Here is a 144,179-nt window from a genome sequence, read left to right as displayed (position 1 = left end):
AATTCGGGACGCAACTTTGGAATGAATGGAACCATAGTAGGAAACACCCGAAACTTCGATTGAAACTTCGTTTTTCGTTGAATAAGAGTAGACCTACTATAAACTGTCCGCTCCATGTCATATTATAAATGATTTAAACTCTTTATCCTCCCTAAATGTCAACTGTTAATATGTATGGTACCGATCATATGTGATTATCATATATGATCAATTAAAATAAAAAACTAAGAAAATCGATATATGATACAATAAATTTACATTTTTTTAAGGGTTTAAATACGTTTTCGTAATTTTAATTTCAATAGTTATGTTTGCTTTAGCTAACACTGTTTAATAAGTGCTCTTCACATTTTAAAAGTAAAACCTATCTTATTTACACAAATAAAATTTGAAAAACAAAATTTTATGAACGATGTGGGACTCGAACCCACGGCCTCTGGCGTTCCGTGCCAGTCTAACCAACTGAGCTAACCGTTCAAGTGACGTATCGTCATAAAATCTTGTTTAGCTTTGATTAACTCTCAGATTGTGGCTTCATCTACAGGATCTACTTTACAGTTGATAACCTGCTCAACCCCAATATTTGCATATTAGGAAATTGACTTGAGATGTCGCTCTTGTAAATCTAAACAATTTGTTATATTTTTAATTTTATATCGTATTTACTATCTTAAATTAAGACGCTTTTATTTAATAGACATCTAAAGTTTTCGAGACACAATTACCAAAAGAGTAAGACGCCTGACAGTAACATAATTTGATAAATTCCACGTCTCGTGGTAAATAAAACGCTAAAATCTAGAGAAAATCGTGGCGATTTTTCATACGCTATCTGGATGGCAACAATAAACCTTTCTCAGTCAGGACATTTTTACGTATTCAATTTAATCTCCTAGATTTTAGCCTTCGATTCTAGATCGGTCGGAATTCGAATAGGGATATTTAGGTTGGAGCATACATCTGAAGTCGATTTGAATGAACTGAAATGGCGTAAAATTCATTGATTTTCTCAAAATTGATTTCTTAAGAATTATTTTTGGTGTCATTTCTAATACTACTACAGCTTCGGAAACAAATGGCGCTCTGAGAGAGAAGAATCGGGGCAAGAAACACTCGAAGCATTCTTTTTTTGCACTCTTTTTAATAAAATATACAATATTGTACTATCATTGCTATTACTATAAAATAATCATAATCTAGTCCCAGGCTGTCAGATCACTTAGATATTCAGCTGTTAGCAGACATTTAAATTTATTTATACATAATGCCTGAACAGTGGCTGGTACTTTATTATAAAAGTGTATACAAATATTTACCCTTAAAGCTATTATGTATCTTAGAACCCTACTATAATTAGTTACAAGCAATCCCTTATTTCTAGTTTTATATTAATGAAAATCACTATTAAAAGCAAAAAGGTGACGATTTTTGGGAACGTATATTAAATTTTTATAAATGTACTAACAGTAAACTGATTTATAATATGTACAATTAAATACCAGACAGTATACTAGGAATCACTGCACCAGTTATACCAGTAGGAGGCTCCTTTGCATAGGATACCATGCCCATAGATTATGTGTCCCATAACGGCGTCTATTTCTGCAATTAAGCAGTAATGTGTAAGCATTATTGTGTCTCGGTCTGAAGGGCGCCGTAGCTTGTGAAATTACTGGGCAAATGAGACTTCACATCTTATGTTTCAAGGATACGAGCGTAAGTGTAGTGCCGATCAGAATTTTTGCGATTTCCAAGAACAGGATTCTTGGAAATCCCAAAAATTCTGATCCGGCACCACATTTTAATGGGCAGGCTTTTACCATCAGCTGAATGTCCTGCTCGTCTCGTCCCTTATTGTCATAAAAAAGCACAAATTCAAGAAATGTATTAAAGCTTCTGTGAGAAAAAAAGCTTACTAAAGTATAGTAGATTATATAGAGGTTATATCTATGGGTTTTATTTGATTCTGCGCAGGCCACGTATTTTTTTTAATTATTTTAAGTAGGATAAGTTTCTTATCACTTCTTCTCCCCGTGTCAAATCCTCTTTACGAACTAATGTAGCCTTATGACGTTTAAAACGTGTTGTTGCAATATGTTATGTTATTGTAACTCGATATTGTAAATAAATATATTTCTTCTTCTTCTTCTATCCAAATATTTATGAGATAAAAAATTATAACTTCAAATTCATTACTTAGACTCTTAGACTATGCAAAATAACAGTAACATCAATTACTAGTCTCAAAACTAAGAAACCTCAACATTCACAAAGAAAATTTAACATTTCCTATTACAAAGAGTTTTATTGTTTTGTCATTTTCTTTGTAATAATTACAATTTTAAAATTGTTTTAAGAAGTGGCTTTAAGAAAAAGCGTGTCTAAAAGACACAAAGATATTCTAGGCATAAGCGATATTCAGGTCATATCAATTTGGTTAATGTTTGCAAAAATTTTAATGGTATTTCATATTTTCAATATTCAATGGAATTAGTTGTTCCCACTTTTCAATTATTAAAATATAAATTCTAGAAACAAACTTAAACCTGTCACGATATATATTATTATGTCTCCACAACATTGTCCTAGAAAATATATAAAATACCTCTTTGGAAGCTTATAAGAATTTATAAAAAGTCTGTGTTACAAACTATATTAAACATTGGCTATTGAGCGCTGGGCACCAGACTATTTCATGAAAAAGATATTAATGTATTGAGGGGTGAAGATAGTTACAATTTATAGTGATTGAAATAGTATGATAGTAAAAATGGAAACTTTATAATACTTCTGAAACACTGTAATGGTATTGCCAGTGCAGCGATGCGAATAGTAAGGTTTGGTAATTGATTTGGTCTTATCAAATCAAAATCACCTTATAAATGAAGTTCAAGAGAATGACACTTATGAATCAAAATTTACAGCTTCTTCGTTTTACAATTCATTTCAATTACAATATATATAAAATGATGCAACAAAAATACTTAAATGTCAAATACTTAATGCCTTTCGCGAGTAGGTCAAAAAGAGTAAATGTAACTTATCAAATAAATATTGTCTATTTGAGTACAATAGATGCATACATCCTGTAAATAAATATCTAAAGGTTTTATGCAAGCATTTTACAAGTTAATATAATATAAATATATTAATAACTTTACTTTAAAAACACAAAAACAGAGTTGTACTGGTAACAGGATCATCCAGCCACCACAAGTGTTAACGAGCCTGACGCGTGAACCAGACATCGCCTCCCTCGATCATATTTTAAGGAAGGCGAATATCGATCCGTCCCACGAGGCCGCCACAAGCGGTGGCATTTAAGCGATCATGAAGACTCCTGTCACGAAAAATCAACCAAATAACGAGAAGGAATGTCCATCTACATAATATTATGCAATACTCACAAAGTAACTTCCCTGTGTCGACCAGGGGCTTGATCTTTAGGAAGATATAATTTCTTTTTAATAATCTTTACCTGGATATACTTAATCAACCGTTCCATAAGCTGAATGAACCATCAAAGTGGTCACCTCTCTCACTTATTGTTGAATTTTCATGATCACTTTAGCCTTCTAGAAACAACTGCCGAATAGCATCGAAACCAATAATAAATGCTTAATATCAACGTATCAAATTTTAACAACAATCCCATCCAATTGAAGAATCGTTGCCACTTGAATAAATCTTGAAATGTATGTTATTCCAACTTCACATTTATTCCATTTCCTGTGGTTGATATGATCAGAATTTCGAAAACTTTAGATATATATATTTATATTTCAATTCAATATCAAACAACCCGTGCACTTCAAACCCAAACAGTAGGAGGCTCCTTTGCACCGGATGTCGGCTAGATTATGGGCTTAAAAACACAACTCTATACGGCCAAAATGGCGCCGCTAATGCTATTGTTATACGAGAATCGAGAGAAAGCAAAGATTATAGTAACTATAAAGCAGTCAGGGAAAATAAAAACAGAGCTCCAACACAAACAACTGTATTATGTACTTTACGTACGTGATTTTACTATTATAATAGTATTATAATTTAACTTTTAAATATACACTCACGGAATTATTTAACAACACTTTAACATGGCAGAATAATCAATTACTTATCGTGGGTCATCCACGCAGGCTCTCACGGGCCTCAGGGTAACTGCTCGAGGCGATGGCCCCTTTCAGTAATATTATCATCGCCTGCAACTACAGGCGGGGCTCTGGGTGGGACCAGTTGGTCCGTGGTGTCCTGTCCATGATGTCATATCCGGTGGTATACTGCTGCAGTGCGATCGAGCACGCGCAGTGTCGCGAGCGATCAGCAGACTGCGGTACGATGGTAGATCCGTGGTTTACTTTCACCCGCCGCTCAGCAAGGTCGAGCCCGCCGGTTATGTACCGGTGAGCGTCCATAAGCCAGCAGCGAGGAAGCAGTCGTGTCCTAGGATACTAGGTTACGTGGTAGTCCTCTTATGTCCAGCGGTCGTCGATGGCATGGCGCGATGCCACGCAAATGCTGGGATCGCACTCCGTCGGCGCATGCGAACACAGGTGCTCGGGCGACGAACGAAGTCGTCCAGGCTCTCCATGCGCAGGTGGAAATAACTTGAGTCCGTGCGAAGTGTGGTGCTCCGGAGATGGTGCGGAGCGTCAGCGACTCTCTCACAGCGACTTGCGACCCGTCTCGCTTGTCAGCGCAAACCAGGCGGGGCCAGCGTAGGTGAGTCGCGTGCGAACGTACGCCTTGCAGGATCAGCTGATGCAGCAGATTACGTACGGGATGCCAGCACGGGGCGGAGAAGTTCCGTGCGGCGCGTGTCTGGTCGACCATGTTCTTCACATGGGGCCGCATCGAGTATAATCAATTTTATCCCGAGCAAGGCATTATATACCCTTCGCTACCCCTCTCCTCTCTTCTTCTCATACCTCAACGACTCGCACCACACTTAACACCGCTACACTAGCACCACCTCTCAGACACCCGCTCCTCACTTCACTTGACTCGTTACAGAGTACAATACCAAATAGCCAAAAGCATACAATATGTTATTATTAACATTTCAGTAACCTACACATTTGATAATCCTCGTACCATTCGAAGTTTAAAATTCCTGGCTTGATCTCAATGCATACAAATTTAGTTGTAAGTTTCTTTGCATACCGTGGGAGCACTTTATAATGGAAATGTTTTATTTAATATGAAAAGGTAACGGTAATTTTTTAATTAGATAAAGGAAATATGCAAATAGGTATTCATGTTTCGCATATCTTTATCTCGTATCACATACTATAATAATCTCCCTTTGTGGCTAACAAAGTGAAATCGTTCTACCATTTATAATTAACCTGTACCTGACAAATGAAATGGTTATGATTAAATTTGAAAACTTTTAGCTGTTATACATTGGTTCTTGTATTTAAACTAATGCTTATATAGAGCGTAATTGGTAATACGACGTATTCCCGATAGGTGGCGCTAGAGGTAGTAGTATTTGTGATATTGTTTTTTCAGTTTCTTTGAAATAAATTCCTAGTTGTTATGGCATTGTTGGAGAGTTGAGAAAATGGTAATTGGCGATTGTATGAAAGGTGCAGTGATTGATACATACAGTGTGTTTTAAATATATGGATATTTAAGACGCATACAACATAGGGATAAACTATGAGGTTCTTCTTTGAAGGTGGTTTTATGAACCTAAGGCTTCGAAGGTTAAATAAGCCGTTTGAAATAGTAAGAAACTGTCGTAAGTTTTAGCAATATATCAACCCTTGTCTGGGTAGCAGCAATCCACCTTCCCGATAGCAATCCTAAGAATATCCATTTGAGCGTCTGAGTTTTCGTTTACAAATTGTAGAAATCTTATATGTTGATACTTGGTGGCATTATTGATGATAAGACATAAGAAATAAGAAGAAGAAAGAAGTGAGAGTAAATCTCATCATTTATGTCCTATCTATATAATATACAGAATGGCTTTTTGTAAAAAAGAAATCGAGAAAGGTAATGTATGTGTGGATTGTTTTTTAAAAGTAAACAATATCATTTTTTTTTACAAGTGGGAGAGTCACGCTTCCGTCTTATGACGTCAGCGTTTAATTAGTAAATAGGTTTGTATAATAGAGCTGCTTAAGGTACAAGTGTAATAATTATTATTAGTATGGTTTGGTTTGAGGTCGCTTGACTTAAAAATGGTACAGAAATAGTAGTAATAGAACTTTTAAGTTGGAAGCATGATCTAATGTGGAAGGTGCCTCAGTCGTTTCGGCTTACCAAAATTTCAGCCGGTGATTTAGACATCAGATTACATCATCATTTCTCATTCACGTCACGGGCCAGCGAGTTATCGTCCTCGTGCAGAGGCGAAATGACAGGCCGGCAGAAACTGCAATGTGCTTCCCCGGGGCATAAAAATAATAGCGAAGTCCCAGGCCCAAGGATGTCGTAAGAGGCGACTTAGGATGCCGGCTAGATTATGGATACCACAACGGCGCCTTTTTCTGCCGTGAAGCAGTGATGTGCAATCATCGTTGTGTTTCGGTCTGAAGGGCGCCATAGCTAGTGAAATTACTGGGCAAATGAGACTTCACATCTTATGTCTCAAGGAGACGAGCGCAATTGTAGCGCCGCTCAGAATTTTGGGATTTTCAAGAATCCTGAGGGGCACTACATTGTAATGGGCAGGGCGTAGTAATTACCATAAGCTGAGCATCCTGCTAGTTTCATCCCTTATTATCATAATAAAGAAATCCTTGAATAGCCTTGGCAAGCGACCAGAGCGCACGAGTTCACGAGGGAAGGCATGTAAGTCTCTCGCCAATATATATTAAATTATAGCTTTAAAAGAGATTGTTCAGACGATTAACTCGTGATATAATTAGATATAAATGGGGTAGAAGATGCAAAGACAATATGCACACAACGCCATCGAGCCGAATGGAAATGATAATTTGATTCGATGATTCGAGCCAAGTGAGTTAAATGATACTCACAATAATAATATAAGTGACACAAAAAATTAAAGAAAAGGAAACTCAAAATCCTTATAGTTTATTTAAGATATATATAATTACTCAAAGAATTATCAACAAATAAATTATAAAATGTAATGAGCTGAACTAACAACACCATTTGTATGTAGTTAATGAAAAATTTTGTGAGTTCAAAATATAGCCCAAGCCATTTTTATAAGGACGTAGGTAATTCATACTTAAATAATAAATATAGGGGCACGGCACGCAGGTAAGCGGACATTTTTTAACGCTAAAGACTAGCTTAAGAGTCATTAAATAAAAAATCAAGACTATTTTGTTACTTTGACAATATGAATAAGCGAATCATTATGCCTTAAAGATTACATAAATATATCATAAACCTGCTCCTAAGCAAAAACAAATTTTGTTTGTATTTTCCAGCAAACTCTCTTCAATCTACTAAACAAATATTTTAACGTCAATTTGCTTTGAGAGGTATAACTATAGTTTTAAATCGATATTTTATACTAACCACACCTTTAAATATTTGTAAATTTAAATATAAATATTAAAATATATATACTAAGGACTTAAGGTAATAATGCTAATATAATATATATATATAATAATATTAAAATATATTATAAATTATTCATGTTTATGGATTTTAAAGCATTGTTTCGTGGTTTGTTTTAACTCTACAGCTCTGTATTAAAAGTAACCACTAACTTTAATAATACAACTTTAATTTAATGCAAACTTAAGTTCCAGAGACTTTGTTGCGAATTCCGCAATAAATTTTGGTACAAACTATATTTGTATATTTAAACCCATAAGTGAAAGAGATTACGTAAAAAAATACAAATTTAATTTTAATCACTTACTCTTAGACTGAGTGACATAAATATTTTATATGACAAGCAATAACAAACGTTAAATTACATAGCGGAACTATAAGCCTGTTATTTCGGTTACTTTAATGAAAGAATTTACGATTTGAATATTTCAGGGGACAAGTATTATATACACAAATTGTTGTTTATCCATTAGGATTAACTTGGCCCATTAGGACTATGTTTTATAGTAAAGCAAGGTTAAGCAAGGTTAAGCCAGTTAATGTACTTTAATCAACTTCTATACCTTACTGAAGATTCTGAATCGGATTTATTCTATTAGTTCAAAAAACGACACTTATGAATATAAAAAGTTATACATTTTTGATGTGAAAAATACTTCGTTAGGAATCGTTGGAGATTTTTTTTAAATTGTAAAAAACTATTGAACTCAGACTCTGGTCGACCTGTTTTAGTTAATGAATCATTGTATTTGTCGGGTGCAATTACTAATTGTGACAGTAATCACGACCATAATGTTCACTAAGCATCCTTACACAAACATTGAATACAAGCTCTAAAGGTTGATGCATCCATTATACGATAACTTATATTTGTGTTGTTAATACTTTATTACTTTTTATGAAATAATTTATATTATTTAAACACGACTAATATATTGGATGCATCACCTTACAAACTTTATTATGTATATTACAGCCATTGCAAAATACTCTATTTGATTGAAATGAGGAGCCGTTGAGTTTCTTATATTATGTTCTTTTCACAAGCTCAACTTTTTACGAACATATATATAATGTACTGAAGATTCAAAAGTGCTTAAGTTTAAGCCTAATTGAATAAAGTTTATCTGACTTTGACTTTGACAGTTACCGTAACTGACATTTATGTAGATAAGTTTGTAGGAACATATATTGTTATCTTCCTATCTAGATACATAATATGTATGTTGGCATTTTTTTAGGATGAGAAAAAAGTATTGAACCTTCGACACTGTCACCGTTACCGACACCTCTGTATCTGGTTATAAATACTGTATCAAAACAACTACTGAAGCGGTACGGAAAGGTCACAGAAGAATTTTGTTTACGGATGAGAAGATTTTTACAATTGAACAACATTTTAACAAACAGAATGACCGTATTTATGTTCAAAGCTCTAAGGACGCTATTAATTAGTCAACAGAGTGCAACGTGGGAACTATCCGACTTCAGTGATGGTTTGGTGGGGTATTAGCTATGAATGAGTAACTGAGCGATGCTTTTGTCAAAAAGGTTCAAAACATCGGTAAAAGTGTACCAAGATACCATTCTTGAGAAGGTAGTGAAGCCCCTTGTTCTTGTTGACAACACCGTGTTCAATAAACAAGAATGGTCCTTCCACCAATACTTGACGCCGGGTCATAAAGCTCGGTCTACGCAGTCTTGGTTGGAAACGAACGTTTCGGACTTCATCAGAGCTGAAGACTGGCCGCCGTCTAGTCCCAATCTTAATCCGCTGGATTATGATTTATGGTCAGTTTTAGAGAGTACGGCTTGCTCTAAACTGTCTGCAGTCTGACTGTATTGCAGCCAATGAAGACCACTTCGAATAATCTTTTTATATTTATGTATTAAACTACGAAAGTGTTATAAATGTGATTTGCAATAGAAATATATTTTTCTTTGTTTCAGTATCTATTTATGGCTAGACGACTGACAATTCACAAAATAAACGCATTAATGTTCAATTTCACACATCCCCACCATCTGGATGTGTGGCGTTTCTCCACAGTGCGATTTTTAAAAAACTTTTTTCCACGTATGAAGCTAATTCAAAGGTTGGTTACCTTATAATTAGCTTCCTTGTGCAGTCTTTCTAGGGCTATACGACATGGGCATCGTGAGTGTCAACGTCTTACACACAAAAATAATAAGCCTGGTCTGTTATCATGCGCTGCCAAACAGCAAGATGCTCATAAATTTTTAAAATTTTCGTGAGTCCTTATTAAATTATTTATTAATACGGCTTTACTATCATTTTCTGTTGGTGTCGGTACCTACTAGTTTCGGACCATTCGGAGGTCCTTCATCAGGAGTGAGCGTGGTGGATTCGCGATAACGTCCCACCTCTTACTGCGGACTGGGGCTCGTAGTGCGCGGCTGGACAGGGCGGGAGGCGTGGGGTGCGCCGGTGATGACGAGTGCACAGAATGTACTCACAATGTCCACTTCGTGATCATCAGCACTATGAGTCTTCTTGCGAGACGCGCTTTGTAACACAGGTTTCTGCCATCAACTTTGAAAAAAAATATAATTAAGGCATAAAAAGGCATAAAAGGCATTTATTTTCTCAAAATTGATTCCTTTAGAATTCTTTTTGATGTCATTTCTTATACTACTAGATACTACTACCGCTTCGGAAACAAATGGCGCTCTGAGAGAGAAGAAGGGGCGCAAGAAACTCTCCCAGCATTCTTTTTTTTGCGCTCTTTTCAATAAAAATATACAGAAAAAATGTACAGTCATTTCTATCGCTATAAAATAATCACAGTCTAGTCCCAGGCTGTCCGATCATTTAGATATTCAGCAGTGGAGTAATAGGATTTACGCCAGAGCCATTTTTTTATAAAACATTTAAATTTATTTATAGATAATGCCTGAACAGTGGCTGGGACTTTATTGTAGAAGTGTATACATTTACCCTTAAAGCTATTATGTATCTTATCAGGCAAGAGGCTCTATCTAAATAGATATAAATTATCAAAAATATTCGCTTTGAAAATATAAATTTCTTAATATGAATGACCCCACGACATGTCACGTCGATAGTTATTTATTACTTGTTATGAAGTTTTTGTTAGGAAAATGCGAAAAACTGTGCAATATAAATCAAAGTTAAGAAGATAACAAAAAAAACTCCTTAATAATTTGCTCGTGGCTTTAATGTCAAGATTTGTCTTAGTGTGACGGTTCTCGTTAAAGTAAGCTTTTGTAAGCAATGAGACTACGATTTTTCTTAATCCTGTCTTAAGTTCATTGTATCCAAGATAATTGGAATTAAAATAAGTAAAGGAAAACATTTACGCTATCATTTAAATGTGTCATATATTATATTTTAATAACTTTAAAGTTATACTTAGTGTCTATAGTAAATACTTTTTTAATATTTTTAATATATTGGACTCAAAATTGAAAAACGTTTATTTAGTTATACGTGGGTAACACTAAAATGCTTAGAACTGGCCAGTTAGAAACATTGATAATGAAAACTTTTTTGAATTTCAATTTTTGAACTCTTTAGTAACCTTATGTAGTATATTGCATTCATTTGTCATTTCTTTTTTGTGAATTGGCGGCAAATTTAAAACTCGTGTTACATGTGAAAATGAACCTAACGAGAGAAAATTTTCGGTCAATTATTTATTATGACTTTCGTTGGCGGCTTACTCAATAACAAAGCTACGATAGGCTACAATTAGCATTTCTTAATGAAGCCCCATCTCGTGCCTCTATCTACAATTGGTTTAACGAGTTTAAGTGAGGACGTAGCAATCTCAATAATGACCCGCGTGAGGGACGCCCTTTAACAGCGACTACTGAAGATAACGTCAGTACTGTGCTACGCTTGATAGAGGAAGATAAGAGAGAGACCTATCAGCAGATACGGGCAAGCCCTAGGCATTGGTATGAGTCAAGTTCAAAAAATATTACACGAACATTTAGGCGTCAGAAAGCTTTGTACCAGATGGATTCCCCATACTTTAACCGACGACCAGAAACACCTTCGCATGGACTGTTGTCGCCAAATGTTAGATAAGTTCAACGGCGGTGACTCAAATGCTGTATTAGACATCGTCACAGGTGATGAAAGCTGGATATATTGCTACAAACCCGAAATCAAAAGACAATCAGCTCAGTGGGTGTGTACTTTCGAAGCTCGGCCAAGTAAGATAAAGAAAGGAAGTCGTGAAGGAAAAAAGATGATTGCCTCATTCTTTGGTCGGAAAGGTCATTTCGCGACAGTTGTGCTAGAAGATGGAAGGACAGTTACTGTAGACTGGTATGTCAATCGCTGTTTCCTGTTGTCTTGGAAACAATTCAACAGCAGCGCCCTCGAAGCAGGATCTTCCTTCACCACGAAAATGCTTCAGCGCACTCTGCAAAACGGTCTGTTGATTATTTTACTTTGGCAGGTGTCGAGATAATGAGTCATCCGCCATATACCTGACTTTGCGCCGTGCGACTTTTATTTATACCCAAGAACTAAAGATAAAATTCGAGGTATTCGCTTTACGAGCCCTGAAGATGCGGTAAAAGCGTATGAAAATGCCATAGGGGTCTCCCCTAAGGAAGAATGGGCCCACTGCTTTTCTCAGTGGTTCCATCGAATGCGACGATGCAATGTGTAAAGAGCAAAGGAGATGAGAAAAACAATAAAAGTATTGGCAATTATCTACATTAAGCCGTATTTCATTTTCAGTGTTACCTACGAATTATTCTTTATCATTAGACATGTCAATGTGTATTTTTTATTGATTTAATTATCAAAATTTATATTTTTTTTTTTTATATTTCTCTATATCTATGTACGTAAGAGAATCTTTGAAAGTGATTTTCAGTCACTTCAAGACGTCCTTTTTTAATTGAAAATTTGCACTTTTATGACAGTATAATATATAATATTTATTACATTGGCCTTAGACAATTTATACGACAAGCTTCGACTTACACTCGCGGTTTGTATGTTATATATATGTTTTTTTTTTATTATATTAAAGTAAGGGACGAGACGAGCAGGAAGTTCAGCTGATGGTTATTGATACTCCCTACCCATTACAATGCAGTGCCGCTCAGGATTCTTGAAAAACCCAAAAATTATGAGCGGCGCTACAATTGCGCTCATCACATTGAGACATTAGATGTTAAGTATCATTTGCCCAGTAATTTCACTAGTTACGGCGCCCATGAGACCGAAACACAGTAATGTTTACACATTACTGCTTCATGACAGAAATAGGCGCCGTTGTGGTACCCATAATCTAGCCGGCTTCCTGTGCAAAGGAGCCTCCCACTAGTTAATGTCAGTTTGTGTTATTCTTGCCTAAAATAGAGGTTAACTCATCAACCTCATCTTTTTCGTTTTACGTTATGACGACTGTCACAGTCTATCTGGACGCATAATGATATAAGACCTTGGCCTTGTATCCCATACAGGGTTTATTAATTAGTTTTATGTAAATTAAATGTATAAATATTATTGAACATTATTATTGCCCACTTCAACACGTGAATAGAAAAGAATAATACACACTTTGTAAGAAGCCTGACGAGATAGTCCTCATCCTGTAATCGTTTAACACCACTTACACTCACATCACAAATCACACACCTACAATAACACTACACACAAATAGTCACACACTTACACACACACATTCATTCACACATAATTACAAACACACATACATATATCACCGCACTCGCCGGTGAGTGCGAAGTCTCTTCAAACCTAGAGTTCATCGGACTAACAGATATATTAGATCGTTAGTGATCTTCTCTCCATGCAGCCTAGTGAGTAGGCGGTCCGAGGTTCGAGTCTCCTTCCGAGACGCCACGCGCCTGTGACCTACATTTTCGGCCTTCAAGGCCTCCGCCAGGCTTCGCCTTAAAAGCCTTGAGGGCTATCAGAACAAAGGTTTTTTGTCGGTAGTGAGTGTTTACACCCGAGCCTGACATATGGGCCCCGTTTCGTGGACTCCAACACGTAAATGTATGCCTTTTTAATGACTTAATATTTAAAATAAATACTAGTAATGATATTTATAATAAACATTGTTAAATATTATCTTAATTGTTTCTCTTACTATTACATTTTTCTCGCTAGTCGAGGTGAAGAGGTGTATGTTGCACACGAGAGCAATTTTTTTGTATCGTGCTTTTAATCACTCACTACCTCAGTAGTCTATATTAGAATCACTCGCTAAGCTCGTGATTTAATTCTAGACAACTTTGCCAATTTGTGATTTAAAGTCAGTACTCGCAGCAAAAATAACTTTGCTCACTTGTTGAACAAATAACTATTCCAACTGTCCAAAAAAAAAGAATAGAACAATAAATAGAGATTTCATTACTACAAAGAAAATTAATATAATGTTGAGTGCTCGGAGGAGTTGTTCAGGTTGATACCAACTGTCTAATTCCTCCACCAGATATTACATCCAAATGTCCTCCCCCCCTTCATATTGACGTCTGGTATTCTACAACCCCCGTTTTACGAGAAATTTCTTGCCTCGCACAGCCACTTTGTGGAATCAATTACCGCCTGCAGTTTTCCCGAACCGATACCACTTAATAAATAATTAATAATTAGAGAGATTCTCCGTAGACTTTATGTCGCCAAAGAACAAATTCTCCTCCATTCATAATAATATAATAATTCATAATTCCAAACTGGCTTCAAAGAATCTGGGCGTCATAAATAGAGCACGGCAATACTTCAAGCCGGCCCACATTCTAGCGCTCTACAAAGCGCAGGTCCGGCCTCACATGGAGTATTGCTATCATCTCTGGTCTGGCGCACCCCAGTATCAGCTCGATCTATTTGACCGCGTGCAACGCAGAGCAGCTCGAATTGTCGGGGACCCAGTACTCTGTGAACGGCTGGATCACTTGGCGTTGCGTAGAGACGTCGCTTCATTGTGTGTCTTCTACCGCATTTATCACGGGGAGTGTTCCGAAGAGCTATTCAACCTGATTCCTGCCGCCGAATTTCACCTTCGCACGACACGCCACAAGTTACGATATCATCCCCACCATCTGGATGTGTGGCGGTCCTCCACAGTGCGGTTTTCAAGGAGCTTTCTTCCTCGTACCACGAAGCTGTGGAATGAGCTTCCTTGTTCGGTGTTTCCGGGACGATACGACATGGCTACCTTCAAGAAAAGCGCGTACACCTTCCTTAAAGGCCGGCAACGCTCTTGTGATTCCTCTGGTGTGACAGGAGAGTGTGGGCGGCGGTGATCACTTAACACCAGGTGACCCGTACGCTCGTTTGTCCTCCTATTCCATAAAAAAAATTATAAATACTTTCTGCTATAAAGGAAGTTCTTTTCGGTTACAACTATCCTTTTGTAAATTTCGTTGGTGCTTACGGTATTTGTATGTTAACATGTTTATTTTATTTATAAGGTTTGACAACAGGTTTACATCTTAGTTACGACCAGAATTCACATACGTATTAAAAATAGAGATGAAGACCCAATTACAAGCAAACACAGCTTGCGTTAAAACAATATCGATCTGGATACAGATTAAATATTAATAAAAATATGGAAGACATAATTATTACGAAAATTTTGAATGCAAATTATAAATTACAAATTGTGCGATACATACTAGATAAATAATTAAATTCTTGTAAACATATTGATATTCTAACTAATTTGTTTAAATATCAATTAATGGAAGGTGCGAAACTCATCAATTTGAGGCTTTCACCTCGATATAAGTTTACTATGTTTCAATTGTTCATTACAAACTTTAAGGCCACTTCCCTCACGGGACTCATTAGGATCAAATGGTACAATATTCTGGGCAAATTTAATTACAGTCTACTACCATTTCCTAATAACATTAAACTTACATATTGCTATTAATATTTTGTTTGTTTGTTATTTATAGTTACGTCAGTTGGTGCTGGGGCACGACGGCAAGAGTCGCAAATATGTTGGTCTCAGTGAGTCATACATCTTTATGCCCTTTGGTGTCGAGACACTTGGCCAGTGGGGACCAGAGGCGCGGAGAGTGTTCAAAATACTATCTTCGCGCCTCAATAAGGCTACTGGAAACCCAAGCGCTGGCAGCTATCTCGGTCAACGGATCAGCCTAGCTTTCCAACGCGGAAATCCTGCTAGTATTCTTGGTACCCTTCCACGTAATGATAGTTTTAATTTTATGTAATCATAGTATTGTAAATATAGTTATAATATTTTGTAAATTCATGTTATAGGTATAATGCGTACTAACAGCATTAAATTCTTAGAAAGATTACTTTAGTTAGCAGATTCACTAAATCCTGACATTGTACACTGATGCCACGGACTAGAAAAAAAATAAGGACTCCGTGTCACCTTAGATAACAGTGTAGCACCAAAACAAGCCGATTAACGTGTAAATGCATAGCCCCACGCACACCCTTACACTACTACAGGCCGATAGGCGGCCATTATGAGAAATTTCATCGTCTGTGACAGATCAGTTTGCGTCTCAGTAAAATATTTTAAAAATGCCGCCGTGCCTTGTGAAAAAGTGTAAAAACAATACTATCTAAGTATTTGTAGCCATATATGATTATTTAAGGGAGACAAAATGGTGTCACTAGTATCCACACTCACTAACACAACGGTGCTTCGCTTGCTAATATCACGAAGCGGAGTCCTTCTTTTTTTACTCGTCCCTGACTTATGCATATAATTAATATTATATAAATGAGAGTAACGTCGCTAACTATGGGCCTGATGAGAAAGCCCATGGTCGCTCATAGGGCAATAGAAAGGGCTCGGAGTTTCCCTGCGAGATCGAATCAGAAATGAGGAGATCCGTGGGAGAACCAAAATCACCCACATAGCCCAAATGAACTCGAAGCTGAAGTGGCAGTGGGCCGGGCACATAGTTTGACCGACAGATGGCCCTCGAATGGCGACCACGTACCGGAACATGCAGTGTAGGCGTCAATAATATGGACCAACGATCTGATCAAGATCGCCGGAATACGTCGGATAAGGGCAGCGCAGGACCGATCGTCGTGGAAATCTTTGGGGGAGGCCTTTGTCCAGCAGTGGACGTCGTCCGGCTGATGATGATGTTGATGAAATAAACGTTAATCTGTCTTGTTTCATGGTTAAACTACTGATTTTGATAAAATTGAGTACGGATATAGTCTAGTTTAGTCTAGTTAATAACTAGACTATATCCGTACTCAATTAACTCAACTAAAATAGCTGACTTTCATCGCGTCTAGGTCTTGAACATTAAATCAAGGCAAATCTTTGGTGGTGATTATATCCTTAGAACATATATTTCTTATTGTAATAATGTTAGGTAGCTATATAATGTAAGTGAAATGTATAAGGGAATGTAGTATTTTTTAAATCTAGACACTACCTTCCACCTAATGTAGAGAAATTATTTTTTACTTCTAAAACAACGTTTTTTTTTATGGAATAGGAGGACAAACGAGAGTACGGGTCACCTGTTGTTAAGTGATCACCGCCGTCCACAATCTTTTGCAACACCAGAGGAATCACAGGAGCGTTGCCGGCCTTTAAGGAAGGTGTACGCGCTTTTTTTGTAGGTACCCATGTCGTATCGTACCGGAGACACCGCTCAAGGAAGCTCATTCCACAGCTTTGTAGAACGTGGAAGAAAGCTCCTTGAAAACCGCACTGTGGAGGACCGCCACACATCCAGATGGTGAGGACGATATCCTAACTTGTGCCGTGTCGTGCGAAGGTGGAATTCGGCGGCATGAATCAGGTTAAATAGCTCTTCGGAACACTCCCCGTGATAAATGCGGTAGAAGACACACAATAAAGCGACGTCTCTGCGCAACGCCAAGCGATCCAGCCGTTCACAGAGCACTGGGTCCCCGACAATTATAAAATGTATTCGTTTTTTAAGAAAATGATAATGCAGCACCGCTCAGGATTGTTCATTGAACACCAGATTTTTTGCGGCATCAGGATAGGGCTTGTTACTTTGAGATATAAGAAGTTAAGTTTAATAAAAACTTCAATAAAGATCTCTAAAGATGTCTCCCATATGTAACATATTACGGTGTATTCTTTTAAACTAATTTATTCATTAATTTCATGGATATTCAAATAAATAATTGAAAGTATACGGAGACAAACTAGTACCACATTTATACCCAAACATTATATAATAATATGAGATTAATACTTTCAACTGAGTCTATTCTGCATGAAATTAATAAACTCTTATGCTTGAACTGTAAAAGACACCAGTGGGAGGCTCCTTTGCACAGGATGCCGGCTAGATTATGGGTACCACAACGGCGCATATTTCTGCCGTGAAGCAGTTGTATGATGTACAAGCATTACTGTGTTTCGGTCTGAAGAGCGCCGTAGGTAGTGAAATTACTGGGCAAATGAGACTTAGCATCTTATGTCTCAAGGTGACGAGCGCAATTGTAATGCCGCTCAAAATTTTGGGTTTTTTGAGAATCCTGAGCGGCACTGCATTGTAATGGGCATGGCGTATCAATTACCATCAGCTGAACGTCCTGCTCGTCTCGTCCCTTATTTGTATAAAAAAAATTAAATAAAAAAAGATTCATCGTTAGTTAATCAGAATAATTTTTGTGGCGTGTTGTGTTATACATTTTAAATGTTGGAGACCAAGCCTGGCCTTCAGGGATCAATCGCCATAGTTTTAATTCAGAATTAAAAGTATTTTTATTTTTTTATAAACATAAGGGGACCCTGTTGTACCTAGGACAGTTTTTTATATATCTATTTTTTATTTTTATTTGACGAACTGTACTCAAACGATTTTTGCATATTTTGGAAGGTCAATTATTTGTGTATTCACTGCCAACATATCAAAAATGTATATTTCATACTTATAACTGTCTTAAGGTACAACATACCCTATGTACCAGTACTATGACAGCACTTTGGTGTACTTAGGAATTGGGGTAATTTATGGAAAATATAGGTATTCTTATCTAAAGCCGTATTATTCGCTTAAATAACATATTTAACAAAAAATAACTAATAAGTTTCGATCATCAATCGATTTTTTTATACCCTAAAAATTTATTTATTGATTTTTTAATTACCTTATATGACAATAGAACGTTTGCTGGCTCAGCTAATAATATTATAATAATATGTTATAACTGAATGTCAAAAAGACATTTGCAGTCGCATTTCTTTGTAAGTCAGCCTTTGATGATCATTTGATGACATCTACTGACAGAACAGAGCGTGCTCGTCTTGTGGCTATGACACAAAATGAGTCGGGCTTTTGGTGACAAGCCTTGCCTTCTGCGCCGATTGGAACGCTACTTGACAATATGACATTGTCAATATGTGTTTCACTCCCGCTAGGTATAAAACTGAGTGAACCACATCAATGTAGATGTGACGTGCTGGTAGTTGCTCTTGGGTGTGACGGGCTATCCTGCCTAATAATGGCAGGCCGTATAAGTCGTCACGCCAGCATTAATTAAGTCATCCGCAGAGCATTTGCCGCTCTTAACATACCAGCTGTTTTAGAGCCAAATGGTATTTCCTGCCTCGATGGGAAGCGTCCTGATGGAATGACCCTAGTGACTTAGGCACGGGGGAGGCCGCTGGTATGAGCGTGACTTGCGTCGACACTCTGGCTCCTTCTCATATCTAAGTTACGTCAGTTGGTGCTTCGACTGCCGAAGACAGCAAACGACGCAAATATGTCAATCTCAGTGATTTATACATTTTTGTGCCGTTTGTTGTCGAGACACTTGGCCCGTGGGGCCCAGAGGCACGGAGAATGTGATTACTCTGTAACAAAGTACTCTCTACGTGTCTCAATCAGGCTACTGGACGTCCAAGCGCTGGCAGCTATTTCGGTCAACCGATCAGCCTAGCTATTCAACGCGGCAACGCTGCCAGTATTCTTGGTACACTTCCCGTAATGATAGCGTAAATTTTTATAATAATAATTCTTTATTTGCATAATGTGTCTATACAAGTTAACAAAATAATTCTATACAAATCAACACATAAGCCAAAAAGGGCATAATAAAACTCTAAGATTACAGCACATAATATTTCATTGTTACATTATATTAGCATCTACACAAAATACATATACATATTATGTAGTCAAAGTTAAATACAAGATTATAAAAAAAGAAAATCACAAATTGAAAAAGTCGGATACAGCATAAAAATTGTAACTAATTAGCCATTGATATAATTGAGTTTTAAATGGACCGATATTCAACATTTTCATAGCATCGGGAAGTTTATTAAATATTTGAATACACGTGGAATGACAATTTTTAGTAAACAAAGTAGTCCTGGGTGCTGTTAGTTAATACACTGTCATAAATACGAAATAACAACCATGGTACGGAATCAAATAACATATAAAACATCCTCATACATCATATAAAATATGTTCGCATATACCAGGCTTCGAACCCGGGACCTCTTGTTCACAGCTCAGGGTCACTCACCACTGTCTGTATGGGTCCTAAGCAATAGAAACAATGTTACTTTAACTCAGTTATCATAACTATCATTTACAACACAATGTAAAACAACACTATACCACACGTATTCTCTCACGCATCCAGTAAAACCATTTGCTACACAAACATAAATAGACAAATACTGCAATGGTAAATCGAAGATACCAAGGCCACTTTTTATACGTTCTTTACATACCAAAGAACGAAATGTTATTCCAAATTTATAGTAAAGTTGAAGGTTCGGTTGCGTAATGGTTGTTCGAGACCTTTGTGTCAAGGTCGGTCATTGAGACTTAACAACCGATAACAAAATGTAAAATATTTTTCCTTAAGTGATTCATATTTATCACTTCATATCATATATTTTTAGTTCATTTCTTAATGGTTCCCTTTGTCAAATATGACACTGTATTGTTGATACTGTCAAATCATCACATAAATGAAATAGATACATTTCAAAAGTTCGATTCTGTACGCAAAATTATCAAATAGAATCTGCTAGATCGTGATTGTAAGTTTTGAGTTATGATGACATAAAGTCACCATGAGTACCGTACAAATATTCTAATATTAATATAATATACAGGGTGTCCCAAAGTTATGGGACATGAAGGGAAAGTACCTTAAATATCGAAGATAGGCTATTTTACTGAAAGAAGACTTTATGTTATTTTTAAAAGCTAGTAATTCTGCATTCAAAGATTTTCTTAAAATTTCTTGCCTCGTCGTGGAATCGAACCGACTGAAATGTAAAAAAAAACACCCCTACTTTTATAATGCCAATCGAAAGAATGGCCAAAAACTAATAACTCTTCGTAATGAATATTAAACCTAAAGCTAACATCATCAGCCGGAAGACGTCCACTGCTGGACAAAGGCCTCCCTCAAAGATCTCCACGACGATCGGTCCTGCGCTGCCCTCATCCAACGTATTCCGGCGATCTTGACCAGATCGTCGGTCCATCTTGTGGGAGGCCTACCAACACTACGTCTTCAGGTACATGGTCGCCATTCAAGGACTTTGCTGGCCCAACGGCCATCTGTCCGTCGAGCTATGTGCCCTGCCCACTGCCACGGTGACTTTGGCTCTCTACTACTACGGATATCCTCATTTCTTATTCGATCTCGCAGGGAAACTAACGTATAAAAACAAAAAAAAGCTAACAAACACATTGGCATATCAAAATTGATCACGCATTATCGATTTATCGTATTTATGACATACAGTTCGCTGATTGATAGACGCAAACGACGCAAAGATGCATCGACAAACAGTAGCGGTCCGGTGGCTCACCCTTCGAGTTTGAATCCTGCAGTCAAACAGTACAGTGTTCATTTTGCCATGCACACAGGTTTTCATTTCATAAATTGTATTTGATAAATAAATCAAATGATCATTTTTCTTTATAATAAATATTTTCTCATGATTCATTGCAATTAGTGATTGCGGTCAGTGGGAAGTACCTTACAAGTAGGTACTTGCAAGAATACAAGCATTGAAGTAACCACCTGATTGTTCAAATATTTGACTAAGCTGCTGTATCTTTTGATAAAAGTCCAATTTAGTTTAATTTAAGACCGCTCTCTCTCTCTCTCTCAACAAAGTGATAACTTATAAGAATGCCTTTAGTTCTATAAATTTTTCATTTCATGTTTTCATCGTATATCTTCAATTCAGCAAATGTGTGGTTCACTTAAGAATTTTTATATTGTTAATATAATTTTACTGCCTGGTCACCTTCGGGTCATAAAATATTATTGTAATTGTATTTATTACTAGCAGCCGAGAGTGACTTCGCTTTTAAAGATTTACATTAGATATTTTAATTAATGAGTTTTAGTTTTCCCACCGAATCTTTATTCAGTTAAGTTGATATGGCACGAATATTCCAGTTAAATAAAGAGCTGACCAAAAAACTAGAAATACAGTTAACAATATTTTAATTTCAAGTAAAAGTACCGTCAATATTCATAATATGCATTCCGTAAAAAGCTGTTATTTTGACATTGCAAAGAGACACATAAATTATTTTTACCTTTAAATTTCACAATTTAATAATGTGACAAAATTATTATATTTACTAGCCATTCCCGCCCGCTTCGCTGGGAGAATTTTAACAGGCAATAAATTAAACAATAAAAAATAAATAGCCATAACCCATCTAGAATAAATTTCGCATCGAATGGTGGTAGTTTCATGTCGATACGATCAGTGGCTTAGGCGTGAAAGAGCCTCAAACAATGACTATTTTCATTATATATATATCTATAGAAGATAATATGGTTAGACACACTACTTGAACATTTCCAGGAAAACAAAACAACAACCAGGGTTAGTCTCTTTATTGACTTTCCTGTAGTTGTTACAATTCTCAGAACTTGAACATTACAAGTTCAACTTGAGCTTTCTGGTAACTTAAACTGACCTTTTTCTCTAGTTTTCTTACGCTTCATATCAGCTTGTGCGATTAACAGAAATAATATTTACACCAACATAAGGAACTTGTCATATAAAAAACCGTGTCACTATTTTACACCTCACTTCACTTACTCCTGATGAAATAATTCACTTATTTTTCAACCTTCACATAAATGTAATTCGTTAACGTATCACGTCACGAGGGAATCAATTTTGAGAAATGTCTATTATACTCTTGTTTCGTCAATCATTTGGAAAACATAAATCGCCAACTTTCTGAAACCCAGCAGGACAATCTTCAGGTAAATTAATCCTAACATCAATATCGTAAACTGGACTTATTAAATTCGAACTGTCAATTTCAACATCACTTTGATTGTAATTAGTTGGTCCTTCAAACACGATCGCGTCCGGTGAATGCGTGAATGGATAATACAAGTTCAAATTCCTCGAACAAACTTCTGCGAATATATACAAAAATAGTATGAATAATTTATCCATGACGCGTGCTCGAGATCTGTGACTTAAATGTGTGAACTTACCAACCACGTGTCGTCTTATATAAGATCATACGAAGTCGAACGTGTGGCCTCTTACAGTTTGAAATAAGAGTTGACGAGGTAAAAAGTGGTGATTCTGGTGAAATTATTGAAGTATTCTCGGGAGGAAATTCATTATTGCAAATTGTTGTAATTTTTGTGTTTGTATTACAAGAAATAGATTAAGGTTCTGATTTGATGACTTTTAAGATAAATACGGTGCATATTTTAAACCGTAATACAATAATTAACTTATATGAATATATATTGGAATAGACATATATATAATAAACAGTCTACTATGATGTAAATCAAATGCGGTGGAAAGATCATGCAGATTTAGGATTTTTTGTATGACAATAAAGGACGAGACGAGCAGGACGTTCACCTGATGGAAATTGATACGATAATTTTAGTGACGACACAAAACTGGTATCTAAATAATTTTAAATTAGATATCAAATATACCGTAACCCTACTGCGATTTTCTTGTAATGAGTTTTATTCAATATGCACCGAATTCCATAAATATTTCATTTACTACTTATTCTTTTGTGTATTACTCTAATAGGTAATAATAGAGTAAAACACAAAAGAACAGTACGTCAAAATCACATCAAAATCTGACCGTCCGTTTTGGAAACATTTAGGAGAACTCCCAACCAATATTTTCCAGAAAATCACAACACAGTGTTGGTTATTAATTTATTGGATACTAATGACGAGATGGCTGGTAATCTTGTTACCGGGAGGTCTGCTTCATGTTTTCTTTTTTTCAATTACTAACCGACTTCAAAAAAGGAGGAGGTTCTCAATTCGTCGGAATGTTTTTTTTTATGTTTGTTACCTCAAAACTTTCGACTGGGTGAACCTTTGATAATTCTTTTTTTATTTGAAAGCTGGTGCTTCTTTTAAAATTAAAGTTATTATATATTGTATTTAATAACAGGCTCGAATAATGCCTCTATATATTTACGGTATGTGTGGATTGATGCATCTACTGTACTCAAAAACTCTTGTTAATAATGATTAAATAATTATTATTAGAAAAGGAAATTACTTGGATTTACTCTTGTAAGTCTTTTGGTTTTTAAAGTTCTAGTATTTTTGTTGCATCAATTTGCATATTATATTGTAATTGAAATGATTTGTAAATTACAATAAAAATAAGAACTTGTAATACCTAATCTGTTTTGAAAAGAGCAACCTTAGAGTTTCTTACCAAGGAAATCCTTCCGAATGAGCAATATGAAAAAAATGATATATATGAATTGTAATTTAACTATGAAATAAAAATATTTTTGATGTGATTTGATTTGAAAATAATATTATTGCACGACACTCGATGTCCGCGATGCATTAGTTCAACAGCATGCTATAGCAACACGTGTGCTGTACGACAAGTGTCCATTTAGCGCACATTTAAAACTTCCAGAACAATTTTAATCTAAAATAGATCAGTCATTTTCAATACCACTAAAGGCAAAATATAAATACTAAAAACATTAATTACAGACTAAAAGATTATCTATTACAAAAATTATAGCAGCTAAGAGAATTTGAACCTGCTAAGTCATATTTATAAGTTATATTTATTCGTTTTTTTGTCTTTTAAAATATTTTCACTATTGTTCATTTAATTTATAGCATAAGTTGTGAGTTGTGACGTATTATTAAGTGTTATTAGCATTAGTTGTTAACCTTTGTGGTTTTTTTTAGATGCTAAGTTGACCTAGTTTTAAATCGGTATATGTAATATGATAAATGAAAAAAAAATAACTATTCAATATTTTCTTCACTATTAGGTTCACTATTCATGGTTTTAAAAGAACTAAAAAAATATTTTTGTCGAGGAAAATCGATAAGGAAATCAACAGTTATTATATTAATTACGTTCGAAAGTTCACAATTGCCATAATAAATATGATAATTCCTTTAAAACCGTTCCGTGATAGTTTGCTAGGCAAGTAAGGTAAATCCCCGACGACCGGTTAAAAGTCATCCAACTGAAACAACAAGTTAAGCCTTCACTTTATATTTGAATTGTTATAATAATAAGATTTAATTACTTGACTACATTGCAATATGATTCATTGTTATACTTAGTTTTTTTTAAAGTGAAATTTTTACATCGTCTCAAACTTTTTCGTCTGCGTGTTGCATGTCGCGTGACGGTCGTGCGTCGCCTATAGTTCGCAGCAGCTGACGGTGTAGTGTCTATTAGTCATTTAGTTGGAGACTTAGTCTATAATATAATATTATTATATTATAATATTTAAATCTCTTATGAGATACAATGACTTTTCTCTCTACTACTTCCTACTAATCCCATACTAAATGTATGGGATTAGTAGAAAAGTGTTCGATAGAAAATATTAGATTATTTCGTTTGATTTTTAAAAATTTATTGATGTCATCTTACTAATTACGTAACATACTTTCGATATCAGTTCAAAGTTTTTTGATATTTGTAATAGTTAAGGAATAACCCCCGGTCACGGTTAGTAATTTATTGTTGTTAATTTGGGTGTTTGAATATATTAAATTTTGTAATAATATTTACGTCATTGTATATCAATTTGACTTAAGCTTGTTATGATAACGATTTTATGGTCCGAATTTAACGGATTGTGTTAATATAATATTAACGATAGATCACAATATAAGACAAGATATATAGGCAAATACTATATAAGGCAAATTCGGCTTATTTATTTAATATAAATTGTAACGTGTCTGACATGTGCAACAATTACCATGTACATAGCTATGCCAAAATACTTAAAAAATACTGATACTAAATGACTTTAAATTTTACAATAACTAATAACAATAACATAAACTAAATTTTGAAATGCCCCCAAATCTTCAAACACGTCCAACTCAATGCGGCCATTTATTAAATTATACTTCTCAATAATGCGCTTAAACGGGGACTGCCTAGATTCGATCTACACGGTGGTGTATAGAAAATTTTAGATAACTTAGCTCTCGGATACTTGTAGGGAACCTTAAGTACAATACGACTGAACTGCACATCAAGTACTGTTCTCAACTATGGGCGGGTGCTCAGAGGAGCTGTTCGGGTTAATAATAATCACGTAGGGGTCACCAATTTGCCTATCATGTAGTTGATGGAATGAAAAGGTAACTGAGACGTATATATTGTAATAAAACTTACAAAATTACATTATTCGATTTCAATACCGTGCTAAGTTAGGATGGCGACTGGCGACAGAATATATAATTGTTAATTAATTAGAACGATGTAGCATATCGAATATCCATTTGTTTCTAGGTTTCAATATGGACAGCCAGTTCTGCTCACATGTAGACAATACAAAAAGCCAAATATCTACCTGGATCACGTTGACGTCTGGCATTCTACAACCGCACGTTTTGCAAGGAACTTCTTGCCTCATACAGCCAGTTTTTGGAATCAATTGCCGGCTGCAGCTATTCTGAACCGATACAACTTACAGCCGTTCCCAATATACTATCTACAGATAGAGATAAATTACTACCTTCTACTGTCAGTGATTAGCTGTCAATAATCTGAAGCTGTCCCAATATACCCGATAAGTCATTCTTATCGCCTTATACTGGATCGGGTGAATTGCAATTTCCATACAAACTTCTATCGCTGGTAAGCTGTACATCGTCCCATTGACAGACAGCGTGTACCGTTAAGTCGAGTTAGTAAGTCTTTTGTGGGGCGATGTATATGGTTTTACAACAAGATCCCAGAAAATGTTCAAAACAAAAGTATTACGTAATTCAAAAGAATTGTTAAAAAACGTTTGTGTGGTAAAGGTTACTATAACATAAATGACTTTCTTAATGATACCACAGATTGGGAATGGAGTGACCGCTCTCAGGCAATTAAATAATAAGTTTAATTGTACAATATTACTTTGTTAACTATTTTATATTCGATGAAAAAAAAGCCTGCTGAGTTTGTTGCGCCCATTCTTCTCAGGTCCGAGGCATTCATTTTGGAATGGATGGTAGTTTTTTGACTTTCAATAAGTGATGTCACATCCTATTTTGAAAAAAATATTAGAATTAGAATTTGACTTTACCGTCGTGGGACAGAAGAGCCAACGATAGTTACGATTTTTATCTGAAGTAAGAGATAGACTGAATATGGGAACGGCCGTAAGGGACCTTTAAGCTTATATCATACTCCTAAGTCAAAGGCTGGCAACGCATCTTTTGACAACTGTTGTTACATGAGTGGTTGCCTAACTACTTCCCATAACGTGTGCCTCTTGACCATTTTCCCCCTTTTATATAAAAAATAACAAAATATCTTTCTCAAAGCAAAACAACACGTCATGGGTTAGTATCAAAACGTTGTGTAAGACATTGATGACCTCAGAGTTGACTAACGGGACATACTTTACTCTAAATGAGCAAGGTTGATTTGCACTGAGTCATTTTTGCATTTCATTTCATTTCATAATAAATAAAATACGTGATTTTTTATTGGGGATGCGCTTGAAAGGCTTGCGTTAAAGTACTAATTAATGGTATGAGAGATAAATGCGGTGAAGTGGCGCATTCATATGCAATCAGTCGAGAGACTATGAACAGATGTATTCTGAGATTATTGGAGATCAGAGTAATTTCCTCATTAGGAGTTCCTCTATATTTAATCACGGCTGTCTAGTATATGCCGTATTTTCAGCCTGCGCATTACCTCAGGAAGACTTTATTGCTCAGCAAGTTGGTTTGGGTGGGCCATCACTTTGTTTTTCTATTAAATTTTAGATATTATTGGAAACCATAGTGCAATTGAGGTCTGTTTCAGGATGTTGTTCAGACATCTTTGTATTATACTAATGTTGGAGACATATGCCCTCAGTTATATTCCATAGATCCATATTGGTCTTGAGATGGTCTTATGTATAAGCAACTTATTTTCCAGTAACAGTCTGGAGTTCCGTCCCAACATCCAATATAAACTACTGTATTTAATATTAATTTCATCTCTTAGTCTGTATGTGTTTTCTCCATGTTAAGCGACGGTTCAAATGCATTCCCAAGTATTTTGCTTAGTTGTTTTGGAGGAGTTGAGTATTCCGGAGGATGACGGGAGGGGGGGGGGGATTGAGCCGCAGTCTTCTCTCCTCAGGCTGAATGGTTCTTGGACTGACTTTTGGGCACGGACATTAATTCTCCACTTACCCAGCCACTTTTCAATTTGATTTAGGCTGCGTTGGAGAATCATCATTACTTCGTTGCAATGGGTTAGATCATGTGTATATTATATCATGTATGTTTTCTTAGGAACTTCAAACATTTCACGCCATTTTACATATATTTTAAGGGTAAACAAAACGGAATTGTGATGATTGAAGCCGGGTTTTTATCGTCATAATACAAAATACATAATGTTTATTTTCTGTATCAAGTATATATATAGATCAATATTCATGATTGAAGCCTCCTTTTACTACAACAATAGCGCCTGTGTTAAAAGACTCCCCTCCTCCACACCTGCTCTAAGCCACCGCCGATATCGTGTCACGTAAGAAATCTCTAGAACAAGAGCGACTTAATTATCCATGGAAATAGTGCATATATCCATAGCTTCAGTCATTACCAAAGAAGTTTAATGCCTGCGTTTAAGTTTATGGTACACCAGGTACATAACATGCCCGAGTGGATAATGTAACGAAACGGGGCCGAGTTCACGCAAGAAGTCATTTTCCGCAACCCCCTCTCCCCCCATTTTCCTGCTCCGTTTCTCCGCTCTACTTCTGCGATTTGCATTTTAAATGTGTGCATATTTAAATTACTTTGCACATACCTGGCCACTGCAGCAAAGCAGAGACTTTCAGCAATCCTATTAATTCTGCTCTAGCGGACAAGCCAAAGCTTAAAAAACACATTGCGTATATCAAACATAGGCGTCACTCTTAGTCAGCTGTATGAACGTAACAGACAGTTCGACCAACCAAAAGTTTTGGTAAAAGAGAATAGATTTCTCCCAAGGCTGGTACGTGAAGCAATTGAAATGAACAAACACCCAAATTTAAATATAGAAGATGGTCTAAAATTATCTACCACCTAGGGTCTGTAGCTGTACCTACAACCAATAATATCAATTAACACAAATGTCTAATATCTAACTTGTAACGTAGCATTATAGATCGTAGAAATAGTAATCATGCATAATAACTGTAATAAGCGTATGCCGAAAGATTCGTTCTGACAAGAACATTTTATTTTATGTAACGTAATACTAATATTACGTTACATAAAATAGAGAGCTAATATTACGTTATACAAAATAAAATGTTCTTGTCAGAGCTAACTCTGACAAGAACATTTTATTTTGTATAACGTAATATTAGCTCTGATAAGAACCATTTCATAATGCTGTACATCAACTCATAGAATCATACAGATCACCAGTAGTCTTCTCAGTGAAGTTTCAAGCATCGTACTTTCTCTCGACGATCGCAGACATACTCACGTGATCAGTCATATGCTCCGCGTTACACAACCCCACAGCAAGGCCGAGCGTACTCGACTGACGAGTGAAGCGGCGGGACTTGATCGCTATTCATGCAATTTTAATCAATGAGCGTCAACGTAGGTGCGAAATACTCATTGACATCGTATGATCGAGGTTCGACGCGAGTTTACACAAACTGCGATAGCATTAGTTTTAGAGCGAGATAGTATAATATTATTCTCAATTCTTATTGAATGAAACGTTTTACTATTGGTTAAAATGTAAGCTTTAGTATTGGTGTGTATTTTCTGAACTTGTAAATATTTTTTAAGTAACGATTGTAATTGGGTAACTAGTTTTAAGGATTTTGTATATATATCGTGTAACCTTTTAATAAATCATATCTTCCATATATCTTCCACATATTCCTCACAGTCAAACAGTTGTTTTATTTAACCGCTCTGTCTCTAAAGTGGTGACCCCGAACATGAACACCGACGGAAGGAACCCGAATAAGAACACCGACGGAAGGAACCCGAACAAGAACACCGACGGAAGGAACCCGAACAAGAACACCGACGGAAGGAACCCGAACAAGAACGCCGACGGAAGGAAGCCAGAACAGAATACACCGAACCTCTGCCCGGCTACACATCGAAGAACAGCTTCACCAGCTCGCCGAAACGACGAATTCCTGTTCGACGAATCTCTGCTCGAGGAATATCAACCCGACGAAGAAATGGAAGACACAAACCAGGCTCAGCCACTCCCAGCGCCAACCGCGACAGAAATCTCCACCATTTCACTGTCGATGCGCATACCACCATTTTGGCGGGAAAATCCGCGATTGTGGTTAACAGTTATTATATTAATTAAGTTCGAAAGTTCACAATTGCCATAGTAAAATATATGATAATAACTTTATAACTGTTCCGAGATAGTTTGCTTTTAAACATTAACGGCAAGTAGGGTAAATCCCCAGCCGACCGGTTAAAAGTCATCCAACTGAAACAACAAGTTAAGCCTTCGCTTTATATTTGAATTTGTATAATAATACGATTTAATTACTTGACTACATTGCAATATGATTCATTGTTATACTTAGTTTTTTTTTATATTAGAGAAGGCATGACAGTGTGACGTAAATAATTAACTTAAGAAGACAATAGTAATAATTTCTATTCCTTTACTAAAAATTAATTATGACAATGTCTCTACGCCTTATCGTTCTACAGATATATCGTGATGAGTCAATACATAGTTGAAAATCTCTTATACAATAATGATTATATAATATTATTATATTATAACACGAAATTAATATGAAAATTTTAGATTATTACGTTTGATTATTAAAAATTAATTGATGTCATTTTACTTATTACGTAACATACTTACTTGCGATATCAGTTCAAAGTTTTTAGATATTTGTAATAGTTAAGGAATAACTCCCGGTTATGGTTAGTTTTGTTGTTAATTTTGATGTTTGAATAGATGTAATTCTGTAATTATGCTTACATAAATGTATACCGAGCAGTTTTTTTATGAAAATAATAGACGAGACGAGCAGGACGTTCCATTACAATGCCGTGCCGCTTAAGATTATTCAAAAAACCCAAAAATTCTGAGCGGCACTACAACTGCGCTCGTCACCTTGAGACATATGATGTCAAGTTTCATTCGCCCAGTAATTTCACTAGCTGCGGCGCCCTTTAGTCCGAAACACAGTAATACTAACACATTACTGCTTCACGCTAGAAATAGACGCCGCTGTGGTACCCATAATCTAGCCGGCATCTGGTACAAGCTTCAGTTTGTTGAAAAAGGAGAGAAGAAAATTTATTGATGCAGGCGTTTTTTTGCGGAAATCCATAATTATATAAATGATTTGAGTTTTCTTTAGTGTTGATTCCGCTAATATTTGTCTTTAAACAATTCGACACGTGTTTCGCCTCTACACGAGGCATCCTCAGGAGGTGTTGTCTCGCCAAAATCTCGTCAAAAAGAGTCTCGTGCCAGACAGAAAGTGTATTAAGAAACATTTTGTAAACCTCTTAGTAATACGCTATAACAAAAATATCTTGGACTTTCCAGCAAGATTCTAAAATTTCTGTACGTACTACCCAAGCTTGGCTGGGGGCCAATGTTCCGGACTCTTTAAGAGCTGAAGACTGGCCTTTGTCTAGCCCAGATTTGAACTGCTTGGACTACAAATTACGGTCAGTTTTAATCAAAATGACCTGCTCTAAGCGACCGCCAATATCGTGTCACGTAAGAAATCTCTAAAACAAGTAGTGAATTAATATTCGAGTGAAATAGTGCGAATATCCATAGACTCATTCACTACCAAAGAAATTAAATGCCTGCATTTAAGTTTAAGGTACACCAGGTACATAACATGCCCGAGCGTATAACGTAACGAAACGGGGCTGAGTTCACGCGAGAAATCATTTTCCGCAACCCCCTCTCCTCCCATTTTCCCGCTCCGTTTCTCCGCTCTACTTCTGCGATTTGCATTTTAAATTTGTACATATTAAAATTACTTTTCACATTCCTGTCCTCTGCAGCAAAGCAGAGACTTTCAGCAATCCTATCACTTCTGCTCTAGTGGGCAAGCCGCCAATAGTTGAGAACAGTGTTTTAACTACCTATGAAATTACCATAAATTTTTCAATTTATTTACCCAGATGAGGATAAAATCGAACTATCTGTTGAATCTGTAATTCATTATTCAATAGTCAGTAATCTTAATAATAAAATATTATGAGTATAAAATAATAAAATATCATCAAAATCTCGTTTTATTAAAAACCATAGATTTTAGGCTATATTAAGTATTATCAAAACGTATACACGCACGGGAATGCCAAGCGCTGACCTTAGATTAAGGATTGGTCTCCGCTGCGCTCAAACAGTCAACGGATATATATATTATATAGAATATATATAGGTTAGCGATTTGTTGTTGTTAGTATTGACACGAGAGTGGGTCAGGGATTGGAAATAATACTCCGCTTATAGGAACGAGTCTTTATTTGCGTTCACTTGCCGGTCTGCCGCTGTTCCTCTTGTGGGCGGCAGTACCTTCAACGCGTCACACTGCACCGAACACTAGGTCTCTTCTACCTTCTTCTTCTTGGAACACTTCCACTTTTCACTACTTCTTCTTTTCTTCTTCTTCTTCTTTACACTTTCGAGTCAGAACTAGAACTGCCGTGGGCCACGCTTAGTACGGCTTATATACCCCTGGATCTGTTCCATTTGCAAAATGATTCTCCCATTCCATCTTTAAATTTAAATTGTACTAGAAAATTCTTTCAACTATTTTCATCCTGCTTACACATTTTCCATCTCTTTTTTTCTGTTCGATTCGATCCTGGGCACCTATTACGAAAATCGAAATACGTAGTTTCGGTCCGAAACGAAAGAACGACGAACTTCGATTTAAATCCTATTACCAAAGTACTTCGGATCCGTATAGTGCGGACGTAATTCGTTTCGGAACTATAGACATAAAAAAATTGTACAAAGATGATATGAATGTACATACTTATATTACCGGTAAATCGTGCCAAAACCGATAACAAATTAGAAATTTACAAATAAGTTTTTCGTTATGTTAACATGTATTTAAATAATGGAATTGCTTTATATTCCGTTTAAGTTATCTATTTAAAAAATAATCCTATTTTACTGAAAGAAAATATGCTTTATTAGTTAAATTAAATTTGACGTATCATGTCATCTATTGCATTATATTTTTATTTAGTCTGTGGTAGTTTAACATACTTTCGCGGTTTTTTAGTTTAAATTTTTTCAGAAGTAAAGTGAAAGTTATATATATGCGAGTAAGTATTATTTAGAATAGAATAGAATAGAAACATTTATAGTGGCTTTATTAGTATAATCTCTTCACAAAGTTTTTCAAATAAAGTATGATTATGGCGATAATTCATAACAATTTAGGGAATCAACCATCGGGAATTTGTTTATTTAATAAATATTGCCGGAGTCGACGTCGCTCTCTTGCTCTTTCAAGGTTTTCTTCGTACAAGAAGACCTCTTCGTACATTAAAAAACGTGCCATTTTATAATAAAATAAATATGTTTTATCTAAAACGAAACATATAAGTCTGTCGTTAAAAGTGACGTTGTTGTTACGACCATAACAATGTCAAACAACGAAAACGTATGTGTCGAGTGAATTTAGGAATAAGCTAAACGAAAGACAAAATGTCTAATCTCGAACTTCGTTTCGATCTTCGGATTCGAAACACATTCGTAATAGAAAAATGTACGATCCGTCAACCGAAACTTCGTATTTCGATTTTCGTAATAGGGCTCCTGAACTTACTAGAAATTTCCATTAACTTTACAAAACCCAAAAAATTCCATACACTGGTCGGTGTATCGAACCCGGGTCTACAGCGTCTAAAGTAAACACTTTTACGCTAGAGCTACGAGTGTTGCTGACGGAGCTGTTGAAATTATCAATGTCTTGAAGTTTGACAACTCTCGTCATATACGTCAAAGCGATGCTACGCGACAGTATCGATATTTGAATAAATTTTATTTGGTAATTATGCTAACGTAATTGTCACTGTTACTGTGAACAGTAAAATCTATAAATGATAACAAAATTTGCTTCGTCGAATTAACATTACGAATACATTATTGTTACTGATAATAATTGGTATTAACACATTGATGCAAGCCGATACAATAATTATTGTTCAATTGTTGTACTCGTTGAGGAAATAATATTAATATGTTATTTTTTATGTCAGTGAATCAATGCATGATCCATACTTCCTAATGGATTAGGTTTGATTTTATCGACTTTTTTATGAAGTCACAAGATCACTGCTCTAACTGTCACAGCCTGTATCAGCATGCAGCGTCGATATATTGAGCGACGTTCTGTTCCGTGTTCACTTGGAAGAGAAAATTAGGGCGTAAATTCGGCCTCAGATGGAGTACTCTTCTCGCCTCTGGGCGGGTGCTCCCTAGTACCAACTTTTTCCATTTGACCGCATACAACGAAGAGCGGCTCGAATCATCTACGATCAAGTCATCTCCGATCGGCTGGTTTCTTTGGTGTTACATAGAGGTGTGGGTTCTCTGGATCTTCTACCGCGTTTATCACGGGGAGTTCTCTGGCATTCTACTACTCCGTGATTGAGAGAAACTTTTTGCCTCGCACTTTGAGGAATACATAAACACCAGCTGTAGTTTTCCCCAATCGATATGACTAAAGGACAGTTTCAAGATTACAGCATGCTCCCAATTTAAAGGGCGGCAATTCAGGCAAGAATGTATTGAGAAGCAACAGTCAAAATGTTTATTTCTTTAAATTTAATTTATTATATATTTATAACTTTATTTATAACCTAGGTCCTAAAGAATCATGAAGAATCAAATATTTTTGAGCAAAGTTTCATCTCTTGGTGCTGTGGATGTCCAAGGGCGGCTGCCTCACCATTTTCCACCACGCGAGCCTCTTACCCGTTTGTCCTTTCTTATAAAATCAATCTTTAGGCGTGTTAAGTACATTATTTTTGTGGGGATTCAATCATACTAAGCTGCGACGCTCGGCCATGTATTGCTCGTATGGGTAAAGATAACTGTAGTCGAAAATTATCAGAGTCATTTATAAACAAGAATTTGGCTTAAAATAATATTATTAATATTCTCTTTTAATGTTTTTATTGTTAGTAAGTAACTGATTTTGTGTTTTTTTGATAAAAAGAAAATTCAAATTCAAATTCAATTTTTTTTTTCAAAATAGGATTTAAAATCACTTATTGAACGTCAAAAACTACCACCCATTCAAAAGAGACTGCCTCAGACCTGAGAAGAATGGGCGCAAGAAACTCAGCGGGCTTTTTTTTATATAAAATATGGATTACAATGTGATATCGTACAATAAACATGTATAATTAAAGAGCCTGAGGGTGTTTGCTTTATTCCCAGTCCGTGGTGTCATTAAGAAAATCGTTTATGCTATAATAACCTTTCCCACACAAACGTTTTTTAACAATTCTTTTAAATTTCGTAACACATTTGTTTTGTACATTTTCTGGGATCATATTGTAGAAGCATATACATCGCCCAACAAAAGTCTTACTAACTCGACCCAACCGAGTAGTAGGCATTACAAGTTCATGTTTGTTCCTCGTGTTGACATTATAAATGTCACAGTTTCTAGAAAATTCCTCAATGTGCTTATGAACATACAGAACATTATCAAAAATTTATTGAGAAGCAACAGTCAAAATGTTACTTTCTTTAAATTTTTCTCTTAATGATTCTTTCTTAATGATTTTAATAAAAATGTACATTGATTATAAAAAGGCCCGTCACTAAAATATTCTCATATTGATGAAATATTTGTCATTAATGACCTAGGCTGAGATCTATAAGTACATAGACTTTGCTCAGACTTTACTCATGTAAAACTAAGCTGAGTGTGATAATACGCGAACTTGAATTTTGCATTGGGCTGTCATAGCTTACGCTCAGTATATTTTCAGCTGTTAAATGACTATAAAAACGATCTCAAAGATTATGCTAAGCAAAGTCTAAGAACGCTCAGTAGATCCCGCCTTAGAAACGACTAAGCATGCCTCGTATGGTCTTTCCAATATTTTTACTGCCGTATTCTTCAATAATAGCTTCAGTAAGCTGTTCAAGTGTTTGAGTTGTATTAGGCCGCTTCTGGATGCTTCTGTTAAGCAAGTCCCAAATGTGTGGAATCTTTGATTAATGTCGTGATATGTGTGGTCATGGAAGACATTATATGATTTTCGTAATGTGGCAACTAATCTGTCGGAACGGCTTTAACACATGGACTGTCATTATCTTTCATTATAAAGCTAATAACATACATTGTGGACAAAACACGAACTTAGAGCAGATTTTGTTGGGTAAAATTGAGAACACAACCACCTGGGGACAACGTAGAGATCTGGGCGCTCGTCCAAACTAACTCAACCGCAAACCAAAAGAAAAAGAGCCACATCCAAATTAATCACACTCCTGGACTACAACTGCACTGTATTTTACGCCTAAGCGTCTATAAATGTGAAGATAACTGCCGCCACGTGTGAAACTAAGAAAAACTGGTTGGACTCCACGCTCTAAAGTTCCAGCAATCGAAATTTTGACTAAAAAAAAAAACATTTAAAATATATTTTCTATGATGAAAAGTTAATACAATCCAACGTCACTTTATTTCTAGGTGTTGATAGCGATGACGCTGTCCCGTACACAAGGACATATCAATTGCTGTTTTATAGCGGAACGGCAAAAGTGTGCATAAAGACAATGTAAGCACACTTTTCTCCTTAGTCGTGTGTCAACTGTGTGTCAATCACCAAGTCTAAGTGTGCTATAAAAATTGCTGAAATAATACTTTAACCACGCAAAGATAGATAGTGTGACTTTTCACGTATAAGTTTATTTTAATTTATATAAATAAATTGGTTTGCAAAAAGCGTAAAAAATTTAATAAAACGAAATTTTTTATATTAAATATTATAGTACAATTATTGACAAGTATTCACATCCGTTTCTCTCCCGCTTGTCAGAAAAAGACAAGTGAAAGGACGCGATCAGCACACAGTCTGAAATTAAAACTAAAGAGTCGGTCTTGTTTAAAGGCCCAGTGAATAATAAAAAGAAATATTGTTTTTTGTGTACAGAAAGTCATTGACGTTGAAAGTGAACGGCTTACAAGAACGTGAACAATTATAAACTAGTGCTCTAGTATGATCTAGTATAATCTATCTGTAAAAGCTAATTTATATTATATATATATATATATATTATAAATTTATTCAGCCACATCTATAATTTGACAAAAATTGTCAAACAAAGATAATATGTTGATCTTCGCTTGCAAGCTGGAAAAGATGTCCAAATAAAAAATAATATTAAAAGAAGTCTAAAGTCTAAAAGACAAATATATACAAAATTAATTTATTTCTGGAATCTTAACATTTTAATTACCAGTTTACTGAATTTTTTTATGTAAATAAAGATATTATATTTGAGTGTTTGTTTCTCTCATTCATGAATTAAAGCTCTAATGTCTAAATGTTGATGCATCCAATATATTACATTAATTTTTTAATTTTTATTTATACAGTTAATTCTTTATTACTTTTCATGAAATATTTGATATTATTAAAACACGATTCATATATTGGATGCAGAACTCCATTTTGTAAATTACAGCCGTTGTAAAATATCTATTTATTTATTTAATAGGTACACACAACAGAATTACAACAACTTAAAAATATAATTAAAATAAATTTATAATAATAATTATAAATTTCTTGGATGTCTTTCTCACGAGCTCTGTATTTTCCGAACATCATTATGGTACATTCTGTAATTTAAAAGAAATAATGACGATTCAAGAGCGCTTAGTTTAAGCCTAATTGAATAAAGTTTTTTTGTTACCTTAACTTACTAGATCCAAATCCATTTAGAGCGTAAAGGAGTAACAAAATATATACTCAAGCCAATTAATAAACATACAAACTTTCGCCTGTAAAATAAGATGTGTGATTTTAGATTAAAAATGTAAAAAATCCCGACTCAACAGATCTTGATCAGAAAATAAGGACAGACTGACAAACGTAATACTTATAGTAACCCTCTTTTTCGTCAGAGCTTAAAATATACCTAAATGCTACTCCAGTGATGTCACTGTCCAAATCGGATTCTAAATTTAACATACGCAGCTTAAACTGAAAACATTTTTACATTGCTGCCTATTGACCGATAATATTTTAAACAACTGTATACGCAGAAATGTATAGATATGGCATTCGAATCTTAGTATGGTATAATTTGTTACATGTGCCATATTTTGGTGTGGTTTTTGTATTATGATTTTTATTATGGTTCGGGTATTATGACGTGAATTGTCAATATGTATAGAACGTCATTAGTTGATAGACTTTGGTAATTTTATTTAGAACTAAAGTAGAGTCATTTTAATAAGTAATATTTGACAGTTCATCAATATTCAACAACGTAACCTTGTAACGGCTGGCATAAACTGCACTGAACTGCACAATTGCTTAATTTTTTTCAATAAATATTACATATTTATTGTTTTGATATCAATGATTGATACGAGTAATTTTACGATTTGCTTTCACTAACAAACCATTCTAAACATAAATAAACAATGTCTGATCTAAAGAACTGAACGTCATTACAACATTACGTACGTAACATAGCTTTTTTCTTTTTAAATACTAGCGATGTTACTCTAAAAGCGAAAGCTGATAAGTAGAATCGAATACTTAGAATAAGTAAAATCGCATTGGTTACTTATGACGAAATCATCATAAATTAATAACCACGTTGTGATTATAATAATAATTAATAATATATAATATTTATAATTCTTTTAACTAAGTCTAAAAATACAAAAAATAATTAAATAGTTAAATAATTGATATGAGGTACAATTTAGGTTGCTGGCAGTCTTTTGTTCTTGTGCGAAATGACTATGCGTTTTTGGTGTGCTCTCTGTTATTTTTATTCTGACCCGGTTTTTTTATTAGACTGATCTCACTGACTACGTTTACCTGGATATAAATTGGACTCCGATTGCTTAACGGTTAGTAAACAAGAACAACATTAGTCTTACCATGTCGAAACGGGGAAAAGCGCTACACAGTCAATCTCGCAAACTAGTGTTGAAATTGTATAATTATTTTGAACGTGAATCAGTTAACGATGAGCCTCTCTTACCATTGACACAACCGAGAGAACGCGTTGCCAAAGCATTGGGAATAGGGAAGAGGACAGTTATAGAAATTCTGAAAGAGAAATATGGACCATCAGGCTACATTATTACGAACACCGAAGAAAAGAAACAGGGACAAGAAAATTATTGGCGTTGATAATTTTTGATGCTGCTGCAATTCGCAACCACATTTATGGATATTACTCGAGAAAAGAATATCCTACAAGGGAAAAGCTAATGAGTTCGTTAAAAGACGCAGGCTTATTCTTTGGCGGTAAATCGTCTCTATCAAAAGTTTTGAAATCGATTGGCTTACGATTTAAAAAATTGGACAAGCGGAAAAATCTGCTAGAACGATACGATATTATTTTGAAGAGAGTAACATTCTTACGTCAAGTAAATAAAATTACACATTGGAATAATGTCGTGTTTACTGACGAAACATGGTTGAATGCGAATCATGAGGTTTCGCGAACATGGACTGATGATACAGCAGCCTCCACCTGAAAAGTTCCATCGGAAAAAGGAGCCTGATTTATTACATGTCACGCGGGATCAGCTTCTGAAGGCTTTATTCCAGACTGCCTCCTCGCGTTCGCCTCTAATACTACAACTGATTATACCATGAGGAAATGAACTTAGAGGTTTTTAAAGAGTGGTCCGAGAAGGTGCTAGTCAGCTTAGAAAACCCATCGAAAATAATAATAGTCATTGCACCGTATCATTCTCTACAAGTTGATAAACCACCAACTCAAGCAAATAAAAATGGAGAAATTGTCTCGTGGCTGGTAAGAAATGGTGTGGATGCAAGTCCGAATTTATTAAAAGTTGAGTTGTTAAATCTGGTAAAAGCAACTAAGCCTTCCAAGCTCCGCTACGTAATCTATGAACTAGCCCAAGAGCATGGATACGAAGTTATTCGATTGCCTCCCTACCATTGCCAGTATAACGCCATCGAGCTTATTTGGGCACAAATAAGGGGTCATGCAGCGCGAGACAATACTGGACCACCCTTCAGTACTGCTAAAATGATGACGCTGCTTCAAACTGCGTGTGCAGAAGTCACTACAGAAGACTGGAGAAAAGACGTAGAGAAAACAAAGAAAATAATTTGACAAGATTTTGTACGAAACGTGAGAATAGACAATATTATTGATAATGAATTAATAATATCTCTGAGTGACAGCTGACAGCAGTGATGAAGATGACGATACTAATAAAAGTTATGATAGTTCATCTGAATAAATGCATTTTTTTGTTAAATTATGTACATGTCCTATTTTGCTCCTTAAATTTAAAAAAAAAAAGACGACACAGGGATTCGCCTGATGATTTCTAAAATTCACATATGTTTCATGTCCGTATCGATTCATGTACTTTAATCGATATTGAGCAGGTCACCTCACTATGAAGATAAAACTGACAGACGTCATATGTTACCTATTAAAATTACTCCACTGTCGTAACAAAAATGCCGTTGCTCTTTTGTTTTTGAATTTCTTCGAAAATGTTTCATTATTTAGTCGTCAGTGATATAGTGGACTTAAATTTTAAACAAAATTTTCAAACATGTTGTTCTTCTTTATAATTTTATTTAACAATTTATCATTAGTGATATCCCTCAATTCTGGGATTAATTATACAAATTAAATTTGTAACCAAAACCCACCTGAGAGCTGAACAAGACATACCAAGATTTAAAATCCATTCGTCACTCTAACTGTTGGCTGAGTTGCTAAGATCGCTCGGACGGAATCCGGGTTCGAGTTCCGCATCGTTCATAAATTTTGGTTACAAATTTAATTTAAATATTAAAATTACCAAATTTATACGTCCTTGGAACATAAGAAAATATTTAAGCTGTGTTTGTCAACTCATCGCGACTTCAAAAGAAAGAATTTTCAACTCATTATGTAAATTTGAGGATCCAAGGACTGACAACAATGAAATTATAATTTATCAACTTTATTGTGTATTTAGTGACATTTAGAAGAATAATAATTATTATGGTAATAATATATTTACAATTCAAAGAGTCTTTGTAACAAGCATGTTGTATTTCATATACGATAGGATTTTAGCACATAAAACTAGAGGGTACAAAGTGAACTTCGCTTACATCGCAGAAAAAAATGAATTTGACAAAGACCTAAACAAACCATTTCAGAATAACATAATATGTATATATTTTGATTCATGATTAAAATATTAAGTGTCATAGATCATAATGTAGGTACTGATTCCAAGTTATTTTTAGCTGTTGGATTTACTGGCCTGACAAATACTCTGAAACTCAAGTCTTATATGAAAAATCATTGCTTAATCTATATCATGTGGCGCAAATAGGCATTCGAACGACTATAAATGACGAAGTCACCCCGGCCGGCTATTTGCCGAGATAAGTTCGGTACTAGAATCGGAGAAAGGCCAACTTAAGAAGACTAATAACTTTCTATTATTGTACAAAAGAAGGTTTAAAAGGGACACTTGAAGTGAAATAAGAAGGAAAGTTGGACTTAAACTAGAATATATAACACTGTGTACTTTTTATATACATAGTCTTGCCATAAATACTATTACAAATCTTAAACATTTTAATCAGAAATCTGTCATTTTTTTTAAGGAATAGGAGGATAAACGAGCGTACGGGTCACCTGTTGTTAAGTGATCACCGCCGCCCACATACTCTTGCAACACCAGAGGAATCACAAGAGCGTTGCTGGCCTTTAAGGAAGGTGTACGCGCTTTTTTTGAAGGTACCCATGTCGTATCGTCCCGGAAACATCGCACAAGGAAGCTCAGTCCACAGCTTTGTAGTACGTGGAAGAAAGCTCCTTGTAAACCGCTGTGGAGGACCGCCACCCATCCAGATGGTTGGGATGATATCCTAACTTGTGGCGTATCGTGCGAAGGTGGAATTCAGCGGCGGGAATCATGTTAAGCAGCTCTTCGGAACACTCCCCGTGATAAGTGCGGTAGAAGACACACAATGAAGCGACGTCCTTACTACATTTATATGAATATATATACGGTAGATTTACCAAACTAACATTGTTTAGAATTTTTGTCCGTGTGTCTGTTTGTTCCGGATAATCTCTAAGATGGCTGGACCGATTTTGACGGAACTTTTATTGGCAGGTATCTAATGTAATAAGAAGTAACTTAAGCTACGTTTGTTTTAGAAAAAATCTTTTGGTTTAGAAAAATAATATAACTAATGTTTTAATGTCCAAGAAACGGTATAACTCTAAAAATAATTTGTATGGCAAAACAACGTTTGCCGGGTCAGCTAGTAAAATATAAAAAGGTAGAGTTCGCAGCCTAAACAACTATAATGAAATCGTGTTAATGATACTGTTATTATGCCGTTCAATCGAAATACTCTGAAACTATTAAATCTACATGATAATATGTAGACCTTAAAACTTGAGTATTTATTAGTTCTAACCAATTATTTTTATTTAACTAAGCCCCGTCGGTCAACAAAAATGTTTTATTTATTCTCACAGACGATTAAATTCCTTGTGCGGCTTCTTTCATGGGTGAAAGTTAAGTGTAATAGATTTTATTATGTTCAAGATATTAAAATCGTTACATGAAGGATAAGCTTAGCTTTAAATTTTTTTTTTAAAAACGCCTGTTTACTGCACATGCTCTCGACATGCCAAAAAAGGCAGTTTTCTCGAAATTTATATTAATTTTGATTTATTTATATCGCAATTAAAGGTTCATATGAGTGCACTTATATCTAGTTAAATTATCTGTGAGGGCAAATAAAAAATATTTCAATACCAACTATAGGGAAAAATTTTAAATCAAAATTTTCTTTCAAATCGAGACAGCTCAATTATTTTCATCAGTGACTTCGGTAATAGTTATATTCAAGGTTTCCTCTTACTTCCTTACCACAATTGTGTGACAATTGGTCGATGATTGCTGAAGTATGTTACAATGGTATAAGACATTGTCAAGATATCTAATAAATACAGCATCTATTGTTTTTCCATAACTTACATTCTCTTGGATTCTTGTTAATTTCCAGGAAATTCTTCCTGGATGAATGAAATTAATGATATTGATTAATTTTTTGCAAAAATATCAACGAAATTCCCAGGCAAGGTTTTAAAAATTATTAAGCCTCTGCGACTATAATAGAAATAATCTCGCAGTAAAAATGAAATGATATCCGTAATTTTATTATTAGGTGCAATGTAGACAACGATTAAAACACACTTCTCATACACTACTGCATATCGACTACGTATAGTACAAAATACATTCCATCATATTTGTGGCAATCCGGCCTGTACCGCCTCACCAACAATCAGATTTTCGCTCGCCTATAGATTTTACATCAATTACATTAAAAATAATATTTTCAGGACATCCGTGTATCTGTGTTTATTGACCGGTATATGTGGATAATTGGTCGAAAAAATTATAGTACCGGGATATTTATTTTATTAATTAAAGTTACACAATGTGGTCTTTCATAATTATTATGAACGTTCAAATAACTGTCGTTTAATTATTACTTATATAAAACTAAGACACAACTGTGTATTTTCTTTGTAAGTATTTTATTTTCAATTTTTTTCCTCTTCCTAGAATATTGTAGAAAATGAGACGATGAGTTTCTTCAACATCAAAATATTAGATACATACACCTCGAAAACATTTGTATCATGACACAATAGCATGTCTTTTAAAACAAAATAAATTGTACATTGCTTTGTTCCACTTATAATTACTTACAGCTTCATTCGGTTTTAAGTAAAATAGTGAATTTTACAAGTCCTCAATGTATGTATGTCTTTGTCTTGAAAACACATCATTAGAAAATAAAGAAAATCATAATTCAAAGTAAAACATTTCTTGCCTTTTAGAAATAGCAGAAAGTATCTTCGTATTAACTTGTCACTTGAACAAATGTTTGCATTGCATCATTTTGTTAGAGAATTAGTTTTATAAAACGCAAGAGTAAATAAATCTACAGATAAAATGGAAGTTTAATTATGAGTTGGTTAAGTGCTAGCATTTTATTATAACTGAGTGAGTTCACTCTGACTACTGGCTGCTATACAGGACGTGCAAACAAGTTATTATTTTGATTTATCATTGTCTTCTTTCGATTGATAGCTATTGAAGGTAAGGTAACAATAACTCGCTTTATTTATAATAATAATACTTCTGGATGCGCCGCAATTATTATTTTATAGGAATTTGGTTATGGCCCATTTATAGCCGACGCTTTTCTGTAGATAGAGAAATACCATAGACATCAGACACATATCTGCGAGGTTAACATAATGACAGTTGTCTATTGCGCCGCAGAATATATCCAAATTGTCCCTTGCAAGAACGCAATACGCATATTATAAACACGGACTAGTAAAAAAATAAGGACTCCGTGTCACCTTACATAACAGTGTAGCACCAAAACAAGCCGATTCTCGTGTAAATACATAGCCCCACGCACACACTTACACTACTACAGGCCGATAGGCGGCCATTATGAGAATTGTCATCGCCTGTGACAGATCAACTTACGTCTCAATAAAATATTTTAAAAATAAGTATTTGTGGCCATATATGATTATTTAAGGGAGAAAAAATTGTGTAACTAGTATCCCCCGTAACCGCACACACACTAGCATAACGATGCTTCACTTGCTAATATCACAGCGCGGAGTCCTTCTTTTTTTACTCGTCCGTGATTATAAACAGAAAATTGATACTAAAATCAGTGGTCAACGATCCAATTGCAATAAGTTCTCGGTGTAACGCAAAGTAAAACGCTATTCCTACACACGCCGAGAGGAAGTAGCACGCACCTTAGCACAAGGAGTTCCTAGAGGACTAGCGGGTACCCCAACTGCAGACCATCGCGTCTAGGAATCTCAGGTACGTCGGCATATTAATTAGGCATAACTGGTTGCAATTTTAATAATATAATATAAACTCTTTTCCTACGCACGCGACCTACAACTTCAATACGAAATATTAAAGTTTATGCTTGCAAGTTCTTTTTCTTGCAAGTTTGTGCTGAATAGAAAACACTCCAACAAATATGAAATTGTAATTTAATGGAGAAGGCAGGGACGAGACATGAGAAAAGTTGTTGTCAATCAAACGTCACACGAGGAAGTTCGATGCTATTGTTACCCTCGCAATATATATTTCATGCTGACTCACTGACAGAATTTGATGGAAGCGCTAAGTGAAATATGCTGTATGAATGATACATGAATAATCTGTTCTTTTCTGTTATTGCTTTGTGTTTTCTATCTTTTTTATACCATCAGTATATATATATTTGATGCTTTAAAGCGTCCTTATATAAGAATCAATAAGAAAATACCCAATCTACATTAAAATAAATTATTTATCAATTTTTATTGTATTTTTAGTTATACTATTTTTGCGATAATGGCTTACACTTGTATATTCAACGGTTTTTGCTGCGCACGGCACCCGAATTACTCGCAGATGGCAGATGTGAATAATACACACTATGCCTTTATTAATATCTATGTATTATTCTGATGTGTAAGCTTATCCTATTGTAAATTTTCATCAAAATCCATTCAGTAGTTTTTGCGTTTTATTTGGATTCCTTAATATGTTTGAGTGTACAGGTTGAGAAACCGGTTGAATCAAGTGATGGTTGTAAATGAGGCATTAAAACAATTATTCGTGGATTATATTATATACAGTGACCTTCTGAAACACGGAGGTGAAAAATGGACATAGTAACGCATTGTGCCCCTAAGTTGTGTATTTTTTGAGTTCGCATTCTAAATGAATGAAGATAATTCTTTTAAAGATTTTCGTCTTATTCCTCTATGGTAACCTTATCAAAGAAATATCTTTGTTTAAATAGCTTTACCGGCATGGTGCTCAGATGCATTTTAAGGCGTGGGGTTCTTAATGTCAATTGTATATTTTATTGACAGACATAGGTAAAATTCGTTTTGGAAACATATTAAAAAACCACCCAACAGTTTCTTGAAAAAAAATATATTCAAATTTATAATTTTTTATTCATAATAGGATATAAAATCACCTATTGTAAGTCAAAACTACCACCCATTCCAAAAGGTATGCCTCAGACCTAAGAAGAACGGGCGCAACAATTTCAGCGGGCTTCTTTTTTTATATAAAAATATGGTTACAATTTAAATCGTACAATAAAATTTATTATTTAAAAGCCTGTGGGCGGTCGCTCAATTCTCAATCAGTGGTATTATTAAGAAAGTCATTTATGTTATAGTAACGTTTATTAACAATTCATTTGAATTTCGTATTACATTTTTCTTGAACATTATCTGGGAGCCTGTTGTCAAAGCATTTACAACGCCCCACAAAACTATGAAAACAAGCAAATACAATACTATGAAAATAACTAAACTAAACAAGTTGCGCCGTATCTACGTCTTCTATATTTTCAACCGCATGTGCTGCAGAACTAAGTGTATAATTAGCCAATACTTCAATATGGGGGCCCCGTTGTAATTTGGTATCCAGAGTAATGCCAATAAATAAAGCAGATTCCACCGGTCTTACCACCTCTCCGTTTAACAAAACACTCGCATTAGAATTTTTGTCGCTTGGGACGGTAAATTTTATATATTTCGTTTTTTGCTATTTAACATTACAGCCCGAACATGATGTAAGTTAGAATATCGTTTACTTCATCATATTATATAACCTAGTTTCTATCTTTTGTCACTTTAAACATCAGTGAAGTATCTTCCGCAAACAATACTACTGTATGTTTTTTTCTATAGGGTTAGGAAGATCATTTATGTAGATTTCGTTATCTAACGGAGGAACGTTATCTAACGGAGGAATTTCCAAGAATAGAAGACGAAGATAGACCTTTGTGGCATCCCCTTACTGAGAGGAGTCCCAGGAGATCTGCTGCCATTCACGTCAACGTTCTGAATTATATTGTTTATATATAAAATGAGAAGATCAAGCGCAGTTCCTTTTATGACATAGTGACGGTCAGAGCAATCAAAGGCCTTAGATAAATCACAGAAGAACCACCAAGTGCATTGTGAGATGTCTTGGAGCGTGTTGACGAAAATTGAAAAAAATTAATTGCGTGCGTTATCTGCGTCAAATTTCAGTATGGAACAAGTTAATTAATATTTATTGGAGGAACTAAATTTTAATCTATGACCTAGAAGAGACCATCATCTCCAACCCCTAAGAAATTTGAGGTGAGTCGTTTGGCCGGGAAGATTGGTTGTCTTTTCTGAGATAGCTAAGGGGTTTTATAACGACTTTAGAGCTACCGGTACTAGCTTTGTATATGCAGAACAAATAAAACAGGTGCGTAACGAAATTTGCGAGAAAGGGAAAGGTAAGTTAGCAAAAATTTTTCGTTCCATCAAAATAATAGCCACAGGATAGCCGCTTGATAGGGCTGTAATTGGGGATGCTTTCTTCGAAACACGAGCTTTCTGCATACTCGATTTAGGCAATTTGAAAGGGCGGAGATTCAAAAATGATGAAACCGTCGATGTTGTAGGTACGGGAATTCTAAGGTGTGCTTGATGAAGAAATTTAAAACTGGAAATTTAATTTTAGAAAAGATTTACTTTTCAAAAATAAAATAAGATTTATTAAAAGCTACCGGCAACGTACGCACTCTCACTTTTTATTGAATGCGCTACGTACACACCAAGCTAGTGAAATGCGACAGGCTATTTAAATTAAAGCACTGTCATCGATTTTTGAAAGATGATAGAAGTGTACAATATTTCAAATTAATCCAATGTTTTGAAGACATCGATTGTCAAAAAGCTAATAAATGCAAACATAATAATAGTGCTAATAACAACTTACAACATAAAAGGAATCTGCTACAAATTTTAAACGAAATAAGTGGAAAGAATTGATCTGATGTTTCATTTGCTCATGCTGAAATCAGGACGTAACGTATTTAATATTTTAGTTTGACCATTACATGAGATTACTCATATACAAAAAACATTATCTTTTACATCATTAATCAACTCAAACCCAAGCACGTAGAATAGTTACAACAACTTTTGCTCATCACCAAGTTTTACTGCTCCAGTTGTATTTGGAACTAGTGCAAGGAAATAACTTTCTCGCGTTTGTGTATTTCTTTCTTTAAGTAGTTCCTCTATTTATGAGCAAACTTTTCTGCAGCGAAACAATTTGTGTTTTTTTATATTATCTTGTTTTTGTTTTGATGTTTATTAAATAAACAATTTAATTGAAAGGTCAACACCTACACAAATACTTTCATTTGATAATAAATCCGGTACTAAGTGACTGTGTGCTGATAAGGTTTTTGGAAAGAAGTTGAATTTGGAAGTATTAGAGTAATTTTGAAGATATAATATTTTTTGTTCAATCAAAAGAACCCGTTGGGGATCTTGAATGGCTGGATCACTTGACGTTGAGTAGATTACTTCATTGCATGTCTTCTACCATATTTATCACGGGAAGTGTTCTGTACAACTGTTCAGACGATACGTATTCACAAAATGGTATATCATTCTCATTGTCTGGATGTATTGCGTTATTCCACAGGTGAGATTTGGAACCTAATTTCACATACAACCAAATTCCGAACTGGGCTGAGAGTATTTCTGAGTCGTTCTATTTTATAAAAATAGCCATAATTTAGCTGAATTATATTGGAGTATTACAAAGCTTTTGTATCTACTTAACAAAAATCTACAGTTATTTTAAAAATTATAGTTAAAAAAAATCCGTGAACTGATAATATCACAATTACATTCAAACCAAAGTGACGTTCTTATTTTATTTTTGCATGATATTGTTATAAAATTTAAGACTGCTTCATCCAATGTGATACATTTTTTGAACTGCCAGTAATTTTTATAGTAAATTTGTATCTGGTCCCGTTAGGTTGATATAATATTATATTTAACGTGAACATTACAAATTACTTTATTATTATTTTTATTACAAATTTAAAATTGAGGTGAAAGGTATAGACAAGTATTTAATGGGGACCTATTATGTCCAACAAAATTTTAAGAAACAATCTGTGAAATATTAAGAAAATAATAATAAAAAGTAAAACTTATAGATGAATGATTTATTAGAAATAGTGTTCCTATGTCAAATTGATTTGTGTTTAACTTTACTGCAATCATATACTTACCTTTTAAAGAATAGCTCCCAAATTTAGATAACTTACATTCTAAATTTGATTCAGATTGGAATCAAATAAAGATATTGTAAATTATGTAATCATTTTAGTATTTATAACAGCAGTACAAATGCAGTGGAACAAATAATAGAAACTAAGTAGCATATTAAAATAACGTATGAAACAATAACATTTAATTTATTTCAAGCAAAACGATTCGAGTTTCGAGCATGTGATTTAGAAATGAGAATTCAGTGAACTATGAATTTATATATTCAGCGCAAAATCTATTTCTCGTTTTGTTCTCCTTCAATACTGTTTCACTAACTAAGCATATATTGGATTCTCCATTCAATTGTAAATGTGAGCTTATGCTGGGGGTTAAGGTATTAAATTGCCGGTTTATGCTGAAGAATTAAAATTCGTTTTTTTTTTTTATTTAACATATTTATTTAATCAACAAAATTACCTTTATTATCGATAGAATTTTGTACTGCCTCCTGAAAAGAAAACTTTTTATCACGTATCCAATCAATAAAATAATAATTGTAGTCGATTGAAGAAAGGTCTGGCGAATACGGAGGGTGACGAAAGGTTTATAATTGCAGTTCCTGTAGAGTTAAAACGGATTCTCATGCTGTATGTGGTCTTGCGTTATTATGGAGCGATAATGGTGAAGATTGATTCATGATGGATGTTTCACTGATAGTTTTACTGTAATTGTTCCCACATTGCCAATGCAGCCGGCTACGTTCTTATGCATGAGCATTCACCACCTCCCTTGAATCGTTTTCCTGGAGGATAGCCCTTTTCCCTTTGTCTATGCGCAAAAAAAATAAAAAGAGATGAACTGTTTATGACAGATACTCCACGTATTCGTGTAGGAGAGTATTGTAATTACAACAGATTCTATTAATATATATTAGCTGGGTTCACACAACTACCAGAGAACCCATCCGCCCCCGATCGACAAGTTGCGGCGCTCTAGCCGAAGTGTCTCTACAGATCCTCAATCCATTTCCAACAAATTATTCCATCATGTATGGCAAAACGTATACAAATTTAATTTAGCAATAATAATTCAATTGATATTGGAAAGGTTTTTTTCCGAATATCAATTTTCGTAATATTAAAATGGGTCTCGTATCAGATAAGGATATACTCTATACGGTACTTTATTGGTTGTTACTCATCATTTTTTCCAAAATGAAAATAATTACGCCGTTAATTGAATAAAAACGACAAACGATCAAAATATCATATTGTAATCTCAATTGCTATGTTATCCACTTTCTTCAAATTGGACAAAGAATCTTCCAAAGTGGCAACTCATAACTATTATGTAGAACGGTTGTCCACTACGAAAGTAAAGATACAAGTATTTTTTTAATTACTTACTCCTACGAGAAGACATCTTCGTCATTGAATTTTTTGAATTCATTATAGGTATATCACGTGACGTCAACGACGGAAAAGACCTCAAGGTATGACATTGATTCCTTGTGTAGACACACTAGCACCGTTTCACCGTAAAATCACCTCAAACCAGGTTGGAGCAATAGCTGAAGTTGATGAGAACCATAAGCTGAGGAAATATGTGTCACTAGGTGATGGATACAGATTTCCTTCGTTTGGGTTGGAGACTTTATTTTGTATTCAGTAGTTCGTTACAGTTTATTATTCATTTCCTTAAATATTATATAAGATCTTATTTTTTTTCCTTAATGTGAATATTTAGTACCTTAGTAATAAAAATAAATAAATTTATTCATGCTTTTTAAAATTTAAATAACTTTATTTAAATAGCGAAACTGGTTTTAACTAATAATAATTAATATTGACACCATAATTATATGCTCATTCAAGTTCGATCATCGATTTCTAATTTAGGGTATACTTGGATAAAATTAGCCATCGAAGATATTAATACATAGAAAGATCAAGGTTAAAGATTAGAAAAATGTTTTTAAATAACTTAACAGTTTTTAACCGACTTAAAAAAAGGAGGAGTAGTGACAACTTTATTATCATGCCATTTTACAATGCATACTTTATTTTTATTGAACACTTCTCGAGAGTATGAGTCTCTTCCTATTTTTTTCTTTAGAGCTTTGGCGGAGAAAAAGTCTCCGTACCACTCAATTACGTAATTCACAATTCCTACACGCAAATTAATTGCAATATCTTTTTCGTTCGTTGGAGTTGAATATAAATTACTTTGTTCTGTTATCATATTCAGGTTGTCATCGAGGAGATAATGGAAATATTCTAGTGGAGTTTTAATACTGTTCGTAGTTGGTAACTCTTTATTATGTATTTCAGCTTCGTGTTCAATTTCTTGTTTACCCATAGAAATTTAATTGCTTTCTTTGTATAGGCGCTGTTCTTTTTACACCTAATCTTGACTGCTTAGAACGCGCTTGTTGGATGATGATTGTGAAGCTACTACTGTTGGTGGCGATGGCTCAGGTATTTCAGGTACTATTCGGTTAATCCTACATCTTTTGGTTTGACAAAACTTCAAGTAGGTAGTTGGTTACGGATGAATGGACGAAAGAAAAGAATCTTGAGCTGAAGAGTCCATGGAAATGGTAACAATAAGGGGTTGTGCTGGTACTGAAGGCCCGGAATCGGATATCGTTTGCACTTTTCCAAGGTCACATTCATCATCAGAAAGTAAGTGAAGATTTTGAAACGATCAAGGAAGCACATGAACCGGTGAAGATTCATAACTAAAGTGCTTTTAAAAAATAATATTGTCAAATACACAATCAGACTCCGAGTTTTCCACGTCATTTGATTGATTGGGTTCTGGAACCAAAGCAAGTATTTTTCTGCCCTTTGAAAGCACATGCAACTTATTTACCTAAAAAAACAGAAAATAAGCTAACCTTTTTTAAGCATAATGAATTGCTTATGGGTTTGGCAGTGTGCACGTGTAGATACAGGAAGATTCTATAAGGGTTCTTAGAGAAGTTGCCAGTGTGTATCACGAAATACACCCCAAATAAACACAAAACTGTTGGACACTTGGTAATGCGCACGACGAGACAAATCCATTTAAATTGTGAATAAAACCACCCACCAGATAATTATTTATGCTGCAAATGATTTAATTTAGTAGAAAAACAATTATATTTTATAATTTTACAAAAAAATGCATATAATAACGTGTGTTATGTTTTTTTTATATATTTTATTATGCACCTTATTCATCTGATTTCTTTTTCTTATTTATCCTACAAATATAAAGGACACAGTGTTTATTATTGTTAAGAATATTTAATTACTTTTTTCTATTAAATGTAATTTTAATTAAACTATGTTTTTATTATTTTTTCGTACGAAAGTCCAGTCCCTATCGGAACTTAAATACTTACTAACTTAACTTTAAAATAAATATTTCAAGGTAGTGAAGTGGCATTAATGGCAGATAATATTATAATCGTGCATTTTGTATCATTGCAAGAAAATCTTGCCCTTGTTTATTTAGAATTTCATTAATTATGAAACTGCTATCACGTAATTTTCCGTAGTAACTACAAGTACAATGTTCTGTTTTATAAGTTCATGATCAACGAGTTATTATAAAAATGTTTTCTAAGTGATCCATTGACACTCCCATGCTTTCAACAGAACTATATTAATTTAATGATAGCTACAGGCTAATTGCTACAACAAATTTGTATGGTATCACAGCGACATACATTACAGAATATCTCTAAATTACGGGTACATCGGTCCATTTGATATGAAAATGTTAAAAAGACATTTTTAATTAAATCTAAAATAACTCGAAACGTTAAAATGTTTTAAAATACCAAGAGAGGGTAAATAAGCTCTCTCTTTATAACAAACTGCATTAACAGATTCATTAATTCTTTAAGAGAGTGTTCGATTTATCCTGTTTAAGTCAACTCTGTCTGTTAAATAGTGAGTACGCAGGTGCTGAAACTTGCGATGTCTAAGCAATACTTTTTACACAAATATCAATATTTAGTTGATGTTTTCGGCCCTACGCAAATCTTAAGAGGCGGGGAAATAATAATGTTTGTAAATAATAAACATAAACGTAACACCCATAACATTGCTACTAACCATTTTGTTAATATTATTTGCTCCATAGCTACACACCACAATAACACTTGCAATATATTATATGCCGTCTATAGACCACCCAACAACAAATAAATATCTTTTCATTCATGAACTATTTAAATACTTAAACCGTTGATAACGAACAATGATTTATACCTATTTTTTATATAAGAGGGGGCAAACGGGCAAGATGCTCTCGGGATGGAGATTGGTGAGGCAACCGCCCATGGACATATCCAACAATTTATTTGGAGATGTAAATATTAATGTAAACCAGGATAGTCCTGAAAAACACCCTTACAATAATAGCCTTGATAGTTTAGGGCTTCTATGCGGAATTGGTGTTGCAAGAGATTGTGGGCGGCGGTTATCACTTAACAACACGTGACCCGTACGCTCGTTTGACCTCCTATTGTATAAAATATACACAAGGAATACACAAGGATAAAGATATCAAACGGTCACGTAAGAAGATCTTGTATCGACCACATTTATGCTAAATCACATACACAGGTTCGATTTACATCGGCATTAGGCACAACACCGGCTGATCACCGTGCAATCAGGCTCGCGTGTGATGGTGAGTCTGATTTCCTAAATAATAATAGAGTTTAATGATTTAATGGTTTAATTAGAGTTAAATGATATATACATATATATATATATATATCATTTAACATAACAAGAAAATTCAATGATATTTGTACAGAGTCGATAGTAGAAACTGAATTAAACAATAATTCTGAATCAATCCTTGATTAATGTAACTATATTACTATAGAGATCAAATATTATTCAATAAATGGACAAAATATAGTAACAACGTACAATTAAAAAAAGACTATAACAAAGCCAAATATAAAGCTAATAAATTGATACAAAAAAAAAACAAAAACAAATTACAAATATCAAAAATAGCAATGAAGAATAAAAACCATACGAAACTATGAAGAATACTTAATTAATTTACCGTAAGTAGGAAAAAGCGAAGCTGATGTTATAGCCTATAATGCATTTGGAAACCAGAATATAGGTAATGCTGACTTAGCCAATAATTTTGCAAATAACTTAACAATTATAAAGATCATATATCAAAATGTTCACAAATATTACTAAGTAGATCTAGACATAATAATGCTGCAAATGTATCAATGCGTCTGAGAACAGCAACAGATATAGAAAAAAATATTCAATCCATAAATGTAAATAAATCTCCCAGCTTCGCCGGTATAAAAGCCATAGACGTTATAAGATTACGCACAAAAATAAGTCAAATTAAAGCGAATTTAATAAATAAAAATGTAAGTGAATTCATTTATCCAAGTAACTTAATGATTGGTGTAGTAAGACTTATCCTCAAAAAAGTAAGTCGAAAGGTTTATGAAAAATTACAGACCAATAACAATACTTCCAATAATAGACAAACTAGTCTAAAAGTATATTTGTAAGGAAATCCAAGAGCTTAAAAAAATACTAAAAACAGCACGAAATATGGCTTTTACCAAAAAAATACAATTACTCAGTGTATTTATAAACAAAATTTACAAACAACTAAACAATAAAGACACGTAATGGTCGCATTTCTAGTTTATAGCAGGGGTTTTGACACTTTACAGCATCACACATTACTACACTGCCTTGAGCGGTGCAAAAGCTACCTAGATAATAGAATATTCATTGGTTGAATAAAAAAATACATAAAGTGACTAAATATCTGTATGTAAAGGTGCAGCACAGGGCTCAGTAATCAGGCTATTACACTATTATTACTATCACACCAAACGTAGTTACATCTGTGAGCAAGCCTACGGGGCAAATCTGAAAGATGCAATGAAGAAATTACAGCTTGACTTTGACAAAATATTTGAATGATTTCATTACGTCAGTGAGAATTACGGAGGCCCACTCCCTTTTCTCCCCAGAGCCCCGTAGGTCCACTCTGCTTCCCCTTCCCACACCTTTTCCTGAAAGGCCAGTACCTGCAAGCCCTGCGGTCGTGCAGTTTTTATGGGCGGCAGTGATCACTTCCATCAGGTAAACCTCATGACCGTTTGCCCTCTTTTTCCACAAAAAATCATTATTTCTATTAAATAGTACGTACGTAGTTGTATTAGTTTGAAATAGACTTCTATTTTAAGAAATACTTAATTCAAAACTCGGTGAAAGGCGAAATGGCAAGAATTCTTTAAATTTATATATATATTTTAATTATGATTCGTTAATATTTAAAAAACTCACTTGATTTAAATAATTAAAATATTCAGCAATATAATGGTGTTTTACTTTTCCTTAACATTATCATATTTTGAGATGATATAGGGAAAACAATATTACTAAAACTAAAAGTGTCTCAATGCATAGTCCTGTTTTTGTACACATAAGAGCGCTTTATTTACTAAATAGTACTACGAATAATATACGAAAATAAAATTAAGATAAGATTGGAGTTTGATAAAATAATGTTTAGATTGAACCGTACGTAGGTGTGCATATGAATTTAATTTTAATTGAGTTACTCACGCGATTGTAGAATATTCTCATTACATAGTCGTAACTCGATATAATACTTTTGTTATTGAAACAAATCTACCCTGAAGACGCAAATTGGATTAAGACTCCGTAGCGGATGTCAACATTACGCATCAATTTTCTTTGAGTTTTTGTTACAACTTCCAGCGAAGCAATCCGAACGAGCTGTCTAATGAGCGCGGAAATTAGAAATTCTTTGTTCCCAGAAGTCGGACACAAACTAAGTGCTTGCTTTGTTTTATCAATCATCCATATTTTTGATGTTATATTTTTTTGGAGCGTTAGGAAAAAATATCAGATTGAATTTCTACCATGCGCGCGCACACCGTCTCCCAAATACGACACCCTGACGTTAATTTTTTTTATCGACCAAAGGAATGATTAGACAATTCATGGGGCACACTAAAAGTTCACTTCTAGCTATTCGGAATTATTTGAATTTCGAATGTTATATTTTTAACCGACTTCAAAAAAGGAGGAGGTTCTCAATTCGTCGGTATGTTCTTTTTTTTATGTTTCTTACCTCAAAACTTTTGACTGGGTGAACCGATTTTGATAATTCTTTTTTTATTTGAAAGCTGGTGCTTCCCGTGTGGTGCCATTGTAATTGTAATGGTCTAGATCTGACAATGGCATCCATGAGAAAAACCATAAAAATCTTAAATTTGATATACATACGTATAAAAAGCATAAAAATAATTGCGTATTTTTATACAACCTAATTAATTAATCTAATTCTAGATACGATTATTGTAATTTTTGGAGTCGGTGTCATACAAGATAGGTTTGTTACTGCATACATAGTTATAGGTGAGATGTGCTTGAGTTGTGAGGAGGCGAGAGGCGAGAGCGGATCGCGGCTGAAGGACACCGATTCCAAAAATAACATGAACGTTAGAAATATGTGATTCCCATCTAATGGTGTCATCCAGGAGCAAAAACTTCGTTTGATTTGCTGTGTTAACAGTGGTGGTATTATAATTACAAATACAAATACAAATATTTTATTTTGTCTCAAAAGAAAAACGTATTATACAAAAAAGCCATGTACATACTACTACATACTCATAATACCTACTACACAACATTATACATCATCACAACCTTTAGATACAAACATTAAGAAGCCTATATACTTATGTTTGGTAAGTGCATCTAGACAAGTAGGTACGAAGTTTTTATTGCTAGGACTTCTTAAAGAACCTAGGCACATACAGACAGTAGGTTTTATGTGAAGCAGACATAAAAGCTGGTGCCTTCCCAGAAAATTGATATTTTGCTGGAGTGGTAGGTATGTAGTCTACATTATGACAACAATCTACTAGTACATGGCTGAGCTCTAACTCCTAACTAAGTTTCCCTGTGTTTAGGATATTAGTACTCCCCGTGTATCGGTCTGTTATTCCATAGTTCAAGAATTTGTATGTCTGACTATTATAATGCACAAGATGAGTAGTAGTTTAATAATTTTGAAAGGAAAAATAAATAAGAAATATAATATAGTATATAATTAATTTAAAGGTAATTATAATTAACATTTAGAATTGTGGTTTCGCGTTTAGTTGCGTTAAATTGAACATAATTTGTCTTTGCCAGATTTATCTTCAGGTTTTTATGTCTAATCCATTAACTAATTGAATTAATCGTCATGTTTATTTCAGATTCATGATCACTTACGGAGGCATTTTGTCCGAAGCCACAACTATGGAAACATCGTCTGCAAAGAGGACACATTTGTATCTTGTTATGTTTAAAATGTCATTAATATAAATTAGAAATAGAAACGGGCCAAGAACACTTCCCTGAGGAACCCCGTATTTAGTTAATTTGTGGCCAGATGCGTATGACTTCATCTCGTTATACTCATCAAATTTCGGTATGATAACATATTGAGGTCTGTTTGAAAGGTATGAAGTTAACCATTCAATGGTGGTTCCTCTCGTATACCATGATCTTCAAGTTTTTAATTAATATAGGGTGAGAAACTGTGTCGAAAGCCTTTGAAAGATCAAAAAATAGCTCAGTAGCTGGACTACTGAGCTATTTTTTGATCTTCTTCTTGTTGAGATTAGATAAGATTTTCTGTAGTAGTGAAAACATTGCTTGAGTCGTCGACTTCTCTTTCTGGAATCCATACTGATCAGTATTAATTACATTAAATTTGAGGCAAAATTCTATCAATCTTTTGTGAATGCATTTTTCAAAAACCTTTGAAAAGTTAGAGATTAATTTTATTGGACGATAATTGCTAATATCAGACTTTCAATTATTATATATTTAATGTTGACCTTTCTTTTTGAATTATAAATACAGTTTTTTAAAATTTTTGAATATGTTAGGTATTTATTTTTGTCTCTCTTGGTTTTCAGTTTGTAGCAAATATAACGCAGTCTTCTTTTTGTTTTACAGCTTTGCTTCAGACCTTTACCAACCCAGTTTTGCTTGAAGATTTATCACCGAAAATTTTAGATTTATCACCGGGAAATGTATATATATATATAATAAATACACTCGCCGGTGAGTGCGGTAATGTATTGTCTAAGTGTGTATGTATGTGTGTATGTTGTGAGAGTGAGAGTGGAGTGAAACTATTAAGGGAAGAGGACTGATGTCTCGTCGGGTATCAAAACAATCTGTGTGCTTGGTTGTATCTAGTTTGTTGTATCTAGAGTGACTAGAGCCAGCGGTTTGCTGTGAAAGACTGCGCCTACGCCTGCGAAGGCGGTGTGTGTGCGTCTGTGTCGGTTTTTATGTTGGTTCGCTTTAGCGGTAATGACATCGTCATTAGGGTCTACCGTGACGTGCCGGGGACGTTAATACTATGGTGAAGCGGAGTGTACCCACATGCCTTCCTAACCAAGATGTTGGGATGGTTAGGCTCCTTGTCAAAAATGCATCGCGATATCTTTTCAAAGCGTTGCGCAATTGTCGGCAGCTCAATATCGCGGTAAAGGGCCAACCACGGGGCTCCGGTTGCCTTGCGCGTGAATTTATTCTGAACTTCTTGCAAACGGCGCAAGTAGCTCGGTCGGGTGTGCGGCAAATACGACGCTTGCGGTATTTAGTAAGGGCCGTACGATGGTTTTATCAGCGTCACTTTGTGTTTGCGCAGAAGTTTGCTTCGCCCGCACACAAGTGGATAAAGGCGACTGAGTACAAATCGGGCTCTACTGCATACTGTATCGTTATGTTTCTTGAAGTGCATATTTCTGTTGAACGTGACTCCTAAATATTTGTAATGAATCAGCCACGGTATGGGTATTTCATACACTTAAATAATGTTGTTTTTAGCTCCGATGCTATCCACGTACCAAAGAGTACCGATGCACTCTTGGTGGGGTTCACTTCAATCCGCCTTTTTTTGAACCAGTTGCCTAGTTCATCGACGGCGGCTTGAAGCACTAGAGTGCCGTATCGTCAGCGTACTGAGCGAGCTGGACACTCGGAAACTTGGGAAACTCTATGATCACTCGTGAAGAGCGAGAATAGAGTGGGAGAATGGACCCTATTGTCCAAATCCGGCCCGGGGCGTTCTTGGAGTGAAGCTTTTTAATATTTGTTGCACCTCTTCATAACAGGTGGTTCTTATTAAATCGCCTGAAGGGCGCAGAACGGAGCATCATCATTGAATGTCATCTTTGCACATTAGTACTCAACTTAAATATTTAATCACCACAGGCACAAAACGTAGATCATTTATACGTCTAGAAAGACTATGAAGGCTGTGAAAACGTAGATAAAAACGCATACATATTTGTGTATATATATATATTGCCTAGCAACTGTCCGAATACAATAATGGTGTGTTACGATTGCCTAAAATTCAGGCCATTAAAATGTAAATCTCATTTTGGCTGTCAGATAATATTTTTATGTAAAATTTAAATCTTTTTAAGAGCTGTGGATTATGTAATTATAAATAATTGAACAAATTTAGGTTGACAGTTAACCTCTATTCTGAGCAATGCACGTGCACTACACACAAAGTGAGATACATCGCGAGTGTAAGAAATAACTTGTCACGCACATAAAGTAATAAATCTGGCCTGTTTTCATCGGTTGTCTAGCGGCAAGAGGCTCTATCTAGACATATATCTATATTATCTGAGGATCTAAATGTTTTAAATCAATAATCAAGTAAATTGATAATATATGCGTAATAAAACTTGGTCCAGTATAATATTTATGCTATATTTATGTTGTTGACGGGTGCGTCTGTCTTTTCGTCACGACTTCAAAAGAGCAGGAAATCATTCCCGGGAGACTCGTAATGGAAAAAATATAAGCGAAAAAGTTTCCTTAGACTTTGTATAACGGATCTAAGGACTGTCGTAAATGTATATGATACTGGCATCTTGGCCTGCAATGTAAATTCTTAAGAGCATATTTTTGAAGAATTATTGCGTAAAACATATATTAATCTTATTTAGAAAACTTTTAATGGGATAATAAATGCAAAAAGAACACTCATGAGAACTGTTTTGTATTAGTTGTGAGATACACCCGCTTTGTTTTGGGGATATTATTTGTTATTCAGTAAGTATGTATTTTGAATAAAAAATATCTTTTGGTGGAATATTTTTTCATTTTATTGTGAAATATCTCTTCAAAGTATTCCGTACACTCCTAACCACATCTAACTAAATATAAATAAATATTGACACACTTTTATTACACAAATTATTTTGCCCCAAACTAAGCGTAACCTGTACTATGTACAGGGTCTGTCGTAAATAATGGATAATCCGATAAGTGGAGGTAACCCCGATGTCAGGCTACAATAAAATCTAGTTTTTACGTCAGTTTTACCAACAGTGTATAAATGATGCAAACTTTTAGTTTTTTTCTAAATTTTTGCTCCTTTGATCATTCAATCGGTTGCCATTTCTTTAAAATTAGGTATTTTTATGTATTTTTTTGTCATCGTACTCCTAAAGACTTGTTTTATTAAATTTAATTACATTTATAGCCGTTTTTATTGTAAAATATTATTAAATCTTACATTTTAAGTAATTTTTTTCAGTTTTTTGTAATTACTTGTAGTTTTGACCCTTGATTGTGGAAAAAAAAAGTATGGTGCTATAGCTGCCCATTATCTTAAAAACATGGCTAGTATGTGTAGATTCTGAAAAGGTATGATGATATGATAGTGGGTACCTTAGCAAATAATATTAGCTCCAGGAGCAAAAGAACTAAGCTAGGTCGGGATTTCAATTTCTCAAGTAATGTCATAATTTTCGTGATTTAAGCTATAACACACCAAGACATGATTTTATTCATCTGTTAATTTGCATTCGTAAAAAATACATGCGACTATGTGTAACCAGTTACTACAAGTTTATTCCAAATTCAAAGGGATCTTCAGGGTATATAACCGTCTTTGTTGTTTTTTTTACCTGAAGATCCCTTTGAATTTGGAATAAACTTGTAGTAACTGGTTACACATAGTCGCATGTATTTTTTAAGAATGCAAATTAACAGATGATTAGATACTATTTAGATTAAAATTGCATTCTTAATGGAATAAAATCATGTCTTGGTGTGTTATAGCTTAAATCACGAAAATTATGACATTACTTGGGAAATTGAAATCCCGACCTAGCTTAGTTCTTTTGCTCCTGGAGCTAATATTATTTGCTAAGGTACCCACTATTATACCTTTTAAGAATCTACACATACTAGCCATGTTTTTAAGATAATGGGCAGCTATAGCACCATACTTTTTTTTTCACAATCAAGGGTCAAATCTACAAGTAATTACAAAAAAACGGAAAAAAATTACTTAAAATGTCAGTTTTAATAATATTTTACGATAACAACGGCTATAATTGTAATTAAATTTAATAAAACAAGTTTTTAGGAGTACAATGCAAAAAAAAAATACACAAAAATACCTTATTTTAAAGAAATGGCAACCCATTGAATGATCAAAGGAGCAAAAATTTAGAAAAAAACTAAAAGTATGCATAATTTTTACACTGTTGGAAAAACTGACGAAAAAACTAGATTTGATTGTAGCCTGACATCGGGGTTACCTCCACTTATCGGATTATCCATTATTTACGACTGACCTTAATTGATATATAATATTTAATACAATATACTTACTACATAAAATTAAAACTATCATTACGTGGAAGCGTACCATGAATACTGGCAGCATTTCCGCGTTGGATAGCAGGGCTGATTCGATGACCGAGATAGCTGCCAGCGCTTGGGTTTCCAGTAGCCTTATTGAGGCGCGAAGATAGTATTTTGAACATTCTCCCAGAGGCGTCTGGGCACCACGGGCCAAGTGTCTCGACACGAAACGGCACAAAGATGTATGACTCACTGAGACCAACAAATTTGCGACGCTTGCCGTCTTCAGCAGTCGAAGCAGCAGCCCCAGCACCAACTGACGTAACTTGGACATAGAAGAAGCCAGAATGTCGACGCATGTCACGTCCCACACCAGCGCCCTTCCCCGTGCCAAAGCCACCAGCGTCGTTCCATGAGGACGCTTGCAATCGGACGACCATTTGGCTCTAAAACAGCTGGTATATTAAGAGCGGCAAAATTTATGTTATTTTATGTAAATTTATGTAGTCACAGTATTGTAAATATAGTTATAAGATTTGTTTTCTCTTATATATGATAAAATATATAGGTTACATATCTGAATAACACTTTATATTATGTTCATAAATTTTGAATATACTTACTTAAACATACATAAATACTTATGTTTATAATAAATCCATGACTAAGAAACAAACATTCATATTCATAATATAAATTGTTCTCTAACTCAGTTGGGTCCTTAACCACTGGGTTATAGGGGTCGTCAAACTATAACTACACACTCTGATAAGGATTTGATATTACCATTATATTGTGTTAAATTAGTACCTTAACACCTTTGGTATTAACAATAAGCTGTTGAATTTCTAGTCATTCCTTTTTTCAACACCGATATTTTGACATTCGACATCCTATTAAATATGATTGTCACCATCTTCTAAATGATCGGGTATGGTCTTCATTCATTCTAGTCATATAGACTAAGTTTAATACAAAATGAATCGTTTTATCTTCGTACTTAATAGGTTAAGAAGAATAGGGTCACACAAGCTATCCCTTATGGCCTATCATGGATACGCTGCATCATTTGGACTACTAATATGGGGTAATGGTTGATATGTTCAGCGAGTTTTTGTTGCCCAAAAAACTTGTTAACTTGAAAATACTGTCAAATAAAATGTTTATACCAAGACTCTTTAAATGGCTGCTTGAAAATATTTTTATTTTATAGTATTAATGAATATTTAAATAAGTGTTAAGTTTTTGCATGCTTTTAATGTAAGCTTGATAGAGGACACATTGTAATATTTAAGATCTCGACATAAATCCCTGGTGAAAGTAAACCTATATTTGTCAACGAGCATCTCACCCCCATGAATAAAGCACTGCTTAAGGCCACCAGGAACAAATGTAAGGAATTGGGGTTTCAGTACGTATGGACACGGAATGCAAAAATATATGTAAGGCAACACGACAAGGCTCCCGCTACTTGAGTCTTCAATTTGGAACAATTGCTCAGGCTAAAGAAGAGTCACTAGAAAATGTTTACAACGGATACTTTGTCCTTCAAATAATATTTATCCTTTTTTATAAATGTACACATTTATCTGTCCTGTATGATACTTGCATTGTAACCTCAGCACATACACACACACTAAACTTACGACACAACACAACACAACACAACACACACTTACACTTGTTCAGTCTAATTTTTTATTTAATTTAATTGTCATCCGCACAAAATGCTACGGTAGTTATATTTTCTTTCTATATTTATTTTTACCATTTTACTACGATGACTTTTAAGTTATATTTTCAAAACTCACGTAGCATTCGCGGCAAACTCACAGAGTTTAAACACGGGCTACTTCTTCACGACTATCACGTGGTCGCTATTTGCGAAACTTGGCTGTTAGATAGCATCCTAGATACAGAGGTAAGTGATAACCGGTATGACGTGCACAGGCGTGACGGGCCAGTGGTAGGCGGCACCCGAGCGGTCGGCGGCGGCGTCATGCTGCTGACGCGCCGCGAGCTCGCCGCACGTCCTCTGCCCGCACCCGCTCCGTCTGATGCTGCCTATGATCTGATGCACGTAGTGCTGCCGGCCCGCGCTCTCTGTGCCGCGCGCGATTTGCATGTCATCTGTGCCTATCTGACTGGCTGACTGGAGGTTCACGATGCTCAAGTTAAACACCTAACGACATACTTATGCCATTTTATAGAAACAAATCCTGCGGATGACTATATTGTTTTAGGAGATTTTAATTTTTATGAAATTACTTGGATAGATAATCCGGACAGACCCTTCCGTTTGCCTCTAAATGTATCCAATGAGCTGCAGCAAATTTTCTTGAATTCTCTCTCTAATCTTGGTTTGGATCAATATAACACGATTATAAATGGTGACAACAGATTCCTCGATCTTATTTTTTGCACTTTGGAAGTACTATGCACTCGTTGCAACCTCCCTCTGACGCGTGAGGATATGCCACATCACCCCACTTTAGACTTAGAAATACCTAACTTACTAAACAATAATATATTAAAGGATCCAGTTTATAAAATTTACAACTTTAAGAAGGCTAATTATGACGTCATTAAATCTCGGTTATGTTCTATAGATTGGTCCTTTTTATTTAAATGCACCAATATTAACGACATAGTGACAAGCTATTATGAGGTATTACAGAACATAATTGATGACGAGGTTCCACAAGCAATGTCTAATGACCGCCGTTACCTGGTTTGGTTTAGTAAACCCCTAATCAAAATTATTAAAGAAAAAGCTAAATACCATCGCCTATGGAAAATATTTAGTAATAAGTTAGATTATGATTCATTTTCCGTACTTAGAAAATGACAAAAATATATTCAAAAACAATGCTGGACTCGATACATTGAAAAATGTGAAAATTCAATTAAAAGTAATCCTAAGTTTTTTTGGTCGTACACTAACGCTTTGCGCAATGATAAGGGGTTGCCCGCCCAGGTATCATATGGCGATATTGTGGCTGACGGTGGCCAAGAGGTCTGTAACAGCTTTTCGGATTATTTTCTCTCAGTGTACAATCAGCCTCATAACTCCAACAATTATAATATTAACTTTCCTACTTTGCAGACAAATTTTATTAACACAATTAAGTTAGCAACTTGAAGTGGACTGACTATCGTACCAGGGGAGTAAAAATTATCGTACATGGATCGAAATTATCGTATTTTTTAGGATCATGTCTATTATAGATAAATAAATCATATAAATTGTAATATTGATATGCATGCAAGTACTTCTTTCTTCACTTAATTTGAATAATTCCGTTTGTCAGAGCGAATACAGACATATAATCATAATAATATAACGAAATAACTGCCAACTTTTCTACACGAAAATATACGATACATATGAAGTGTGAACATAATCGAAATATCGAACTTATATTCTCTTGTTCGCATTGGTAGATGCTATACTAACCAATAAGAAAGCGTGTACAGCAGGCGGTGGATAAAGTTACAGTATCGGCAGTGGTGAAACTTAGTAGAGCGGATCGTAAGGACCAATAGGAATAGAGAACTTGTATTTCCCGGTATTTTCCCAAGATTTTATTGGACAAAATAAAATCATGCTACTGCGATTTAGACTATCAACGCATGAGTGAAATAATATAAATTCTCAAATTTTGCATCATGATAGAAATTATCGTACAATCTGCGTACGATAATAATATGCTATCGTACATCGTACGTAGGCACAAAATTATCGTATGTGTACGATAATTATCGTACGGTTCCGAACGCTGGGTCGATCACTATTCATTTAATTTTAATCAATGAGCGACAGAGTGGGTACCTAATGACATCGGATGATCGAGGATCGACGCGAGTTTAGACAAGCGCTCGCTGACCGGCTTACTGCGATAGCATTAGTTTTAGAGCGAGAGAGAACACATAATATTATTCTCAATTCTTATTGAATGAAACGTTTAACTATTGGTCAAAATGTAAGCTTTAGTATTGGTGTGTATTTTCTAAACGTGTAAATATTTTTTAAGTAACAATTGTAATTGGTTAACTAGTTTTAAGGATTTTGTATATATATCGTGTAACTGAAGTAAAATATTTCTTCCACATATTCCTCGCAGTCTTCATACTACTCAAGCAGTCGTTTTATTTAATCTCCAAACGCTCAGTCTCTAAATACTTATTGCCAATCCATATGCCGTTGGCCTTCCAGTCCAATTGTTTAAAGACATTCTCCAATACTGCTATGAACAATTTCGGTCTTACGCCTCTTTCTATTTTTATTTCTTCTCCTCTAGTTTCGAGGCGTATTGTACTCGTACTTTGTAAGTAAATATATAGCCATGAGTAATACTATCAAATGCTTTAAAGTAATCTACAAATTTAAATGTTAAGTTCTTTGAATTAAATAAAATTTGTCTTTTAGACTTAGATATCTTTTCCATCTTTTTGGTATATGAAGTGTAAGCAGTCATATAAAAATATCAACTTAACGGTATTTTGTATGACAGCAATAAAAAAAATTTACAGTGTATTTGGGATATAAAAAGGTAACTTTCGTGGAAATTAAAATTTTGTATAAAATAAAATTAAAAACCAACAACTTAGATATTTTAATTTAACACATAAATTTTGTATAAAATAAAATTAAAAACCAACAACTTAGGTATTTGAATTTAACACATAAATTTTGAGGTTATGTGAAAAAATCAAATTTTTAAAACAAAACTTTGCTATTATTATTTTTATTATTTTTTTATTTATTTTTTATTATTTTTATAGGACTTCTTGTAGTTTCACCGGAAATCGAGTTTTTAACCTTAAACCCCCCCCCCCCGCCAAACTATCACTTATACCCGAAAACGCAACTTTATCTCTCGCATCTATTCTCTTAATGGTACCACTATTTCCAGAGTAGAGCACGTCCGTGATCTTGGAGTAATGATGGATAATAAGCTTTTGTACACTTGTCACTATGATTACATAACACAAAAAGCTTATAGAATGCTTGGATTTTTACATAGAAATGTTAAAAGTTTAAAAAAAATTGCCTCCCATAAAATTTTGTATTTCGCTTATGTTCGTAGCATTATGGAGTACGCCTCACCGATCTGGTCCCCATCGTATGTTACTTACATATCTCAATTAGAGTCTATTCAGCGGTCCTTTACACGTCGCCTAAATAATGTACTTCGAAGAAAGGACGAATACGAGGATAGACTCAAATATTTTAGTCTACTTACCCTTGAAGATAGACGGAAAGTAGCAGACATGAAATTATTATTTGATGTGGCTAACTCTGCAATAGATTGTTCGCTTCTGACCGGACGGATCGGAGTATGGGCCAGTACAGCACATACACGGAGTAGACGTCTTTTCGACGTTGGCCAACCGCGTACTAACTATGGCAGACATTCTGTTTTGCACAGGATAGTAAATTTATACGAAAAAAAATTTAAAGATATTGACATTTTTTTCATCAGCTGTAATAAATTTATTAACTCAGTGATCGAGCACACGTCCCAAGCTGAGAACGATGCCCATTAGACTGAACACTACACACTACTCACAACTCATAATACTCTCACATATTCATACACACTTTATACATATCTGTTTAATAATCATGTATCACAAGCACACATTATTCAGGACTTTTTCTTCTTTATTTTATATAATTACTTACTATTTATTTGTTAGCGTTATTATTTCATTATAATTTAATCTGCCAAACTCTGTTAAAGGCAATACATGTATATAGTTTATAGAATTAATCTGTAGAATAGAAATGCTGTAAAGTTTGCTTAAATAAATAAATAAATAAATAAAAAATACCCAATTTCCAAATTCCCATATTTCCATAGCAAAATTATTGATTTCATTTCATTTCACATTTCTACCTTCTCTAAAATATTGAAAGTGACGATGTCTACAAAAATATATCATCAATAAAAATTAAGACACCATATATTATTGAAAGATAAATCACACAATCATCCGTTTCTATCCGATCAATTAGTCACTTTAAAGATAATCATTCGTCATTATATTGTCTCACATGGTCGCTATATCTCAAAATTTGTTACAATTACCAAAATTATCTCAGTGATATGTGCCCCTTAATAGCCCTCTACGAGAGTATCTACCATCCCAAATCTCCTTAATTTCTAAAAGCATAGCGACCCATTTGCATTATTTTATGAGTTACATTATGAACGACCAAAGTTTTGGTTAAATTTGTATAAAAAAGCGGATATTTGGAGGGTTAAATTGAATACTTCGTCTTATTTTTTTTTGCTTCGATAGAAACCTAGTCACAATGCACAAGATCAGCATCAGTAAATTAAAAGTGAGAGCAATGTGTTAAATTAGATTTCGCCAATTTCTCGCAATCTAGTGTTACACGATCTAAATATAGCATTTATTATTTATTATTTACACCCTTTGTGACGTCATGAACATCCAAACACGACGAGAATACAAAGTTTCAATACGGCATACTAATCAGTTTCCTGGTAACAATTTTTGTAGAATCATTCAAATTTTATTGTTTGCGGTCGCTTTGGTATCGTTATTCAAATACTTATCTTAACATACTGATTCCTATATCTGGTCATCTTCATTAGTATCACTTCGCCAAGTGTCTCCTTAAATACGTACTTATATTATGTGAATGCTGGACTTATTTTTGAATCAATTTAATTCGTATGAATTTTCTCAATAATTTTAAATAGATCTAGTAGAATTTTGAATTCAAATTCAAATAGTTTATTTCTCAAAATAGGACAACTGCATCACTTTTTGAAGTCACAAGAAAATATAGAAATAATAGAATAATACATACCTACTGCTTATAACTTAAAATATAATGCAGACCTTAAAATGATTTACATTGCTTTAATCCCATGCACTTTTATCTGTTATATGATCTTTAATTGTATAATAAGCTTTTTTTAGTTTCTGTTTAACAAATATTTTAAACGTTTTTAATTGTAGATTGCATATTTCTTCAGGGATTTTATTATAAAAACGGACACATTGTCCCCTGAATGATTTGTCTATTTTCGTTAGCCTTGTGTGAATCAGATCAAGATTTTTTTATATATTTATATGAAAAAAGGATATATTTATATGAACAAACGAGCGTACGGATCACCTGGAAAGTCACTATTTTTTTTAAAACGGTCTATATTTTTATGCACAAATATTAGGTTTTCAAATATGTATTGACACGGTACTGTTAATATGTTGATCTCCTTAAATTTATCTCCCAATGTATGTCTAGATGGATAGATTGTAGATTGCTCGAACAGCTCTTTACAGCAGCACAAAATTCCGAATTACCTCTGATACTGCAAAAGAACTTCACTAGCGGTGATTTATAAGTATAAAATACAGATAAAAAACGGACATGTTAGTGAAATAGGTTGAACCATTAACTCTCACCTTGGTGACACCGTGTGAACCTCGTTCGCCATATTATGATTTCTATTTTTCCATTCGATGATGACGTTTATCGGCAACACTGTGATGATTTCTCTAGTATTACAAATGAGTATGGGCCGCGTTAATCACACACCATCAGGTGATTTACCAATGGGAGGCTCCTTTGCACAGGATGCCGACTAGATTATGGGTACCACAACGGCGTCTATTTCTGCCGTGAAGCAGTAATGTGTAAGGTTTATTGTTTTTCGGTGTGAAGGGCGCCGTAGCTAGTGAAATTACTTGGCAAATGAGACTCATCTTGGCATCTGGCATATAACATCATATGTCTCAAGGTGACGAGCGCTGTTGTAGAATTTTTGTGTCTTGCAAGAATTCTAATCGGCACTGCATTGTAATGGGCAGGGCGTATTAATTACCATCAGTTAAACGACCTGCTCGTCTCGTCCCTTATTTTCATAAAACAATATTCGTATGTAGGCCTGTTTTGTACTCGTCTTACATAAAGAGAAGAATGCATTTAAGGCATATGAAAGGCTTGTTGTCACGTCTCATATAAATTTGTATTATTATATTATAACACACAGCAATCATTCCAACCACGGCTTAAACATATCTAAAACGTCATAATGAAGATAGCTTTAAAATTGTAGCATTCATTTAACAGATTGCTTTAAAATAACAATGTAATTGTTGGTAAAGATAAGGCAGCAATAAAACCCGAAATGAAATTTCACGTTTATTTTATAAAGGAACAACAAACATAAACTTTTCAAGTCTAATATCCCTTTTAAATAAGGGCTCAAATTATTTCAAAGGGATATACTCCATAGAACTTTTCATCATTTGCAGGGAGTTCTCAAAGCAATTTAAAATTATCGAGACACCTCAGAAACTGTATTACTTTTTACAATTTTCAATTGAAAACTTTAATTACGAATTTAAGATATGTACAGACGAACAAACATGATATTAATATTTACACTAACCTTATATCGTTGACATCTAGGGTATAATAAATTTTATATTCTATGTATAATAAATATTATAATAACCTCAAGGGAATTATTATGACTACATAATGTGCTATGCACGTCGCTAAGTACAGAATTAAAATAATAATTACAAAGGCTATCACAATGAGTCTACTTGAAAAAAATACTTTAATTACCACTAGATATTAATAATCATAATTATAGACGTTTAGATCAATAATAGGTCGCTATTTGTCATATCGCTTATACAATAGTTGAATTTAGTTAAACATGAATATACAAATTATAATAAAACATCATATTGAGCAAAATTATAATATACAATAGATTTATTTACATTTTGGCACAGCCGCTTAAATTTTTATACATAGCAATTTCTTAAATGCTCTACGAAAGTCCATATTAAAAATCGTATAGATTAAAGGGTTAAGCGCCGAGTTCACGTAGCCCAGCCATGTTATAAAGTTTATGAACTTGTTTGATAAACAACAACTCGAACAAAATGGTATAACCAGGTATATCACAAAAAATGGAAGCCAACACACTACAAATACTCCCATAATGATACCAAGGGTTCTCGCGGCTCGACGTTCACGAGTTAATGAAATCCTTTGTTTTTCTTCAATGAACTGGTAAACTGTATTTTGTTGATTGGATTTAGCGTGTTTTTGAGATTTAACTACTTCAACTTCGATGATTTCCATGTCCTCATCGTGAGTTTCTTTGGAATTGCTTTCAGATGATGTATTCCTATTTTCTTGATTATCCACAATATCACTGGCGGAGTTTTCATTAGATAAGAATGGTACGATAAGTTTATTTTGGAACTTATCATTTTTGGTCCAATATTTTAGTTTAGATTTCTTCTTTGGAGCACTTTTAGACTTCTTTTTCTTATCAGTGTCTGAAACTAGACGCGCGATACCTTGATGTTCGTTGTGATTGGCTTCTGAACTGACAGAATCTTGGTCGTGGTGATCTTCCTTGAGTGCACATTTATTTTTTCCGGTTGATATTGTACTTATTTTAGTAGCTTTGGCTCGGTCTCTCAATCTTTTTTTTGTTGCAAGATATATCTCAAAATACACTACAGTCATTATAACTAATGGAATGTAGAAAGAGCCAGATGAAGAAAATATTACAAATCCCGGCTGAGAAGTCAATCGACAAGGCGTGTCGGGCTCAAACACATCGGGCCAATCGTTCCACCCTAACAAAGGCGGAGAGCTAATGATCAAAGACAAAACCCACACAACACCAATCATTAGAAGCACCCTTTCTAGCGTTCGTTTTTGAGCGTAATTAATGGGATCTGTTATTGCCCAATATCGGTCTAGAGCGATGGCACAAAGGTTTAAAATTGATGACGTACAGCACATAATGTCGCACGTAAGCCACATCTTGCACACGTAAATACCGAACACCCATTGTCCTAGAATAGAATATGCGACATTTAGTGGTAAAACTAATATTGCTACCGTTAAATCGGCTACAGCGAGGGAAACAATGAAGAAATTTTGGACGATACGTAATGGTTTATAAGTGAACACGCTGAGAATAACTAGGATATTGCCAACAATAGTGGAGATAATAATGAGTGTGAGCACAATGGCCGTACAAATGGCTTCCCATTCGGGGACAGCGAGGGTTAGGCCCAAGCTGCTCGGATATTTGGGGTCGTCCGCGACTGTACACTCGTCTTTATCGAACCCCGCTATGTCATATGGCTGGCTGTAATTGGACGAAGTGTAATTATCGGCGTGCGTGCTACTCTGAGCCATTTTATTAATTCACTTCACGTAACATAATTAAACTGGCCAGAAGGAATGACAGCTATTTCTTCTATAAATTCTTTTCTGTTTATTTTACTACCTAAATCGCTGGGAATTTTCCTCAATTCCATATTTCTGTAACAAATATAAAGAAGATAAGAACGTTGAATCAAAATTTTCAATAGCGCCAGGAAATTACAACGTTATGAAACTCACCTTGTTAAAAGTTTTTGAAGGCGTTTCCATCTTTGGATGTTGCACATGTTATGATTTATCTGAAACAAACATAAATATTTTAATTTTTTATATATATTACATATTATATTATGTATTAAAAAGATGATTTCAAGAGAAAATATACAAACTGAAATAACTTTCAGATTTGATAATATTGTCATGTCTGATTCCAAATTTGAATAAATATTCGTAATATTATAACAAATGGTGGGGTGATCACCACACATCAAATTAGGTCAGTGATGACTGACTTAGAAAGCAGCTAGGTATGTAAAAGACTACGATTCTGCGAGTCCTCTTGTTTTGCAAGTTATTTGGAGACCTATCCGCTCATTAGACCTCCTCTTCCATAAAAAATAAGTAAAGCCATAATTTAAAGGCATTTCATTAACTTTGAACATTCATATTCATCCTGTGATTGTTTTACATACTTGTGTTAATAAATGTTGTTTAAAATCCCATTCTCATGATCTCAGCTCTATTCAAATAGAATCTTTAAAAGTCTATTGAACGGTTAGTTACATTTTATCATTTATTTATTTATTACACTTTTTTGACACCACATTAACAAAATATAACTTAACTACTAACATACATTATTACATGATATGGTGCAAATGGCGGCCTTATCACTACTATATAGTGATCACTTCCAGGCAACCATTTGTAATACAGTAAAAGAGAAAGACAATACATTAAAAGGGTAAGAATTATTAATATTAAAGAATTTCTTTTATATCTATAATAATAATTATTAAAAAAAAATCTATATAAATTAAGGTAAGATTTACAAATTATATCTCACTCCACCCCTTCATGGTTAATCTTGTTTTAAATTGGGTATGATAACTTTCTATTCAAAGATGTTCTCTGGTTCATAAGTGCCTCAGTTTTCTCGAAGCGTCTATAAAATACGGAGAAAAACGTGTCTTTGACAGCCGCGGCTTGAGACGCAAGAGCAAGGCACCTACTTGGGTCTCTAATATCTTCATATTTTCTTGCTTTCCTCAGCACCGGAAATCAATACATGTTATTTTGTTCCTGCTGTACTTCTTGATATATATTTTAAGTAATAAAATTTTACAATATTAGAAGACATGAAATATTAAGACAACACAATAGCTTATACTTTAAAAAAATTAAAGAAAATGATATCCTTTAAAGACAATACCGGCGATACAGCTTGTAAAAAACCTCGATTAAGACTGCCTACGTAAGGAAGTTCTACTGCTGGTAAGGTCAAACTTCATATTAAGGCAAACTAAAAAATTAATTTAATTAATAAAACAGCTTACTCTCGCAAGAAAGAAATAATGACATGGCTACTTAAACACGATTATGACGAAACAGAAAATCTGTTAGCCCCAATGTTACTATCATTATCGTCATCATCATCAGCCGTAAGACGTCCAATGCTGGACAATGGCCCTGCGCTGCCCTCATCCAACGTATTGCGGCGATCTTGACCAGATCGTCGGTCCACCTTGTACCAACCAACACTGCGTCTTCCGGTACGTGGGCGCTATTCGAGGACTTTACTGCTCCAATGGCTATCTGTCCATCGAACTATGTGGCCTGCCCACTGCCACTTCAGTTTCGCAATCATTTGGGCTACTTGTGTGTTGCCAGTGATGACTTACAGTGCGCAGACGTGGTCGCTAGCTATGGGCCTGATGAGAAACTCATAGTCGGTCAGAGGGCAATGGAGAGGGCTATGCTCGGAGTTTCCCTGCGAGATCGAATCAGAAATGAGGAGTTCCGTAGGAGAACCAAAACCACCGACAATGTTACTATAATCTCGAATAAATATAGATACATAATATTATAGGTTCATCTTTAATTGTACACACAAATACTGAACACATTATTCAGATTACACAAACTTAAAACCTTTCCTTTTTAGTACGAGTAAACCAAAAAGGACACTCTCATGCATGCATTCATATAAATCATTCACAAACGCACAATCATATTTTGTATTTCGTCTCAATAATAACAACGACAGTAAAATAGCACAGATTCTACCTAGTTTGAGCTCCTGTCTCCCAACTGTAGTTTAACATTTCAAGAAATAACTATGTTGTACTATTTTTACTACACTTAGTACATGTTGGAAGAAATTTATTTGTATTTTTACATGAAATACGCATATTATTTTTTTTTTATATGAATCGACATATAATACATAATAGGGGATGAAGGAAAGGATAGCTCTACCATCATTCCGGGCTTAATTTGTCATTGCGCGAGTGTAGGCAGTATATAACCACCACCCTGATCGACCTTGGGGGTTCAAATTCCAATCACAGTCTGATGCAAAAGGCAACGCAAAACCAATGTTACTATCTTTTATAAGAAATTTGTGACGCAGCACTCCTCTTATGCAAACCTAAAACCTAAATATTTTTAAAATACTAAAATACTGTTTAGTTTATGAAATAGTTTTTTTAGTTTTTACTTATTAGTGTCAGTAATAGGTTGTTCCGTTAACTACAGTAGGTTTTTTCTCGATTACATCAAGTAAACTATAATATTTCGTTGCTTAATATTGTCATATTATATTGAATAGTAATTTGTTAAGTAGCTTTAGGCCATTGAAAGGTGCCGCGCACCTTAAACAATATAGATCCGAATAAACGGGAATGGAAAAATGAATCGACTCCAAAAAATTCTGTTTGAAACTCTGTTTCACGTTCTTGTGAGAAAATGAAATATCGTGAAGAAAGAAGAAGCTATGAATGACAGGTAGCCTAAGACCCACTTATCGAGACACGGGCTAATACTAATCAATCGAAATGAATACTCCTAAAAAGCCTCACCTACACAAAATAAAATTACATCGTCCACGTAAACAAAAACATCATCTATGTAAACATGAATATTCATTAGAAATGTTAATTAAATGAAAACTACTGGGCCAAACTATGCAAAATTTTAATGGGACCAAATGGCAACTATTCCGCATCAACCAAAAGAAGAATCACGTAAATCGATTCATAAATCTCAGCATAATCGGTGTACATACATAAAAAAGTACCAATCGAATTGAGAACCTCCTTCTTTTTGAAGTCGGTTAAAAATATTATTAATAGTAGTACGTTCACAAGCAGTTCAAGTGAATGCAAACTGAAAACTGTCAAAATATTCATCAAGATTTTCAAACTAATTGCAGCATTTAAAATTCATTATTTTAATAGCTTTCAAGTGATCCAAATGAAAGTATTAAAAAATCTGTATTGTTGTATAAATTTTTTTTCTTATGAAGTTATAAAGTTATTCAAAACACGACCGGGCTTCGAGAGTATGTTATTTGATGTAATTAGCATTTCAACACTATCTTAGTGATATTTTTCCTTTAAAAACGAAAAACAGGCCACCAGTGGGAAGCTCCTTTGTACAGGATGCCAGATAGATTATGGGCACCACAACAGGAAGTGTTGAAGCAGTAGTAAACATTATTTTGTTTGGGTCTGAAGGGCGTCGTAGCTAGTGAAATTACTGGGCACATGAGACTTAACGTCTTATGTCTCAGAATTTTCGGGTTTTTCAAGAATCCTGAGCGGCGCTGCATTGTAATGGGCAGGGAGTATTAATTAACATCTGATGAACGACCTGCTCGTCTCGTCCCTTATTATCATAAAAAGGCACTAGGCATTCTAGAAACAAATCTAAAAAATCTCTTAGTAGTCGTGTGTCGTAATTGTACAACCACTTTAAACTAAAGAATAATTAATTTCATCGCAATCGATTTACAACGCATGGATTGGACTGTGGGTTGGACGTTATCAATACTTGAAATAAAAAATATACAGATAAATGAGAACGTAAGAGTAATTTGTAATTAGAAATGGAACAATGTTTCCTGCTTCATTTGTAGTTGCGACCTGAACTAATGTTAACTTCTCGTTATTGTGTTCTGTAATTAGTTTTACAGAACGTTCTAGTAAATATTCAGATAACATAATTATTACACAATTGGGTAGTTAAGATTCTGTAGGTAGATCATTATTATTGTGTGGAATTAAACAGACTTCAATAGTGGCTTGATCAGGTGTAATTCTTATGAAATTGTTATCATATTTTATTGTTGACAGCAGGCTAATAGACCCTGTATGATAGTAATTAATGAAAAATGTTTAACACTATTTAAAAAAGGCAATTGTGTGTTTTTTGAAACCACGATGCAAGTGAAACTATTTCTCACAAAATAACATAGGTTAATACCTATTAATATATCAACATAGAAAACAAAAACAAATTTATATATTATGCTTTACATTTTCATAAAATAAAAAAAAAATCAAGTGCGTGGGGTTCGAACCTACTCTTCCACCCGAACGCAATTGCACCCAATATGCGAACTATAGGCGCCGGCCGACACTGTAATAAAAGTTTCACTTTAAAAGGCACCCTTATAAAAGGAATGCTTCGTAATTTGTCTGACAGTCTATCAGTACTCCTTTTTATCTCTAATTGGAGGTTTATTACCAGGTGATTTAAGCTTTTCAATCAGATTAAAACCTAACACTTTAATACTCAGATAAATAAAAACATTATAGGATAGGACACATTGTCAAAGAAACGTCGCATGTGGCAAGTAATCCAGTCTTGAAATTGAAGTAAATGGGAAGAAGCTGATTGTATTGTATGGTTTTTGTTTTTTGTTGATGTACGAAACATTTGATGCGACAGACACATTGTTGCACATGCCCAACTTAAGTATGTTATAGATAAGGCTACTTGAAACCCGAGCGCTGGCAGCTATTTCGGTCAACCGATCAGCCTAGCTATCCAACGTGGACATGCTGCCAGTATTCTTGGTACGCTTCCACGTAATGATAGTTTTAATTTAATGTAGTCATAGTATTGTAAATATAGTTACAAGATTTGTTTTGTTTGAATAATAAATACCATTTTGTTATTTTTAAAGTGACATCCCTCTCTTCTGGGATTAATTAAACAAATTATAATTAGCAAGTCATTGACATTAAGTCGGTAGAGCGCTGGAAGGTAATCCGAGAGCAGGGTCGAGTACCGCAACGTCAAAAAATTTTGATATGAAAATTTAATTTGTTTAATGATACATTTTTATTTCTATTTTAATAATTATGCATTATTAAACACAACTATAAATTTGCCTTGAGAACTACAGTGGCCTTTTACATTTTATACAATAAAGTTTTATGATTTATAACTGTTAAGATTTTCGTTCAAACTAGCTTTATCTAAGTGATTTAATAAATTAATATAATAAAAGTTTAGTAATAAATTTTACACCACTGTCTTTCTAAAAAATATTAATTTTAATTTTCAAAAAACTTAGTATAGCGAAAAATGTTGTTAGACCATCTGTTTCTCAGTTGAATTTATGCTAAAGTAATGGGGTAACAATCAATTCATTAAATTACAAAAATTCTCAAAATACGTAGGTTGATGTAAAATTTCACCTAAATTATAATTACTCTCTTTTTAAACATGAAGCTGTTATCTTGTTCCTATAATAATGAACAGACAACCAATCCTATCGCGAGCTCGTATCTACAAATTACTTGTAATACATATTCGGAATTCTTGTTGACCTCGTTGGTACGTGGTTATTGGTTCCCACCAAAGTAACGCGTTCATCGCTTTAGGCTTCATATTAAGAAGTTCAGCTTAGTAATACAATATACTATCAACGGTGAATTACGTTGTTCTATATCCAAATATTAAACGCCTCTATTATTTATTTTCATGTAATCTACAGCGTCACAATTTATATACAATAAAGGCATAAAGGAATAAAAGGCATTTATTTTCTCAAAATTGATTCCTTTAGAATTCTTTTTGATGTCATTTCTAATATACTAGATACTACTACCGCTTCGGAAAATGCGCTCTGAGAGAGAAGAGGCGGCGCAAGAAACTCTCCCAGCATTCTTTTTTTTGCGCTCTTTTGCTTAAGCTATAATATAATCATAATGTAGTCCCAGGCTGTCCGATCACTTAGATATTCAGCTGTGGAGTAATAGGACTTACGACAGAGCCATTTCTTAATGAAACAAAATTATAATATAAAGTAGAAAAATAAGGCCAAAACTGATTACAGTATATAGGTATTAAACAAAAGAAGTAACATTTTATGATTTAACAAGCCAGAATAAGGAACAAAATATTAACAATTACTATACTCGTAATAAGCTACTAAGAAAATAAACTTAACAAAATAAGGTTACAGGAGTGTGTGTGCGTGTATGTAAGGTTGTTTTTAGTGTATTTGAGGGTGTATGCAGTATGTGTGTGTGTTTTGGATTTCTTAGTTCTTTTTTTTGGCTATACTTTGGACAAGCAAAACATATCTATATTATAATAAGCTTTATTGTAGGTGAGAGCCAGACGTTGCAGAACAGAGTTTTGTGTGTAGTTGGTGTTAGCTTTTGGTACAGCCAAAAGGTGCGTGTAAATGATGGGACGTTAAATGAAAAACTCGCTAATAAGGAGGGACAATCAGTTTTACCATTAAGGATTGCTTGCAATAGCAGCATGTCGCTTAGCTTTCTTCGATTCTCTAAAGTGTCAATTTCGTAGTGCTTACAGGCTTCTTCATAGAATGAAAAGTTTTTTAATTGTTTGAACGCTATATACTTTAGAAATTGTTTTTGTATGGATTCAATCCTATGTGTGTGTATGATGTAGTTGTTTGTGTGTTTATGTTTCGACCTGTTAATCACAATGGATAATATTTATAATATTATTTTGAAAGTAATTTTAATATTTCATTATTTAAGTCTTTTTGAATCTACCATGTGGTTTTGAAAATTTTTAATGGTTTCTAGTATTTTCGTTGATTAACATGATTGTTACCCATTTATAAAAATTAATTACTTTTTAAAAGATTGCTGTTACGCGCTCTTTACATTAAAGAAATGCGTAAAAATCAATACAATTTTTTTTTGTAAATACAGAAACAATTTGAAAACAGATTTTCTCAAACGAGAGAAAACTTTTTACTTGCATCAATTTCGAACAGAACTAGAATGGATAAACTTGGAGATGAGTAAAAGTTGTTGCGAATGAGTTGAAGCTCGATATGATTAATGATTTTTTTTATAATGAAAATAAGGAACGAGCCGAGCAGGACGTTCAGCTGATGGTAATTGATACAATCTGCAAACTGAGCTCTGAGAATTCTGAGCGGCACTACAATTGCGTTCGTCACTTTGAGACATAAGATGATAAGTCTCATTTGCCCAGTAATTTCAATAGCTACGGCGCCCTTCAAATAATAATATCTATTTATTTTCTCCTCACAAAGATCTTAAAGCTAAAACAGTACAGTAGTGTTACATTTTTTTAACAGATTTTTTTTTGTGAGGAGCTGGTGTCTGAAGTAGGTTGACCCTGTATTACAGATCACCAGGACCTCACCCCCAGATATAAGGATCACAATGATTAAAATAGTACACATCCGTACTAGTAGCTAGAAGAGCAACAATAGATCATAACAATAAATGACTTTACATTTGTAAATTACTAGTAATAAAATGTGTGTGTGTGTGTGTGTGATGAAATGTAGAAGGAATAAAGCTATGAGTGAATTAGTTCATTAATATGAGTGAATAAATAAATTAAATGACATCATCACCACTATAACCCCATTCCTTTGACGCCACTTAATTTATAATAAGGTAAATTTAAAAAGGGTCGTAACATTTGTTGTTTTACGGGCCATAATTGAAAATATAAATCTGACATAAATATTAAGAGTCATATTATCTTATTCGTTAATATTGTGTTGATATTTTTGCGATGTTTCTTCTTTCTCAGAGCGTAATTTTGTTTATTTAATTGAAATCAAATTATTCTATAGGAAATTATTAAAGTAAAAAGTAAAGATTTGTATTTTTGTATGTATTTTATTGGTAAGCTCAGAAGCTTCTAGATTGATTTTGAAATATGTTCCACCAGTAGAGTGGAATATAGCTAAGTAGCATGGGAATTTATATTTAAAAAAAATCGCTGGTCTAATTTTAATAATTTCGATAACAGTAAAGCTTTGTAGCTAGTGTTTCTAAAGCTTATTGTATTAAAGTCTGGGTGATTGATTTGCGATCATACATAATAATATATAAAATACCACTCAAGCAATACTCGTCTGTTTGTGGCGTAAAATACGATTAAAATTTCGGCAGATGAAAATTCCGCAAGAACCGCGATTTGGATGTTCGCCACAAATTCAAACAGAATCACAGTTGAAAAGATGGAATATATTGCGATGCTGTTGTTTAGTGACGGGATAAAGGCTCAAGTGCCTTAAATGTATAAATGTCATTTATTTTTTCAAGATTGATCCCTTAAAATATGTTTTTAATTTCAATTAAAGCTAATTATGGTAGGGCATGGCTTTGGAAACAAATGGCAAGCGTAGAGATGAAACACCTAAAATATAAGGAATACTATATTCTACAAGATATTAATTTGCAGTGTTTGAATGTATCTTAAAAATTAATAAAGCCTTACACATATTTGTGAGCGTTTATAATAATTATAGGGAATTCCAGGCTGTTCAATTGCTTAGATAGAAATAGATCTGTAAGAAAATTGTATTATTTTTTTTAATACGCACTAACACGCACGTCGGCTCATGTATTCCGTAGAATCTTCAATCTTCCTTATTTTTTTTTATATGAGAGGGGGCAAACGGGCAAGAGGCTCACGGGATGGGGAGGGGTGAGGCAACCGCCCATGGACATCCGCAACAACAGGTGTGTCAAGAATGCGTTGCCGGCCCTTAAGGTGGGTGTATGCTGTTTTCTTGAAGGTCCCTAAGTCGTATCTGTTCGGGAAGACCGCTGCCGGTAATTGATTCCACAAAGTGGCTGTGCGAGGCAAGAAATTTCGAACAAAACGCGCGGTTGTGGAATGCCAGGCGTCTACGTGATGCGGATGGTACTTTGCATGTAATGTCCGGTGGTGGAATTCGGCCGCTGGAATCAAACTAACAAAAAAATCATCCAACGTATTCCGGCGATGTTGACCAGATCGTCGGTCCATCTTGGATCTGCCAACACTTCGTCTTTCGGTACGTGGTCGCCATTCGAGGACTTAACTGCCGCAACAGCAGCCATCTGTCCGTTGACTATGTACCCCTGCGCACTGCCACTTCAGTTTCGCAATTATCTCGGCTATATCAGTGACTGGTTCTCCTACGGATCTCCTCTTACAGATTACCCTCTGAGCGACCATGAGCTTCCCCATAAGGAACATAGTTAGCGACCACTTATGCGTTCCCAACGTTATCACTGTCAATACAGACTGGTTAAAACCTTCGTCTTCAGACGTATTTATTATAATTAATATTAATACACATGCACGTGTAATAATAATAAAATATATTATCATTAAATTATGGTTATTACATAAGCTTCCAGCAACTAGAAACTCTTCCAAGTCGAGTGATAATACCCGAGATCTGTCCCCTTTTACATGCGCAAGACAGTCCGGGTGATGTTGCCATCTAAAAATCCATATATAATTCCACCTTCACTTAAATAGTAAATTATCCTTCCTTTATCTATTCCATTATCATTACGATCTTTGAGCTAAATCAAATCAAATCAAATCAATTATTAATAACTCTTACAAGTCATAAAGCAAAAATAGGTCAATTTAAAATTCAAATTATCATTTTATATAGGTAGGGAAGTCCTACCTCACAATAATACAGTATTATGTAATTATATATTGTTATGTATATAAAGAAAATAAATATTTTTTACGTGTTGTAAAATAAGTTTTACCTAGTCAAATAACTGGCATCTTGTAGAACTCCTCAACTGAGTAAAACGTATGTTCGAGAAGCCATTTTCGGAGTTGTGTCTTAAACACCTATTATCCTATTTATATAATGTAACTGTAATGAATAATTATGGATGCTTAAAACAGTGTTTACACATTATTAGTATCCTTAAGAAAAATTTACATACAACATTTTCCCGTGATCACGAAGCTTGAAATAACAAGGAAATAATATGGAAAACTTAATAGTCCATGAATACGTCCTGATATTCAGGGAAAAATAGCTTACACAGTGGTTTTTGAAATGGCAAAGTATGGGAAACTCAATAATCCCGATATTCAGGGAAATATTGCACAACCAGCGGGTTTTTAAATTGCTCAGCATGGGGCATTCATAGACCGTATACAGAAAAACAGTCGAAGGGATCAATAGTAATTTTGATTGGGTCCTAGTAAGATTTTTGTTCAAATTTGAATTGTTCTATTAAATGGAGGAATGCCCATTTGCCACCTAAGTTTTTCTCATTCATCAAAATGAAATGAATATAGTAATTATTTGCTCAATTTTTGCCATCATCTGGCCATGGGAATCATTGATTTGAACAGAATTCAATTTAAAATAAAATAAAACATTAAATAGATTTTCCTGTAAATGTGGGTGACGGAAATAAACCCATAAATTTCTTTGTGTGTTGCGATTTAAGAAATGATTATAATTCAGGTACTATTAACATTTATTGATTCGAAACGATGTTTTTGTATTTGAATAAATTTTGGCAAGATCACATACTCTGAAACCAGTCTCGTAATAGTCTGTTTTAGGTAATCCGGCCCACATTCTAGCGCTCTACAAAGCGCAGGTCCGGCCTCACATGGAGTATTGCTGTCATCTCTGGTCTGGCGCACCCCAGTATCAGCTCGATCCATTTGACCGCGTGCAACGCAGAGCAGCTCGAATTGTCGGGGACCCAGTACTCTGTGAACGGCTGGATCACTTGGCGTTGCGTAGAGACGTCGCTTCATTGTGTGTCTTCTACCGCATTTATCACGGGGAGTGTTCCGAAGAGCTGTTCAACCTGATTCCTGCCGCCGAATTTCACCTTCGCACGACACGCCACAAGTTACGATATCATCCCCACCATCTGGATGTGTGGCGGTCCTCCACAGTGCGGTTTTCAAGGAGCTTTCTTCCTCGTCCCACGAAGCTGTGGAATGAGCTTTCTTGTGCGGTGTTTCCGGGACGATACGACATGGGTACCTTCAAGAAAAGCGCGTACACCTTCCTTAAAGGCCGGCAACGCTCTTGTGATTCCTCTGGTGCTGCAGGAGAGTGTGGGCGGCGGTGATCACTTAACACCAGGTGACCCGTACGCTCGTTTGTCCTCCTATTCCATAAAAAAAAAAAAAAAATCTAAACTAACTAATAATTTTAATTTTTATCCTTACAAGCCCTTATCCCATATTATGTATCCATAATATAGCCGGCATCACGTGCAAAGAAGTCTTCCACTGGTGTATGATTTACATTTCGCATAATCAGCTCAGTGCTAATCTGATCGAAACTCTAAAAATTGACCCTCGATTAGTTAGTGTCGAAGATTTACTTTTAGTAGGATGAAAAAAAAACATTTATGGTCAAAAATTGATTCTTCATTCGATTTCAGACCGCCATTTCTACTACCTCACAACTACAATGCCAGATCCATTACAGTTTGTTATTATTTATTGTGTCGATCAGATTTTTACTGTCCTCCCAAACTTCATAATTGTAATTATTACAGTATTTTAAAGCATGATCGCGTATATTGTTTTGTACGTAAGGACTTATTTGCATACTTTAGAAATAGGATAGGACGTTTTAATTTATGTTTGTGTGGTTCTAGTATATAATATATGAGTGTGAAAGCGACCAATAAAATCTCCAAGTGTTGAAATATTAAGTTGTTGTATCGGAGGAAATAAAATTTATTGAAGTAGGCGTTACTTTGCGGAAATCCATAATTATACAAATGATTTAAGTTTTCTTTAGTGTTCATTCCGCCAATATTTTCTTTTAGTCTCGCGCCAGATTTTGGCGAGACAACACGTCCTGAGGATGCCTCGTGTAGAGGCGAAACACGTGTCGAATTGTTTAAAAGTAAATATTGGCGGAATTAACACTAAAGAAAACTTAAATCATTTGTATCGGAGGAAATAATTGAGATGGCAATTTTGTTCAATTTTAAAGTGCTTGAATGAAATTTCGATAATAATTGTACACTGATGAATGTAATAATAATAGTAAACAATCATTTGGTGATTATCATTGAGGAGCTTGCAGTATTTAATCGCTAAATAATTCACCAACAGTACAAACAGTGAAAAAAGTCTATAACGCTTTGCTTCTGAACGTTTTAATGAATATTAACGACCGTTTTCGTAGCTTATCCACTTTAATTTCTAAATGAATATTTCTTTTACGGATTAAGTGCTTGAGAACTGGCAAGAATTTATAAAATGTAATAAATAAATGTTATTAACATTCATAAGCCATGTAGAGTACTAAAAGTAAATATTAAAAGGTAGAATGCGAGAAAATTTTACAATACAATTGATTTCCAAAATAAATCAATATATCTATATACATAAAAATGAATTGCTGTTCGTTAGTCTCGCTAAAACTCGAGAACAGCCGGACCGATTTGGCTAAATTTGGTTTTGAATTATTTGTGGAAGTCCAGAGAAGGTTTAAAAATTGAATAAATAGGAGAATGCTCGGAATTATATAAAAACAACAAATTTGATTTTCCTTTGAAAATCAAATTAAGAGAATTTTTACATTACTTTCAAACTTCTAAACTTTCTAAACTTAAACTTAATTTTAGCTTACTATAGTTGGTAGATTAACTATCTATCATTTTATGAAGATTGATAAATCTTAAGTTTAGTCACAAATATAATTTCGCAATTATAATATTTGACAACCAAATATATATTTAAGTAGTGTGCAATTTTTTACACGGTTTTGATCCACTTTAAACGGCCTGTTTTCGTCCAAACAATTATTTTTATTTCCAATATTTGTTTTGTATGGATATATTTTCTATGAGATAATTTATTGACGCACAATTTGACAGTTCATTATGTCATAAAAATCATTATTTTATTTATTATATACAGAACAACGTCTGTCGGGTCAGCTAGTTTGTAATAAATTTTTACGTTAATTTGTCACTGCCAAACAAAATTTATACTACAAAGAGACAAGAATATAAAAGTCACAACAATATAATATATAATTATTATTATGAACCGTGGCAATAATTGACAGGCAAAGTGTTGATCGGCTGAGCATGATAAGGAAACATGTCTTTCATGCCTAATGGAAGATCATTATTTTTGCGTGAATTTCTGGAGGACAGGATGATAATGACAAAAAGTATAATGATGATGTTACGTTTTGAGAATATCAAAGTACGAAATAAAAATCTGATCTAATGAAAAAGAATTATAATGCGACCAATATAAGATGAAGAAGCGAAAAGAACTTCTAACGGTTTTAAAAAATATTATAACTATATTATACTTATAATCAACACACAAATTTTATGTATGAATAATATTAGTACACTACATAAATTGTTTTGCTCAAAACAAGCCATAGCCTGTAATTATGGTTGCAAGATAGCGATAAATTTAACAATACTTAATTAAAATAAAAGTAAAATAAAATAAGTAAAGTACTTAAGTAAAATAATTAATACATACCTCAAAATAAAGAAACACACAAAAACAGGGAATCGCAAACAAATATATGTATTCAGGATATATATTAGGGATTTGAGTCTGGGACTTCCAGTTCAGTTGACAGGGTCGCTAAGCACTGAGCTGTATGAGCCGCCAATACAATGTTAACATAGCCTTTATCGTAATTTTTAGTCCTCCTAGACAGTAATACTGTTTATTCTGTTGATCATAAGTTTGCTCAACGAATTCCATTGCTCGTAAAAGTGGCCTGAATGCTACATTCATTAGAACATCTATCTCATGACGTCACAGCTCAGCAGTTTTTACGTTTTTCTCAATTCCAGCAACTCATCGTCACACTCGTTTGTATTTATCTGCTCAACTGCACGAAAGCAAATAGGTATGAATGAATTTCATTAATACTGTTTCTTTCAGAAACATTGTTAGTGAAAAATGATGTTCACAGATGTGGTATATAAATATGTTGATATTTTGTATTGAAATTGAGAAACTACAATCCAAAATCTATTATTAAAAACATCGAAAAGGTGTGCCTCAGACTTGAGAAGAATGGGTGATTAAACTAAGCAGGCCTGATAACTATAAAATTGCATTACATCTAATACACTTGTGGCGGATTACCCATTCCCAAGGTGTAGATTAAATATATATTTTAAAAAAACTTCACGTAGACTGATCACAAGAAAAAGCTTAACTTGACGAGTTGAGTTCTTAACGAGAGACAAAAATATTGTTAGTAAAATGACGAAATGAATGCGAGGCCTATTTTAATTTGACGAGTTGTAAATTGCAAAAATTATTACTTAACGATACTTGGAGCCTAGATTGTTGATCAACATTAACAAAATATCAGTATAGGTATGCAATCAATTAATCATTTCAATACATAGATCTTCAAAAAGCTTTGGACAAGTTACTATTTGTTATATTGTAACAAATGGATACAAGATCAGATAATATGCGCTGTCATCATTGGAAACCTAAATTGGCAAGCTACCAAAGTGAGTTAACTTGAATTCAATAGACGCTTGCTCGGTTTTATGCTCAGCTGTAGTAAGCAAATTATATCCCATCGCATGTACAGCATTGGAAATATCAAGGGTTCTTTAGTGTTTTTGAAATTTAAACATATTTATAAATATTTTTTTATGAAATAGGAGGACAAACGTACGGGTCAACTGGTGTTAAATGATCACCGCCGGAAACACTGCACTAGGAATCTCATCCCATGGCTTTGTAGTACGTGGAAGAAAGTTCCTTAAAAACCGCATTGTGGAGCACCGCCACACATCCAGATGGTGGGGATGATATCCTACCTTATTGCGTGTCGTGCGAAGGTGGAATTCGGCGGCAGGAATAAGGTTAAACAGCTCTTCGGAACACTACCCGTGATAAATGCGGTAGAAGACGCACAATAAAGCGACGTCTCTAAGCAACGCCAAGTGATCCAGCCGTTCACAGAGCACTCGGTCCCCGACAATTCGAGCTGATCTGCGTTGCACGTCATCAAATAGACCGAGCTGATACTGGGGTGCGCCAGACCAGAGAGGACAGCAATACTCCATGTGTGGCTGGACCTGCGCTTGTATATGCATTTGTTCTGAGTGTTGATGGCTCCTCTGCAATAGAAACCAGCTTCATGGCCACCACAGCGGTATTTTTTCTACCGCTCCAGCGGTGTATACTATCTGTTTTTTCAGAGTTTGGAAAAGATAGTTAAATTACTGGAGCACTGAAAATATTTTATGTCTCAATGTAATGAATGGCAATCATAATTTTACTCAGAATTTTGGGTTTTCAAAAATTCTAACCAGCTCTTAATAATGTGGAAGGTTCGGGTATCTTGGTTTCGTTGCTTCATTATCAGAAACAGTTCTTAATAAAATAATGGAAATTTTAACATCCATATATTAATTATAATATAAACATAAATATCAATATTACGAGATAAAAATACCTTACACACATTCTATACTTTATGTACCTCATATCAATACGAAATATATTTGTCTCTCAGCTAATAAGTATTATTCACAAACTCAAAATAATGTACAGATTTTTACTTTTTAACCGACTTCAAAAAATTCTCAATTCGTCGGTATGTTTGTTACCTCAAAACTTTCGACTAGGTGAACCGATATTGATAATTCTTTTTTTATTTGAAAGCTGCTACTTTCCATGTGGTCCAGATCTGACAATGGCATCCATGAGAAAACCATAAGTCTTAAATTTGCTATACATACGTATAGCAAAGTGGATGATAAATTTAAGAATAACTCAGCATCGCACCAACCGATTTCAATGGTTCTTTTTTAATTGGAAAGGGTATCCTTCAAAGATAGTTTGGTGAGAGTTTTGTTAGGTTCTGATTACGGAATCCATGATAAAGTAGCGGAACTCTTCAATGATTAGGAGCAAATTAACGATATTCGGCCGAATCTTTTTTATGCTATCCGGATATATAAGTCATCTACCATAACATAGTTATGGTCAAGTAATTGTAGTAGTCGAATATATCAATGGGCAGAATTTCTAACTGTTTGTAATCAAATTGCAAAGCGCTTACGTTTAAAAAAAGTTTGGTATATCTACACATATTTACACTTAGTCGTTAGTTAAATTGTTAGTTAGTGTACTATAAAATTCACTAAAAATCAAGATTATTACAATTTTAACGAGCAAAGGATAAAATTGCTTCGTTATCCTTACGTTCAAATTCTAATTGGAAACTGGATTTGGGAAGACTTAAGCTTCAATCATATACCCGGAACCCACATCACTTTGAGAGGTCCGCATACGGATAAAGGGAGTGGTGTGATAAAAATAAGCAAAGGATTAGAAAGGACATTCGCTAATTACAAAATATGGATTAAAAACAAATTGTTTTGTTATGAAACTTATAAAGAACAACATTAGAATTGCTATAAGTTCTAGTAAAACATATAAGTTCATTTTTGGATTACCTACAACACCATTGTATAACATGTTTTATGAAAATAAATATATTATTATTAATAGATATTTCTGAAAAGCCTAGTTTGTATAATGTGTTTATATAAATTATATTTATACAATTTAAATAGTATACTTAAACAGTATCACTTGTTAGTTAAGTCTAATATAAGTATAACTGTAATACAATTAGTAATATTATTACATCCTCACAACAAACGTAACAATTCTGGCATATGGTTACCGTGGCACAAAAGACACGAGATAGCAGCAGTTAGCTTAAGATCCTATCCTCCTCCACCTTTATTTACTCAAGACCTTTTTGTGGTGCCGAGGCGCCTCTAATCCATAAATTCTTAAGCAATAAAGCAAAATAAAAGAAAACCGCGATACAGTCACTAGATCTTGCTACTTCACCATGAGTATGTCAGGCTACTAATGTGCAACTATCATTGAACGCGTGCAAAACTTTACATAAAAATAGACAGGAGACAACTGCAAACCATCACGGTTTCCTCTCTGCCCATGGCAAATTCAATGGACACTTAGCCTGGTCTCTGTAGTCCAGTCTATGATTCTGCTTTAAGATTTCAGTGAAGCAATGGCATCCTGTCCCATACTAACAGCCACGCTTTACATACTTTTAAAAGTATAAGTTGCTGAAAGTGTTCACTCAAAATAGTCCATCGGAATTAAGTGCTTCATTCCCAGATTTATAAAAAACTAGGACAATTAGAAAAAGGTTATAAAATCGGTTTAATTTTCGTCTAAATTCACTAATCTTGAATTATACATTAACATTAACCCCGAGAAGGCTGTGCTGATATATTATGCTAGGTTAAATAAAGGTTCATTTTAATTTGCTCTCAAATATGTACGCTTATATACGGCGTGCTTATAAATCATGACGTTGAAATGTGTGGCTTTTTGAGATAAAATTTAACTGTTTCAATGCTATTGACGGATTCGCTCCAATTTACAAGTTTAATGTTTACCTATATTTATTTATATCTGTATATCTTGTGAACTTTCAGCCTTTGATTGTGTAAGTTTGTATATCCTTAAATAATATTTGTTTTAATGTTTAAAAACAATTGAATATTTGAATAAAAAGAGCGCAAAAAAAAGAATGCTGGGAGAGTTTCATGCGCCGCTTGCTCTCTCTCGGATCGCCATTTGTTTCCGAATCGATAGTAGTATCTAATACATTAGAAATGACTCAAAAATACTAAAGGAATAAATTTTGAGAACTTATTTGCCTTTTAATGGTATCTTAAGCAAGTATTAAATACTTTACCATATATCGTATATCTTTGTGCCGTTTTGTGTCGAGACACTTGCCCCGTGGGGCCCATAGACGCTGAGAATGTACAAAGTACTAATTACGGGTCACAATAGAGCTACTGATAACCCAAGTGCTGGCAGCTATTTCGGTCAACGGATCAGCCTAGCTATCCAACTTGAAAATGCTGCCAGTATTCATGGGACGCTTCCCCGTAATAATAGTTTTAATTTAATAATATAATCGTAAGTAGTATTTTAAATATAAGTATCATATATATTTCCATATTGTACTCTTTCAGATGAATGCTAAAATAATGGATCCCAGATGACGTCAAGCTAAGTTGCGGATTGAATGCTTGCGAATATTGTTAATTGTAGGTATAATGTATGCTCGTTACAGTTTATGGCTGTGATAACCTGAATCAACTGTTCTCTATCACCACCGCTTATGTTAATCTCTTCCCTGAATCTTCATGTTAGTTTAACATTTGATTGATAAATCGTACATTTCCTCACTTTACGAGTATTTTCACGGTTATTGTTCGACACCGCGACTCTTTACGACTATGTATTACTGAACACTATAAAACACACTAGATGACTTGAAGATTCCATGTCAATCCCCGCTTACGACATCACTGTCGCATACCACACAACACACAATCCAGACAGTTGGGAAACCATACTGCCTTCGACGGCCTAGGTCTCTCGTTTCCGATACTAGTATTCGTCACGCGGGTCGCACCCTCCAACTAGATTTTAATTTCTCTTTTTTGGTTTCCCTTATAACTAGACCAAGGTTTGAGTCTCGCAGGAAACATCTCTTTGCTATACTCAGCAAATGGACAAACAATTTCACACTAAGCGACCGCCTGCAACTTTATAAGGTGCAAATTCGGCCTCACATGGAGTACTGTTCTCACCTCTGGGCGGGTGTTTCCTAGTTCCAGCTTCTTCCATTTGACCGCATACAACGAAGACCGATTCGAATCATCAACGATCAAGTAGTTTCCGATCGGCTTGATTCTTTGGCGTTGCGTAGAGTTGTGGGTTTTCTCTACATCGTCTACCGCATTTATCACGGTGAGCTCTCAGAGGAGCTGTTCCGGTTAATACCAGCGGCATTCCTGACCCGGTTTGCAAGAAACATCTTATTTCTCATCGCAACCATTTTCTGGAATCAAATATCAGCTGCTGTTTTCCCGAACCAATACGACTTAGGGACCAAAAAAAACATTTTACGGTCACTGACATTGCAAATGCTATTTTGAGCTAATATATATTTTAAAAATCCTTCCCAAAAAGTAGTAAGTTTAATACATTAGTTAAATTATTTCCTTGCTGTAACTCAACCAAAGAGTAATAAAGTATTCCTCGGATGACGTCACACGATTACTGGCTGAAACGTCTCTAAAATTACCCCGCAGTGCTCATTGTGAGTTCAGGTGTAATTGTGCTCGTTGGTGGTCGCGGTTGTGATACCATGGGACATCAAGTGCGTAATGCTTGCTATTAGATTCACAGCCCTGAGCCCTCATTTAGGTTATTTCGTCCATATTTGTATATTGTATTTATTTGTTAATTTATAGTAGATTGTGTATATTGGATGCCATGAATTAATTCCCTACTAATATTAAAAATGTGAATGTAAGTTTGTCTGTTACGCTTTCACGCCTAAACCACCGAACTAATTTTGATAAAATTTGGTACAGAGAATACTAAAAAAGAGAGAGACCAGAGCTTGAAAAAGGAACTAACCTACTTTTTATTGCAAAAAAATTCATGGAGGGGTTGAAATAGGGGATTACAGTTTGGAAATTCGTCATAGTCGAAGATAAAACCATGAAACTTTGTATTTAGGCACTTGATAAGAAATGATTTACAAACATTTGTTCGAGCTATTTTGAATCTTTGACCTACATGGGAATAAAATAGGAGGTTAAAGTTCACAGGAAAATACTATTAAAGAGACTATTTACAATGACAAGGGCCGTAAGCGTACATATTTGAGCGCAAATTAAAATGAACCTTTATTATATGCACTGTATCATAGACGAGCTGATACCAGCAAAAAGAGTAATTTGTATGTGTATTATTTGAAAAGTATCCTAAAAGATAAAAAAACTGCTCAAAGTAACTTTTCAACGAGGACGAAGTCGCGGGTAGTTATGAAATAAAACAAGGTAACCCAGCGTTTATGTATTCATATAACAGTAATAAAAAGTTGTTAAATTCAATGACATTCTTATTTGATTATAACTTTGACAGGGTTATGTCTGACGGTCTGTCTTAGTACTGTCGCGTAGCAACGCTTCGACGTATATGACGCGAGTTGTCAAACGTCATATCGTGTAGCAACGTACATGACGAGAGTTGTCAAACTTCAACACATTGATCATTTCAACAGCTCCGTCAGCAATACTCGTAGCTTTAGCGTAAAAGTGTTTACTTTAGACGCTGTAGACCCGGTTTCGATACACCTACCAGTGTATGGAATTTTTTGGGTTTTATAAAGTTAATGGAAAATGTGTAAGCAGGACAAAAATAGTTAAAAGAATTTTCTAGTACAATTTAAATTTAAGGATGGAATGGGAGAATCATTTTGAAAATAGAACAGATCCGGGGGTATATAAACCGTACTAAGCGTGGCCTACGGCAGTTATAGTTCTGACTCGAAAGTGTATAGAAGAAGAAAAAAAGAAGTAGTGAAAAGTGGAAGTGTTCCAAGAAGAAGGGGATAGAAGAGACTTAGTGTTCGGTACGTGTCACGCGTTGAAGGTACCGCCGCCCACAAGAGGAACAGCGGCAAACCGGCGAAGTGGAAGTTCAGAAAAATTAACGCAAATAAAGACTCGTTCCTATAAACGGAGTATGATTTCCAATCCCTGACCCACTCCCGTGTCCAGTACTGTTGATTTAAAGTGAAACATCTATTCAATCAATTTGATTTTGCTTTTTTTGTTGTATTAAGTTCTGATATTTGTCGACTTCCACGCGGTCTAACGCCTTTCACTTTACCCTGAACGATATGACGTTGTATGGACTTGCTGCCTCGTCTCACTACGTGTCTAAAGACGTCGACTGCGGGACTGCACTATGGAAGATAAACGCTGTTTGATTTTTATACGTTCGTACGAAATTTGGACCAGCACCACATTTGCCAGAGCGTCTATATTCTTCTTTTCAAGCTCTCGGATAATATTGATACACTCTTATACAAATTATCTTTCCCCATACTAGTCATTGCCTGTACTATGGGTACAAGACAATATATTTACACTTACTTAAACATACATAAATACAAATAAACATCCATGACTCGGAAACAAAAAACCATATTCTTCATATAATTTCTGGGGATTCGAACCCGGGACCTCTAGCTCAGTAGGCAGGGTCACTAACCACTGGGCTACAGGGGTCGTCGCGACCGTCCACGTTTCAACGAATACAAAATATGGGTTCTTAATTGAATACTAATTCAGTATATTTCTTCATATTCTATAAGCACAAAAAGACTTGCTTTGATATTCAAAATGATAACTACACATAATTAAGGTAAGGGCAATTGTATGATAATAGAAGCCATATATAATTGCTATTCAATTTTGATATTGTACGTATTTCATACAAAATCTACTTCATGATTGTAGAACCAATATTATGTAAATATGGCGACAGCCGTATTGGTACTGAGACGTAATATCGATTCTGATACACTTAGTATAAACTAGCATAGACGAGCCAACAGCCCAATAGCGCGTGAATAATTTTAATATTGTATTAAAATACTATAATATTTTGCATTCGTAAGAAGTATTCTCGAATATCGCAGCATTATTTGGAACCCACGATACATAAAACATGTCCAAGAAATAGAAAACATACACGCAAAATTTTTAAAACACATCAATTATCGCGCACGACATAACGTTTACGTGAACTACCCCGAATCATGCAGGTTTCATAACATGATATCACTTGAGGACAGGCGCAAGGTTCTGGATATGTCTTTCCTTCATAACATAGTTCATGGTAGGATCGACAGTAGTACAGCTAACTGAACTATTCTTACAATCACGCGTCTCTATTCCAAGTCCCGCTGAGTCACACCACTTATTATGAGAATTCGGTAATCTGTCGCACTATATGCAAGTATAATAAACAATTTAACACAACTGAACTTTTTAATAACAGTAAAGGCTGCTTAATGACTGTTCATAAAAATCTATAGGAAGGTATAAATTAAAAGTAATTCACACACACACACACACACACACACACACACACACACACACACATAACACACACACATAAACACAAAAACACACTCATACACACATAACACAAACACAAACACACACCAAATCATATAAATATTGTAAATCCGTTATTACAAGTACTTTCTACAATAGCAAATAAATGAATATGTGCGTTAGTAAGTGTTTAATATACAAACTAGGAGGTAATGCCAAGTAATGGCTGACTGCTTACGACCTGTCAATCAAAATTGGTTGCAGTAACAATAGAAATAGATTTTTTTTTATCTATCTTGCTGTATGTGATCCAGCTATACTGACTACAAGGCAAGCTCTCACGTAACAACTTTTTACACGCTTTTATTAGCTTCATACGTATGTTAGTTTGTAACGGCATCTTTTGTTCTTAACGGCAAAACGTCGGATTAACTCGAAATTTGGCATACTTATAAAGGACCGATGACAATTCAATATAACAAAAAAAAAATGAAAATTAAATAAACAATATTTATAACTATTGATACCATGCACTCCCCGCTTTTTTACAATAAAATCATTTTTTCTTACACAATTTTTAATTCAAATTTATTAAGTTTTACTTTCTATTTTTAGTGGAATTTACTAAGCGTATTTTTTTTGGTTTTTTTAAACTATTATTTCTGATTTCATATGGAAAATGGAGCGTACTGATGTCAATTGATCAGCACAGCTCTTTAAATTATTCTGCAACATCAGAAGAATCACAGGAGAGTTGCCAGCCTTTGAAATGGAGTTGGAAGAAAGCTTTACAACTTTACTGTGGAGGAATACAACATAGCCAGGACTCAGGGTAATTAATTGTTGCGATTTTAGACTTTATATTCATAATCAATATATATTCAGTTTGTGATGTTTCCGAGTATTTTAAATTAAATTGTTCATTCCAATTATTTAATTATTTATTAAAGGAAAACTAACAGATGTATTACAGAAAATAAAACAAACAGAACACACAAAGTAAGAAACAAATTATGAATTTAATACATGAACAAAACAAAGAGAAGAAATAGTATATAATCAAAGTGATATAATTTTATTAAAACATGAAGAACTAGAAAAGCCATGCACAGACATATTAAAATATCAAACGGTGAGTCTTGAGCTCTAGAGTTGAAGTTGTCACTCGCTCGCCATTTAGACAAGGAATTTTATTTGTGGAGACATATGGGATTATTAGATCGTGATAAGAATGCAGGTATTTTGAGTTTTTTTCAAGTTATACTTCTTTAGGCGCGTTACGAAAAAATTATGAGAGTGAAATTTTAAGATGCGCGCGCATCACTGTAGTACAAAATTAACAGGGTGAAGTTGGTTTCTAAAAATTTTATATTTTTTTGCTTTCTTTTTCCAATAGTAAGACAGGCAAAGGATTCAAGCCCATCACACCCGTATTCATTATTTAATAATTAATTGTCAAAGCCATCTTTACAAACTTTTTACAAAAATGTTCCTTCTAATAACGTAGAATAGCACGAGGAATTAATCATTTTAATGATTTTTGCTTCGTTAGGCCAAAGAAGTATAATTGCGTGCGTGCATACACACCTATTTTTTTGGTTTCTTTATTATTAGGATAGGCAAAGGGTTTAAGCCCGTACAGCCGTACTCATTATTTAATAATTAATTGTCAAAGCCTTCGCTGCAAGATTTTTACAATATTGTTCTTTCTACAAACGTAGAATAGCACGAGGAATAGATAAGTAATTTTAAGGATTTTTGCTTTGTTAGGCCAAAGAAGTATAACTTCTTGCGTGCATACATAAGTACAAAACACACTTTTTTTCTGTAAGAATAGGACAGATCTGTATACCTTCTATCAAATGACCAACCACTTCATTCTCTTTTAGTTATAGTATAACCAATTATAAGAGTAGCACTATTATCCAGGTATTATGTAATTCACTTTACATATTATTACCAAAATGTGATTTCGACTTAAACGCTAAAGTGTTTTCGTTTACAGCGGAGGATATAAATCTCATAGTAACCCTCGTTTTCGATTACAGCAAAGGCAATTACTAAACTAAAAAGAACAATTTGTTTAGCTTTAAAACGCTTTTGTAAACCCTTTTGCAAGCCCTTTCTAGTATTTTGTTTCGGCCGTCGTTAACAACTCAAATGGATTACTAATAATTACAGGGAAAGCGTTATGCTTTCTTTTAAAGTTAAAAGTATTTATTTAGTCCTTATCTCTCTTAGTTATTATTTTGCATACTATTTCTATGTTCGTTTTTTGTAATAATACACTGGTATTACGTTTTCACTTTTATATTGTGAATAGAATTTTAAAAGTTATTCATACACTTTCAGAGTTAAAACGATTTATTTGTAATTCTGAACCAGAGTATTAACTCTAAAAGAATTTTGCTGAATTTGGCCTCAGAAAAAAAAAATTATCGACAAATAGTAATTTTAAGAATGCCTAAAACTAAATCGCAGGACAAAGTTATAAATGATATAAATAACAAATATTGATAAAGGTTTGTGTGTGTTAAAAACACGTCAATTTGTTGAGTCGTTTCAAATAAATCTATAGCAAGTAGCCCTAATACTATTATTTACTGACTTATGTTAATGTAACTTACGTTGTATTATTTCATTGTGTTACATAAAATAAAACCAGAGGCACAGTCACGAGTACACGTCTATACTAAATTATATTATTGTATCAATATTTATGGCCACTAAAATGCAGTACCACAGCATTAATAGACATTTATTTTCTCAAAATTTATTATTTAGAATTCTTTTTGATGTCATTTCTAATATAATAGATACTACTACCGCTTCGGAAACAAATGGCGCTCTGAGAGAGAAGAAGCAGCGCAAGAAACTCTCCCAGCATTCTTTTTTTTGCGCTCTTTTGCTAAAGCTATAATATAATCATAATCTAGTCCTAGGCTGTCCGATCACTTAGATATTCAGCTGTGGAGTAGTAAGATTTACCACAGAGCCATTTTTTATAAAACATTTAATTTTATTTATTGAGAATGCCTGAACAGCTGCAGGGACTATATTATAAAAGTGTATACATTTACCCTTAAAGCTAATTTGAGCTTGAGATTTCGAGACCTAGTATTCCGATACTAGAAGAGGCTTTAAGGGAAGTGTTGTCGAAGAGCGGTGGTACGACAAATGGGGTTTTTTTAGTGGTAAACTCGCAAACTTGAGTCTTCTGGGGGTTAAACTGGCCAAGGTTCAATTTACCCCATTCCGCGACCTTCTCAAGAGAGGACTCAATTGAAGATACAAGTACCTCCCGGCACTGCTCGACGATTTCCCGAGAGAAAGCTGCATGGCCTGTGTATACGGCATCATCAGTGCTGTCGTCTGCTTAGCAATGTATGTTGGAGGTGTCCAACATATCATTGATATGCAGAAGAAACAGCGTGGAAGATAGCACACGCCCTTGGGGTACTACAGCATTCACGGGCTTCGGGTTCGAGCAATATCAGTCGACAACGACCAGTATGCTACGCTCAGTGAGGAAGCTGGAGGTCCACTTGCACAACCTCTCGGGAAGCCGAAATGATGGAAGTTTTGAGAGGAGCCCCTTGTGCCATTCCCGATCAAAGGCCTTCGCTATATCCAGGCTAACTGCCAGGCCTTCCCCCTTGCTTTCAATACCCGCCGCCAATCTATGTGTTAGGTATACCAGAAGATCACCTGCCGACCGATAATGGCGAAAGCCGTACTGTCGGTCGTTGATCAACTGGTTACCCTCTAGGTATAGCAAGAGCTGGCGGCTAATTATGCTCTCCATGATTTTGGAGAGCAGGGAGGTAATAGCATTAGGCCTGTAGTTTGCTGGATCCGAACTGTCTCCTTTTTTTTTGGATCGGATGTACAAGGGCTGACTTCCATGAGGGACTACGCCTTTTGAATAAGAGTGCCGGAATAAAACCGGCGTCAACTCAAGGGCACACGATGTACGCACGATTGGAGAATTGCCATCCGGCCCGCTCGACTTCCTGTCATCAAACGAAAACAGAGCTCGCTTAACAGTTTTCTGTCTGAACTGTGCTTCAGGCATAGAGCTCTGACACCGCGGGATGGTCGGCTGTGTTTTTCCGCTGTCGGTAAGAGTCGAGTTGAAGGCAAAAATAGCGCACAGGAGATCGGCTTTCTCTTTTGCCGTATGGGCCAGGGTGTCATTCCTCATGTGCAACGGCGGTAGGGACGAATTGTTGAAGTTGCCAAGAGCAGCTTTCGACAACGACCAGAACTTGCGTGTTCCGGTCGGGTAACTGAAAAGCTGCTCGCCGATTTCGACGACGTGCTTTGATTTCGCACGGGCGATTTGCCGCTTAAAAATCTGGAGGCAAGGTTATGTTTCCTCTTAGGAACTTTGCAGTTCGGATCCTTTGCGCCCAGCGCCGCAACCGCAAACCGCAAAGTTCGATACGCCTGTTTTTTGCAGTGATCTGCCACCGGTTGGTACTACAGAGCTTGGTGTAATAATCTATCCATGCCATGTAGTATCACATCGGCTACTGCAACATCCGAAGGGAAACAAACCTTGCCCCAAGGGTAGGATGCAAAAAAGGAACGCATCCTATGCCAATCTGCTGACTTGTAGCGCCAAACGCGGCGGATCGCTAGTGGTCTGCGACGTTGGCGTCGGATAGGCACTACACTCTTGACCAGACAATGGTCGGACGCTCTGAGAGGGGCGTCGACAAAGACCTGGTAACCATCGGGATGTGTAGTCAGCAGAAGATTTATTAAGGACGGCATGTGGCTATCCACATCCGGGAGCCGTGTTGGTGACTCAACCAATTGGGCAGACCATATGCCAATGCAAAATTATGCACAGATCGCCCTGCGTAGTCTGTGGTGGCCTCCGGTCCTCGACACTAACCTATGCGAAAGATAACGGCAATAGGCCGCTATCTTTCGCATCGCTTTACGACGATATTCCGTGCGAGTGTGATATGATTCTGATTGAACCCAACTTCTGAGCAGCATCACAATTGCAATCCTCACTTTGAGACATATGATATTAAGAGCCTTTCCCAGTCCTGACTAACGTCAACGCGAACATGGTCGAAAATCATGTTGTTTCATCCTTCGCATACCTCCTGTTGATGACAGGCAAGAGAAAGCGATAACATTGGACGATAAATTGTGTCTAGTAATTATATAAAACATCTTTCAGGAAATACGTGTTTTTGTGTAATCCTCCCGAATTAGTGAAATAATTATTTTTGATATAGAATCTCTATATACGCGAGGATTATATCGCAATGTTTTCTTTATTTAAACAACTTAATATGAGTATAACGAACGGCTAAAGTTCAGGTAAAACTTTGCAAAAAAGCAGATATTTTTAGGATTATACTGAATCTGTTTCTTGAAATTTGTATTTTCTGCTTCTAAGGAAATTTAGATAATGCACAAGATACCTCTTAGTAATTTTTTAAAAGAACGATACATTAAAACGCCATAGTTACTTACGAGCGTTTGTATGAAAAATATAACGGGTTGGCTGCTCTTAAATCTAATTAGCCCAGTAAAACAATTAGCTACGGCGCCTTTCAAACCGAAAAATAATAATGTTTGCACATTACTGCTTCACAGCAGAAAAAGTTGCCACTGTATACCCACCACCGACTGGAACACGCAAGTTCTGGTCGTTGTCGTAAGCTGTTCTTGGTAACTTAAACCAGCCGTCCCTGCCGCCGTTGCACATGAGAAATGACACCCTGACCGATACGGCAAAAGATAAAGCCGATCTCCTTTGCTCTCGTTTTGTCTCCAACTCGACTTTTGACGACAACGGAAAAACACCGCCGACCATCCCGCGGTGTCAGAGCTCTATGCCTGAAGTACAGTTCAGACAGAAAACTGTTAGGCGAGCTCTGTTTTCGTTGGACGTCAGGAAGTCGAGCGGGCCGGATGGCATATCTCCAATCGTGCTTAGAACATGTGACCCTGAGTTGACGCCGGTATAACGCGTTTATTTCGGCACTCTTATTCCAAAAGCGTAGTCCCTGACTCATGGAAGTCAGCCTTTGTCCATCCGATCCAAAAAAAAGGAGACAGTTCGGATCCGGCAAACTACAGGCCTATTACCTCCCTGCTCTCCAAAATCATGGAGAGCATAATCAGCCACCAGCTCTTGGTATATCTAGAAGGTCACCAGTTGATCAACGACCGACAGTACGACTTTTGCCATGGACGGTCGGCAGAAGATCTCCTGGTATACCTAACACATAAATGGTCGGCGGCTACTAAAAGCAAGGGGGAAGGCCTTGCAGTTAGCCTGAATATAGCGAAAGCCTTTGATCGTGTATGGCCAAAGGCGCTCCTCTCAAAACTTCCATCATTTGGGCTTCCCGAGAGCTTGTGGAACTGGACCTTCAGCTTCCTTTCTGGGCGCAGCATACAGGTCGTTGTCGACAGATATTGCTCGAACCCGAAGCCCGTGAATGCTGGAGTGCCCAAGGCTGTGTGCTATCTCCCACGCTGTTTCTTCTGCATATCAATGATATGTTGGACACCTCCAACATAAATTACTATGCAAACGACAGCACTACAGCACTGGTGATGACGTATACACGGGCCATGGGAAATCGTCGACCAGTGCCGGGAGAAACTTGTGTCTTCTATCGAGTCCTTTCTCGAGAAGGTCGCGAAATGATGAAATTGAACCATGTCCAATTTAACCCCCAGAAGAGTCAAGTTTGCGCGTTTACCACTAAAAAACCCCATTTGTCGTATGACCGCTCTTCGACAACAATTCCCTTAAAGCCTCGCCTAGTATCGGAATACTGGGTCTCGAAATCTGGAGCAATTGCCAATTCCGTGGCCATCTGGAAAAGCCAAATTGGCTTCAAAGAAACTGGGCGTCATTAATAGAGCACGGCAATACTTCAAGCCGGCCCACATTCTAGCGCTCTACAAAGCGCAGGTTCGGCCACACATGGAGTAATGCTGTCATCTCTGGTCTGGCGCACCCCAGTATCAGCTCGATCCATTTGACCGTGTGCAACGTAGAGCAGCTTGAATGGTCGGGGACCCAGTGATCTATGAAAGGCTGTATCACTTGGCGTTGCGTAGTGACGTCGCTTCATTGTGTGTCTTCTACCGCATTTATCACGGGGAGTGTTCCGAAGAGCTGTTTAACCTGATTCCTGCCGCCTGATTCCTGCCGCACGACACGCTACAAGTTAGGATATCATCCCCACCATCCGGATGTGTGGCGGTCGTCCACAGTGCGGTTATCAAGGAGCTTCCTTACTCGTACTACAACGCGGTGGAATGAGCTTCCTTGTGCGGTGTTTCCGGGACGATAAGACATGGGTACCTTCAAAAAAAGCTCGTACACCTTCCTTAAAGGCCGGCAACGCTCTTGTGATTCCTCTGGTGTTGCAAGAGAATGTGGGCGGCGGTGATCACTTAACACCATGTGACCCGTACGCTCGTTTGTCCTCCTATTCCAAAAAATAAAATCTAGTAAAAACCCTGACCAAAAATCCTCTGATAAATCTTGGTAGAAGTGAACTCTTAGGGAGGACACTTGGAGTGAAGTGAAGATGTAAAGTGTTATTTGCCCAGTAGTTTCACTAGATACGGCGCCCTTCAGACCGAAACACAATAATGTTTACCCGTTATTACTTCATGGCAGAAATAATTAGAAGTCATTACTTAAAAAATATAAATTTCAGTCAACATTAGTTAATTTACTAAGAAGTTTTCCTTTTTAAAGTTTTTACTTTAACGCAAATGGTTTCGTATTATTAAGTAAGAAATAAACGAGCAAAAGAGCCGCTTATAGTGAAAGCAAAAGCTTCTAATTTTCACTTTGAAATTAGTATACAGAAAAACGTCTTCTAAAGAGTCCTATTAACATAAATGGCTTTTACAAACTTTAATATTCTTCACGTACTTTTTAAGCAAGTTTTATTCATGTTCGAAATCAGCAGCCCTTAAGATTTTTACTTAGATTTGGTAAAAACCATACTGAGTTAATGATACACGGTAAAGTTTATAGTTTGAACGATAAACATTTTTTGTCATGAAGATCCCACCACCACATCCTTTACAATTGGCCATATCAGTTATCCATTCTTATGTACAGCATAAAGCTCTGTTCAAACTGAGGCGAACAACGCGCAAAATCAAACTAACAAATATATTTATTTATAATTGTTTTTTATTTATAATAAAGCCAAACATTTGGCAACCTGGCCTCCTGCTTATATTAAGCAAGGTTATAGTTTATTTATATAGCAAGGTTATAGATATATCTTCTAATATATTAAAGTTAAACAATAATATTATATCAAGGGATTCCTCTAGTAGAGTATATACTGAATGTACTAATAGAAGTACTAAAATGTATAAGTACTTTAATATCTAATAATAGTACAAATCATAGTTCTAAAATTGCAAATCTTATGCACCTAAACTTGTAGGGGTTGTTAGGTTTATTACCTACTTGGACTGGAGTTATTTATGAACCATGAAAGTATTCATATTTTGTTTAACAGAGCACTGGCTTAAAAAATTTGAGCTCATCTTTAGTGGTCATCAGCGGGTCTATTATACATATAAGTAAACTAGCAGTCGCCCGCGACTTCATCCGCGCATAATTTCTGATTTCCTATTAGATTAACTTATCGACAAAAGTCCAACCGCTAGTAAAAACCGCACTTCATAGTTCATATCTAAAGAGGTCGCAATTAACATTGCTTTTGGAATAAAGAGCTGCCAGTTCTATTTTTCCAAACTTCTCCGTAAACAAAATTTTAATTTACATATTGTTATAAGCACAGGCTTTAAGCCTCCACGTAGGTACAAGTGGTCGTGAAAGAAACAATTTCTGAGATATATACCGGCTGTTTTCTTCTGGGTTTATTATTATAACAGGATTATCGAGTGGCATAATTTCTTAACCGGAAATTGTTGCTATTAAACTGACGACTACAGGCAATTATTAACTTTATCTGCACGTGTCCCTCGAGAGAATAAGCAACGTCTGTCTGAAGTCACCAGCCAATAGTACCTTGGAGAGTCCTATTTAGAGGTTCAATGCTTCTTATGGGCTATAGTACACTCATCCCATACAATAATTTTGGCATCTCGAAGCACGTGTTCAGGTTCAAAGGTAATTTGAAAGCAGAATGGGCCGTCTTAACTCCATCAAGCAATCCCTCTTCCATAATATCACTAATTATAATAATATTTATTTAATAATTTTATCATCGAAAGGCGTACCTTTGACACCTGTCAAAGGCACTTTAATTATAAAGGTATCTATACAAAAAATACCACTATGACCGAACTTCATAAGACTTTCATCCAACATTCCAAACCCAATTTCACCCCCTTATGAGGGTTTTGGTAAAATATTTTCTTAGCTGATACCTACTCCCTAAAAAGACCTACCAAACTTTTAACAATAATTAAAACTTTCCCATAAAAACTTTACCTCCCTATTTTACCACCCTTAAAAAGGGGATTTCCCAAAATGACTTATACAAATTTGTATTATTTAAAGCTTGTAACCTAAATGTTGATTTTCACGTCTCTAACTTCAAAAACATGGGACTTTCATACAACCTTAGACCCCTTTAGGGGTGAAGTTTCTCAAAACTGTTTCTTAGCTAACACCTACGTTTTAGAAAGAACCTACTTTCCAAATTCTAAGTTTGTAGGCTTTGTAGTTTCTGAGATTTCGTGATGAGTCAATTACCAGTGGAAATCTCTTTTATATAATATAATAGATTATTCATAGATACGATATGTTTTCACTGAGTTGATCATGGAAACATCATTCAATATATATCTTTTGGTCGAAATAATCAAGTTTTGGCTTCCGACTTTGTTCCGGCTTCATGAAGAAGGAGTTCATCATATAGAGTTCCTCTTTTTCCATGAAGTGTAACCAAATTTCCCCACTCTCAACCCATGACAACGTTGAAGTGTGTCTTAGTAGTGTAAATGGCTGTTGAAATGTCCTCATACATGGCTTCCACCTCCTCGTCTGAGTGTGTGGAAGTCGGAGCGTAAACCTGGATGATCTGCAGCGAATACGGTTTAGTAATTCTAGGTATTAAGTAGGCTACTCTAGTCGACATGCTCGCCATCTCAATTACGTTGCTGACGAGAGACTTGTGAACGAGGAACCCAAAATCACCCTGGACAGTTGGTCGTCCTCGCGGACTCTTATCTAGTCTTCGGATAACATAGTCTGCTCAAAGCTTCCTCCAGCTCCTCGTACTTCTCATCGGTCCGCAGTGTCTTGATAATATATTATGTTGCAAGAGCCTTTCTTCGTTGTTGGCAGAGTTGGTGAATCCAGGGATTCTTAGAATCCCCTGCCCCGTTGTTTATGTGGCTGCTACCATGGCAACCACGAGCAGTGCCGCCGGTGACAGTGGACCGCGGCCTTATATTTTCTGTCATTTTTGCGCTTGGCGCCCGCGTAGTTGGTGATTCAGTTGATGGTGGTGCTATCTCGGAAGGATGTTGCTGCCCATCTTCCACTCTTCTTCTTCCAAACAAAATTGATGAAATCACAAAAAAGTTATTACAAATTCAGAAACACCTACTTAAGAATCGCAAAAATAACAAAAATAAACTTAAGAAGTAAGCAAAAATAAACATCAATATCAGAAAACACCAAGAAAAGAGTGCAACATACATAATGAGAAAACACATAGAAAGAACTGGTGGAGTACAAAAAGCACAAGAAATATTTCGCTCAGAAAAAAAAATGGATCCCAAAAATTAAAATACAAAAACTGGCATCAGAAGCACTATACGATCAAACATTGTACATCTGCCACTGCATTCTACACAGGCATATACGAGGACGAAAAACCACAAACATCTGATAAAACTAAAAGAGCTCGAGTAGGAGAAGACAAAATCTCACCTATTCTAATTCTGAGCAATATATTCGCAAAAATATGACAAACCACCAGGCGGGGAAAATATAAGCAACGAATTATTAAAGGGCACAACAAGACTCTTCAATGAAATAATCGACACAGCAAAAATACTTCACCAATGGAGTCAGACTATTATAACAGTTTTACATAAATAACGAGATACAAAATTAATAGAAAAATAAGGACCAATAAGTTTGATGCAGAAGCTGTATAAAATATTTTCATAAATAATATTTGGCTAATAACAAGAACATTAGATGAGAGCGCAACCCAGAGAACAAGCAGGTTTCCGAAACAATTACGCAACCATAGACCATATACCATCAAAAAACAAGTCACAGAAAAATGTAAATGTTGAATTCAATCAGTCATACCATATAAATTTCGTGGAATACAGGAAGGCCTTTGACTCTATTATACACTAATATCTCTGGAGATGGCAGTAGAGGAAAAAGGAATTCGAGAATAATACATACGACTTATAAAGATGATTTATGACAGCAGTACGGCCAGAGTGAAATTGGATAGAAGACTCTTCAATGAAATAATCGACACAGCAAAAATACTTCACCAATGGAGTCAGACTATTATAACAGTTTTACATAAATAACGAGATACAAAATTAATAGAAAAATAAGGACCAATAAGTTTGATGCAGAAGCTGTATAAAATATTTTCATAAATAATATTTGGCTAATAACAAGAACATTAGATGAGAGCGCAACCCAGAGAACAAGCAGGTTTCCGAAACAATTACGCAACCATAGACCATATACCATCAAAAAACAAGTCACAGAAAAATGTAAATGTTGAATTCAATCAGTCATACCATATAAATTTCGTGGAATACAGGAAGGCCTTTGACTCTATTATACACTAATATCTCTGGAGATGGCAGTAGAGGAAAAAGGAATTCGAGAATAATACATACGACTTATAAAGATGATTTATGACAGCAGTACGGCCAGAGTGAAATTGGATAGAATAGGGAAACAACTCCCAATACAAAAAGGCGTCAGTCAAGGAGACCCTCTATCACCTAAACTGTTTTCAGCAGTCTTAGAACAAATATTATGTTGTCTCATTTGAAACTCATAAAATAATATATAAACATAAACGGCCTATGCTTACATATTCTTAGATTTGCTGATTACCTAATTATAATAACTGAAACACCAGTAGACCTGCAGCAGATGCATCAAGAGTTGGTAAATGAAAATGCCATAGTGGGATTGAATTTTTATTACGAAAAAAACAAAAATTATAAGCTACAAAACACACGTACATATAAAAATCTACAAAAATACATTGATGTGGAAGAATATACATACCTTGGCCTAATAATATCCCCAAATCAATAAAACAATTAATGAACAAAAAAAAAGATAACAGAATAGTCAACACTTCGAGAAGATATTGGTTACTTAAATAGATAGATACTAGATAAAAAGATTGAATAGGGAAAAAGAAAATACGTTTTTTGTGGACAGCTTTGTACCCACGGCCACAAAATTATTGACATTTATCAATTGTTTGTTGTATCAAAATGCTGTATGTTTTAGATATTTTTTTGTATTATACTGAAGTATTTTAGTTCCAATCCGTATCAGGCACGGGTATGATTATCATTGTTGTCTACTCTGATAAATGATCGCTCGTTTACTGACATTTATCGTTTAAATGAGTTCTCTAAAAATCTGTCATGAAGGGTTTTCAAAACGTATTTAAATATAAATTACCGTTATATTAAAAAAATTGTGACTATACAAACTTGAAAATGCTGTACAGAACATTTTTTTATTTTGTTAAGGTCAATTTTTTACTTAACCAGAGCTAGGACACAAAATTTACCTTAAGCGAGATTCATTAGAACCCTTTAAGTTTTGTTGGTCAGAGTCAAACGTGAAATTCTCATCACTTAAATGTTCTTTTTCGTAAATTCTAAAACATCAAATGATTTTTAGAAGACTTTTACACTTCAAATATACCTGTAAGATTTGGGAAGTAGGGTACCAGAGTTACTAATTAATCTTTTTGTCAGTAAATAATTTTCAAAACTAATGGCGATAAATAATTCTACCAACTGTTCAACTGCCTGAGGTATAGAAAATGTTAATAAGAATTGATAACAGTAAAATATGTCGGTCATTATCGCCTTAACGTTTTGCAGCATCTGAAATATGCGAGGCATTTATAATATTGTTTATCAGTCAACACGGAGGTAATGTAGTAGAGCAAATTACCACAGCTTAAAGGAGAGGAAAAAATATCACCCGTGTGAAATTATCATCAGATTCCTCACATTTTATCTGACATATGCAATGGAGAACATAGTATTTTAAATTAAAACACTTTTTAAAGGGTTAAAAGGCGTGTAATTGTAACTGTGTTTTTACATAGGTTTTTGCGTAAAAGTTACATTTTTTGTACCATTTCAGAGCACGGTTTCAGGGGTACTGTGTCTAACAGGAATCGAGATAGTATTTGTAAAAGTTGTGATTATAAAGTGAATTAGTTATCTATGGAACTGTTGTATAGTAAGGGGAAATAAAACATGAATGTGGGTTGTGATATCGCATGAGTGTTTTAATATCTAATTATCAACAATACAAGACTTTATCAACACCCATAATATGAATCCACACTAAAAGATTCTGAAACATTTAGCTTACTGGTAAAATTAAAAGAGCCAGTCCTAGTAACCATGACATCATCAAAACGGATGATATAATGTTGTACTGAATTTCATTACAACACTCGTTTGGATGATGGTTATTAGGACATTGGGTGTTTTCATGTTGGCAATAAGCTAATAACTGTTTTAGAATCTTTAATAGAGGATTTAAAGCATGGGTGTAGATAAAATAATATCAAGTTTATGTAATACTTTTGTATACTAGCGAAATATACAAAACACTCTCCTCATTACGGCGAGACTAAATTAAAAATGTTCATGTGTGCTAGTTTTACAAATGTGTTAGTGACTTAGTGAAATGCGTAGTATTTTGCTTTTGGTCAATTCCTATGATAAATATTGATAAATGGCATCATATTCACGTATACAATATTTTATTAACACATATTTTTTTAATTGATATAATCTCTAGAAAATACAGTGTTTACTGCGTATATAATTTGAAATACATAATATTTTAGTGAATATGTTCTACGAAAATAAGCACCACGACAGCAGTATAGAAGTATCAGATTTTAGTTGTGAAATGTTTCTTTACTTGGATTGTTGCTGGAGATAACAATATAATTTAACACAGAACACGACATAAATATAATATTTAATAAATATCTGTTTAAAACACAGAAAAATTACGGAAAACCCTAAAATTAAACTGCGGTCCAATTTGAATCCTACTAATGGACACAAAATTGTTTCAAAACGGTTTAAAGGTTTAGGATAGTTATCTCACTTTCGCTAGTATACTAAGTTAATGAAAAAAAAATCAAAAATCGTCTGTGGTGTCGTGGGACACCGGTTAGGAACAAAGTTCCTTTTTATAAAAATATTAATTTTACTGACTAACTAAAAAAAAATGGGCAGTTTCCACTGAATTGTCAGAAATGTGTCTGTGTGTGTTTTTGTCTCATAAAATATTATCACTGAAGTTTGTTGAACTTTATTCAACCTTCTGTTTGGACAATATTTTAGCATAGGTTATATTAAGGGTCAAAATACAAAATTGCCGTTGCGTACTGAAAATTCAAACAGTTTTTGTATTTAATCAAAGTTAAAAGCTTGTAATCTATACAGTTCTGCAATCTCACGGGAAGGTCATTAATGTCTTTGCGGTTGAAGTTTGGGGACTGAGTTTTTACAAACACTGTGAAGGCATTTTTTATTTCTTTTCGAGATGAATATTTTATTTTATAAAAATTGTCCGTAACGAGGAAGAATAATAATAATAATACTTTATTTCAATTTTTTTTACACTCAATGCAAATAACTTAAATTACTAAATACAATATTTATTATATAATACTTATTATTTGCATATTTTTATTGTTAATTGTAATAATAATAACATTGAAAAATAGTTTTGCAGTGATATTATAGTTAAAAGTATACACTTTTATAATAAAGTCCCAGCCACTGTTCAGTCATTATCTATTAATAAATTTAAATGTTTTATATAAAATGGCTCTGTCGTAAATACTATTACTCCACAGCTGAATATCTAAGTGATCGGACAGCCTGGGAGTAGATTATGATTATATTATACCAATAGCAATGACAGTACAATATTGTATATTTTTATCAAAAAGAGCGCAAAAAAAGAATGCTGGGAGAGTTTCCTGCGCCGCTTCTTCCCTCTCAGAGCGACATTTGTTTCCGAAGCGGTAGCAGTATCTAGAAATGACATCAAAAAGAATTCTAAAAGAATCAATTTTGAGAAAATAAATGCCTTTTATGCCTTTTATTAAAAGGGGTGGACTTTTGACCCCGAAACTAGTTAAAATTGTATTGTAGTAGTAGATTGGTAGTTATTTGCGGCCAGTTTTAACTGGTTCCTTGAGCCTTGTGAGGTTTTGCTTTATCATGGAGCAATAATCAGTAACTGTAACAATAGATTATCTTTACTTTTCTATTTTGCTGTTTTTCTGTTAGACATGTTCTTCTCTCTCGCACATTTTGTTCCGAATAAACGCACGTATACTGTAAGACTATGCAATTTATCCTTATGAAGAATTAGTGTTTTCTTTGATTGTCGCGACTGTTACACATTTAAAAAACAATTTTAAAGAATTAAGACGTGTTTTTACATAAGATTTTTGCGTAAAAGTTACAATTTGTATGTCTCTTTCAGGGAGACTGCAGATGAAATGAGTCGAAGATAGTATTTGTCATAGTTGTTATTACGAAGTTAAGCGCCATTTATTGCCTCGGACGTGGTATTTGCTATAGACAGGTGGTTTTGGCAAAATTTACTGACAGTGTCCTTTCCTTTTTTGGTATGTGTAGTTGTGGGTTTAAATTAAGAGATTATTGGATCCCTGTTAGCTGTTAGATAATGTTAAACCGTCTTCTCTATTGAAATTTGGGAGTTTTTTTAATTTTAATGGCTTCACGTACCAGCCTTGGGAGGAATCTATTCTCTTTTACCAAAACTTTTGGTTAGTCGAACCGGATGTAGTGTTTAGGACGGACTGTTATGTGTTCACATATAGCTGACTTAAAGTGACATCTGTGTTTATTATCCGCCCAAGAATTCCCAAGCGAGAACAAAACGAACTCCAGATATAAAGGATGAAGTTGAAAGAGACGAAATAGAATGAATGTGCAGTATAAATATAATATAACGCTTTTGTGAAGCTAAGCCATCTTCTCTGCAATCGATCGTTGAAGATATCTACCAGAGTGCGGTTGGCACGTTGCTATGTGTTTTCGGTTCTTTTGTACGGTGTGGAATCATGGACCTTAACCCAAAATTTGAGCAACCGCTTAGAGGCCTTTGAAATGTGGGTGTACAGAAGAATTCTGAAGATATCGTGGACGGATAGAATATCAAATGAAAGAGTTTTGCATATAATGAACAAAACAGTAGAGATCTTGAATACTGTCAAGAAACGCAAGCTGCAGTACTTTGGTCACAAAATGCGTAATGATAAATACGACCTGCTCCATATCATCATGCAAGGGAAAATCCAAGGAAAGCGTACTCCCGGAAGAAGGCGTACGTCGTGGCTTAAAAATCTCCGGACATGGTTCAACCTTAGCACACTAATAGCACTAATGATAGCCGACCTCCGGTAGGAGATTGCACCTCAAGAATAAGAAGATGTAGTATAAATGAAAAGAAAGAAGATTTGTATCTGGCTTTTATTCGCTGTCTTCTTTGCACAAGATGCCGGCTAGTTCAAGGGTACCAAAACGGCGTCTATTTCTGCCGTGTAGCAGTAATGTGGGAACATTATTGTGTTTTTGTCTGAAGGGCGACGTAGCTAGTGAAATTACTGGGCAAAAGAGACTTAACATGTTATGTCTCAAGGTGACTGTGAATATTTAGGTTTTTCAAGAATCCTGAGCGGTTCCTAACCATTATCTGAACGTCTTGCTCGTCTAATCCCTTATTATGATAAAAAAAATATGGAGAAGGCCTAATGAGAAAAGTCGTTGGCAGAAATTGGCAATGGTCAAAATGGCGTGTAATAAGAATCTATGCATGCGAGTTTGAAGCCCGACTTTCGTTTTCAATATAATCTATTATTAATATTTCTAAGACATAATAAATCACAAAAATATTTTTATATTTATTATTTGTATTTCTAACAAAAATCTTGATACGCTTCACAATCCGGCATTCCTAAAGTCATAGATAGATTACTGATGCAATATATACTTTCAATACATACAATCAAACAATGTGATACAGTGGCAGGCAAAATAAATAAGTTCGTTTTCGCTTTGGGAAGTTTCAGACAAACTGTAGCCTGCACTTACTGCATACCACGTTTATATTGCTTCAGTTTTACGGTATGGGTTAATACTATGGGGAAACTCCACTAATATTGCAAATGTTTTTCTGGCACAAAAAAACATCTTAAGAACTTTATGTAATGCCAGTCCTCTAGAATCGTGTAGACCATGATTCAAAAAGTACCGTCTGTTAACGCTTACTGGTCTATATATATTAGAAATAATTGCGTTCATTAAAATCATGGTGAATTTTTCAAACCAGCAAAGGACTGTTCCATATTAGGATTAAGAGATCCAAAATAACGCAAATGTTATGTGTATAACCACCTTCCAAAGAATATTAGAGAGATGCCTAAAATAATAATGCATAAGAAATTTAAGTTATGGCTAATAGATAAATGCTTTTAAAGTTTAAAAGAATTCTTTAGCCAAAAGTAATAGTATGTAAATGTTATTTTTTGAGAGGTTTACCTACAAACTAATAATTATTTTATATTATTGAATTATAGCTATATAATGTGTATTTATAACGTATAAATATAAAAAAATCAATTTCATATTATCATTTTATTTCAATTCAAATTTTGAATATATAATGAGTAATGACTATATAACATGGAGCCGATAAGATTCGCCCGAGCAGCGCTGGGCTATTTCCGAACCCTTAATATTTGTATGGCGTACAGGAAAGCCAGGCATAATATCCGCTCCAGGGTTCCATGAATGTGAGTTACTTTTACGAAGATGAATTGTCATTTGAGCCTTACGAGCGTGTAGAAAATTTAGTCTTTCCACTCTTGTATAAGCAGACAAATCTGAATCATGAGGGTTTCAGACTCGTATGTTATTGAGATAAAAAGCGGCCAAGTGCGAGTCGGACCCGCATGAGGGTTGAAGGGTTCCGTTGCAGCAAGTATTATATAGAAGTTGTTTAAAAAAGATTATTATATTACTACTATTCAGTTTAAAAAAAAGGTATTACAAACGTCAATACGTGTGTGGGTTTGATTAAAAAAATATTTTGCGTTTCAGTTCCAAGTATGGGGATACATTTTTTTTTTGTGTGAAAATGTTAATGCGGTTCACAGAATATATCTACTTACCAAGTTTCCACACTATATTTCTTATAATTTGGAAAAAAGAAGGAGTGACATACATGGACAGGCAGACAGACATGACGAATCTATAAGAACCCTAAAAAGCCTAAATCTTCTCAGAAAATTTTAACACTATGCGATAGTAATCATAAAAAGTTATATAAGCTTTAAGACTATATCACTAAAGTGATTACTAAATTAGGGCGAGGGGATTATTAAGAAATATCACTATGCTCACCAAGAGCGTCACCCTTAGTGGACTGAAGCCGACTTTATCCGACCAAACGTAATATAGCCGATCGAGACGTGAGCCGTCATTCAATTACAAAATAAAGTGTTCAGCGCGCTAAAGGAAGTTTTTATTTCAAACTACCTACATATATTTTTTTAAATTCAAAAAATATTAATTCACTATTTCTCTCTTTTCTTCTTCATATAGAGTCTAGTCTCTAGCCTGTATACGACAAGAGTAGTGCGGACCCAACGAATAGGAGTCAAAGGAAATCTATAAAGAAACTTGTTTTATCTATTTTTTCCGGATTGACCATATAAATACATATTTTATAGTTGTTTCTTGCATAATTTTATGCAAGAAAAGGTTTCACTACAGTAAAAAAGTGTGTGTGGACTTATGTATGTACGCAAGAAGTTATACTTCTTTGACGTAACAAAGCAAAAATCCTTAAAATTATTTATTCCTCCTGCTATTACGCTACGTAGCAGCTACGAGCCAAACGTGACTAAGCACCATGCCGCTGTACCAACGAAACCTTAGTAGACTTAGGTTTGCAATTATAGCTCGAACAGGCAATCAGGAACAAGCTCCTATTGGCTGTATTGACTTTAAAATCCAAATGAGCTACTTTTTAGTTTTAAGATATCAAAACATAACTCTTTTAACTTTAAGTTATTTAAATTGGGTTTTATTCAGTGTTATTTAGTACTTTATGGTTATTAAATAATAACTCAAAAGCTAATTATCCAATGATTTGAGTTTTCTTTAGTGTTAATTCCGCCAATCTTCCGCCAATTAATTCCGCCGTCTTTAAACAAATCGACACGTGTTTCGCCTCTACACGAGGCACCCTCAGGACGTGTTGTCTCGCCAAAATCTGGCACGAGACAGATTAGTCTCGTATTTAATTGATTTATTTTATTGATTGATTTATTGGCGGAATTAACACTAAAGAAAACTCAAATCATTTGGATAATTATGGATTTCCGCAAAGTAACGCCTACTTCAATAAATTTTCATAAAAGCTAATAACCTTATTAATCTAATAAAATTTCACTCATCATTTTTTCATAATGTGCCCAAAGAAGTATAACTTCAAAAAGATCATTCATTCTATTGTCGGGCAATTGAACAGTAAATGGGCAGCTAATCTTAATTATTGCATGATATAACACAGTTAAGCTCAACTGGCAATTGATAATCTAAATTGATGCCTAAATCAATATGGAATAGGCATCTTATTAACTTAAGAGGCTTAGCTTGTGGCTGTAGGCCGTAAACGCCGGAGATTGCATCGTTAATATTGTAGTGCTAGGCAAGTATTAGCGGAGGATTGTGAGATTATTCTATTAAGAAATTATTGTGGGCTTAATGTTCATCTAGGCTTTACCTTGCTGGATTTAATGTCACATAAAGTAATTAATTATTTAATCAATATGTTATTTTTAACGACAGTTATTAACGAACATTTATTGTTTATTTATTAAGGCTTACCAACTAGATACATAATTTAACATATACGAATAAGATAAACATTAAGAAGAGTTACTATTTACATATCTAAATTAAATTTATTAAACTAAGTAATCCTAAAAACAAATAAAAAAAAAAGTAACGAATGTACTACTAATTACTTATACATTAAATCTTTTTAATGACGAGGACACCTGTTTTTATTATAATAGGTAAAATTTGAAAAAATGTCAATATTTTGATGTAACTTAAATATTTTATTATAGCTTACACATGAGCTGGGTGGGAGAGTTTAATCCATAGTTATTTCTATAAAATTTTATAAATAGTGGGGATTAAGTAACTATTCGACAATTAATGCTGGTACACAAACGCCAATATTTTGATACAATTATATTGTTACTAGTGGATCCGCCGTCCAGTGGTCCAGCCGTTAGGAGGAGATCACTAACATACACATGAGCATGAGAATTATATTATATGGACGGAATTGAGAATCTCACACAAAAAAATCATCAAAATCAGTCCAGCCATTTAGGAGGTAGTTCAATTGTAAATCTAAAATATTCTCGAATCCACCTGAAGACACACAGAAAGTTTCATTAAAATCGGTTCAGTCGTTTAGAAGGAGTTCAGTTGCAACAGACGCTCAAAAGAAGTATATATATTAAAATAATTTGATAATAGATATCAGTTGCAATTATGTTCGTATATCACACTATCAATAGATATACCAACACAGCCCCTGTCGAAGATAACAAAATATCGGAGATGCCGCATAATGTTAGAACTAAGAATGCGGTTAAACCAGAATTCACTGAAACCCTATAAAGAAAAAAAATATGAAGAATCTTTCTAGAATCATCAATGAAGCTTGGTGATGATCTTCCACGTACTGGACTTGTCCAATTGCTTGATGTGCCGATACTCAGATGAAAAGTACACTACCAGTAGGAAACTTTGCACCATGCCGGCTAAATTATAGGTACCACATGCCTATTTCTGCTGTGAAGCAGTGTAAGCATTACTGTGTCTCAGTCTGAAGGGCGCCGTAGCTAGTGAAATTACTGGGCAAATGAGAATTAACATTTTATGTCTCAAGGTGACGAGCGCAGTTGTAGTGCCCCTCAGAATTTTTGGGTTTTTCAAGAATCCTGAGCGGCACCGTATTGTAATGGGCAGGGCGTCACAACTACCATCAGCTGAACATCCTGCTCGTCTTGTCACTTATTGTCAAAAAGTTCCTTTTCACTGTAGAAAAAATATTCCACATTTTAAAAATAGAAAAAAAAATAAAGTTTGGGGGTTTTGGTAGTTAGAACTAAAACTAAAATTTTTTTTCATCACGTACGTGTAGGTATTCAAAAATGATACTTGATAATGAGATTTCTTATATCATTTTTATCTTAATTGAATAGTTTGCGCGAGAAAAACTTCCATAGTGGAAAATGTGTGACCCTGTAACTTCTAAAACAAGAGAATGATACAACTAAAAATAAATATATGATGTATGTTAATTACCATGCAAAGTTCCACCGAAAATTGGTTTCAACGAGATCTAGTAAGTAGTTTTTTTTAAATACACAATTTTTAAAACATCAACGTTACAACGAACTACAAGAACTTTTATATTATTTTACTTGCTGCTACGGAACCCTTCATGGGCGAGTCCAACTCGCACTTCGCCGTTTTTAAAAAATGTTAAAAATTATATTTGTATGGCAAAGTTTTGGTACGATACGCGGGTTCGAGTCCCGCAGTATTCAAAGTCCGTCGTTCCAAAGATTTTGGTACACAAATTTAATTTGTATAGTATACTTGGACTTTCCTGAAATACTACACCTAGTCACAGAGTTAAGATTACTTTACGTCGTAAAAAATAAATTCATTGTAAGTTGTAACAGATTATGGCCCGACAAGGTATAATATTTATCCATGAAAATGGAACATAGCTACGTGTAACAAAGCATCTGAAACTTATTTCAAAATTTGACAAGTTACAAAACGTACATACATCTCTCGACACAAACTTTACATTTTGAAACTCCAAGAAGTTTGATACAATGTTGAATAAAGTAAGTTAGGCAGCGTACGTATAGTTTGTCAAACATACGAGTATACATATAGTTAGTATACAGTACTACATGTTGCTAAATGTAGATAATTCTGTAAATTTTAATTCAAGGCCATGTAGAGCTTAATCATGTTAATTTGTTGATCATGTAGAGACGATGAATTGAAGTAGATTTATTGTACAAACACAAGTGTTAACACAGTTTTCGAAAAGATACACAGTTTCTACTGTGACATATAGCATTTATCCCATTTTCGATTTCTAGCCTAATTTCGTTCTTATAAATTATCTAGAGCATGCTTTTAATAAGACAAGATTTAATTTCCTATGTTTGTGTGCTTAGTAAAAGTCTAAAGCAAACGACAGATATTTCTTAAAACTTTCGTGAGTCTTCAATTATCTATTAATACGGCTTTACTCACGTTTTTGTCGGTTTCGATACCGACTAGTTTCGGACCATTCGGAGGTCCTTCATCAGGGTGAGTGTGGTGGGTTCGCGATAACGTCCCACCTTTTACTGATGTAACTGAAGTAGTGAAGTAGTCGGTACCGATACCGACAAAAACGTGAGTAAAGCCGTATTAATAGATGACAGATATTTCGATTACATTCAATATTATATACATACAAGTCAGCAAAATCTATATGAAAAGTATGAAAAAGAGTTTTATTATATTTTGGTGAGATGTCAAGGACAGTGCAAAAAAACATACAATTAAAAATAATTATATTTCAGATTTTTAAATAATTATTTTTTTGAAAGCATATTTGCTCACTTGGTGTTAATTATTTACTTATATCTTACATAGGAGAGTTTCTTGCGCCGCTTCTTCGCTCTCAAAGCGCCATATGTTTCCGAAGCGGTAGTAGTATCTAGAATATTAGTAATGACATCAAAAAGAATTCTAAAGGAATCAATTTTGAAAAAATAAATGCCTCTTATATAAAATTCTCGTTTCTCGGAATACCGAGTTTGGTAACAAATATGTTACCAAACTCCTCCGAAACGGCTATTTGTATGAAATTTTGTGTGCATATCAGGTAGGTATAGAATAATAAGGATTACCCACCCCTAAATATTTTTTTTGACAATATTTTTTTTAATTGTGATTCAGCATTAAAAAATTCATACAATTTCAAATTTTCACCCGTCTACGATCATCACCTATGTATCGCGAATTTAATAATATTCTATTCCATCCACAGATACGCAATAGAGTTGCAAGATAGCAATCGAATATAATGATTGTAGTACTGTCGTACTGAGAATCGGTCTTCATCTATTTTTTAAACCCCATAAAATTTTCCTTATTGAAATCCTTTTTTTTTACTTTATATGGATATACGACGTTTGCTGGTTCAGCTTATTGTAAACGATAATATTATCGTTTTTCTTTTATCTAACAATTTATCAAAATACAAAGTTGTAGTAGCAGAATGTAAGTGAACATTGAATAAAAATTAATAGGCTTACGACCGTTCCCAACACTCGGTCTGTCTCTTACTTGAGATAAAAATCGTAACTATCGTTGACTTTTCCGTCCCAATAAACTTATCGACGGCAACTCACCTTATCCGTACGCTGTCTGTCAATGGGACGACGTATAGCTTACCAGCGATAGAAGTTTGTACGGAAATTGTAATTCACGCGTCCTAATATAAGGCGATAAGAATATCTTATTTGGTATATTGTGACAGCTTCACATTATTGACAGCTAATTACTGACAGTAGAAGGTAGTAATTTATCTCTATCTGTAGATAGGATATTGGGAACGGCCTTAGCCGGTACCATAGACTTAATTGTATGTGTATAAGTCTGTACTTGTGTTATTATAACACTAATATTGTAAAATAATTACTGTCTTATTCATAATGACTTAGCGGAGATTTAGAACATCGCTAATATACGCTTGTTAAAAATGGTATTCATAATCGCATATTAGAGCTAAAACGCTCATTATCTCTTCGATAAAACTGACGTGAATTATAGCAGCTAGGAACCTTCTATAAACCTATTTTAAGCACTCGAACGCAAAAAACATGGCCGATATCGATCAGCTGTTCGTTAAATAATGTGTTAAATAGCTTAAAGTTGTTGGATATCCGTCATAGATTGACAACCGACAAACTTCAAAACTTTGATTTTTGAAGTTTGAAATTATTAAGACATCGAATTTTGACAACTGACAAACCATTGACATTGAAACGATGTCTGTTTCCATTGACAGTTCCTCATTAAATTAGTTAAAATCATATTTTTTTGTAAGAAATGGCAACATTGCGTACTAAAGAGACGTATTAGTTATGCGAGATTTATCTAACGAATATGAATAAGGAATTTTATCGAACGTTCGATAGACTTAAAACACGTTTTAACTAATATAGCTTTATACCTTCGATAAGCTTTTTATTATGAATAAGGCAGTTAAAGTTTACTAAATAAATAATAAATCTCTCACATTTCTATTTTTCTTCTAACAACAAACACAATATTGCTATTCAAATCCAAGCAGTGCCATTAACGAGATGAGTTTATACATCAATAATTGGACGTAATTCCAGAAAAACTTTCCAAACCACAATAATGTCAAAATTGAGTTAAGAACACAAAATTGGTCACGTGATTCGTGATATTAACGGATTTTTTTCAGAAACTACGTCCAATTGTGTTCTTCAAGTTTCAGAAACTTAATATTAGTTTTTCGTGCATATTTACCGCTACATAAGAATTAATATTAAGTCATTATATTTGTTTATTTGTATGAGAAAACATTGATTTTTTTTTTATAAAATACTGCACCACTTCACGTAAAAATTCCATAAGCTTATAGAAAGTTGTGTTGCATCAGAAAACACTATGAGGCTGTATTTAGAAAAGAAAAAACCTTATCTATAAATACACTTATTCAAAGAGTGCGCTGCGAAAACTATGTTAGGTTGTAAGTATTTTGTTTTGAAATAATCCAATCGTATCTGTAGTATTAAATTACAATAAAATACTAAAAAGGAAACCACAAAAACAGCGCTTATTCTTGGGTCTTATTCAAACGAGCATTTCATATCATCGATAAATATTATTCAAACATCGAGTTCTGTATTTACTGCATTGTAAAAATCACTCCCAAGTTCATATTACTTAATATGGTGTGTTGTTTTTCAGTTATATCTTCTATTTCTCAGTAAATAGATCATTACTTACAATATGTCTTTAAAGTAGAACTTAGTCTATTATCTGTTCCACGACAGAACATCGAAGTTAGCTGTCTCATTTACATGATAAACGAACAAGAGCTTACTCAGAACTACTTGTACAGAAATACTTGTATTGATTGAATACCTTGAAAAGACTATATTATAACTAGACTAGACTATATTATATATTTTTTTTTTGAAAAACAATTTATACAAATTTTACTTAAATTAAATTAAATAACCGAGGCTTAAAACATAGTTAGTTTGACTGGAGTTCACACTTATACATTGTTGCAAGCTCCCTGAAATATTTAGTTTTCACAAACAAAAATTTCGCATCGTTCATAAATTTTGCTTTGAAATTAAATTAAATTAAAAAAAAAAACAAGTTCTTTAGATACTATATGTTACATAATATGAGATTACAAAGTTATATATTCAGTTAGTGTTTGTGTTGCAAGTTTTCGTGGCACTTTCGAGAGTCACGTCTAACTTATGTCAGCTTTGGAAGTATCAAGGCACAGGTATTCTCAACTTGTGGATACAATAGACTAAGACGTATTTACCATCTTGATTTGTGAAAAATTTTAACATCACCTCCGAGAAATCCACATAGCGAAATTGATGGGCTTTTTTATATGGATAGAGGTGGCAAACGCGCAAGAGGCTCAAGGTATGAGGAGTGATGAGGCAACCACTGGATGGACATCCGCAACAACAGGTGTCTCTTTTCACGAAGGTCCCTAAGTCGTATCGGTTCGAAAAAACCGTAGCCGTTAATTGATTCCACAAAGTGGCTGTGCGAGGCATGAAATTTCTTCCATGACGCATGACTGTGGAATGCCAGACGTGACGCGGGTGGTGTTTTGCATTTTGATGAAATGTCCGGTCTTAGATGCCAGTTTGGCCTTCTCTTTTAAGTGACCACGGAACTGAATGTCGCTCAATATATCTACGCCAAGTATGCCGATACAGGCTGTAGCAGTCAGAGGAGTGATCTCAAATTGAGGGTATACGACAAAGGGAGACTTTATAACGGTGAACCAAGAAACGTACGTATGTCTTCCTGGGGTTGAACTGGACCAAATTACGTCGGCCCCATTCCAAGACTTTGCAAAGCATAGACTCGATTTCAGACTCAAGTTAATTCCGGTTCTCGTCGACGCTATTCCGGGATATGTTGGCACGGCTGGTGAAGGAAGCTTACCCTTTGCTTTCGTCAGCATAGCAATAAATACTGCTGATTTGCAGCATAGCAATAAATACTGCTGATTTGCAGCATATCTCTGATATGCAGAAGAAACAGTGTAGGGGATAGCACGCAGCCTTGCGGGACACCAGAGTTTATGGGATTTAAGTCGGAGGAGTCGATCAACAACAAGCTAGTGACCGATTTGCAGTTTCACTATAAGCGCTATATGCCACATGCCGATCAAAGGCCTTCGCTATGTCCAAACTTATCGTCAACGCGTCTCCCTTCGGCTTAACCAGTTGCGCCATTTATGGGTGAAGTATGCAAGAAGATCACCAGCTGAGCGACCCTGACGGTTGCCATTCTGGCAGTCGCTGATCAGCTTTTGGTCCTCTAGGTATCCCAAGAGCTGGCGATTGATAATCAACTCCATTACTTTGAAGAAAATTGAGGTAATGGCAATGGGGCAATAGTTGGATAGATCCGAGCGTACACTTTTCTTAGGGATCGGGTGCACTAAAGCTGCCTTCCATAATTTCGGGACTACGCCATCGGGCCCGCACGATTTATGGAGATCCAATGTAAAAAGCGCCTAAGGCAGGGAGTGCATGCCGAAATTTTACCTCCGGCATGCACTCGCGTCGCAGAATATCCGGATATGCACTTTGGTAATCCAGAGTGGAATAGGACGCAAAGAAGGAGCCCAGGAGATCAGCTTTTTTTTTCACGTCATGGGCCAGCGAGTCATCGTGCCGTCGTAACTGTAACTGAAGCTCAATAAGTAGTACCGGAAAAGAAATAGAGGAGGAATACCTACAAAAATAAGAAAAGCTCATAAAACAGATAAACAGCCCAGTGGGCTTTAAGAAAATCCTGCTGGTGGAATTCTAGAAGTAGAAGGTACCGGTTAGGAATAAATTTGGATTATCTTTCAAAATAAATGAGATGCCATCAAAAACATAACTATTAACATAACCAAGTCTCGCAACTCAGTTCTTCTACCGTAAAAAGTTGTGAGATCCATATAACAAGTCAGTCATTTATTTAGTCCTTAAGGATCCTTCTATCTTAAGTTAGTACGTAATCATCTTACCTAACAACATCTTACAGTGACCATATCAATATTGAAAATATTTTATGTTTTAAATAAATAGATTGACTTGGCCATCGAACTGAACAATTTATTTTTATATAATAATATGTATTTCCTGTATCCCACATTGTGTTTATAATAAAAAACCTACACTGTGTTTTCAAGCGATGGAAAAATTTACCATTTCAGGCACCAGCTCCTCACAAAATACCAGCTGTTAAAAATGTAACACTACTGTACTGTGTTAGGTTTAAGATCTTTATGAGGAGAAAAAAAAAAAGATATTTAAAAAAAATAAATAATATCATAGAGGGTAACAAGATAGTTTGTGTAACAAGAACTAGTCTCTAAAACAAAATGTGTTTTCATCATTGACGTACAATAACAACAAGACTCACAATCGCCTATTAAAAGGTCGTCAAGAAATATTCGAGCGCCGTTATATATACATATACATTAACTTATACAGTTGACATTAAAAAGTTCATTTAAATTAACACCTAATTCTGTAGCAGTAATGTTCAATGCCTATTATATATGTCGGCGTTACGCCAGGGTTTCCTTGACCAAGGTTCACCATGAAGAAATACAACACTAATAATTTCTCAGTTTATTGAAGCACACCTGCTAGTATAGATATGAACCATCTTTACATAAAACAATCGCTTTTATAGCTTCCGTACAATAGATGAAACAGAGTAGATACAACTTCTTTTAAAACACAAATAAAATTAGGTATTGTAAAATAATTCGTAAATACATCTCAATAAATGTTTTAGTGAATTTATATAGCTTCAAATGATTTATATAATAGTTTGTTCATTTAATTTGAACAAACATTACGAAATAAGAAGATGGCGCTGCAAGCAAGTTTCGAAATACAATTAAAAAAAAGACTAATTGCATAAAATAATAAAGTTGGACACAGAATAACGATAATAATTCTAATACAAATAAATTTGAACATTTTCACATTCAATTAAGTATTTTAACAATAAATGAAACATGAAACATCAAATAGTCAAAACAGTGTCTATTAAATTAGTTAGACCTTAATAAATAACAGTGTTATGTTTACAAATAGCTATTTGTATTTAAATCTTATATATTTCAGATATATCTATAATAATATATTCATTTCAACGATAAACTAAAACATAAATATCAATAGTTGCAAACAATTGACGGTAGGTGGCGTTTTGCGCCCATATATACGACCAGTAGAAGCTTATTCATTATGGTGTGAAATATCTGAAAGAGACGTCCGTCTCTTTCGGCGTCGTTTTAGCAATTGAAATGTTATTACTTAGAAAAACGGTTCACTAAATTTAGTTGTTGGGGCGGTAAAGTCCTCAAATGGCAACCACGTACCGGAAGAGGCAGTGTTGATAGGCACACCCCACAAGATGGACCGACGATCTGGTCAAGATCGACGGAATACGTTGGATGAGGGCAGCGCAGGACCGATCGTCGTGGAGATCTTTGGGGGAGGCCTTGGTCAGCAGTAGACGTCTTCCGACTGATGATGATGGTAATGATAATCCAATTTAAGTTTGGATATGCTGTTATTAGGACGATTTTTCACTGAACACTTGGTCATTGCGTGGTGTCGTATTCTAAGCGCGGTCGAAACACAACTGAACGTAAACTCTACCTAATTAGACTCTACCTAGACGCGTCGACAGAGTTTTACTTCAGACAATTTGTGAATCTTGTTGTTTATTGTACTTCAATGGTTTTCCCTTATTTAATTCATATGAATTTCTATTCAACGCTTTATATGGTCAGCAAAATACTAATGATTCTTCTGGTGTTACAAAATAGAATGAGCCTTTGATGAGATACCATCAGATGTAAAAAGGCATAAATGGCATTTATTTTCTTTAGAATTATTTTTGATGTCATTTCTAATATACTAGACACTACTACCGCTTTGGAAACAAATGGCGTTCTGAGAGCGAAGAAGCGGAGCAAGAAACTCTCCCAGCATTCCTTTTTTTCGATATTTTTAATAAAATATATAATGTTGTGCTATCATTGCTATTGCTATATAATAATCATGATCTAGTCCCAGGCTGTCCGATCACTTTGATATTCAGCTGTTGAGTAGAAAGATTTACGACTGTGCCATTCTTTTATAAAACATTTAAAAGTATCCTATCATATTTTTATTTTATTTATTTAAATATACCCAAATGTATGTTCGTTAATCCTCCTCTAATATAAAAATAAATAAATAATTCACCAAAATCTACGGTGAGTCTGGCAACAATATTCTTATAGTGTCATAACAATTTTGCGTATCACAGACTAAATTATATTTGAATCGGGTAAGTAAATAAAGTTCACATGTAGGCTTCACAGATAAAACGGTTCAGATAATCCCAACGGGACCGTGAATTTCAAGTATCGCTACCGGTTATCTTCACTTATCTTTACTGATATTTATGAGAAGAAACCCTGTTATACGAAATAAGATATGAAGTTAAACAATGGACGATTGAAGTGTGTTCCACATCGTACAGGCTCTACTTACAAGTGTTGATTTCTTGATATAACAACGAGTCTAGGTCGATATTGACCTTGGTAACGTAATAAACTATTAAAGCAATTCCAGACGGATGTTTAAATATGTGTATTCAATAGGTTAAGGGAATGTAAGGTTATGTTTTTTTCTAATTGCGAGCAACTCAGAGCTTCTCGAATTGTCGGGGACCCAGTGCTCTGTAAACGGCTGGATCACTTGACATTGCGTAGAGACGTCGCTTCATTGTGTCTTCTACCGTATTTATCACGGGGAGTGTTCCGAAGAGCTGTTTCACCTGATTCCTGCCACGAATTCCAGCTTTGCACTACACGCCACAATATCATCCCCACTACCTAGATGCGTGGAGTTCCTCCACAGTGTGGTTTTCAAGGAACTTTCTTCAGCTGCATAATGAGCTTCCTTGTGCGGTGTTTTTGGGAGAATACGACATGGGTACATTTAAAAAAAGCGCGTACACTTTTTAAAGGCCGGCAATGCTACTGTGATTCCTCTGGTGATACATCAGGTGACCTGTATAACATTTAGTACGCTCGTAAACCCTCTACTCCATAAAAAAATATGATTGGTCAATTGTATCAAATTCTTAAATTAATTATATCAGGCTTGATCTATATATTACGAACGACGGCAAAAGAAAGCGAAAAACCAACGAGAAAGATGAGTGTGACAAAACGACTGAAAGAGAAGAGAAACTTTCGCTAGCGTGTGTTCGCTTTATGTGGATAAGACCTTATGGTAGTCTTATGAATTATGTTATTGTGAGTATTAGTCACCCTTCTGAAAGTTCAATTGGAATGATACCAATTAAATTTTTACCATACGAAATTAATAAAGCTTTAAAAAAGAGTACAGAAATCTGCTACTATAGTGCAATGTATTACGTTAATAATTATATTATATTAAAATACAATAATTTACTAGTTGCTGACGTCACTACGTTTGCTACAGATTAGAGGTATTGTCGGTAACGTCACCACGTGATCGGAATGAAAAAATGCTGTTAATGTTTTTTTATATAAGAAATAGTAAATTTATTAACGTAGTAACTGCTTCAAATGGTCAGAATTTGTAAAATCTTTAATCTCCAAGGAATTTTTCTTCGATATTGAAAGCGTGAGTAAATACGATACTATTAAAATAGTAGTAAGTAAAATATTAAGTAGCATACTGAAATATTAATTCTGATGAACAAAATTAAATATCAACACCAAATAAAATTAAAGACATATCATGAGTTGAGGTTTCAGAAATAATTAAGAGTAAAAAAAGGATGTCTTCATTAAGGTGGAGCGGAAGAAGAGGAGGCCTCCTAGTCATAACCAATGTGGCACAGCACCGATAGGACAGACCCAGCTCCTACGTCTCGTAATCCCAGTGACGTATATCTACGTCTCTCGCTTTCACCGCACCACCAAACCCTCCGACATTGTTCAGTACTTGGTGGAGAAGACAAGGTTCGGTTGGGGGTCGAAAAGTTGGTGACGCGTCACGCAGTAGACTTCAACTCTTTTGTTGTTCGCTTCCCGACAGAACATATATCGACCTTCCTGGTCGTGAAGCTGTGGCCGAAGGGGGTCGTGTTCCGCAAGTATCGCGTACGTCGCCGACCGCCGGAAGCTACCGAACCCGCGCCTCACATCGCCGCGAAAATGTGACGTAGATTTAAGTTATATATGATATGTATGTTAGACTATAAGGTATTTATTTTATAGGCCTTGGAGCCTTAAGTAAAGGAATTATTATTATTATAAAAAAAATCATTGCATCCTACAACGATAAAAATTAACATGGATAAGACGATCGAGCTACGGGCATGAAGTACATAGATACATATTGTGTAACATTGCGATCCTCAGCTCCATCTGGTACTTGGACGTGAACGCTATAGTCGGCCAAAACTCGTAAAATTTATTCCTTTTGTAATGGCAACAATTGTTCATATTTTAATATACATTTATTCTATTACAATGGTTCTGCTAGTTTTGAAATCTCATCTCTGTACAAGTAGAGCAGAGCTATTATGCATGAATAACTTTCCTGCCTTAAAAATAGAGTGGATGCTTACTACCTTAATAAGTAGTCTATTATATTATAAGAATTTAATGAGTGTTTGATATATTGTATGAATGTTGTCGCCCCTCCCGCATCCGGGCCGGTGCCCCTAGCGCTTCGCTAGTCGCCATTCATTACTCATTACTCATAAATGATTTAGTAATAAACGATCCGTTCGACTGAGTTGTTGTTGTATTCCGCCTTAAACAGTTAAATGTTATTTTGAATTAATTAACATTTACATAATATTTAATAAACGAATAGATCATTTGATCTTATCAGCTATGATGTCCAATTTTCGCACCAACAAAATACGTAAACGTTTTGTAAATTTGAAATTGGTAAAATTGTGGGTAAGCTATTGTTTTTATGGAACAGGAGAACAAACCGCTCGTTTGTACGGGTCACCTGGTGCTAAGTGATCACCGCCGCCCACATTCTCTTGGAACACCAGAGGAAAAACAAGAGCGTTGCCTTTAAGGAAGGTGGACGCGCTTTTTTTGAAGGTACCCATGTCGTATCGTCCCGGAAAGACCGCACTAAGAAACTCATACCACAGCTTGATAGTACGTGGAAGAAAGCTCTTTAAAAACCGTACTGTGGAGAAACGCCAAACATCCAGATGGTGGGGATGGATGGGCTCTTCGGAACACTCCCCGTAATAAATGCGTTATAAGACACACAATGCATTTGAATATATTATTTGAACAAAAGTATAAAATTTATTAAATAAAGGTTAAAAAAGTAATTTTATGTCAAATATATTTAAAACATAGAATCGAAATCTTGAAAACATAACATCTGCGTACTAAGACATAAATATTGAAATAACACACCGCTACTCAAATAAACAGATCAAAATTCTTAAGCCTCTTATCATTCCCGCTTGTTAGAATATACATTCACGAAAATTGTATAAATGCTGTGAAAGCATTGAATATGAATGGAGTGTTTCAAAACGCTCGTGTGAAAATACATGTTTATTAATTATTGATAAGCTGATTGAGCTTGATCTAAACAGAAAAGATGACAAATTTACTTTTGAAATGTTTTCAAAGAGACTGTCGTAAATGGTATAAGGTACAAAATAATAGATTTTTATTGTGCCAGTATCCCATTGATGGTGAATCGTCCGGATTTCCAATGTTCGGTGTTCAATGTGTTCCAAGCATTTGATTTTTTTTTATTATATAATTTTTAATTTAATTCATATTGTAAATAAAATAACTTGTCAAAGCCGTCAATACTTTCATTTATTTACAATTCCAAGAATTATGATGATTTGATAGTTACCCTAACCAGGTCCAGGTATGCACACAATCAAAGCACACTTTATCTTAAAACTTTATAGATAATCGTAGATAATTTAAATCTGTGCGTGTATTTATGTGTATATAGTCATTTATCTCTGTAGATATACATTAAACAATTGTTTGCGAAAAATTACCCTTGATGGGTGGGCTTTCCGGATTACGGAGCCACCATAGAAACAAATGGCGTCTTTGACGGCCACCGTGAAGGGGGTATGTAACATAAAAAAACTGTTTTTTTTTTTTTTTCAAAAATTTAAATTTTTTTCTTAAAATTGGTCTATAAGAAAATAGCTCAATGTCTAACTTTTTAATGGGGTTTGATCACTATAATATAGTGTGACACCCTTATCCCTCCTACAACTTTTTCAAAGAATATTTAAATACTTATAATTTTTATGTATTATATGTATAACACAAAATTTTAGTTTTTCATTCCTGTTTTGAATACAATGTTCTGGCACATTAACACTAGTCCAATTTTGACAAGCCAAGATTAAAAACCTTTACTCTATTCTTACTAGTACTTCTTTAGTTAATTTTAAATATGGCTTTATATACGCTGCCCCTCACCCAAACATATCAATCACTATTTTTCTTAATTTCTAAGATTCAACATAATAAACTGTATTCAATTTAAATTAAGTCTTTATTTAACTTAAATACTACACGCACTAACTATGCACAAAATAAATATCTATTTATTTTCTCCTCACAATGATCTTAAAGCTAAAACAGTACAATAGTGTTACATTTTTTAACAGATAGTATTTTGTGAGGAGCTGGTGTCTGAAGTAGGTTGACCCTGTATTACAGATCACCAGGACCTCACCCCTAGATATAAGGATCACAATGATTAAAATAGTATACATCTGTACTAGTAGCTAGAAGAGCAACAATAGATGATAACAATAGATGACTTTAAATTTGTAAATTACTAATGTGCGTGTGTTTTTGAGTGTGTGTGTTTGTGTGTGTGTGTGTGTGTGGGCGTACTCTACTCTCAGTTACTATAAGTGAAGAAGGTTTTCAGTAGAGGTATAGTCCAATTTCTGTAACCACTCTGTCAAGATACGCTTGCATTAAGTTCTGTTGAGGTGGTAAATTGACAGCACTTTGTTTACCTTATTGTAAAAAAGAAGAAAGAAAAAAAAGAAGAATCTTTGGGAGAATCTAGTATTAAACAATAATTTTTCGCCTTTGCGCTTTATTTTTTTCCGGATCGTAACTGGTAAGGCTATGTTTTTTTAAAACTGTATGCAGGATATAAAGCTGACGCATAGTTAAAACCTTTGATAGTTTATAGAGTTCTGTAGTGGGATGGTAGATTGGTAATGAGTTACTTACTTTCAATATATCGCTAAAATGCCTTCATTCATCGTTCTTGTGTAGTATACAACAAAGAATACTGTTCAATTGATTACTTTTCAGGGTCGATACAGATCTTGATTGAACAAATTAAGAAAATGTCTTAGTTTTAATTTATTCTCATTAGTATTAAATAATATTGCATCTCTTTTCTAACTTAAAAATTTATGCTAATATTATTACAACTAAATCCATCAATAATTTTCTGTAATTATTTTATTATTTTCAATTTAATATATTTAATTAATATTTATTATTTTCAATACAAATAGGTACTTTTAAATTGTAATTCATTTGCTCGCATTTTTCTATGTACTATTTAATTGTGGAAACTTTTATTGGTCAGTGATTTATATTTTAGGTTTTATTTTTTAGGTGTATTAAGTTGTAGTGTTTGTTTGCCGACTAAATTAACATAAATATATTGTAAAAATTATTATTTAAAAGAAGATTTCTATTTTCAATGAATGTAATTTGAAAAAGGATACATTTTTAATATGAAATTATATATTATCTAGTGACCTTCAGTCACATTATAATTATTAAATTGATTATATTTTTTATTGTTTTAAGTAATATATGACTTCATTAGTTTTTGCAACGCGCGCCGATTAGATGAAGTTAAATATTTAATGCCCTTTCTCTACGAAAATCGCAATTATGTAACCCCGCAGTAGTTAATAAAAAGTTTTATCAGAGGCTAAGTTGATTTTAAGTGTATCTTTTACAGACAGATTTTAAATCAAATCAAAATCACATCATTCATGTAAGTCAAGAAAATGGAAAAATGAATGTCAAAAATGTTCTTTTCTCTTTAGATTTACCACCACTTCAGAAAAAGTTCAGCTTTAAAGTAGCCAGAAAGTCAATGCCACCCTTTTAAATCAAGTTTTACAAATCATTTCAATTATAATTTATGTTAAGTGATGCAACAAAAATACTCAAACGTCAAATATTCAATGCCTTACTGCAACGAAAAGTAAATGTAAATTAATAAGTAAAAACACAAGAGTTATTGATGAATCAATCCACACAACCGCAAATAAATAAAAGTGTTATGCGAGCATTTTATTAGCGGTTATAAAAAATAATAATTTCATTTTAAGAACACGAGAAAATTTAATATTTCTCTTTATAATACTATTATCATGGTATGAGGGGCATGCAATGGTTTTCTAGCAAGGTAGGCACTGTGGATCTAACTAGTCGTAGTTTAGCTTTAGAATATGCAAACATTGCTTACCGTAGGTATTTAGTATGTAGCGTAAGGAAAAATTTTATGAGTGGGTCACCAATAGAAGTTTTGTTATAAAATAACGGAACCAAATTAAACAAAATTAACTTTAACACTTGTGCTATATTTATTTAGGTTCATAGCGAGGTAGGTACTGCCTAATTGCCTATATGATATGCACGCCCCTGATGGGTATGTTATAGCTACAACAAGACTAACGAGGGTTTAATAGTGTATTATCCACCTTTATTTAACAGTGTATAACAATTTAAGACCACTATTATATATTAAACAGTCACTCTTGTGCCAGGATACATCTAACAGGTAATTAAATTGGCTAAACGTGAGTGCTCATAAACGTTAACATTACCTTTATTACGTTCTCGTATAATGTATTGTACATACATTGTAGTACAGACTAAGCATGACACACTGCTTCTACAGCATTCTCTTCATATACTCGTATCATTATGCAGAATGGTTAACATGTAACGTATAGAAATAGGATGTAATGTTTAATCTATTTAGTCTTGTTTATCTAGTCAATAAATATTTTCAAAATAAACATTACAAAACTCTACTTAATATAACGCCAGGTGAGGATGAAATCATTTACTGACACCCATTAGGATTTTGAACTATTTTAGATTTAAATTAAAAAATATATATTTTAGGTTATTTATGTAATTATTTCTTCTTTCTTAAATATACATTACCCATTTTCATTTATAATATTTGTATAATCGTGTATCATATATATAATCATTGTATACTCATCATTATAAATACTTAATAATATGATTCAATATAATTTCAGTTTATACGGTCTATATATATTTATGATATATTAACTTCCAAATACAATTTTTTTATAATATTGGATATAACTGTCACTAGAGGCTGCTAAAATCCAATGTTATTGTGGTGTCCCCAGCACACAACTAAATACTGAGTCAGCTCCCTTTACCATAAACATCACGGGCCGCCATCAACTTACAATTAGCAAATCTCAGCCTACGCGTCTATTAGGCAGAGTTTTCGTTCAGTTGTGTTTTAACCGCGCTTTGAATACAACGCCACGCTATAACAAGGTGTTCAGTGAAAAACTGTCTAAATAACAGAATATCCAAACTTTGTTAAGGATGGAGTGTTGTATTACACGTTTGTGCTTCTATAAATTAACAACATTGTAAAACTAAATTGACGTTCTCAATCATTTTGCAAAATAATTACATTTCAATGGCTAAAACAAAATACATCGCCGACGAAAATATGTACGATAGAGATGTCCATCTCTTCGGAACCAGTAGAATTTTCAGTCTTATTTACTAAGATATTATATCGTGGGTTACTTCTATACGAGATATATATGATAATGAAATCTATATTTCATTATAACTAGGCAGTTGAACATAATTTACAAATGGAACTTAGAGGCCAAACTGGATTCTAAAAAGCTTGGTGTACTCCGTAAGACGAGACAGTACTTTAATATAAGTAGCCGACTGCTACTAAATAAGGCGCAAATTCGGCCTCACATGAAGTACTGTTCTTTCCTGTGGGCGGGTGCTCCCCACTACTAGCTTTCTTCATTTGACCGCATACAACGAAGAGCGGCTCGAATCATCGACGATCAAGTACTCTCCGATCGGCTTGATTCTTTGGTGTTGCGTAGAGATGTGGGTTATGAATAAATCGACTACTGCATTTACTACGAAGAGTGCTCAGAGAAGCTGTTCGGGTTGATACTAGCGGCCGAATTCCACCAGCGGCTGTTTTACTGAAACGGTGCAACTTAGAGACCTTCAAAAAAAGAGCATATTCTCAACTTAAAGACCGGCAACATATCTCTTGATCCCTGGTGTTGCGGATGTCCTTGAGCGGTTGCCTCACCACTCCGCATCTCGAGAACCTCTTTCCCGTTTGCCCTTCTCCTTTTCTTATAAAAAAAATATATTATATTTGCAATGGAGAGAAATATGTTAGGCGTTAAGAAAAAGGACAGGAAAAGTAGCACAGAGTTTAAAATGGCGACAGGAGTTGAAGACTTTTCAGTAAAAGTGAAAAGATTGAAGTGGAGATGGGCTGGACATACCATAAGATGAATTGATAAGTGCAGCAAAAGGGTAACAATCCGGCATCCAAGAATCGGAAAAAGAAAGTGAGGACGGCAAAATAAAAGTTGGAGAGAAATGACACATAGAAAGTTATGGACTAGGACTGCAAAGAAAAGAGTGATATGGAAGAAGTTGGACGAGATCCATGCCAAAGGGTACACAGACTAAAAAATAAAATAAAATAAAGTCGTTTATTAGTAGACTACTGGTATCTTATAATGTTCAATTTTCCTGTCAATCCTTAAATATCATGATGTTGCAAAAGTCTACAGCGAATGTGCACCAGGGTGTTTTGAGCCACCTGCTTGTTTGCCCCGAGTCAGCACAGGTTTGCCCCCTCCAGAATACGCGGGGCATCCTCTAACAGGTATAGGTCCTAATTGTGGACGCCCAGGGACGGATTCTCCAGGACTACATAGCCTGGTACCGTCCTGAAGTAGTCTATTTTTAGTCCGTGATGAAATTTTTATCAGTGTGGGCCTCCGGATACCCCGCTCACCGGACGAAACACAGCGGCATTGTAATAAATAAATATGAATATGAAAAAGCCGCTATTGCATGCCAGTTTCAAGTGGGAGAGTGGTATTTCTCCGGGCGTGCCGGCCTAATTCGGTTGTATCCGTTGGGACCCAACATGGCACTACCACTAAATTTTTTTATTAAATTATTAATATGTTAGAATGCTCTTATAATGGTAACTGATTATGCTTAAATTCCTATCTAAAAGTATAAATGAGTGTTATTGTGTTTTTTATTTCATTTTCACCTAAAAGTAAAATTATTACCTCACCAAATTAAGATAAGGTGTGACCATTTCCTGACCACTTAGCACTCAGTACCCCTCGCCCGCTCACCTCAATTGGCTGACTAAATTAGTTGCATTGCGAATATTATATGAATCTATTGGACTATAAGATCGATGATTGAAACCCACATACCGATTGTGAAGCCATTTGTGAAAGGCCAAATGAAAATTTACATAACATTATATCAACGTCAGCTTTAGTTGACAATCTTATGAATATTTATATCATATCAAAATATATTATTCTATTGAATAATAATGTATTTTATGTGACGCTTATAAGTTTAGCACTGCTCAAAATATTGCGATGATAATATATGAAATAAATTCGTAAAACAAAACATTTAACTTCATAATTATAGCGTACTAAAAAATAACGTCATTAAGAAACTGTTTATATGGTTCTATTCATTAAGTTACACTGTTACATTTAGAGGGCCTTCAGATTCGCTCACGTTTAAAAGGTTACTAAGTTGAAGTATTAAGTAATTAAAGTAACTTCTGCTAATTAAACTTTAGCTAATTACGGCACGCTATTGTTTTATTATTTTACTTCACGTCATAAGAACTATACTATTACATTTAAATAAACTCATTTCACTAGAGAGTTAAAAGAATTTGTTAAGAGGTTTTGATCATGTACAGAGAAATGATGAAAGTTGATAGCCTCCACATGAACAAAGCATTAGCTCTGTAAATGTAGAGTGTAATGTTTTGGACAAAGTTCAACGTAGATGAGAGAAACAAGCAGGACGTTTAGCTGATGGTAATTGATACACCTGCCCATTACAATGCAGTACCACACACGATTCTTGAAAAACCCAACAATTCTGAGTGGCTTGTGTTCGTAACCTTGAGGCATTAATAATATGTTACATCTCATATGCCCAGTAATTCCACTAGCTATGCCGCCCTGTAGACCGAAACACATTACTGCTTAACGGCAGAAAAAGGCACCCTTGTGGTACAATCTAGATAATAGATAAAGCCACACCCTGAGAGTTGAACAAAGCAAACACGATTTCACGACGATATGTCGCTCGAACGGTTGGCTCAGTTGGCAAAGCACTCGCACGGAACTAGAGGTCGTGGGTTCGAGTCCAGCATCGTTCATAAAATATTTGTTTTTTTGTGTATCACAACCATTTCAGAAAGGTGCCCCTAAACGTGGAGCCTAATGGTTAAAGTTGTCACACAGTCAAATAATTTCTTTGTCGGCTTTCACAATTCGCAACTTCACAGAGTTAAACTTATTTGCGACAAGCGAATGGTTTTCTTCATTACACCTAAATTTGTCACCTGAGATCGACATTTCAATTTAATTTGTGATTGTATAATTTTAATTACCATCTATTTTTAGGCCCATATTCCAATCCAATTTTCAGTCATCACTCAGTTATAGATTTTTTGATAGTTTCAAAAAATGCTTTGTGAACTGACGTTTGTCACGTATTTGATAATTAGTTGAAATAAATCATATGGCCGTTTTCAATAACGTATCTCTAGTTACGGATAGATTGCTATCACCGTTTTATGTCAAGATCTTATCTATCCAAAGTTATGTCCAATATAGTTTTGTTATTAGTTACAGTTCAATGCTAGCTGTCGTTAGGTTATTTAAATGTAAGTAAGCTTAAAAGGATAGATTTGACTACCTCTAGTAAGTTAAACTTAGAATAAATAGGTTATTGATAACGGCTGTTAGTTCATTTGGTTTCTGAACTCTGATTTGATTGACATTCCCCAGAGGCGTCAATACGTAGACATGATAATTATTGCACTCTCAATAATGAAATTGGGCATTCCCATTCATAGTACACGTTTCGCATTCTTATTGGACGTTTCAACGCATACTACACCATTTAATAATGTAGATAATTCACAATTTGATTCATTATAATATGTAATTGCATAAATTGATTCTATTTCACGTTTATTTATTAATTCTAGAATTTAATCACACATATAATAACTATTATATTTATACAAATATATCAATATTAGTAATACAAGTATTATCAACTATGAAAGTATTAAGTTTTTATTGATTTGAAAATCACAGTAACGAAAAGGTTTTTTAAAAATATATTGGGTTACGCGATTACGTAAATTGGAATAAGGTTGACCACACAATATAGTAACGTAACAATAATGATGTAACGGTTTAAATTCAGATAAGTGTTAAGCAATAAGTTAATAAACATGAAATATCTATATTTTACAGTTTCCCCTAATAATCAGAATTTGGGCAGCGTTACCCCTTAAAATTCACAATAATGTCCACTCCAACTGGACGCTCTTATATAGGGAATGATCGTCTACCGTAATGCCAACTGTTAGTTGGCACTGCTGTAGTGTCACCTAACTTACACGAATCAAGTTAACTAAAGATCTAAGTATTATATACTATTATTGTTATTTCTAATCATAGTGATAATTATATTAAATAGTATTTAAATATTAACAGTAGTTAAATAAATGAAGTAATAATTTGACGACCTGTATAGCCGAGTGGTTAGCGATCCTACCTACTAAGCTAGAGGTACCGGGTTCGAATGCCGGTAGGTGCAAGCATTTATATGATGAATATGGATGTTTGTTTCCGAGTCATGGATGTTTAAATCTATTAATGTATGTTTATGTGTATGTTTATATGAATTTATGTATGTTTAAGTAAATATATTGTATTAAATATATCATTGTCTTGTAACCCATAACACAGGCTATATATGCTTAACTTGGGGCAAGATAATCGGTGTAAAAAGTGTGTCAATATATTATTATATTATATTAATAATTGGGATATCTTATGGCAGTTCATGACGTTGGTAGCGCTTGTTTACACATTAAGCTGACACGTGTAACATAAATACGTAAATTGGTATAAACTTGACCATAGAAAGCAGTGCAGCAATAATTGAAAATTGGCTGATTTCTGATAAGTAGACATGTACGATTTGTGAATGGCTCACTGTCAATTTTTGGACATCAGAATGAAAAAAGAAATTTAAGTAAAGTTTCATAGCTTGAAAGTAATAAGCAAACAAAATATAATCGAAATCATCAAATTACATTTTACAACATAGCAATTAAGCAATCAAACATGAGAGGCTGGATTCATGTCAAAATAACGAATGGTCTTGATTTATGACGTCATAGTCGATTTTAATTAAACTTTTATTGAAAATGTGTGCGGCTATGAAAATTCAGGGCGTGATTTTTAATCAAGCATCTGTAAGTCTTCTTAGCTGACTAATCAGGTTTTTAATCGATTTTAACACACTTTATATGATATATTTATATCTTTGTCATGCTTGCAGGATTAATTTGATACCTCAAGTGTGCATGTGTACCTATAATTTACTTAGATAAGCATTTAAAGTGGCTCTGTTTAAAATATCTCGTACTGTTTTTTTTGTATTTCTGATTCAATTTACCAATGTTATTGTTAGATTTGGATAAACATTGAATAAAAAATTTACCTCATTATAATTGGTTGCGCCAGGGAATTTAAAGTGGACTGTAATTATAAAATTGGTACTCTTCTGCAAGATCCTTGGTTCTTCTTTATTCGCTTGAGTGTGCTGGCAAATCATATTAATATATTTCTCGGGACATTTAACGAAGAAATCACTACTCACGGTGGCAAATCTACAGGAATACTGTGATTTCCTGGATTTATAATTAAATGTAGCGGGCTCAACCTTCGCGTGCGCTTGCACTTGACGGAATGTGTGTTACGCCATACGACCATAGATGTCGCGGCTCCCGGTTTGTTCTTAACTTGTACCGGCTAAGTTGCTAGGATAAAGGTGTGAGGGGTTAAGGAAAAGGTTGTGTGCTATTTGGACAACTGGCGTTAATATCACAAATTGTACTATCACATATCATGTAACACTTTTGAATACTAATCTATATACATAAAAATGAATTGTTGTTCGTTAGTCTCGCTAAAATTCCAGAACGGCTGCACTGGGTTGGCTAATTGTGGTTTTAAAATAATTGTAGAAGTCCAGAGAAGCTTTAAAGGGTTTAAAAAAATAACTATAAAAATGCTCGGAATTAAAATAATAGTTTAAAAATAATTACTAATTAGAATTTCTATATTCTCTTTCTAACTTTCTCAAGATGTTAAAAATAAACTTAAATTTAGGTAACTATCAGATTATTTTTATGTAGATTGATAAATCTTAAGTTTTGTCACAAATTAAATTTCTGAACGCAAACAATATTTTTTGACATTTGACAGCAGACAATTTGTAGATTGATAAATCTTAAGTATTGTAAAAAAATAAAGTTTCTGAACCTAACCGCACCACAAAACAAAACAAAAAATATAGTTTATCAGAAAGCCTTAAATTAATTAACAGGCTGTATCATCTGTGTGTGTCAATATCAAATTGAAACCTTATAAATAGCCAGTATTTCAGGAAAACTCTGTTTTGTAAGTAAGCAACATCATTTTCATTGTGTAATTAATCGAAAATAATAATAAAATTTCATTCATACCGAGCATTTGTTAATTTGTTTTAATAAAAAAAAAGGATTCCTCTTGTTTGTTTTAAGTTTATTTTATACAAAAGCTTAGGTCTTTTATTTATCCATTGAGGCTGTACGAAGTCTGCCGGGTCAGCTAGTGAACAATAAAAGTAGAGTTAGGCTTGCATTGTAGGTAACTGTATTAATTATTTAATAGATAAAAATAAGGTAACCTTTATTGTACTGTTTTAAATATATTCTTTACACCAGTATCACTTCAAATGAACCAACAGAATATTCTAGAAAGTAGGTAAAATGTAAGAGGCTTAGAAAAACTGTTTTGTACAAAAAAAACGTACGCTCTTTTGTTCCCCTTTTCCATAAAATAAGATACTCTTTGATGTTAGAATTATTCAATAGAATATTTTACCTAAAACAAAATCTTTCATCAATTCTGTGAAACAAACCGACAGAATAGAATATAATTCAATAAGCTTTCACTAGTTCCACAGATTTGAATCTGTTTTCCGTTCGATCGCCTTCACTAAGAGATCAATGGCCTAGTTTTAAATAATTTCCCTCAAATTTTTATTAATTCTGCAGATCACACAATTAATATTCATTCATAAAAGATTGCCTGACTTAATTTTAATTTCGTCTATTTTAATAGTTTATTTTTTTGTGAGAATTAGATTTATTTTAAAACTTAAATTGGAACAGGATTTTAAAATCACTTATTAAACTTGAAAACCTTTATACAAACACTTGTACATGTATTTGAATGTATATTAGTTCAGTTTTTGGTTAGCTCAGTTGATTAGAGCACCGGCACGGAACGCCGGAGGTCGCAGGTTCGAGTCCCGCATCGATCATAAAAATTTTTGTAGTAGTAGTAAGTGACGGTAATCACTTTAAAAACAACAAATTGTTTAGATTTACAAGAGCGACATCTCAAGTCAATTTCCTAATATGCAAATATTTTGAAATATATATCATAATATGAAATGAAATGTCATTGACTGAACTATTTGAATGGCCTATATATATTGGCCTATTGTATAGCTATATATAGCTAGTTAGTATAAGTAAAAAATAGGTTTCCGATAAGTAAACACTATAACATATTATACTGAATATTTTTCCGAAACACGCTGCATCTAATGGTACAAATATTATTTTGATCGCTTCAGTACTTTTTGCAGTATAACCGAAGGCAAAAAACGGCTGTACATTTATCTGTATAGATAAAATAACGATTAAGAAGAATCTAGAGATTGGCCATAAAGATGTTAAGTGAGGCAGTGGATGCAATTTCCTTTAGCTCCCTCCGGCTTTGACCCATATTTAATATGAAAGGTTATTAAAAACGGAACTTATCGCTTAAATCTTTATTGGAATACATTTTTTATTAAAGTATTTATATGCAATTTTGTGCCATAGCTTTTGCCATCTTGTAGGCTGTACAATGATCCTTCGTAGTTCCTTAATTTTGTATTCAGTACAGAGAGTAACATTTATAATTTTAATTGCTTTTTAAATGGTGTTGAGGATAAATTCCCTTAAATTCGAATACGGCTATAACGTAATAATGTTTTTGCCAATCAAAATTATTTTCTCTTTTCAAGGTGTTGAATTCTCGATAAATAATAATGTCAGTTATTTTACTGTTTTACCCTATTTACTCAATTTCATGTCCAATAAAACATGAGTTTAGTTTCCGCGATCAAATTAAAAAAAGCAATATATTTTAAATCCTTTGTAGAATATTATCCTATATTATCAGAAATTATTTCACCATGGTTATTTATAATCTTATACTGTTAAAAAAAACTTAATTAAATAAAATAGTACTTAATATTTTTCAGTTCGTAGTCGGTAAAAAATATTACGTTTTTTATTTGTATATATAATTAATAAAGCCTTAGTAGCTTTAAGCCCAAAAATTTCATTAGAATAAATTAATATATAAGAAGTTAAATACATAAGATACATAAAAGCTGTAAGGGAAAATGTATACACTTTTATAATAAAGACCCAGCCACTGTTCAGGCATTATCTATAAATAAATTTAAATGTTTTATAAATAAATAGCTCAATCGTAAATCCTTTTACTCCACAGCTGAATATATAAGTGATCGGACAGCCTGGGACTAGATTATGATTATTTTATAGCGATAAAAATGACTGTACAATATTGTATATTTTTGTTAAACAGAGCGCAAAAAAGAAAATATTGGGGGAGTTTCTTGCGCCGCTACTTCTCTCTCAGAGCGCCAATTGTTTCCGAAGCGGTAGTAGTATCTATAAGTATATTAGAAATGACATCAAAAATAATTCAATCAATTTTGAGAAAATAAATGCCTTTTATGCCTTTATGCCTTTTAAACAGTTCGTACTGTGGGTGCGGAGGAATGTCATTTGGTATGCCTAGTGAAAGGTGATATGTACAAGAAAAAAAGAAATGTATATATTCGTGCTATTACTTATGCTCTAAGTATTAAGTGCTACATTATATTGCTATGGAACTATGAAGTCGATATTAATTCTTATTATCATAATCATAGTATTAACATCAGAAACAAAAAGACTTATAATATCTACTACTCGGTGAAGTCGAGTTAGTAAGTCTTTTGAGGGGCGATGTATATGCTTTATGTTCCCAGAACATATAAAAAACAAAAAAGAGACATTTTGGTAAAGGTAACATTAACATAATGACTTTCTTGATTATACCACAAACTGGGAATGGAGCGACCGCCCTCAGGCTAAGTATATATGACCTAATTTCCTTATATCCAAATTTTATAAAAAAGATAGGCACTTTTCTTCCTGTTCTTCTCAGGTCTGAGGCTTCTTTTCCGAATGGGTGATAGTTTTTGACTTTCAATAAGTAATTTATTTTGGATAAAAATAATATTTTTGTTCTTACTGAAATTGTCAACCAAGAGGACAAAGAAATGTTTGTTTTGAGGCCAGATTTTTGGTAAATTACCAAATTAGTGTCTTTTTCATTAACAGTTAATTATTCTTATATTAAAATGATAAATTGACACTCTTATCTAATATAAATGTTCATTCTCAATTATTGTTCAAGAATGCTTTCACAAGATAATTGGGAACCTATCTTTGAAAGACAAGGCATGACCTTACAGACATGAAACTTAGCGATGACGAATTAAAATTACAAAAAAACTCCTTTAGGTTTATAAATCTATATATATAAATAAAATTGGAGTGTCTGTTCGTAATATTGAAAAAATCGTTTTTTAATACATGTATTTGAATATATATATACGGTACATACACCGAACTAATATTTTACAATTTTTGTCTGTCTGACTGACTGTTTGTTCCGGCTAATCTCTGAAATGGCTGGACCGATTTTGACGGGACTTTTATTTGTAGGTAGCTGATGTAATAAGAAGTAACTTAGGTTGCAATGTCCAAGAAGCGATTAACTCTAAATATAATTTATATGGCAAAACAACGTTTGCCGGGTCAGCTAGTTGTATATATATTTTATACTGATTCACTTGCATTCTCAAACATCATCTATTTTCGATACTCTTTCATTTGTAAACTCAAATATTCAAGTCATTATCCATTTTATTTATGATTACTAGCATATTTATTTTTAGCACTGTGATCGCTTCTGAGAAAGCGGTTCCTGAATGTAAGAATCTTCAAAGTAATCTGTCTTCCGCTCCGTTAACTCGGATATGAAATGACATGAGCGATTCCTTTACATTTTTAAATTTGATATATATATAATTTTTAAATAATTGTATATATTTTGATAAGTAGCGGTTCTGTCTTGTATTTTCAGTTAGTGAGTGATGAGAATTATAAAATAAGACGATATTATAAAGATAATGTTATTGTTGTTCCCACAAAATGGCTGCATTGTGCAGGATGCCGGAAAGATTTTATGGGAACTACAAGCAGCAGCTATCAGCAGCTGAATCTCCTGGTGAAACTGCTGGTCTCGTCCCTTATTGTCATAAAAAAAAATATTCACGATAAATAAGCCGTAATACACCTCTAGCTGACTCATTTAATTTATACCTTTGCCTGTATGTTTATGATATCACAACTGACTCTCTAAGTCGCAATCAATGTCGCGCTTAGATTGCGAATTGCCCACAAGACAAGAATTAATAAATAATACGTTCACTGAAAGATGAACATTGGGCTTGTTAAAAGCAAATAAACTGCACATTTTCCAATCAATTACTAGATAATATATTATATAGTATTTTATTTAAACCTGTCTGTCTTGTGTTATTAGTAAATACCTTGCCTTGCTATAAAATTATACGCAATACAAAGTAGCAAAACTACTAAACAGAAAAACCAGTCCAGAAAAAAATGTATAAGGATTCCTTTTAAATCTTAAAAAATAAACATTGCTGGAGAAAAGGTTATTAGTAATCTAAATTTAGTAGTTTCTCTGGAAAAAGTATAGATATATCATTAAAATTTATCTAGAACTATTGTACCACATGACAAAAAATATGATACTGTGACGAAAATTTTGAATAATCTACAACATTTAAAGTTAAAACACATTACTTGAGCTTTACGATCGGCTACAGTATTTCGACTTACCTCTTTTTAAAGTTTTCAGGATTCATTGCAATCACCAATCTAACTCAAGATCACGTTAAAATATTTTACAAATTTAAATGTTATACCAAAACAGTTTATAACCATTTCATAAAATCAATGTAATGAAACCACTTCCGTAGCAAACTTCATATAAGTTCGTAGCACGTAGCGTCCATCCGATACGGATCTTTCTTATCAACTGCCGCTACGAGACTAGTAGACATCGCGGCTACGCGCCAAGTACTACGCCACTGTAGAGCCACTGCGAAAAGTTTCAATGCAATCAGATTCATAATAATTCTTAAAGTCTGACTTTTGAGATTATTATATTAACAAATATTCAAGACCCTTTTCATAATATTTATAGCGTATCAGCTCTCTTCTTTTCATCGGTAATTGAATTTCTAATTTTAGAAGTACTGATTGCGTATTGTTTTAAATCAAATTATGTATTTTATTTTTATACAAATATTTCATGCATTTTGATTGAATCGCATATAATTTAACATTGGTTTTGTAAAGTTGATCAGAATACTTTATAATAACTGATACAATGTTATAAATTAATGAGCCGTATTCTAAGGAATATCACTCATTAAGGACAGACTTACAATGGACTTAATCTTAAGCAATATTTTTAATATATTCAGAACATCTAAAAACCAGATATACATATCTCTAAATTAAGTACCTATTTAAGCCCACATAATCTCAAAGGCTGTGGTAAGCATTTTAAAATAGAAAAACCGAAAAATACGAAAAGAAAATACTCGTAAACAAGTATTGTTGAAATACAAAATTAAGAATATGATAGATATGTATAAGCTCTTTGAAATATTTCTGCTCAGAGTAAAAATATTTGAAACTAAGTATATATTTCGTTCCCTCAGGCTATTAAATAATAAGTTTAATTACACAATATTACTTTGTAAACATATAATTTTGATGAGAAAAAAGCCCGCTGAGTTTTTGGCGCACTTTCTTCTCAGGTCTGAGGCATTCGTTTTGGAATGGGTAGTAGGTTTTGACTTTCAACAAGTGATGTCAAATCCTATTTTGAATAAAATTATTTGATTTTGTATTGAATTGAACCTGACTACAGTAAGCCTCAGACTTAAACATAATACAAATAGAAGTATGTACAAGTAAATATATGGTATAGTCGTAGAGATGACCTCGTCTGTGTATTTGAATTCGTTATTTCATTATTAGTGCGTGCATTTCGGTACTTACAAGGCTAACCTTCATATCTGCGTGGTTTAATCTAAATAACAATATTATTTTTAGGGTTCCCTTGCCAAATGGCAAACAAAAGCTTACTCCCT

General features: G+C 34.4%; 1 protein-coding gene across 1 annotated transcript; it reads right to left on the bottom strand.

Moving 5' to 3' along the window:
• Positions 1–70,387: 70,387 nt before the first annotated feature.
• Positions 70,388–143,044, bottom strand: LOC126974280 (octopamine receptor). The gene is made up of 3 exons (XM_050821745.1): positions 142,855–143,044; positions 72,570–72,628; positions 70,388–72,488 (listed from the first exon to the last, which is right to left on the bottom strand). The coding sequence occupies exon 3, from the start codon at positions 72,360–72,362 to the stop codon at positions 70,935–70,937; it is 1,428 nt and encodes a 475-aa protein (XP_050677702.1). The 5' UTR covers positions 72,363–72,488; positions 72,570–72,628; positions 142,855–143,044; the 3' UTR covers positions 70,388–70,934.
• Between the last annotated feature and the right edge of the window lie 1,135 nt (positions 143,045–144,179).

This window comes from Leptidea sinapis, chromosome 32, assembly GCF_905404315.1.
Source record: "Leptidea sinapis chromosome 32, ilLepSina1.1, whole genome shotgun sequence".
In the NCBI taxonomy this organism is placed as follows: Eukaryota; Metazoa; Arthropoda; class Insecta; order Lepidoptera; family Pieridae; genus Leptidea; species Leptidea sinapis.
This window is presented reverse-complemented; position numbering and strand designations above follow the sequence as displayed.

Bases quoted from the DNA above. Each gene is read 5' to 3' on its own strand.
- LOC126974280 (XM_050821745.1), bottom strand. From the start codon at position 72,362: ATGGCTCAGAGTAGCACGCACGCCGATAATTACACTTCGTCCAATTAC.